Raw genomic sequence first — 144,179 nt, 5'->3', positions numbered from 1 at the left:
TTTCCTAACCTCATTTGAATTGATTTCTCCCACAGAATCGCAGCGTGTACATGTTCCGTATTGACAGCGAACACGTCATTGACGCAAGTCGCTCTGGAAGTCCTGCCAGGTAACTTCAGATTGCCTGTTCATTCAGCCTGCCCACTCATTCAGACTGTCTACTAGTGTGTGTTGTCTAAAGACAAAAGCAGTGTAGGTGAAGTTAGTAAAAAGACACTATCTCTCAGCTATGAAGCTTTTTTTTTCCAGAGAAGACTTTTGTAACTTCATTGTTCAGTGTATACTATTACGTTTCTGTTTAAATTATATTTTAGGACAAAGATATTTTCATTTAATCTTCACTTGCAAGTGAATACTCAAAATCTTTCCATACTAAGATTTCCAAATTCAGGAGAACATGAATTACCTTAGCGTTTTGAAAGTTTCGGGTTTTTTGATTATTTGATGCCATTCTTTCATCTGTCTTCTTAGGTACATAAATCACTCCTGTTCCCCAAATTGTGTGGCAGAAGTGGTGACCTTCGAAAGAGGCTATAAGATTATCATTAGCTCCAATCGCAAAATTGAGAAGGGTGAAGAGGTAAGGTTTACCATGTAATTGAGAACCCAGAGAATGGCATTACAAGTACTCCTAGTGTTCTTCTGTGAATTGTGTCCCTAACCATCTTCTACCATTGCATTCTGTTCCAGCTATGCTACGATTACAAGCTGGCCCAGGTGGACGATCAGCACAAGATCCCATGTCTCTGTGGAGCTGACAACTGCCGCAAGTGGATAAACTGAGACCTGGTCCCAGCAAAGACTCAGACAACGTTTTCACCACGGTTCACGGGTGCAACTACCAATCCTGTGAAGACAGAAGAATTAGAGATTTATTTTATACAAAGGAAGACTAAGGGCCATGTCTTTTGCCTGTGGTATGAAGTACTGTTTTTGGTAAAATGGCAGTCTTAATCAATTATGTTTTCTTTGTGCAAACTGAAGAAGAAGGAAAGAAAAAAAAAGAAAAACAAAGCAAGAACCTGGCATTGTGTGAGAGCCATTTTTATAACTATCTGACTTGAAAGGAAAGGGTTAAAAGACCTGCATGTGCCATGAGAGAGTGTGAGTGTTGGTTCCTTTGTGTGTGTTGTGTGTGCTTTTTTTTGCGTGTGTTTGTGTGTCAGATAGGCAGAATTCACCAGCGAATGAGGACAGAGAGAGAGAGCACTGTGCCGGGTATGCCTTATTGGTTGGGAAAGGGGGGCAAGCCCATTTGTAGAACAATGACTGGTCAAGACTAGTAGAAATCAATGTAGAACATCACTGAACAGAGAATGTACGGAATTGACTTCCGCAAAGGGAAAATGAACTTGCACTAAGGAAAAAAAAAAAAAAAAAAAAAAAAAGGTTAAAAATACTTGATTCCATGAGTCAGTTTTATCCTAGGTTTCTCTCTTTTTTGTTTTGTTTTGGGGTTTTTTTGTGTAAGAAAAAAGTGTTTTGTATTTATTACTATGTGAGTGAAGTTATTTTTTAAATGATTTGATGCGTAGCGGGTAGGGGAGGGGTGTTAAACTGCTATTGTTACCTGCAGTTTGATGAGATCCTGTTACAATTGTAAATAAATTGTAAATAAAGAAAAATATTGCAATGATTGACCAAATAATACATCATTCATATGGATGTTTGGATGTTTTAGCTGTATTTTTTTTTTATTGTTTTATATTTGTTTGAAAATTATTTAATAAGGATGTCATGATACCAGTCAGAGAGCATATATTAAATTACTATTCTGTACAGAATTACAAAGTACGTTCACATTAATGATTCACAAGAAAGTATTTTTGTTGTTTTTCAAATGTACTATCAGTGATTCTTTGTGATCTACACCTGAATACTGACCACTTGAAGAATTGTTTTGTTTTGTTTTTTAACTTGTCTGTCAGTAATTTACTTTGGTTTCTCTATTATAAGTACTTGGTCACACAATCACCATGATAGTCAAGTCAAACAACATTGTGACATCCATGTGAATCAGGTTGAATTATAGAATTAGGAATAACTGTGAATTATTTTAAACCACCGAAGCAGAATTTTTAATGAAGAGTTTAACTTGAGTCAGCACAATTAGACCACATTCTGTTTTGCTCTGGGGTTTTATAAATACACACACACACCTATATATTTTGTAGATATGTGTCCAGTGTCATGGCTGAATTTAGACATCTGACAAATTTGGGAGTGAAAAAAACTGGTAGCTGTTGTTTGTAGCAAAGGACTAGAAACAATGAATAGTTTCTGGAGCAACTGACAAAAAATGTATAAAGAAATTGTTTGCCTGGGAATAGTTTTACTAATTCTTTAAATATAAACTGAAAAAATATGGTGTCTTTTATCCAAATGGACTCCAACCCATTTCACATGCCTTGTAGTTTTTAACGGAAAGTTGTTTTGCGTGCACAATTTTGAGGAGGCAAAGTGACAGCTTGTACTGCGTAGGACACATATTTTTGAACTTTCAAAAGAGTCAGTTGTACATATATTTTTCACAATGAACAGTTGTAACTAAATTGTTTCATGAATATTTTCGTCTTGTAAAGTATACCAACAATTTACTGGTGTTTGCCTAAAATTTTTTTGCTTTGTTCTGTATAGTAGTCTCAAATGTTTTGGAAAATGAAGCCTTTTTGAAGTACACAGAGTGATATAGGGTTTGGTATTTGAGGAACTGAATTTAGGAACATTTACATAAAAAAATAAAATATTTTACATCATTATAAGTTGTATGACTGCATTTTGTGTATGTGTGTGTGTGTGTGTGTTTACATGTTTAATTAACCAGGTGAAATTTGCTCTCAGTTTTGTGTGGTAGATGCGAACACACAACAAACTGTAACAAATGATAATAGCTAACCACAGATAAGAAAATATACAGTCGTCACACTGGGCATCTTAAAATTAAACCTTGACAATCCTTCAGAGCTTTACCTATCATGGTGATCAGTTAGCATCTGTCATGATCTGGAGTTAAACTAATTTGAGGAGAATAGGGTTGGTAATTTCAGAGCTCTTTGAGTGGCTACACTCAGAAGAAAGACATTGCAAAGTCTTTGATCTAAACTTAATCTACAATAACATTACTCTCCGAAGAGAAACATAGTAGATGGACCAGTGGTCTGCAGCTTTCCCTATAACAGTCTATCCCTTTAACAGAAATATTATGAGATAATTTCCACACATTCATTCCCAAAATGAAGCCCAAATTGCACTGTCGCTGAGTTAGATCACGAATATGTCAATTTGTCAAGTTTGTCTTCAGAGTATTTTTCTCTGCAAACATCAGTAAGGACCACAATACATGAGGACGTCAGCATGATAAGCAGTGCTAGAATATTATGGATCATGTTTGGCTTGTGATGCCTCTCCAGAACAAACTACCTGGTCATGCCATGTGATAACGTTAGTTCCTTGTCATTTGCTTTGAGATGCAGTAGCTGTGTCACAGAAACAACATGATCCACATTCTTAAACCAGTTATCTGGCAACAGTGGCTGCCAGGAATTTTACTCAGCTTTCATAAAGTCATATTTATTCTATGAATAAAAATCAGTAATTATATCAATATACAGAAATGTTTTTAATATAAGATCATACTTATCACTCGTATTTTTAGAGAAATGCAGGCAGGCAAGTCGGCATCAACTGAAAAAAAAATCCAAACAAACAAACAAACCATGCTCTCTGTAAGAGTGCGTATCCTGAACGGAAAGAGCGATGACATGACCTGAAACAGGAGCCAGACTGGCTTTGGTCCCAGTGCCACGCCCTGTGCCCACTGGTGAGGAGGGGATGACATAGACTGAGTGGTATAGGGGGATTTGGGATAAGGGGGGGGGGGTTATATGAATAATACACACACACACTCTTAAGTGGAGATGGGCTCTGCCACATCAGGGGTAAGGGAGGAAGGGTGTGAAGTGCCTTTGTGCATCACTATGGTTACCCAACATTTAATGGATGAGTGGAAACCTTCACCAAGCTGTGCCCTGCTGCAGGTGCCTGGCACTAAACCTGGCCCTGTCTGCTCCATAGGACAAAATAGTGTGGACTTATTCAAAACCCAGCACCCGAAGCGACAGGACACCAAAAGGAATTAAATCTAGAGCAAGGGTAACATATTAGCCCTCAGATGTAGAACGACAAAGTGTGTCCCCAGGATGGAGAAGACTCATCTGGGTTTTATTCATCTTTCATTTATGTATTCAGACACACACCAAACACCTCGACCTTTTGGATGCACACCCTCTGTGTGTGTGTGTGTGCGTGCGCTCGTGTGTGTGTGTGTGTACACACATATATATTTCAGACTGTCCAACTCACTGGCCAGAGCTAATCTCAGTCCCCTAAGCACATACAAATACATACCTCAGTCCCCTCAACACACACAAATACACACTTCAAAACCAGTACCTGTGTCAGCTCTTTGTGCATCACCCAAGACAGACTGCTTCAAGCCAGACAGGTTTCCAGCAGTTCCACAGAGTGAAGATTAACCGCTGTTGTGTCTCCACAGGACAGATCAAACCCTGGGAAATCTCTCCAAAGCTACATATCAAATCTCTTGCATATACAGGTGAAAAGTTTCTCACTTCCATCAGAGTTTCTGAAATGTGAGCATGGTTATGTTGTGTGGTTAAATGTATCGTGGTTTATGTATATGTGTGAGTGTTCTACAGGTTTAAGAATTCCACATGATTGTGTCAAAGTATTCAGTAGCATGCATGTGCAACCAATTAATTAACACAAGCATGTGTTATTGTTTCATAATGTATGTGTGTGTTTTACACATATAGCCTACTTGTGCCAGTGAAAATATGCCCTAAACAGATGTCCCACATTTGTCACGCTTGATGTGACTATTGTCTCTTAATCCTAATAGTGACAATGCTCCTCTCTCTCTCTCTTTTTTTTTTTCTCTCATACACACAGCGTGCCTCGCTAACGTGAAGTAATAAATCACCATAAGTTCTATATCCCAACAGCTCCACCTACTGGTATTTTTGTTCAAATACAGGTTCAGACCTGCAATAATGTGCAGTATTGGTTTTTTTTTTTTTCTTTTCTTTTTTTTTTTTTTTGCAACTATCTAGACTATTTTCATATTTGTGGGTCAGTATATGGCTTAGAGAACTGCCTAAAACAGTCCTGTTTTGTATAATTCAAATCTACTCCATTCTAAATCAGGCTGTCACATGAGTAACTGCGTCATTACTGTTTTGTATAAGATCTGTGTTGCTACTGTGCTGCCACAAGAGCCACAGTACTAGTTAACATTACCCTACAGGTAATTACCCATACTGCAAAAAGGTGAGTAAAGGTTACTGAATGCACTTATAATGCATTTCCAAAGTAATAAGATGAGAAGAAAAATATGGCTCTTTGAACAAGGTCATAACAGACACTGTTCTAAAATGCTGACAGGTAGGAATCCACTTCTGAGGCCCTTTCCTTAAAGACTGAGGCTTTTGATTATGTAAGAGCTGGTGAAACTTGATGTGAACACTAACAGCATTACCGCAACAGCTGTGATAAAGTGGGGCATACAGCACTCAACAACAGAAATTCACTTTCAGTCGGAATGCTATAATATGGCCTAATCTATCCTTGGTGAAGTGTGACATTATGATGATGATGATGATGATGATGATGATGATGATGATGATCTCATTTTTCAATCCTCAAAGTCAAACCTCCTAAATCCAAGGATGATCAGGCCGTACACTCTTAAGATAAACGTCAGCATAGCAGCCAGGAGTGCCAGCAGAACGTCTGCATTGGAGCACTGGCAGCCTGGAGCAGACAGAGTGGGAAGGGGTGGGTGATTCATGGCATACGCATCATCCATGTGCGCCAGATGGACAGATCATGCCGAAAGGAGGGGGTGGGAGAGTTGGACAGCCCTTCTCGCTCCTCTCAGGAAACCCATGCAGCAGCGAGAGGGGTGGCTGTTTTGGTGCCGTTAATGCAAGTGGTGTGTTTCCGAATGAGTGGAAGCTTGGTAGCCTGCCCAGACATACTCCATTTTACAGCAACAGGACCAAGGGAAAGGGAATCAGGACAGCCTGTATGCTGACCACTGCAGTATTCTGTATATCATCTTCTCATAATTTAGGATGGGGAGGGACAGCAGCCCTCAAACAGATCTGAGATTGTTTTACTGGGGCAGGACAGCAAACCTTGATTGTTTTACTGGTGGGTTGTCTCTGCTTATAACTGATCGCTGTTTCCACATCTGAAAATTATCTGCATGTTTAATACTATTAAAAGCTGGAAAAAAACAAAACAAAACAAAACAGTGAACCCCAGGACCTGCATCAACACTTTCTCTTAAAACAGAAGCCATACTAGACAAATCAGCCATGATAACCTGAAAAGCTTTATCCAAGTGAATATTATTGTGTCTTATCAAGAATTAAATAAATAAATAAATGAGTCACACCCATTTATTCCTGTGAGGAATACAGTTAAGGACCAGTCATATTAATCTAATTATTTTAACTCATCTAGTATCCCTCAAAGCATCCATGTATATCTTCTTAGACATTGTTTTTCTCGTCTTTCATTGCTGCAGCAATGTTGCAAATTCGATAGGTTGTGTGAAGTCCCTGCCTCTGTGTACACTCTGACGCAGATCAAGTACGCAATTCTGGCTCGTGTATATTCTCCTTTGCGAGCCATGTGTGCGCACTCCTCCAGTTAAGCCTGCCCCTTGCAGACGCAGACGCGAAAGCAGTTTCGAGTTGGCCACATAAACTTCCTGGTGAATGCGTTTCGGATTTATATCGACGCGCGTCGGTCTGGTCTATTATAGAGTTGTTTTGACAAGTAATACATACGGCGCCTAACAATGCAAAAAAGGAGCATGCGTCACTCCCCGGATGGATAACTGGGATGCATTGTAAAGACTCGCACTCTGAAAGGGAGTTTGACAAGTGAATGCGGATATTCTCAGTGCAACGACATTGATAAGGAACTGGAGCCTCGGAATGTGGCAGCTTTAATCATGCTTCCGCAGAAGTAGTATTTTAATTTTGAATCTGCTGTCAACTTTGCGTTTATACCTTTGGGAAACAACTCCTTTGGTAAAGATATTTTGGTCAACAACTTCTGGTTTTCATCATCTTAAAAAGAGAGTAAAAAGAGTTTGTCGCCTGAAAATGGGGAGCACAGTGATGGATGCAAAGAAGAAGGACTCCAAAAAGAACCCAAAGAAGAAGAGAGCCCTTCGACTGAATATGCCTGTAAGTTTACTTTTGCCTGTGTTGTCTACAAACTGTTGCGGACAGCATGTTGGCAGGTCGCATGTGCAGCCCAAGGCCATGTGGGCGGGGAGCAAGTACCACTGTTGACATGAGAGGTACCTCAACGTGTGTCATATTTTCAACTGCAGCGTTTACCTTGGATTCATCTAACAAACAATTGGGCTATTTCAGCACTTGACCCGTATTTCTGTTTTGCCGTTTTTCTTGTAGTGTAAGACAGGCATACGTTAAGAAGAAACTGTTCTAGGAATTTAAATCTCGGGATTTTTATTCACATGTAACATATAACAGTTCCATGCACACTTTGTCTGAACAGTTGAAGTGTTTGTGATGTGGAAGAAAGCCGTCGCCTGTTTTGTTTATATTTTTCGACGGTTTGCTCTGTGCTTTGTAATGTGTTATAATAGTAACTGTTCAGAGACATAACATAGTCGGCCAGTTTTGCAGCTACTCTGGTTTAAGTTTCAGCCAGCCTTCTTCGAGCCTACCCTCTACAGGATGTTGCACGAGCTGTAATCTCATACAGATGATACTCAGCCGCTCCTTAAACCCTCGATTAGGTTAGAGATGTTTGTTATAGCATGGAATCGAATCCTACAACAAAGCAAGGCAGATTCTCAGAAGGAAATTTAATCGCCATTGTCATAGCATAGCAAACTAGACTATAGTGTCCGTGTGAATAGGCTACGCGAGCTAAACTCACGTTATAGATGCTGGACCAAGGCGCTAAATTTGATGAACCCACTACTCAATCTCACTTCAGTCATAGCCCCTGTAAAAATGTCAGTTATGGCCTCGCTGACATTCATAGGTCTGTTGTTCATACGGTACGCGTGGGGTATACTTGAGTTTTGACCCTCATTGTGTTCTTTTCCTTGCGGATATCATGGGTTTGTCTTACATTAAATAAGGCAAAATTATCGTGTAAGTCAAGAAATTAGTGGCTCGTGAAGAATCACGCTGGCTACAAAGCTAATGCTTTTCTCTCTGTATAGTGTGATTCGCCTTGTTTACAAATGGTTTTTATAAAAGAGGAAGTGCAGGAAACAGCTGTAAGGGCGCGAACTTCTTAGTCATGACTCATCGAAGTCCTGCGACAGAAGGCAATTTAAAATGGATTTGTGCAGGGTTTGTTATAGAATTTTTTCGACCGCTGCTGACAGTCACGTGTAGAAATCATTTTATGAAATAAAGCCTAGGCATTTTCATGGCAGTTTAAGCTGTGTTAAATGAAGTTTATTACTCTTCATCAAATAGAAGGCCAAAGAGCCAGAATGTTATGGGAGCATTTTATACCTACACAAGATTATGAATTAAGAGCTGCTAAACTCTAATCCTGACATTCTTGGTGGTATTGTAGAAACTAAAATTTATGTTGAGAAATCAATTTCTCCGTTGTGAAGAAGTAAGGAGAAGGTACAAGCATATCTTTGTTCTGAAATGCAGAAAATACAGATTTGTTACTGAACATAAGATAACCATCTGTCATTCATACACCTCCTTGTTTTCCAACCAAGCCCTTAGGGACATTCAGACATTCCATATGTGCTTTCCAGTTTCAAATCATGCACACCTGAATAGAGACGTGGATTTATTATTGTGCTTCTCACTGACAGGTGTGGATTTACTGATGTTGGATTAGAACACAAACATCACACAGAGGCCCTTAAGCACCAAAGTTCACTTAACCAGCATCCACATGTTCTTATTTCATATATCATATATTATTAGATGTTTGTAGTTTAGCATCAAATCTTATGAGTTGTATGTGGTTTGGCAAAGCCCCTATCACATTTTTTCCATTAATCATTAAAAAACTTTGAACCTACTGTGCTGTATAATTCAGTAAAGTAACTGAACCATAGTTGTGCTCTGTTTTTGAAGATACTGATTCATTTATTTTAGCAACAATGCTACCTTATCACTACAAGTAGTGACAAAACTTTCCATACACTTATGTCTTGCAGAAACATGTTCTCAATTTTGTATATCAGCATTCCATATATTTATGTTCTTTTTGTGTATGTATGTACGCCCTCATATCTGTTGGTTAATGTGTATACTCTTGTACTCAAAAGAAGGCTAAGAGGTCACATGGAGGTCATCTGGTACATCTCTGTGAGACTGGTCTCTAGAGATTTACATTGTCTCTTATGAGCACAATCCCACGGAGATCATGCACCTTCATGAAAAACTTGACTTGTGTAAGACTTATTGCAGGCCACTCATTTCCAATGCCCCCAGTGGACCACCTCATGAATATTTAAGTCAAAGTATTATAAGCTGTAAAGGTATTAGCATGTCAAAGCTTTTTGTGTGGGTGTCATAGAAGTTTTTAGGACTCAGAGAATAAGGTCATGTTATCTTTGTTATCTCACAGTGTAAGCCAATACAAAAACACAAAGACTTGCACACATAACACAATCAGATCAAGAGCACACACACAAACACAAATGATTAATGTAATGACCTCCATACTATGATATGTCTATAGCTCAAAAGCAAGGCTGTGTCAAGGTTCCTCATGAGTTCATGGCTGGTCCCACTCTCTGTCTGTGGACTGCTTGCAGTATAAGAGAAGAACTGAAGCAAAACATGCTCTTTTTGTTTTAGCCTTCAAGCCATTGTTTAGCAAGCTGGTTTAACTGTGTATCAACTGAAGTTTAACAAGTATTTGTTTGCATGGAGAAGGTCTTTGATACGTTAGTAAATTGAATGTGTGCAATGAGATCAAACCAAATGAATCATGTACACCGCTAATTAAGTCTGTTAGATAGAGAATTAAAAAAAGAAGAACAGAAACCTGTGAAAGGAATTTCTCACACTTTCTGATTTCCTCAGTGAATATCTTCAGTGACTGATAAACTTGATAAAACACTGATAAAATTCAAGGGTTGTTGTACGAAGTAGGAGTTAAAACCTTGTCTAACTCTCACTTTTGTTGATCTAGGATCTCAGTCCTTTTGCCTCTCCACTTCTGGACGGAGAAACAGACAGAAATGAGAGTGATGACACACGCAAGGTAAGGTTTCATGGGTTGAGGAAATAAGATATCCTTCTTCACTAATGACATCATCCACTTTAATGTTCAAATCAGCCACCATAGTAGTAATGCAGTTAATCTCTATGAGGATAAAACCAAAATACTGTTTTGTGGTGTGCCAAATAATAAGTGCATGAGTTTGTACATGTGTGTGGGGGTGTGTCTGTCTATGCATGAGTGCATTTATGTGTATGATATGTAATTTGTTGCCTGTCGTTTTTTTGAAGCATGTCACAAACAAGTATATCACAATAGACAGTGAAATGGGAGACAGAGGGAGAGAAAGAGAGAGAGAGATTCTTTAATAGACAAACTTCTGTAAAAGAGTACTTGGAGAATAATCACTATACATGTTCTCTGAGGAAATAAATCTCTTACTGAAGATAAACTATTGGTGAGCATTGCATAGAACATTGTGTTATAGAGATTATACTTTGTCCATTTGCTGCTTGTGTTTTTGTCCTTTCTATATTTCACCTGTTTTCCCCTGAACTGTGGGTTTTGATAGACAGATATTTTATGAGCTGTATGGAGTATTACATTATCAATTATTGACCATACTGTCAGCAGAGTAAGAAATTCTGAGAATAGTTTTAGCCTACAGTCTTTGGACTGTTGTTTTGGTGCTGTATCAGGAACTTGGAGTAGGGAACTGTTCTCTTGATGCCTACAGCATCCTGCTGTAAGTGCGCTAAAATCTTAAACTGACAACGCAATTTCCAGGACGTCTTTTAAGGGAGAGAGGTTAACTCCCACCGCTGCCGTGAACTTGTTCGTCTCTGCGAGACAGGTACCTCACTCTTGGTAACCACTGCTGAATGAGAAGGTTAAAAGGGATCTTAATTCATCCACCCTCTGAAAGAACAAGGCCAATCGTTTTCCTGCTGTCTCAGGCCCTCAGTCGATAGGTGTGGCATAGCTGGGGTCTGATGGCTCTTCAGCTTGTTTGGGTTAACCATAACCAAACAGTATTTACCTTCTGAGCTACTCACTGTCCACTGTTAGATGCCATGCTCTTAAATCATATTCCACACATTTTTTAGTGTTAACACACATACATGATTCTTGGCTACACTGGGATGGGTGCATAAAACACTGGCTTGTCTAGACTTGCTGTTTTGCAATGCTAAAGAAAATATTTACTAGGAAGATAAAGGTTATGTGTGTGTGTGTGTGTTGTGTGTGTCTGTATGTGTGTGTGTGTGTGCACATGCATATACGTGTGCGTGTGTTATGCCCTACTGTCATTGTATTAAATGAAAAAAAAAAATGTGTGTATTATGGCCAGCTATTAAGCAAACACATTCCTGAAATGTAGACCACAGAGGAGAAGTTGGCATGTTTAAGTTCTCACAAGAAAACAAATACCTTTATTGAGATTGGAAGGTTTCTTTGTTGAAAAGGCTGAGTATGGTAGGAGCTAAAGAAAATAAACATGTGTCTAACATATACAAGAAGTAATGTTGACATTAATTATAAAAACATTGTACAAGGCTGTACAGAAAAGGATTTGTCATGTTGAGTAACTTTGGCTCGTGAGATATGGGCTTTGAAGTTAGATACATTTTTCTAACAATACAACAAAGTATGAAACATTTGTGAAGCCAGTGTTACTGCTGGGAGGGGAAGCCAGAAAAGACTCATTTATTCTTACACATTGGTTACACTGTATGGACATAATGATACTCCCTGTGAAGTAGTTCCATTTATCCTGTTTTTGTGAAATATCTGCTTCTCTCTTGTTCGTACAGTAAGTAGCAAAAGCTGCCCATAGATCGTAATACTGTTCAGCAATCAAAGTTTATCTGTTAAAAAGTCACACACAATTCTTTTCTGGTGTTTTCATTCGCTTGGAATTATGAACATTATTCTGAAGGACAGACATTGTTTAATGAACCAAATCTCTACTATACTTCTCATAGAGGGCCCTTTTAATGTTTATTATTGAGGAGGGGTGCATAGAAAGGGTAAAATACTGTCAAACTGACTCAAACTGAAATACAAAGTGACACAGTTCCTGATAAGCACTTCCGGTGGTCTCTTAAGGTTTACTGGGATTAGATTAGGGTGAAGGTATTAGACCAGTCTGTTACGTTTGAAAGGAAACCAAATACAATATACACAGGCGATAAGTGATGCATTGTTCCTGTGAGGTGTGTTTGTTATTATGCATTGGCAGAGCTAACTGATAATATAGCATATAGCAATGCAGCTAGTACCACACACACACATACACACCTACTGCAGTTGCCAACATGATGCTGTATAACTGGATTATTGTCATAATAGTATGTGTGCAGTGAAATGAAAATTCTCTGTAAATGATTTTTTTCAAAATATTTTTGCCTTTCTCAAGACATTTACAGACAGACACTCGGATTATTAGCTGTTCTCTCTCCTACGTGGAGAAGTTGTTTAGGGAAGTGCATAAAAACTTCTTTGATATAATTTATGGTACAGTTAAGATTATTAAAATACGGCCACTTTAATCAGCTAACAGATGGAGAACTAGACCACAGTGTACTATCTGTGAAAGACTATATTATTTCATTGTGCTTGTCACACAGAAATGACCCATGGTGGCATTTAAGAACTGAACTTTTACGGGTAGTATTTAAATAGGTAAATGAAATGAACACAAAGCAAGAAGGATATTTGCAGACCCTCTGGAAACCTTATCTCTTAGTTTTGTGGCAGATGATATTTTGCTTCCACTTCCTTATTCAGAATTGCTCGTGTTGTTTGAGGTTGGACTGTTTATAAAGAAGACCATGCCCGGATAAACTCTGTCTCAGCTTCTCACCATAGAGATTTTCTCTTATTACAAAGACAGAATCTTATGCCTTATTATGAAAGGCCAAATGAAGACAGGCAAATAAAACCACCTTGTACTCCAGACTGTGGGGAACCGACCTGAATGCCTCGTTGAGATCTGAAGGTCAAACACTGGAGTCAAAACTTTGCGAACTTGCGGGTCGATTTATCGGCCTGTGGAGTGTGCCTTTTGACCCACATTCATTAGGCAGAGAACGATGTGAAAGTGTGTGCACTGATACAGGTGCAGAAATGAAAACAACATAATCTTATCATTTCACTGGCACAGGCTTATCTGAGCAAACTATCCAAGATCATTTGTTATGGGTTTAGTTATGTTTTAGTACTTTATAAGACCCACTTCCAGTTTGACTTGGTTTTCTAAACCTTCTGCCTTTGTGTGTCTACAGTTTCATATCCCGTAAATGAAAAGAACACTTCCTCCCACAAATCAATAGGTGTGATATTATCCCAGACCATGAAGATTGATTTATTTTGGTGTATTTGCTGTCTTTGGCTGAAAGTCAATGGCTTCCTCAATGGAAGTGAACAAGGGAATGCTTTGAGACAAGCGCAGAGTTCCACTGAGTTGTTTAGTGACATATAAAGGCTTAACTCTTTAATCTTCCATATAGATTTCTGTATCAAAAGCTCTAGATAGTAATTACTATGTGTAATACTTTTAGTTCTGTAAAGAGCTTCTGTACAAACTGTAACATAAACAAAACTCTCTGCATTATACACATCATGAGCTTATATATTAAGCTTAATGTCATATTTATGACAGCGTAGTGGTAGTTCTACCTTCACAACTGTTAGCGATATGGTAAAACAAAAACCCTGTTCAAAATGAAGTGAGACTCTACTGAGATCTCAGTTCTCTTTTCTAAGGCTTCTCAGTCCATTCCCTGACAGCTCTCAGCATTTGTATAGTGTCCCTGTCTGTCTGTCTGTCTGTCTCTCTCTCTCTCAGTGGAATAAAGTACTTCTATATTTTGTAATTGTTTATCTTTGTCATGCAACTGTGAATGGCTTCATAACAGCAGGGGTGTATGGACTTAGTAATACTTTTCAAAGTTTTGAAATCTCTGTTGCACATTCAACCTCTGTTTACATTTTTCCCTCTTTTATTGGTTTTCTTTTAAAAATATATTTGTCTTGTAGTATACAGAATCATTTTGCACATTGTGGACTGTCACTTATCGATTAGTTTTTAAAACAAATTGTTAAGAGCTTATGAGTCAAAGATCCCATAGATAATAACATGAAATGTTATTGTCCTTTATCTAGCGACTTGAGGCCACCCCCAAGGTTACAGTCCATATTTTATCTATAAATAATAACGAAAAATACATTAGATTAATTCCAAGTTCAAAGTACGCACAATAACCAAAACAAAACAAGGAAAAATGATAACAGCATATATATACATGGCCTATTTATTGTAAACTGGAGTCTGTGACATTTTTTGGATGAATTGAATTTAATGTGTAATTAAATAGACAGATCATTTAAATATACACAAGCAAATGTACAGATGTAGTGCATAATCGGTTGCTTGTATTCAGACAGGCTTTGTTGTGTAAATGATTTCATTTCCTCTGTTGCTATTTTTTTGGGGTCTCTTTCTTCTTTCAGGGGGATGGGAGCTGCCTCTCCTCCAGCCCCACTAAAGGGCTTTTTGCGAAGGCTTCTACACCCCAACCATCCACACCCAAGTCAGCTAATCCAGGCTCTCCGAAAACCATCTTTCCCTACCCCCCATCCTCCCACCAGAACTCACCACCCAAATCCCCCCGTCGCTTGAGCTTCAGTGGTATCTTCCGCACCTCCTCAAACTCCGCCCCTGCCAGCATCAAGTTCTTTTCTAGAACCAGGAAAGGTAAGAGGCTGGGATAAATCAGGTTGAATGGAGTTGGACAGTCTCATCATTTGTTTATTTATTACTTCAGCTAGTTTTAGGGAACTGGTTATCCTCTCCAAAGCCTTTTAATGCAATCATTAGATGGAAGAGTCTCAAGTCTGGAGCATTTTATGGCAACTTCGCTTGTGATCACCCAAACAAATATATTCTGTCTCCAGTTAATGTGTTTAAAGTCCGGATCGGTGCATTGACTGAACACGAATCGATATGAAAGGCTGTCTCAGCAGTTTCCAGGGGCATAATGAGGCATTCAAATCAAAGTAAATGGATAATACAATAACACAAAGCCAACCCCTTTAAAGAACCCGCTGTGGCTTCCTGTTGACTTAGACGCTTGAAACCACAAGGCAAAAACATTTGTGATCTTGCTGGGAATCAAAAGTCTTTGGTTCTTAAAGACTAAAAATGTATGCACACTGCTATGCCCAACTATGCACAGAAAACAGATTTCTTTTACTGGCTTGTTCCTAGGTAAGTGTGTCACTAGACAAACAGCCTTGATTTAATGCCATATTGGCTCACAGTATGAGGTCCCATTTGACCCATGTTGTCATTGCACATGAGCTTCCTGATCTAAGAGCAACTTGTATGATTACACAACCAAGCTGCCGCTGTGGTTTCTTTTGTGAGGACTGCAAAAGACCAGCTTGATATGCCTGATGAAATTATGAAAAGCTTGTTCCTGTTTCTTTTCCTTCCTACAACCGTGCCAAATCATGGCGTTATAGGTAAGGCCAGTATTGAGTGTATAGCGTAAAGTGTTGCTTATTCTTTGCAGCAGAAGGCTTCTCATTGGCCCAATCATTTGTGAACATTTGGGGAAAATACACATGGTCATTTAAGTGCTGATATAAAACATTTTGTGGAGAGGTAGTTTTTGTGTTTAAGAGCTACATGTATTGAATTAATTGATTTTTGTTGATACTATGCCAACTTTCTGCATACAGCACTTATATCCTCACATGCTCCTTTGGGAAACTCTTGGAGATCAAGGCACGTATTCTCAATCATGTGGCCACAGGTTATGAGTGTTCTTGCCTAAACCACCAGGTTCTTACTCAACAGAGACGGACAAGAATCCATTTGTCTCTCTGTTTGTACACTGAGCTGTGCGACACCACAGAGTTCTGGCCAAACCAGTGGCTTTCTAAATACCCGAGAGGATTATAAGACAGGATGTACTTTTATTGAGGGTTGGAAGCAAAAAAAATAGTGAAACCGAGGACAGATTTGACTCTTTCCCCCTATTTTTCCTGGTTTCATTTTCAACAGTTTCCACTCGCATGAAGTAATAAGAATGTGAAAGGACAGACTGAGCTTTGTTTGATCTGGTCAGTCCTGGCTTCGACCAGTGGTCTCCAATCTCTTGTATAATGTTACAGTAAAAAAATGACAACTGGAATGAAAACAGAGTGTGCCTCTTATTTTGACATTGCTGAATGAAATAATGTAGCTTTCGTGTTTTTTTAATGCACTGTTACTACAATTGTTGTAATCCATAGGTCATATGATAATTCTTACTTCATTATGACCCCCAAATAACTCTAAGGAAAGTCAGGAATAAAGTCTGAAGAAACAGATTTAAGTGTAAAGTTTTTTGTTTGAATCATTCACAGCATATTAAAGAATTGATTGAATTGAATTGATCCGAGCTTAGACTGGCACATCCAACGCTCTGCTTTTCCTGTATATCGGTTTTCTAATTGCTTTGTCTGAGTTCACTGTCAGTGCCTCTTCGCTGAAGAACAAACTGCTAGGGCATTTGGCGGCCAAAGGAATTTGGCACCTTTACCTGAGTGAAAACATTTGAGTGGGAAGTTGAGCTGAAATATTATAAGAAGTTGACATGTCTAAAGCAAACATGTGAGTCATTTTACCCTACCAGTGTAAGGAGGCCTCTTTAGCCTAGACAAGAACAGTATTCCAGACTCTTTTCAGTCGGCTCAAAAAAACAAGGATATTGATAAAGTTCAGTGTCCTTTATAGATGGACTTCATTCATCATAACAAAATAACTGAAGAACCCCTTTTAGGCAGTGGTAAGAAAGATGCTGCTCTTGGTTTGAGTCACTTTTCCCGCAAAAACACAAGGTTGATTCGCTCTTTATCCATCTCTGGCAGCATCTGTGGCAGTAACAATGAGCTCCTTTTATTTTTCTTGTATTTTTCATTTCATCAGCCTCTCTTGCTGGTACCATTTTTTTGGCATCGTGGAGTTACACTGTATTGATCACTCAGGATACATACTTTACTGTGTGTAATGAAATACAGGGGACAGTTAAGACCTTCAATGAATTCACTGTGTATTGATGTTACGTGATCATAACAGGAGCAGCACTGTGAGTACATGTGAACATGTGATCTCTGATTGCACCATAGTCCCTTATGCCCCTTAATCTTTATCATTTTAATCATCATATCACCAGATAAATCCAGGTCTTCTCCGTTTGAATTTTAAGCTCATTAAAGATTGAGTCCTTATTTTCTAGCATTACACAGCTGGATTTAAACAGTCCAGTATGTGTCAAAGCCCCATTACTAATAGTAAGTTTCATGCATTATCCACCAGGAGGTGCTGTGGGCCAGATAACCAGTTTGGCAGGGTCAGGCCAGACTCCCACTTCTCAGTCACAGTGGTGTAAACTCTTGTCAAACATTTCAGACTTTTTTATTTACAGTAACCATAACACCTTTAGTCTTTGTGCCCCTCTAGACAAGGCAAAGAAGAGCTGTGCTTGGCCTGATTGGCTAAGTGCTTTTCGATGGTGCTGCGCTGCCAAGTCACATAGTGCAGACAAGTATAAGTGAGTGTGTAGTGACATCACTCTTCCGTTTCCTACACTGAATACACTCAACAGATGCGACATCATTCACTGACCAAACATATCCGGCTCCATAGAAGGCAATGGAGGTTCAGTCACCGATGATCACGTTGCTCAGAATGGCACTCACCCATCTACGGGCAAAATAGCCACAGCATTCTTGTCAGATATGACTATATCACACGTTTACACAGTTAAAGCCATCCGTTGTCATATGAAGTTTTATCAGTATATGAATTTAAGGCAGCACCACGAGGAATGGATGCCGCGTGATGTCTGCCCCTATCACCGCCCTGATTTTTTCAATGTTTGATATGTGGCCATTTTCCCCTCAAGCCTGAGTGTCTTCATTGTTTTATCTTCATGGGCAACCGAAACAGTGTCTTTGTCTCACCGAAGACGATGATATGCATACAGGTTTCCATTGTCTCCCTGTCACAATGTTACATACACACTAGAAATTCCTTGCCTTGGTTTGTTTTCAGTACAGGCTCATTCAGTTTGCTTATAGGCTTGTGAGTTTTCACCTCAAGCTTAGGCAAATGGAAGGATCTCTGGACATTAGCCAGCATGCGGTCAGCAGTGAGGACCAAGATGCAAATTGGCCACCGTCAACTAAAGTGATCTCAGCACTCTTAAAGGTCACTCTCCTCCCAAATCTTTGACATCACCATATTATATGGAAGAGAAATGTGAGACAGTAGTACACAACATTGTCTAGAGCTAAATAATTTACATGGTCTTAGAGAATTGTTGAAAGATATTCAGATTCTCTCTCTGAAGTTGTGTCTACCAAATACCAAATAGTTCTGTATCTATGTTGTATTACTCAGTAGTTACAATATACCTTTTTGAAAATGTAGGTGCTGGTAATGAGAGTAGCCAAGAACAGATTGTGAAAGAGATATTCAGAGAGAGAAATCATGTGAGAGAAAGTATGACAGAAGCAAAAAGAGATTTGGATACTGTCTGCCCCGGTATGCAAATTCTTCCTCAGCGGTCAAGCAAAGGAGGCAGGGCTTGCATATACACTAGAGCCAATCAGAAGCCTTTGCGGTGCAAGGCTGCTCCCCTTTTACAGAATCCTACCACACAAGGCTATTTTAAAGAGACACACAGCTGCACCTGACAATTTACTGCAGGGCCTCCACTAGGCTTGCTGTGATAGAGAAGAGAAGAAGAGAGAGAGAAAGGCAAAGAGAGAGAGAGAGAGAAAGAGAGAGAGAGAGAGAGAGAGAGAGAGAGAGAAGGGAACAGGCTTCGCACAAGAACGAAGACCGAGCCTGCATCTGGATGTATGCAAGACAGAGAGGGGCATCAGTTCTGAGAAACCTCTTTCATAGAGGACATGTGGAATTTGCAGCATCATAGGCCCACGTCAGTATGAAGGAGACACAGTGAATCTCGGACACTCTAGACACAGCGTACACTCTGAGTGTTCCTCTGGACTTCGGAGCTGTGACTCCATAGTACGTGAGCACAGCCCTATCTGGCTTAAACAACGCTCAGGTTTTAAAGGCATGCAAGAAGACATAGACACCTCCAGGTATGTCTCCAGGGATGTCCATTGGTGATGCCGCAACCTCCAGCCACAGAAAGAGAACGGATATTTTTCTCAAACCAAAAACTTTTTTTGACTGAAGCAAGACCACCACGAAAAGCACAGTATTATTAGGGGACACTCTCAAACGAAATTACCCAGTCACTCTGCATCCTTAATCGTGGGAGATTCTACCATCCCTAAAATTAAGGCCAAGAAGGTTGGACTGCATAATACAAAACTGGACATCTCATTAAAGACTTCCCCTTTACCTTGCTCTGGGATCTTAAGAACAGGTGGCTCAAGCCCCAGTATGAGTACACTTAGGTAAAGACTTTCGGCTGCCACTAGCCTTTTCTTGGGTTGGTTTTTGACCCAACCCCATCACTCTCTGCTCCCCATGAAGAGGTTTGGCAGCCTGCGACGGAGCAAAAAACGTAAGGAAGAGGAACGACTGTCAGGAAGACGCCAGTCTGAGCCGCCATGCCTTCCCGGTACAGTGCCATTCCTCATCTGACATAAGAAAAGGCATTTTTCTCATGATGATTAAAAGTAGGAACAGGAGATGATGCTAACTGTGCAGTTTTGGCTAAGAAGTAATGGCTGAATTACAATGTAGATATTATGACATGTGAGTCATGCACTGGTCTTATTCAGCAGTGTACTTTTGCCTGGTCTTCACAATATTTGGTGTACTGTAAGATAAAAAAAATATCTGTGCTTGACATCTGGAGAACTGCCATCTTACGTATGGCTGTTTTCTAACTGAGCATTCACAGCATACAGAATGAGTAGCTGTTGGAGTGAACAAACCATTCGGGTTTGAAAGCAAATTGCACTGACAAAGTATATGAAGACGTAACTTCCATACTGTTCATTTTTTAGCAAATTAGGTTTCAAGATATTTATAATGTTGGTGATTGCTCATTACAACAGTTTCTGGGTGGTAAAATGTTTTAGATTTTGATCTTATCATAGACTGGGATGTTATTGAAATTTAAATATCAACACTACTTATGCTCAAAGCACGTAGTAATGTTTAGTCATGCTTGCCTTCCACATACAGTGTCTCAGCATACAAATCTGCTGTTGTTATAATTGCCATTGGTCATGGAATCCCTTTAGACTCGCTGCTCTATTTTTGCATGTCAAAGTTTATTAAAATAGTTGGCCTAGAAGTTCCTCCTCAGCGGAAAAGATGGTTACGTTATGCTGAGTTGAGGTGCCCCTGCAGTGTGCCAGCACGTGGGGTGCCACTTGGTTTAGGACTCTGCCATTCCTAATTTTGGGCAGGGTTGACCCCTCTGCAAGCCAGACTCTTGTCACAGTGACGTAAGCAAAAATGTGACACCATGGAGCTTTGTGACTGGGACACCATCACATGACAGGGACGCTGCAGTCCCGTCAGAACTCTGTCATGACTCCCATGTGTCTGCTGGTTTTATTTACTTTGCAACTGAGGGTAGGGGATTGGTTTTGACTTCCATTCTTCAAGTGCAAACACCTTTCAAAGCTGAAAGGTGTTATTGGAGTAAACAGAAAGTTCAAACAAATTAAAGAAAAAAAAGAGGGGGGGGGTTATTTGGTGAATATTTACTATATATATACACACACACACACACACACACACACACACACACAGTAGTTGTCATTCATGTTTTGGATAACTCTATTGCTGCCTCTGTCTCCCTCACCTCCCCCTCTCTCATGAAACCAAGTTATATCCTACCTACTGCAAGGTGTTTTTTGATTCAAATAATGTGACACCAATATTTATTTAATTTATGATCAAATCTAAACACAACATTTTAACAGAAATAAATCACAGAACAAAAATCTGTATGCCAATACAACTTCACAATGGACAATGGTATTGATCATATGCCATTGTACACACAAGTTATGTTTGTATTTTAATAGGACAAATGTGCTATAAATTAGCAAAACTGGCATAAAAGAACTAACTGAATCTTCATGTTTATAATAACACAGTTAATAATTTACTTACTCGCTTTTATTTCTTTACATATATATTTGGTATATAACTTTAATACTCTTTTGTTGTTGTCACAGAATTGTACAGTGTATGTATGTTCTGTAATGGGAACACATCACCATAAACTGGAATTGTTAACATCTAAGACTTCATACAGTTTCACAGGGAAGTAAAGGAAAGCCATGAAGGCATTACTTGTGTGTGTCTGTGGTCGATATTGAACAGTAAAGAACATAGAGCAGCTTCAAGAATGCTTTGCAGTGGGATCTTGACTTACTCTGACCAGTGCCAATGGTATATGTGTGTGTGACTAAACAGAGTCAAAACATATCCATTTAATTGAAACAGATCTGTCACCTCTCTAACTCTTACACACACACACACACACCACACACACACACACACACCGACACAAACAGAGACCAGAAGTAATTTATCTCATTACATCTGGCTGACTGGAGTTGTCTGTTCCTGCATCCCACGTTAGGTGACTAAGCTGGTCACGCGGCTCGGCAGGTTCAAGCCCTGACGTAAATCAGACGGGGTCAGGTTGCCTGTCTGTTCAGTTCCTCTGAAGACTGACAGCTCATTCCATGCCACCTGCTGACATGCAAGAAGTTCACTATATTATACCAGTCAAAGAAAATATGCCCATCTACTTCAGCCCCTGTTCCTCAAATCAAATGCCTTTTAACTCTGTTGACAGCTCTGCATTGTACCACAGTGCCAGGGAATTACTCAGTAGTTCACTCTAATCTAATATGCGGACACAGAGTCCTGTTTATTGGACAGCAGGACTTGGTGTTGACTGCACAGAATGTTTATTCTACTGCTTGGCAAAAGTTTAAGACAGTATAGGCAATTTTTAATGGCTTTAATGCCACCTCAAAATAATATGAGTATATGAGACCATTGTTGCATAAATTTGCTAAAATCATTAGTCACATCGCTGTTGGTTTGAGACGACATATCTGTTTTAGAAATGATAAGTATTTGGGATGGGACTACAGATCGAAAGTAGGTATATCGCGATCCAAAAATATTAAGATCCATTTCATAAGAAAGAAAATGATATGCAATATTTGGTACTTTGTAGTGTACCCTACTTGCATTTGTATTTGCTACTTTGTATTGTACCCTACCCTCTAGACATTAAAGTTTCTTTGGCTAAGATTCTCAACTTCTGTCTCCAACTGAGACTCTTATTTATAAACGAGTACATTCTTCTCCTGAATATACGTCATGTAGGGAGTTTTATAGTATGCTGTTGCTGCATTGCTAACACATTACACACAAACGTGTTATTGATTGAAAATCGCCAGTTAAGATGCCTGAACAATGAAAGCAATAATGGAATTATGGTATCTTTTTATGGTATTTTAGGCATCACTAAGCTTTATTTCAACTAATCGTGACGTGACTATCAGTGTCAAAATAACGTTACATAGGCTACGCACGTGTGTCATTGAAAACTGCTGGGATTTATGGTATCTTGTTACGCAAAGAAACAGTTTCTGTACACAATGTAGAGACACATACTTAAAGTATGATTCGTTATGTCATGTTAGTCATTTACTTTAATATGTCTGGTTAACTTTGCCTGCGATGGACTGGCGACCTGTCCAGGGTGTTTCCCTGCCTTTCGCCCTATGAGCGCTGGGATAGGCTCCAGCACCCCCTGCGACCCTAATCAGGATAAGTGGCTTAGATAGTGGGTGAGTGAGTGAGTGGTTAACTTTGCTGCTGGGAAGCATTTAAAAAGCTTGTATTTATAACACCTTTGTTGTATTCCTGATCTTTATGAGAATTCCTGTTGTTACTTTGACCTCTATATGTGTTGTCTCGTAGAGAACTTAATTCAAATGAAAATTTATTTTGTATTTTGCACGGCTAAAAATGAAATATCAATTCTGACTATTCATACTTTGTCACTGAACTGTTATTAGGCTCTATCAAATCGTGGTGATATGGAATCGTGAACCTCATATCGTATATCGAACCGAATCGTGAGATAACTATATCGTCCCATCCTTAATAAGTATCATATATATTAAGCATGACTGAGCAAGCTATTTACATTCCAGCCATTCTGTACCATTTTCTCAGTGAAGAAAAGAATAATTTGCACTAAATGTACAAATCTTGACACTTAAAGGGCTAAAAGTTGTCCCTGAAGCCTGGTGCTGCATTGTCTGATTGTCTTATCTCCTCATGGGGAATGTGTGGTAGCAGTGAGGCTAAAATAAGAAGCTAACGGAGCAGGCTGCCAACATGACCCAGTGAGTGGCAGCATGCAGCTAAATGTCAGGAGATAGTGGAGATTCCACAGCTACCCAGCACTGTAAGGAACTGATTCTATGAACAGGCTCACCAGAGTAGATAGAACTCTTATTTACCCTCAGTCTATTAGTATCTGTTTGGGATTTTTCTCAGACATTTTCTCAGTGAATTTCTTTGTTGGATAATTTAAAATCCTTGTCTTTGTTTGTTAGAATGTATTTGAAAAAGAAAAACTAGAGATTTACTCTTGAGAATCAATTTTACTGGATGTAGATATTTTATGGTTTTGAGTACTTAAGATAAACTTCCGTAATTTAAATTTTTAAGATCCTTTACCTATCCCACCGATGCCCACACAGTTTATACACTGGAGCCTAAACTCAGTGTGCAAACTGGTGTTTAGGATTGAGTTTGAATCTCAGGATTAATCCCAGCTGGATCAGCCATCACAAAGAACACAATTAGCCGTGTTGTTGGACGGTTAGCTTCCTGACTATGCTTCCTGTCATCACACTTTGGCAACTCCTGGTATCAATGTGGTGTCTGCTCAGTTGTAGACAAATCCAGGGGAAACAGCATGGGCCGCAACACATGCTTCATTCCCTTGGAGATGCTTGTAAACTGGCAGATGAAAAGAAGCAATGGCTCATGACGCTCAACTTCTCACTGGATTAGAACAGAGATTGAGTGATAGCGAGTACAGGGAGTGAACTTTTCAGTTTGTGGAAAAAAAATGGGGTAACAATCCAATAAAATAAAATGTAAAAAATTACAAGGTAAAAGCTAGTTCACTGAGGAACCAAGTATGGTGAAGTAGGGAGACACTCTATTCCCCTGGAAACTGTAGTATGGAAAACTTTCCCCACATATAATGGGTAGACACAAGTTTTCCTCATTCTGAACACAGTGCTCTATAAGGTATGATGGTTAACACACAGGTTATCTTATTCCTGTGGTGAATATGCTCAACATGTTAAGCAGTTTCCTTCTCAGACCCACAGAGAAAAATCTGTTAGCAACCAGAGATGTATTTACATGGACTGGATTATTGTTCAACTTGCTTGAAATAATGAAAAAGCCATATAGTGTAAAAGGCTCTGGGTAGTTTGATTGTTTTTAGTACACATAAGAATATGAAGTATAAAGTCTTTCTTGTGATAATGAGAGTAAATTTGTATACATGTGTCCCATACAGCCAGTTCTTTTTTAAGTATTAAACTGGATAAATTATTTGTCCTATTCTGTAATATCTCTTATTGATGCATTCCACTCAAACTACTTGTGAGTACTTAAAATGGAACTTAGCTCTTTTGGTACAAATTTTGTATCTGAAAAACTATAACACTTAAATGTACTGTCGGTGGCATGCCAGAACTTTAACCAGTCTTTTCATGTGTCTTAATTGCTTCTTTTTGTGCTGGAACAAATCAATAGGAGCTTTAATTTGTGCATAACAAGAAGGTGACTGGGTTGAAACTGGAAGAGAGAGAGAGAGAGAGAACGAGAATGAGAATGAGAGAGAAAGACCACTGATCACAGACATACTCATGTTGTGTTACATTGTGACAATCAGACCTCACATTCACAATTATTCTTAACATACACTGAACACAGATTAAAACCCTCAGTAACATAGGTTAGGTTACCCAATCATCTGTCTAATAAGAAGTCAGAAAGGCAAGGTTACATTACATGTGACCTGCCTACTGTACCCATCTGTGTTGCTGTGTCTAGACCGTGTGTCCGACACGTTGTCTAAATACGATTATGTCACAGTGGTATATAACATGGGTTTGACTCTGCTCTCACAGCGGTATCCATGGTAGTTAGGCTACACACTCAATATGTCAGTGGGGCAAAGGGTGTGTGGGTGTCATATGTCAGGGCTGTGTTTGAGTGGGGCATGTGAGGCCTGTCATGTGAGACTTGATCTCACCTGCAGCTGTTTGCAGTGACTCATTCATTTACACACTCATATAAACCTCTGGTTTGTTTTAGAACTCATAACACATCGGCCATTGCAATACAGTCCAGAATAAGTTCATGCAATGCAGTCCACAAAGGCTTACATTGAGAACAGACTCTCTTGGGGGGAAAAAATTGAGCTGATATAGGACATAGCCACCAGTGTACTTTCATTTTCATCAGCCCTTTTCTTTTGTCTGTTTTTTACTCTGTCTTAGATATTTGACATGTTAACTGAGTGCTGTTAACTTCTAAACACAGGGCTCCGTATTCAAAACGTGTTGTATTGTATTAGTCTGGATAACCAATATTAGGCATGAAATAATAACCTCAAAGCATATCAGGTTTAATATCAAGCAGTTTTGATTCCATCTATATCAGTTATGTCCATCTCAGAAACAAAACTGTGCAACCATTTATTGATTGTTTTAAAGGTATTCTGGAAGCTGTTTTTCTGTAATTTTCAGTAGTTTAAAATGTGTTTTCATTTTGTTAATCACCAGGTAACTGTCAGGTGAGGTTGTGACTGGTTAACATTAAAATCTTATTCCGGCCTATGTCTAAACGAAACCCAAAGAAACATATTCTAAATCTCTGATTCTAGTATCTTCACAGAATAACTCATCTTTTGGTCAGTTTCCCATGGTACCTCAGGATCTGTGGAGTTGTCTCATTGCCCTCTCATCCTCCCATAATTCCATTTGCCCATAATAATGAATAATGATTGAAAACGGGTGTTAACAAGGTCATCACTATGGCAACTGCTGGCTTCACAGAGGCTCACAGGAATGGATTTCATCCTGTGAGTCAAGTAGTTTTATACAGCCAAAGCATTGTTTTAGTTGTTCCTCTCAGGGATTTTGTTGCTACATAATCTAATATGTTTTGGTCAGTACTGTGTGTCAAGGCTAATCTTTGCTTATATATTGCTGATTGCAGTATTGAATCACCTTTAGGAGGACGCTAGACCATCTGCAGTCTGCTCTTGTCAAGGGCTCGGGAGTACAGCCAATAATTAAATGAGAATTTTTGTCTTTACATATATATACATAATAACATCTTTTTAGTTTTTAATAGCATCATGTTTTTGCAGCGTACATTTGTAACAATGATACTTTTTAAAATTGAAATATTAAGATTCATTCTTTCCATTATAGTTGAGTTTTGAGTTTCATGATATTTAGTATGAGATCACACTGCGTAGCAGGAAGTGATGATAGCAATCATGCATCTCCTGAAGAAATAGTGGGTTAAAAAAAAATGATGTACTATAATTTGCTTACTGTTAAATCCCTGATCTTAATAGTAACCTTCCAGGAAACGATCACTACAGTTAGTGGTTACCGTCTGGATCTCTTAAAGCGCCGACACATAGCTCGCAGTGGGGAAACCTTGTAGACAAGACTTTCAAGAACTATGTCAGAACTATGTCCCTTAACAACTCAAACAGTTGTTCCTCTGCAGCATGGTCGCATTACAAAATTGCCACCTTAAATTAGAGAACCTATCCCTCATCATCTGACGTTGATTTTTCTCCTTCTCAGCGTCTGGCCTCTCCTCTTCCCCTCCTACGCCGACACAGACGCCGACTCAGCTGGCATTCCCTACGGAAGCTCAAAGCACTACTACGGAGCGCCTGGAAACACGCTCCCGCTCTCTGTCATCTCCTCCAGACACAGGACAGCGTTTTAGTCTGCCACCCTCTGCCAAGCCCCCCATCCCTGCTTTCACCCCCAACTCTACCTCACGACAGGTGAGCCACACAAACATCCCTTACCTCTGTTTGACAAGTCAGTACTCCGAACTGTAACAGCCTACTAGTTATACACAAATGTGATCCCTGCATCAAATATCAGGGATGAGACAGTGGTTTATTTGCAGGATACTTTCCATCGCTGTATTATAGCAAATATAATAGTGAATCTTTCATTCAACTAGTACTAACTGTATAGTTTTAAAGGTGTCTGAGTTCTATGACCTGTCCAGTCTTGCTCTTGCAAAGCAAAACAAGCTACAAAAAAACCCAAAACAAAACAAAACAAAACAAAAGAGCCAGTTCCCGGGGTATTTGTTTCTGTTTTTAATGGCTTTCGGAAGTGCTTTTGTGGTTTAAGGACAGTCTCACTGATGACTGAAGGCTGTCACCTGTTTACAAGTATCCGACTCGGTTGTACATCCTATACTCTGCAGATTTTCCGAGAAATTAACTCCAGAGTGTTTCATCAGAGCAGCGTGCTCATCCCTGACAGTTGCATAAAAGTGTTTTGGGCCGGATGGTGATCCCTTCCTTAAAGCTGTTATGACGAGATGTGCCTCGTGTCAACAAGATAGTGTTTGTGCACCATCTGTTCAACTGGGCTCGATTACAGGCACTCTAAACCATTTGGTTATTTCCCATATTCTCCAATGCTTCAGTACCACGGCACTCCAAAGGGAACAGGCCATGGAGTTTCATGCATGCTCTATAAAGATCTGCAGATTTATACCAAAGGCTGACATTTTCAAAATGTCATAGAGCTGATTGGAGCTCTGGTGATGGATAAAAGGGTGATTTTGACGCTTTTTATGACAAATATATAACTGCACAGTCAATATGTCTCACATTTCTAAGTCTTAACTAGTTTTGTTACTTTTCAGCAGACCATTTTAGGTATGTTAAAGGCCAATATGAATTAGTATTTTTGCCTATCCATACAATGCCATTTAGAACAGTTTACCAATAAGAGTCATAAGCGAAGTGTGAACTCAACCCCTCCACAGGCAGACAAACACACGCAAGCACGCGCACACACACATGAAAGCATGTACACATGCATGCACGGACACACACACACACACACACACACACAAAATAGCATTCTCTTGCTTACCTAATTGCAACTACTGTAAAATACTGTGACTTTTCTCTTTACCAAGGCAGTATAAAGTCATGTAATTTCCATTCTCTTTCTGTCACCTGTGATATGTAGTGACTGTGACACTGTGGTCGAGCATCACTGTACCGTTGGTGTTTAAGCCTGAAGGATTTATAGCTATGCAACTATCAGAACAATCAGAAACACCGCATCACTGTGGTTCAGGTTTATGGTGACTATGGTAACTTCTGTATCCCAGAGGCAACAGAAATGTTTCTTATGCATTGTGAAGTAGCCAGTTATCACTGATAGAACTGATCTTTTGTGATTAATCATCTAAACTTCATAAGGAATTCAATCCTGTGAATTATGACCCAAACTGAAACTGAACATTTCTGATTTGAATTAAGTTACTTTACCTTGTTTGTCATTTGTTAAAAAGGCATAGCCCTATGCTCATTTAGCATTTCATAGTTTACAAACGAAATACATATGTTATGAGCATAGCTCTGTGCTCAAATTACTTCTTAAACTTCAGGTTAATGTATATGTTCACAGATAGATGCAATCAATAATATATGTATATTTCGTTTGTCTGTGAAGTATTAAATGCTACATGCAGCTGGGCTAACACAGGGCGATGTGATATACTGATACACTCAGTGTATGACTTGGGAGTTCAGTCTATTGAGGTGAGCAGAACATCTCCATTAAGTTGCAGCAGGGCACCGTAGCCATCTACAACAGTTTTTGTGTATCTAAATAACTTTTCTCCGCAGTCAAAAAACGAACCCAGACCCATATCTGCTGCGTTGAGAAGCATGGTTCAGAGGGACATGGTCACATGAAGTAGTTTAGTAGTGTTCCACTTCCACCTTTAAGGGGGTGTGTCAGTCTATTAATATTCTACCTATGAATTTGCCTCAGAGAGGAAGCAACGCATGTGGACCTGGGCAAGGACAAACTCCCGAATGCGTGGGTTTCTCCAGTAAACGCTGTGATTGCCCTTGGGAAATCGGAACTACAACGACAAACAGAATACGAATTGGTCTGTTTTGTAAATGCCGTCTAAGTTCTGAGTTGAGTTTTGAGTTTCGGCTCGTTTTGTCCAGAGAGAATACACGAAGCTGTTGTGTGCTTTCCTCGATGACAAAAGCCTGATCTGCTGATAAAAACTCACATCATCGCATGTGACCAGTCTTCGATCAGTTTTATATGTTTTGTATACCGTTAACTTTCAATGAGCTACTGAAGAGCGGCGCGAATATCAGCCTACCTGTAACTGAAAGCCTCTCTCTTTGGCAGGTTTACGGTTTAGCTGAAGGCATGTTGGAGAAACTTGAACTTGAAGATGAAGGTAAGCGCCTCGTCACAAGATTTAAAATATCCTCAAAACGTCACAAACTGATTTTATGCCCTCCCAAATGCAATCTACGTAAAGTTAACAGAAACACGTTTTCGGTGACTGGTTGCTTTATGTGAGGGTTACAATGCTTTCTTTCTAACGTCAGTAACAACTTGGTAAATAGAGCGTTTTACTCATTACGGGGGGAAAGGGTCGACAGTTTTTCGGCCTTGAATATTGTATGTGATATGAAATAATGTTCATGGCACTTGAAGTTTCTGTCTACCTGATTGGGTGACAGTTGTCTTAGTATACAGTCCCCCATGTTACCCCAATAGAGTTGGTGTATTCTAGTAAAATGAAGAGCTGAGAACTGTGAGCCTGGAAATCCAAATTTAAACAGGTGACTTATGAATGTGTAGTGCAAGTAACTGTTTGAGCTAAATCTTTTGTTGTTTCTGTAGCTGCTGAAGAACCAGGGAGTGGTATTTACATGCGCTTTATGAAGTCCCACAAGTGCTATGACATCATCCCCACCAGTTCAAAGCTGGTGGTTTTTGACACAACACTACAAGTAAGTCAGACCCTCACATAGATCTTTTTATGTCACAGATTGATCAACAGTGTTCCCAGAAATCACTGCCTCCTGTAAGGTGTGTTTTGTGAGGCGTTCTCAGTCTGATGCCTAAATATATTGCATTTTCTTGGTTTTCCATACATTTCACTTATTTGTCAGTGAAAGTCAAAGTTCTCTTTGTGTCGAATTTTTTTTCTCTATCAGAGAGTTGTATAGGTTCAAGGTTTTTAATGTTTGTTTTATGTAGTTGTTTCAGTGGAAAAGAAAAGCGTCTTGACTCAGACCGCTCTGTCTGGAGTGGTCATAAACCTGAGACTGCTGAAGTTAAACAGTAATCATGTGTAAGCATTTTTTCCTTCAAAGACAGATCATTTCACAACTTCACCCAGTGAACGCAAGGTTTCTCCTGGTCTTAGGTCTGTTTAGGTGAGACAGTCCTCAGATGGAATATTTTATTTATTTTGTTTTGTCCAAGGAACACTCACTCACTGATCCAGAAGGAAGGTCAAGATTTTCTAATCTGATACTTACAGGCTTAGTGATCTAGATGTGGGTAGTTTTGTCTGCTACTCTCAATATAATGGTTAGGATCTTAATCTGAAAGTAGGTTTATGACCATTGTCATCAGAAGGGCTTTCTCTCAGTTCCTTACCTACTCAGTTCTCTACTTTAGCCTAAAATGGATCTCTTAGAGTTGCTTGAGATTCTTCTTGCTGCATGAATGTTTTATTATCTGCAGCAGACACAATAGGAAATACAGTGTGGAGATTAAAAATTAAAACAACTCTGAGGTAGCTCCGTTTTTCGTTTACAGAGGCAAACTCTATAGAAACTCAGCAGCAGGATTTCGCAGTAATGTGGAACTCTAGTGGAGTCTTTAACTGTGTAAAATTGTATAAATTGTGCATAAATTAATTGGAAAAAGTCACCATGGTTGATTGTCTTAGTGAGCTGTTAATGAGGTGTGGTCAGAGGTGGGGTACATTAGTGAGATGTTATGGGGGAAGGGATGCATGTGGAAGGTATGCTGTAGATTTGCAACCAGAGGTGTGTCAGTGAAGCACTAACACAGGAAAGCAGAGCACAGCAATAAACAGTTGATCTTTGTGTAAAACTAAGTTGACATATCTTAAGATGTGGGTACAAAAGACCAGAGTTTGCATCCAGGTTTTTCCCACCACCTCAGTTCTCCAAACTGTCTGTGATCAGTAAGGTTGTGCCCTTGGTCCTTGTTTTCTCTCACTCAGGTTAAAAAAGCATTTTTTGCCCTTGTCTCCAATGGAGTTAGAGCTGCACCGCTATGGGAAACCAAGAGACAAAGCTTTGTGGGTGAGTATTTTAAGCTTGAATACACTGTTTGTGTATGTGTGTGTGTGTGTTTCTGTCTGTCTGTCTGTCTGTCTCTCTCTCTCTCTCTCTCTCACTCACACACACACACACACACACATACACACGCACACTCACTCAGTCAGTTCACTTTCCTTATTATAGTTACTTCAGTGAGCACATGTTCTGAGTGACTGAGGAAATATGCAACTTGTTCAATCCTGCAAAGTTTTATTATCAGTCCTCCCTCACTCAAGCTGAAACTCACTTAGACCCTCTGAAGTCCCATCATACAAGGCTTATTTTGTTGCCATGGCATCTAATTTGACCTCCTCAGACATAGCTACATTTATCTACCAGACAGCCCATGTTTTAGTGATAAGTAATCAGTAAGCATGGGTTTTCATGTCCTCTTTGAGCTGAGTCTGTATACTGAATGTTTCTGTCTCTGTCCCGTAGTTTTTTTTTTTTAACCGTTTAGGGCTGTGATAAGGATGCTGGCTACTGTCTGTCTGAGAAGCAGTTACAGTTAGAATGCACCAGGATAATCTATATCACAGATAATGTTCACCACATGTTTTTTTAATATGAAATCTATATCAAAGATAATGTTCACAACATGTTTTTTTTTTATATATCAAATCTGTATCAGTTAATGTTCACCATGTTTTTCTAACATTAAATCTGTATCAAAGCTAATGTTCACCACATGTTTTTTTTTCCGTTTAGGCATTCTGCATGTTACTCTTTGTAACACCAGTATTTCAAAGGCCGCTGAATTTTGTATGAAAGGATCATTATAAATAATAGATTATTATTGTTGTGGTGGCTGGTGTTGTTGTTATATCTATTTCACATACAGCGAAGCAGCTCAGTTACCCAGCGTCATTATCCTTCCGCGTAATTTTCAATGTATGCCCATCAGTCCTATAAAACACAATCTGAATTCAGTTTCATTTCTGTTAGGGATGCTGACGATTACAGATTTCATCATTATACTGCATAGGTACTACAAGTCACCTCTGGTACGTTTCCACACAAGGATTTTGTCTGTTTTTTCCTTATTTCAAATATTTTAACATAAAAAAAAAGAAATGCATTTGCACTGTGAGTTAAAATTTTTTCCCACAATATTTCAGGTGCAAATCTATGAACTGGAAGAGCATAAGATAGAGACGTGGAGAGGTATTGCCCTTATTGGTTTAAAACAGAGGTTTATGATCAGAATACTTTTACAGTAATTCATAACTTTATAAAACGTGAAGCTATGAATGTTTTTTTTTTCTTTTTTTGCTCTTGACATCAGAACTCTACCTGCAGGAGACATTCAAGCCCTTTGTCAGCATATCACCTGAGGCAAGGTAAAATGTTTGTTTGTTTGTTTCCTTTTTATAATTTCAAATAGTGTTCATTTTATTTTACCACTTCCATATTTTAGTCCTGGATAAAAAAAATATTAAATTTCAATAGGGCTTTTGATAGGGAAAATATACTTAGACCTAAAATCAATGAAGAAATAAGTCAGTGTTACCTGTGCAGCCTTTTGCTTTCTGATATCTGCCAATCCCTGAACTCAGCTCTCTTCTGTGTCTTACTCTGTTTGTAACCGCTGAGATTCGGCCTCTAAGTGTCAGAACTTTTCACTCTTCTATGGTGTACTGAACTTTTACTCTCTCCTGTATGAAGCTAGTACATCAGGGACTTTGTGATGAGAGAGTCTAATTAGAATGAACGTCAGGCATGCAGAACAAGTTATCTGAGGCTGTGAGCGCAAGTAACAGACTGTGGCTTTTCTCATTAGTGTACTTAATTCTGCTGTGTGCGTGTGCACTCGCGCATGAGTGTGTACGTGCGTATGTTTAAGTATGAGTGTGTGTGCGCGTGTATGTGTGTTTGACATGCAAACACAGGTTGCAAGCATTCACACATGCTCTGTGTTTTCTTTAGCATATTTGACGCAGTTTACTCACTCATCAAAAACAAGATCCATCGTCTGCCTGTCATTGATCCCATCACGGGGAACGCCCTCTACATCCTGACCCACAAGAGGATCCTCAAGTTCCTGCAGCTCTTTGTGAGTCACCTCCCCTGGACTGAGAGCCTTAGACTGCATCACTTAAGCCCTTTCCATTTGCAGAGCATGTGATTAAGCAAAACTCACACTACAGCCAGTCAGTGGATGTCCTCTGTTCTCTGTGTGAAGGACAAAGGAAACACCTCATTGTGAGGTACACATCATTATATGTGGGGCAAATGAATATGTCTGTGGTAGTTTACATGTCCTCTCTCTCTCTCTTTCTCTTTCTCTCTCTCCCTCTCTCTCTCTCTCTCTCTCTCTCTCTCTCTCTCTCTCTCTCTCTCTCTCTCAGGTGTGTGAGATGCCTAAACCGGCCTTCATGAAGCAGACCCTGGAAGAGTTGGGTATTGGCACGTACAGTAATATCGCCTTCATCCACCCTGACACGCCCATCATTAAAGCCCTCAGTATCTTTGTGGAGAGGAGGGTGTCTGCACTGCCTGTGGTGGATGTGACAGGTAAAAAACAAACAAACAAACAGAGATCTGTGTTAGCCCTCTGTGTTTGGACTCTGTGGACTTCTCTGTATACACACTTAACAGAATGTCTGATTTAGACATGTTGTATGGTGTTTTTTCATGATCGTATATAATCTACATGTGTAGTCTCACAAATTCTGTGTAGTTGTCCATGTTTGAAGTCTTTGTATCCTTTTGTTTGTCTCCATATGCCCTGTGTGTTTGGCCTATAGATGCAAAATCTTGCCTCTTTTTTCCCTACCTTTTAGGAAAGGTTGTGGATATTTATTCCAAGTTTGATGTCATAGTAAGTCTCTTCTATTAATATCTGTTTTTATCAGCGTTTGTATCTTTTCAAAAGAGAACTTTGTCTGTACTTTTATCTGTGTTCATGCGTACATGTGTGTTTGTATCTGTATGTCTGCACAATATGGCGCTCAACACTGAATTGTGCAAAATATATTGAGTTGGCATATCCATACCGTGTCAAATCAGATAAGGTTGTTGCAGCACTGTCTCAGATTTTGTTCAGACCTCGTCTATATCATGAATGGGTCCCAAAACTAAGGCCTGTTTTGTACACTAAATGACCATACATTAAGCGATTTCCACATGCATTTTCATGTTCCTACTAGTTATTCCACATACCATTTTGGTCTTATGAAAATGACTGAAAAATGCTACGAAGCCTTGTTTTATTCTTAATAACTTCATGTCTTTAAATGGTAGAGACCTCAAATATTGGCACAAAATTAATAAAAGATTGTATTTGAAGAAAAATAATGTTTGATACCATTTGTGCCCAAAAAAATGGATTTATAATATCCTACCCTCAGTATCACCTTCGTTTAGGAATTTAGCACTTTTTTGTTTTTTACAAATCTAGGGCATTGTAGAAAATCAGTAGGCTTGCAGTACAAACTTTTAATAGTTCAGTCATACTGAGAACATGTTTGTCTTCAATCCTACAAAGTTTGGTGAGGCTAGAAATAATACTACTCAGGATATTAATGCCCAAACATGGCTTCCCAGCGTTTTTTTGAGTGTAAAAAAGAAAAAATATGAAGGGCCAAAAAAACATAAAAACATTGGAATTGAACAAAAATATTTGACAGACCTTAGTTTTGGACCCAAACATCATATGGACAAACTTTGAATGATCAATATATATATGTGTGTGTGTGTGTATGCGTATATATATAAAATGTGTGTGTGTGTGTAGATAGATTGATATAGAAATGTATCTGTGTGTATAATGTTTACTTACTGCATATGTGTATAGTATGTATCTTTTGATGTGTTTGATGTGAATGTGTGTTATAAAGTGTGTTAGCAGAGACTTTGGGTGGTGGATATATCGTGTTGCCTGCTGCTCTGTGTTCATTAGTGTTGTGGGTGTGTGTAGAACCTGGCTGCTGAGAAAACGTACAATAACCTGGACATCACAGTCACCGAGGCTCTCAGACACCGATCACAGTACTTTGAGGGAGTCATGAAGTGCCAAAGGTTAGAGACCCTGGAGACCATCGTCGACAGAATCGTTAAAGCAGAGGTATGTTCAGACTTATTCAGTCTTGCACAAATCACACATACATACACACATACACCTGCTAACTGGCGAACTTGCTTTGTGTCATACACTGTCTACCTTGACAGACCAAGGTCCTGTAGTTTCCTCATGCAACATAAAGCATCCACACAAAAAGTAATTCAACTTTCAGTGAAAAAAAAAAAATCCATCTAAATGCTGATTGTAGACACCTTTTTCCGTTTTTTCCCTGTTAAAACCCTCGTCTTCCTGTATGTCAAGGTGCATCGTTTGGTGGTGGTGGACGACAGCTCGCGCATTGAGGGAATCATCTCTCTGTCTGACATCCTGCAGGCTCTGGTGCTCACTCCAGCAGGTATAGACGCTCAGCATTCCTAAACTGTCTCCTCTAAACTCCACCTGTCTCCTCCATCACGCCACAGCACCCCGCCCTCCACTCCTCCCTCCTGATACTCCTCTTGTTGGACATCTCTCCTTGTCTTAGCCCAACGGGCCTCCTCTTTGAGGTACAGGCGGCATGACCTCTCACGCTACTGGTCAAGGCTGCTCTGGAATGCTGCTCTGTTCAGTTTGCTTTGCTCGTGGCTGTGTTTCCAGAAGAGGTTTTTGTATATTCACACTTTGTGAGCTGATTTTTTTTTTTTGTTTGTTTAGTGTATAAGGATGTTTAAGGTGTTGAAGGGTGAGTGGGAATCAGGCATGTCTCTTCCTGGGCTGCTTTTGTACACTGTGTTAAACTTTGTGAACTTGGTATGCAAAGTAACCTTTTGAATACTTGTTTTGCATCCAAGCTGAGTAATACATAATAGGTCAGACAAGTGGGACTCACTGTCCTCCTAATTCAACAGCTGATCAGATACCTAGTCTGCTCACCTGCCACCAGAGAACCACAATCCAATCACAACACATAAAAACACCATAATCATTTCTAAATACAACCATCTCATGCCAGACATTACACTTTTATCTAATGAGAATGTTGTACAGTTCACTTTCAACCCATATCCTCTTTGCTAGGTTCAAAAAGTCAGATTATACAGATTTAATCTATATTCTTTAATCTTTACACTACACCATGTGTTGTTTATTTCATCATTCCTTTCCTCGTGCTTCCCTTTGTTGTAGTCCATCATACTGTAATGATTAACACAAGCACTGCAGTGATCACCTTGATGTGTGAGTGGTATAGTTTGTCAGGAGTACTTATTCTGTGGATAATTGTTAAAAATGATAGAGATCAAAGGAATGTAGAGGACCACAAAAGGGTGACACATTAACAAAATGGTTGAAATTTGTCATTAACTTTAGCAGTGGCTTTGACACACCTAAACTGGGACAATTGGTCTGAAAAGAGACCTGCTACAGAGCATTAGAAACCCTCCCTGTCCCAATCGAATCCCCACACCTGTAAAAACCATCATTCTTGTATCCATTAACTCAGATGGTAAAAGGCTCTTTTTTTAAGTGGAGAGACAAATCACACCATTATCACATATGGTGCAGTTTTGAAATGCAGATTATAGCTCTGGGTGTGCTATATGTGTATTTTGACTTCGAAAGAGCTAAATTTCAAGACGTTTTAGAGGTTTTTCAAGAACGGAAAATAAGGAGGTGGAGCTATCCCCTGGATCTTCAAAATAAAAAAAAAACCATTACCTCTCTGCAGCTCTGAAGTCTCAACCACATCATGTTAATAAGGACCAGACAAATGGCTGACTGTGTAGTTATAGTGACGGCAGTTAGCATATATAATATATAATTGTATCGGTTTCAGCTTGAAGTCATGAGCTTGCCAGTTCCATTTATTTTAATTATGAATATACAATGCCTATACAATGCCTTGCTGCATGTCTGTGTTGAGAGGCTTCAGTTAAGATGATGGCTGCGCACAGTTGAACTAATAAAAATCCACAAGTAAAGACCAGATCATTAGGGTTTGATTTGGCCTGCATTTCAAGATGTTTGGTCTTCTAAACACTGCACTTTCAAAGTGTGTGCTTGACAGAGACCTTAAGAGCATAGAGATTTGGGCCACAGTTAAAACATCTGTGGATTTTTTTTTTCTTTTCATTTCTAAAGATTTCCCTAAAATTCTTCTGACATACTCCCAACCATTTCATGTCTTTACTGTTTCACCAAAATCGCACATCTGCTTTTACGATTCAAGGACTTGATAGTATGAATCAGGTGTACTAGAGTGTGAATAGAGGGAGGACAGGAACTCTCTGAGAGTGTTTAAGGATAAGTTTGAGGGACGCAGTCCTAATCTAACCTTCTTCTCTCCTCTCCTCTCCTCTCCTTTGCAGGGAACAGCCAGGATGAGGTTATGAAAGAATGATGGGACAGTTTACGATTACAGTCACACAGGAAAGACATACTAAGGACGGGGCCTGATGCAGACGGAATCAGCCTCACCGAAGGTCCCAGTCCAAATATAAGGGCAGGCTGATGTGGAGAATTGTACAGGGGAACTGGAAGAACCAAAAACATGACTCCACTCTGGATTGTTTCCATGCCTTAGCTAAATGCAACATTTGCAGCCTCCGTAGACTCATAGACTTGTGTGGAAACCCTAAAAGGACAAAAAAGAAAAAAACGCACAGAACTGTCACTCTCTTTCTGATTTCTACGCTGGGTTAGTTCTCAGTATCGGTCGCTATGCTGTGAACTGCCCTGTTTTATGGGTTTGTTTGCTTCATCATGCTGCTCTTTGTAATTGTCATCGACGACAGTGCCAAGTTGTTCACTGTGGGAGATACATTTTGTTTGTTTGTTTTTTGTTTTTTTTTTTTAATGCGAGAAAGCCATGCGTTTTATGCTAGATGAGACCATAGTCCTTCTCAGACAACAGGCATGTAATAACTTGTATTGGGCTTTTTAGAGTTATGAGGACAGGAAAAGTTTTCATAACTCTTCGGCAGGTCTTTCCTCAGAATGACGAACTGTGTTCTTGGACTTTTGTGAGCAGGACAGAGGACCTCTTGTCTTTTATCCGTCTATTGTATAGTCGAGTCCTTTAAGGGGTGAGGACATGAAATTGTTGTCACTCATCCTGAGCAACCAAATAAGCAGAAACATGGTTGCGGAACTTTTGGCTGACTCCACCCACTCATCCAAAAAAAAAAAAAAAAATCCTGCTGCCTCTTTACCCAGTCCTGTGTCGATAGTGCCTTGTGTTAATCCCGCCCATTCTATGGAAAGGAGGAGATACAATCTTTTTTTTTTAATGCCTGAAGAAATGAATGTACCAAATCAAAGTTAATCCTGGGTCACAATTTAGTGCAAAAGCTGTAACCAAGTGTTGTATTTGTGTGTCTCTGTGGATGCTGGAGGCATATTGTTTGGTAAAAATGAATATGCTGTGAAAAGAGACCATATACAAGGCTTTCTTTTAAAAGACTGTCATTTTCTTTCATGTGCTTTAGACTTTTTTTTGCAGAAGTGGTTAACTGCATGTGTTACCCCTGCATATGCACTAAGATAAGGTAACTTGACTTTCAGTAACCAAGGTGATGCAAAAGGAGGCAGTGCTAGTGGACGCAGTCACAAAACACGTTTCCATGGCAAACTTGGTGACTAATCTACTGTGTAAAAAAAAAAAAAAAAAAGTGTCAGAGAGTACACTGTCTCAGTATTTGCAGTCAATGTATGATCATGTTTGTGTAGTCACAACTTTTACCTTTTTTTTTTTAATTTTTCATAACTTTTTTTTCTTAGTTATCTGTTTGATTTAAACATTGGAAGCATTGATCAACCAAACAAAACAATGCACAGATTAAGCATGGATAATGACACTATACTGTTCTGGTTTATTTTCTATGTTTCTGATTTTAAATATTAACTCAATGCAGCTTCATGCTTTCTTGTGTCCGGCGTGTTCTGTGAGTGGATTCCTGTGGCGTCTTTTGTGGCGGATCTGAGTGCACTGCTTAGTCATAGTGTGCTGGATAGATGGAACTGGAGGAAGAGGGAAAAAAGAGAAACACAGGCCCAGACATGATCTAAGTATGGCCACAGTCTCCCTAACGCACATCTGTCTCTATTCTATCTGTCTAACTTTCGTGTCTGTATAAATTAAGGGAAACTGACTGGATCCACAAGTGTAGATGAGCTAGTTGAAGCCAGTCAAAAATAGAAACTCGCGTCTCCTTCCAAAAGAAAATCACTAAACTGAAATCAGTTCTTACCGTCAATGTTCAAGTGAGTGTCGTTTTAATTAACGCTGTTTAGTGGTGTAAAGCCGTGGTCACGATTAATACTTGATTTTTTTCGCTTTTTTTTTTAAACTTGAGTCATTGAAGTGTTTTTAGTAGCTTATTCGCATTATCTCATTCTCATAGTGACTGGATCGTTAGGGTTGAAATGGTTAAGAACAGCTGCGATTTTGGCTACTGTACATTTTCGGTACAGCTCTAAAATAAGTACAGCTCTAAATAAGCAAACAAATAAATATCAAGGCAGGACAAATTTAACTATTCTTTTTATTCCGTGAAGGCAAGTTAAACAATTTTAGCGCATCCTTGTGTCCCAGTTTGTCATTTGAATCCCTGCTTCCCCCTACGCTTTGAAATAACGCGTTTGACGAAGAATTTTGAAATACCGCTCGGTTCGAACACTTCAGCTAAACAAGTTTACCCAGTCCGTTTGAAGTTTTATATTTTGCATGAACCCTTGAAGCCTTGCTCAGTGAGAAATGCGTACTGAACCGTAAGTACCGTGCCAAAGCCTTCGTTGTGAATACACGGAGGCGTATCTTTACACCCCTCTGATTTATGCCAAATTGTTACATATTCGAAATTATTTCACATATCGTATAAAATGTGACTTTGCGTGAGAGTGTAAAACCAAGCTTTCTTACAAAGTACCCATATTCGGACTATCTTAAAAATGAAAAGAGTATACCTGTGTCTTTATGGCCTAACTGGAGGAGCACTGTGATGTAGTTTTAATAGTGGCCACAGAGAGGCGCTACCAAACAAACATTAAGCCTTGGTAATACCACCCCACACTTTGTCTTAAGAAATTATGCGGGTGAAGTACTAATGAGATGTACCATGATAAGAGATTAACTCAAACAAAATCAATTAGTGTATTTTGAAATGACAAGACTTAAAACTGTAAATGCAATATTCATTTTGAGTGTTTCTAAGAAATATGTACAGGTTCGGTATATTTTGATATTATCGTCTTTAAAATTTTCATTGTTTGGACCATTATGTAGCTGCTAAACTTGTGCATGTGTACTCACAGTTTAACACACAGACCGACATACTGGACAAATGGGGTTGGATGTAAATTTTAGACTTTGCCTCCAGGAATTTTAGATTCCGGCCCCTCAGAAAGAACAAGTTGTGAGGCTGCTTGTGTGTGCATATGTTCACACAGTATAACTGTTCAGTAAAAAGACAAAATTAGCAAAAAATTCTGTGATGTCAACCATCATATTCAAAAGCAGCATTTGAGCTGCAAATGAAGACTCTAAATTAATACTAGGTTTACATTTGACTGTATCATCTAAAAGATGCAAGCCAGTGAATGAATTAAAATTTAAAAAAAATCAGAGATAAGAAGGCTTTAAAAATTCATCTGAAGTGCCTCACATGTATTTTGTAGACATGGTAAAAGAAACTGAAAGAGAGAAAGGGGAGAGGATTAAAGAGAGGCTCAAAGGGTTGAAGTCTTGTTCTTCTGTTCTTCCCTTTAGGGGTCTCTCGTTCTCTTTCACTATTGGTTTTACTGCATCATGCTTTTCACAGAATATGTAGAGCATTAGGAGCTAGACAGAGAGAGAGAGAGAGAGGGAGAGAGAAAGAAAGAAAGAAAAGTGAAACTTTGCCTGAGGAAATTACTTTTCCATGCATGCCATTTAACGACATGAAGTTTGTGAGCATGGCTGACTGCGCTGTGCTTTGAAATGGCTTTGAAGTCTAGGAGATCGTAGAGACGAATAACACAGCCATTGTAAAGTTCTTTTTTTTTGTCAGGTACTTTGTGAGTGAAGTCTGTGTGTGTTTGTGTGTATAGCCCCACAGTACACCTGAGACTTCTGTCAAACACACCTCTTCTAATAGTGCATTTATTCCACTCAAATATCAGCTTTTCTGTAGCACGTCAGTGATCACACTGACCACACATACACTAAGGGCAGTTATATACCATTTCACCCTACTCCTCTACTCTGTCCTGTATATGCATGATGATGCAGTAATAATAAAAAGTCTTTTATATAGCTCCAAATAGGTAAAACACACAATATCTGTGAAGCATCAATTTATCAAACCCAGTTTAATGACACAGTCTGACCCAGGTCAAAGTGATTGTAAATCTGTTTTATTGGGCTGTCAATCATGGAAACATAGAGGGATCATAATAGCTTATTCAGCAGTGTGACATAGTAACAGCTATTTACAACACATCTGCAACCATGGTGGCCTTGTATGCATTGTACAGTTGTGATCATTAACACACTAGTAGCAGCTTTCTAATGGGCACAATTGTGCGCCCATGCCAAGGGTACGCCACCTCCTCACTTCTAACATTACTTTTTTTTTTTTGACTCGTGTGAATCATGCAAACTAATTTACATTGTGACATTTTTGTTTCCTTTTTTCCTTTTTGTTAATAAAAGAAGAAAAGTAATGGAAAACAATGACATAAAAAAAAAGGATGAACATTAAGGTCAACGATGTGGACGATTAAAAAGAAAAAGGGACTGTGTTAAGTAACAGAGTGCTAGATTGCCCCCGTCTTTCTGTGAAGCAGAGCCGACCAACAGCGTGATGGAAATGTCTCAACAGACAGCTTAATCAAGACCAAATGATACCCAAGGGACAAAAGGCAAAGAAAACATTGCGATCAAGTGGGATGGTGAGACTATCCTTATCTTTATTCATCCTGTTGTTCTTTTTTCCCCCCAGTCTTTTGTTTCTCTTCTTACCCATAGTTGGTTTGGATGTAAATTTTAAACTCCGGCAAGCCTCAGAAAGACTGAGTTGTGAAATTCCTTGAGTGCGTATGTTCACACAATATAACTGTCCAGTAAATAGACATAAAATTAGCCAACATTTCTGTGATGTCAACCATCATAATCAAAAGCAGCATTTGAGCAGCAAATTAAGACTCTAAATTAATATGTCATTTACATTAGACTATATCATCTAAAAGTTGCAAGCCAGTGAGTGAATTAAAATAAAAAAAAAACAAAAACAGAAACAAAAAAAAAACAAGAAACAGAGCACACTATTCTATTTTCCTGTAGAGTTCAATTGATTAGATTCGTGTACCTAATAATAAATAATGAAGACAAAAAGGATGAGAAAATATCTAGTTATTCTATGAACTTTGTTAGCCTGATGTAAGTAAACCTCTTGTAGACAACCGTTTATGTTGGTATTGTAAAGGTAGTTACTGTTAACTGTAAAACCAATGTCACAACTGCAGTGACATAGATACTTACTGTTGCTCCAATGTAACAGCTATGATTCTTAGAGAGATGATTTCACAATGTAGAGAAATAAATATGGCCTTTTTTTTATTGCTGTTTTTTGTTTTTGTATTTTTTTGTGATTTTTTTTTCTGAGAGATAGAGCGGACAATTAAAATCAGATGAAATAAAAGACACGAAACACTGTGTATGCATACAAGACAACAATAAAATGAAAACTACTATAAAACATGAATATGTGACTGCCTGAAATGCGTGAAGTAATGTCAAATGAGGAAGATGAAGCCTACGCGTCGAAGATTTTGTAATAGCAAAAGACAAGTGGGTACATTTGCTCTTCATACACTAACAACATAACTGTCACTGATGAATGGACAAAGCAACAACTCTCTCAAACTTAACCAAGAATTAAACAAAAGATAAACTGCAGTGTGCTAGTGGAACCATGCAGAGATTCATTTAATTCCCTTTTCACTGGTTTGTTTAAAAACGAACAAACAGACAAACAAACAAAAAAAAAATACAAATGTTGTGGCTAGAACACTAATTGGCCCAACAAAGAGAGTGTATAACCACAATTCAGTGCAATCTACTCTGTCTCTTGATTTTAAGGTTATTTCACAGACACTTTGAGCTTTGAGTAGACGAGCACTCAAATACGTTACTGATTATTTGTCTCTTTTATACCACGGTGGTCAGATTCCCCTCTCTCAACCTTCTCAGTGTTCCTCGTATAGAATATAAAGAGACTGAAGAGGCAGCTGTCCGTTTTTATGCGTCCAGAATGTGGAACAGACTACCCTTCACGGCCAGAGAAGCACATTAAGGGGATCATTTAAACAATGCTGATATTTGGCTTTTACTTACTCTTTGTGCGTTCTTTGTTTTACATGACAGAATATTTTAAAGTGACTGTACACTTACCAATGCACTGTTGGATACTTTTATGCTAGTTTTTATCTTTTATCTTAAGTCTTAATACTTTTACTGAAATCTTCTTTACTCTTATTTGTTTTATGATGTCTGTGTTTAACATTCTATGATACATTCTCTATAAACAATAGATATTATTAGATATTACTATTATTAGATAGACATTCTGATTCTTTTTCTTCTTATTATTGTTGTTGGGGTGAGGTAAATGCAAGTGTCAGTGGGTAAAAGCCTAACAAAAAATCGTCTAAATGTTAACCCCTGTATCAGTGGCCTGTCCAGAGGTGTGGGTGGTGATCATGCTGTGGTTAAGCAACTGATCTAGGATCAGGGGAACTCTGATATGAATCTGTGAAGTAACACCCTAGGATGCACCAACACAAGGGCTGTGACACGTAGTGAGCACCAGACTCATACTCCTCCAACTGATTCCCCCTCCAGAAACAAGCCAGAGAACTGTAAGAGGAGGACCAATCAGTCATGTTGACGACACATGTTGTGTCACTGTAATGAGACTGAGTCTGTCCATAAGGGCGAACAAGAAGAGAAACTGAGATTCAGAAGACAATAGAGAAAAATATGCAACCAGTATAACCCATTATAACCAATGAAGAGCACAGATACTGGATCTGTTTCCATTGTTTTGCCTGACTGGACGCAGGTGGAGCAGGGGCCACGGAGGGGACTGTAGGGTTTTAACACAGCTTCTTCACATTCCTCACTGACTCCGCTGTCCTGACAAACAAGCTCACTTACACCTGTGGAATGCATGGTCACATCTCTTACTGTGCCTCATTGGCTTCACTGTTTTATTCTCTCTCTCTCTCTCTCATTTCAGTGTTGGAAAAATTTCCACATTGTTTTTCTTTTCACTTCAAAGCCTTAATATCCTTTTAATCAAAATCTTTAATCTGACTAAATATATGATTCTCTCTCACCTTCTTCTAATCCTCTTATACCCCATCAGTCAGGAAGAATATGTTACTAAAAAATTCTCTCTTTCTTCCTCTCTCTCTCTCTCTCTCTCTCTCTCACTCTCTCTCCCTGATTCTTTGTCTCTTCACCTAGTTCAAATATAAAACCACTCAGAGCGGAGCTGTGTTAAACCAGATTTGAGAGCTAACTCAACTACACAAGGTGAAAGACACTTATTGGAGATAATGACCTGCATTGGGATTTAGATTCAGACCAGCAATGTCTGGGTAACTTCGCTGTTTTTTTTCTTTTCTTTTCTTCATCACATTCACTTGTGTTCAGCGTACAGCAAGGAATGTTTGAACTGTCACATCTGCTGGGCTTGCTATTTCTGAAATTTGTCAACTTAAAGATTTCATCTAAACCTTCAACAACCTGCATCTGACTAAAACTCTTCTCTGAACTGACGTGGCGTTGATTCCCAAAGAGGGGGCTTAACATTTGACCATCTGATTTGGTCAAGCTTTCCTTTAAATGTTTTCAACCATCCCATCGTTAAGAATTTCCGGTCCTTTCTGTTTCTGTTTCTCTTTTTCTCTCCGTCGACATCCTGAAAAGTCCACGTGCACTTACACCAGCAATCATAAACTAACGCCATCACCTACGCAGCGTTTAAGCTAGCACGACAAAATCCAGCTCATTCACTCTTTTAAAACCTGGATTATCTTGAAGTGTTGATAATTACAATTCTGCCTCCCCTCTTTTTTTTGTGGCCTTTCTTTCATGTTAACGTTGTGTGGGCAAAGCATGTTTGTTTCCTGCTGTTTTTCGTCTCAGCGTTTGATTTACGTGTCTTTGTTTTTGAAGTTTGAGGGGTGAGGCTCAGAGAATATCAGAACATGGAGGAAAAGTCTTTGAAGAGAGACCAGACTGTCACATATCTGAGGGGGTGAGGGAAAGAGAGGAAAAGCTGGGGGGGGGGGGGGGGGGTGGTGGTAAAGATAGAGGGGGGGGAGCGCGACAAGGCGTGGAGTAGAGTCTTCTTTTCTTCATTTCTGAGCAAGGTAGGCTCCGATGGTGAAACCCACTGCTCCCAGAGCGGCCAGGCCAAAGACTGTTACTATGGACGACCAAGAGCTGGTAAAAACTGAATCCCTCTGTCTGCCATACAGTTCCACAAATGCGTCCTGGAGAGAGAGAAAGAGAGAGAGAGAGAGAGAGAGAGAGAGAGAGAAAAATGAATTTCAGCATAATTTAGGATCAAATATAGTGTGTCACAAAGCCCTGGCAATCATTTTGGAAACTAAACTGCAAAAGTGACTGTGTTTATAAAATGCTTGATGAATGTTCTGTGTCCTTTCCTCAGCCATCCATTTCCTGTGCTTTACTGAATAAACGGCCTACATGTCTAGTCTGGCCTGAGAAGGCCTGCTGTGATGTGATGTAGTCTGTGTGTATGTGTTTGTGCGTGCATGTGCGTGTACAGTCCGTGTTTTTATTAAATCAGTTTATTCATACAGCATGTATTTGACAAGGATAAACACTTATACAAGTGATATCTAGCCAGTAAGCCATGGTAGGGAGGAGAGCCAAGAAACAATATATACAAAGAGAGCAAATAACAAGATTAAAAGACACTTTGGAACACCACATCAAAGAGGCACAAAAAACAAAAGTAAATCACACTATTTGTCAGTTAAACTAAAATTCTGACACAGGGAAAGGGTGTGTGTGTGTGTGTGTGTGTGAATATACCATACTTTTTGTGTTTCGACAAGAACCAAAAGTACCACTAAAGATATAAATATCCAAAAGTCTTTTTTTTCAAAAATATATTGCTTTGACAAATATATATTAATATTATTGTTAAACATCAAAAAAGGGGGGGAAAACACAATGCCAAAGTATTTCTTTGCTCAGGGCTATGTTACTGAAACATATTCATATACATATTGATTGTTATTTACTTACAGTGAACTGGAAGTCAGTGGGAGGTCCCCACTCAGATGTGGAGATTAACGTGTGTGAGGGTGGGTGCTGAAGATCTGTTCATGTGTGGTATGTGTATGAGGGTTTTGTTGTATGGCTGTGTTGTGTCTACCGCCACCTGGTGGTAGCTATGCAGATCTTACAGCCGCTGGCTGCCTGGGAATTAACAGTAGACATGCCTCACAAAACCTCCTTTGTATGGGCCACAGTGTTGATCGAGATGACTGGGGAGGTGCAGATAAAGGTGTCTGCACGGCCAGAATCCTCTCCATCATATGCAGGATGTCAAATCTATCTCTGTATTATATATGGGCTTATCAACACCGGGCTTTGATGGCCACACACACACACACACACACACACAAACACACACACACACACACACTCACACACACACAAACACACACAAATATACTTTCCTACTTGCACCTACGAACACCTCAGTTCAAATAATGTATGAGAACAGAAACGGAGAAGCTCTGACACAACTAACAGCAATGAATGACTAAAAAATGACCCAAAAAACCCGCAGGAGCCACTGACCCTGTACCTCACTATTTCTGTAATTCTACTCAACTTGATTTTATCCCCCAGTCAAGGAAAGTTCACATGAGAAGAAACAACACATTTCCGCTTATATAGTCCCCTATTCAGGAGGCCAGCTGGACACAGGAAGTTGCTTCTTAAAAGAGGATCTTTGTAGTAGGCAGGATATCCATATCATAGACTTACTCTTGTATAGACTGAATCCTCAGACGGATCCCCTGGAGTTTTGTTTGTTTGTTTTCTGAGATTATTACAACACAATTACCCATATCTTGCATAATTCCATTTTAAGTAAATAACTTAGTGTGTTACTCTCTTGGCTGCTGATTTAATGTCTGGAGTTGTAGACGTTACTCATTTGTACTGAGTCATAATAATGCTTTCCATTCATATGTAATTATATCTGAGCTACAAACGCCCATGTCAAAATGCAAAACTTAACATGTATCATGTCATTTAAAGGTGCGTTTAGGATCAGTTTGACAGCATATTAAATAGTTTTGACACATAAGAGGCTATTTGAACGGTTCGGCTGCAGTCTGCCCTGTTTTAAGAGCGTCAGCGCAGAGTTGGAGTCCATTTCCCTCAAAGAACCAGCACAATCCTCAGCTATGCAGCACTGTTACATTCCAGAGAGCAACAAAAAGACAAAACCATTTCCCCCCCTGTCTTTCCTCTTTCCTGTATTATTCAGACAGAGAGAGAGAGAGAGAGAGAGAGAGAGAAAGGTTAAGCAAGGGTATAGAGAGAGAAACTGATTTGATTTGAGTCAGCACGCTGGCTGGCTCCGCGGACACACAGATGAAATTTTTCCTCCTTATAATTGCTGGTCTGACCCCAAGGGTACTCTCACAGGTAGAGTTCCTCTCACTGTTTCACACGCTCCTCTCTCTGTAATCCAAAACCGGATGAGGGAATCATAGTGAAAAGCCTATAAAGATGGATGTAGGTCAACCAGCACCCAAGGGTGTCCTGTCTCCTTCCTACAGCACCCACCCCAGATGAACAGCAGGAGGCTGCTCAGGTACTAATTAGCAAAATAGTGCTTATGCCAACTGTCAGGCCACCCACTGGGAGGACAGGCTGCTGGTAAAGGGGGTGCCTTCTACAGAAAGAGGTGGGGGGGGGGGGGGGGGGGGGGCGAGACAAACATGCAGACGTGTTTCTTTCTTTTAGACTTTATAATGTAAAACAAATGAAGAGCGGAAGCAAATTTCACATTCATTGTTTGTGCAAAGCCTTTTTTTTTTTTTAAATAAATTCACCCATGCACAAAAAATCTAATCTTAAACCTTCTTATGGTAATAAGGAAAGTCCCGGAGAAAGAATAGGAGGAAATGGTTAGAGGACTAAAACTTTTTTTTCTTTTTTTTTTTTTTGGAAAAATAGGCTCTCCCTGTGGTTACTCATACGCAAAAGCTGAGATAGTTCTAAGTTAACGACCTAATGTCTCAAGCTTCAACATACATTTTACATGACTCAAACTTTTAAGAGGCTAACGCACCTGGGTACCAAAAAAAAAAAAAAAAAAATCAGTTGGGGGGGGACAGAATGAGAGGTTCAACCTGATGAAGTTAAAATAAAATGGGCTCTAATTTGCTCATATTTATCATTAACAATAATCAAAGAAGACAGTACGTCCACCTCATGTTTCTAGACTGAACTCCATGATACAACTAAATTAATGACCTTTATGAGTGAAGATTTTCAAGGTTCAGTGAGAGAGAGAGAGAGAGAGAGAGAGTGAGAGAGAGAGAGAGAGAGAGAGAGAGAGAGTCACGGGGGCCAGAGTTGATGGAAAACTGGGAGTCAGGTGGGCATCATGGGACATGAACATCACACTCTGCTTCATCATCATTCTCTCAGACAGGCCGTCACATACGCACACCCACGCACCCACACACACACACACACACACACACACGTTGCATCATCACATGTGACACCATCATACACTATACACTATACTACTCAGCTGGAACCTTGATTTTTCCATTACGCTGCAAGGCTTAATGTTGATGGATAAATAGGTTGAACGAACTTGTGACTTGTGAGTGATGCCTGTTCCCTGCCAAAGAATTCCAAAGCGCTCGTTTTTCTGACCTCTTTTCTTTCTTTTTTTTTTAAATAGGTCTTTATTTACAGTAGAAACTGCTGAGGCATTTGGCAGAACTTGCCCTCTCCAAGTTCCTGTTCTACATGAATTACAAGCAGTTGTTTTAGATACAGACTTTTTCGATAGGTTTGTGAAACAGGAACTCTGAAATTCCATGACTTATGACAGTCATCACTCTCTTCGGGCACCACCGTCACAAAAAAACCCTCATTTTAACCATTAACATATTCTTTTTTTGTTCCACGAAACAGGATTACATCAGTGAAGTGAAGTATTAAGCAGTAGGTAGTCTCCAGTTTATCATTCAAGTTTGCAAACAGACATTTCTGAATATTGGCTTACTTGCTCATGTATGACAACCTAGCAGCACACAAAACACTTAAGCTGCCCTCAATTGTTCTCCCGTGATATTTAAAGAGCAGGAAAACCCATTCAGATGAACAGGAATGAACTGAATCGGCTATGGCAGACACACTCCTCTGAGATCGGTTCTTCTCTGTAGATCTTTGAGATTAGGATTCAGGACGGTACAGTTTATCATATATTAGCGCAAAGCTGTTGAGTTTTTATGATTGGCCAAGTAGTGTCCAACAGGCTGAACCTTGACTAAATAACTGTTCACTTAACTTAACTAAATGCAAAGCCGATTTTCATCTTCATAAAACTTTGAAGTTGTGATCCAGGCACTGGTGTGAGAGGCCCCGGTTAAACGCTATGCTGTGAGGAATGTTTTCATTCGTGACCGTTTAAGTAAGGTCAGGAGCAATCACACGGAGCCTCAAGATTCACACTTCCTCTTTCTCCCTTTGCCTGGATGTCCAGTGTTCCCCCCCCCACACACACACACACACACCTCCTTTCGCTTTCATTACGTCGCTGTGAAATTGAACCCCTACGGAAATCCTTTAAAGCGCACACACACCTCCCCTGAGGGAGCTAAAGTTATGAAAACGTTTGCAGGGGCTGAGTGGCGGGGTATCAGTGCCAGCATTAGCTGTTGCCAGCGTGCCATGGTTACCAATATGGCATCGTAGCATTATTGGCTTGACTGGTGATTTACTTTCTCACGCGTAGGGACGCATTTGTGTGCTGTTACTGTTTAAAGCAGTCACCGTCGTCGTGGAGAAGGTATCTCTCCGGTTTAAACAAACAATGAAGTAAAAGCTTTATCAGTGAATTTTTCTAGTGCCCATTAATGAAAAGATTATAATCATGTCAGTTAAGGCTCCTGATTACCATCGTCTCTAAAGAAATTTGTAATATTTAGACTCCACATGCAATACTGATTATTAGAATGTAGGTCAAATTAAATTCTTGTATCTTAAAGCATGTACTGAGAGAACTGGGGGCTTCTTTGAAAGTCATCCTGTTCATTATTGTCTGAGAAGATCAAGTGTACATGCCAGGTAAACACACACGTCTGACATCTGAACAAACAACTCTGCTTAACTCAGATTACCAGACCCCTTAGTTCATGCAGCCCAGAGTAGCATGTGTGTTATTTGTCAGCTTAAAGGTGTGAAAGAACTCTCTGAACCCTGTATAACCTCTGAGTGAAGAGTACAGTCTATCACGTGTGTGTATGTGTGTGTGTGTGTGTTTTCCATGAGTGAGAGAAGCAGAGTGAGAGAGAGAGAAAGAGAGAGTGAGAAAACACTCTCAGGAAGAAAACAGCCGAGACTGATTACATTCAATCAAAGTCAAATCTCACATGATTAACTGTCATGCCAAACTATAGATGAAGGCGCTTGAATTCCCCTTAGACACACAAACTCGCATTATTAATTTATAAACAGTTGATCTGAAGTAAACTAAACAATAAACACACAATAATCACCTCCAGATACAAAATGTAAATGTTCCCTCACAACAAGGTCACAGTTAGGAGTCTAACTGTCAGTCTCTGGGGACTCATCCATTGACCTGCCTGAGGGAAAAAACAAAAAAAATAGGTCTGAGAACCCAGGTCTGGGTTCATTCCAGAAACAAAACACATCAGCACATAAACTAAGAGCGAAGGACACTGGACCCTTGGGACAAATTGACAAATAGCATCGCTGGAAACCTGAAGGTACTGACTCAACACTGCTGACACCTAAACACAAGAGACAGTTCAAAGGTGTCACAGGTCAGTCGTCGCTCATGAGAACTGTTCCGTTAAAGAAGCCTATCACGCAAGGAGCCTATCCATTGTGACAGAGTGCAAATTATTTTTAGCCTCTGTAAAAACTTCGGAATATCATTCTGAAAGAAGTCAATTACATACACCATTAACGGGAAAAGCTTTCTAACAATAGAGACGAGCCAAATTATTCCCACTCACCAATGCTTGTTTGTGCTACCTCCTGACCAGTGCTGTTAATTATAATTCAATGTTACCATCTTTGTGTCACTTGTTGGAGGGCGTCTTTGTACAGAGATGAAACAATATTAAATGCTATTAGTATGCTTCAGGCTCAGCATTGGGGTCCTCAGTGGGCTTTGCTAGGCTTGGTCTGATGTCCTTGTGGCTACAGCGCACGCCAAAGGACAGACTTAGTATTCATGGGAAAACACCTGAGGGCACCTGAGAGCGTAGCTGAGTTAGCGAAAGAGATCCAAGTTCTCCTGTTCCCAGAATCACCTGCAAATGGCTCCCATTCTGCTTCATAAATATTCAAATATGTGTCAGTGTCAGTGTGTGTACACAGCAGAGAACTCCTACAGGGCACTGGGTGGTAACAAGATACCACATAAATCAATGGCAACTGTTTTGTCAGAGGACCCATTTTATGACTGCCATTCTTCATCCTTAATAAACCTGTGCATAACAGGGTCCCTGTGTGTGCAAACATTCATGTAGAGGAAGAGGGAGGTTACAGAGTGTGAAAAAAAAGTAATGTTATCCGTTTCTCTCTTTGTTTTGGGCAGAGGAAAGAGACAGAGAGAAAGATTAATAGAAAACACATAAAACCTTACTTTGCATTCACCAGACCGTGGTTATGATTTAAAGAATCATTCTTTACTTTTGTGTGTGTGTGTGTGTGCTTGTGTGTGTGTGTGTGTGTTTTATTCCAGACCTAGGCGCCCTTCACTGAACAATGATCCAGTCATTCAGGACTCTGCATTTTGTAATTGATTCTATTAGATCAAACTTCACTGGAGACAATGGGTCTCATAGTCTTGCCAGGGCAAGCAGTGTCTTGTTTCCATTTGGCTGGTTTGCAGTAATGCCATTCAAACTACTGTTGGGTCAACTACAACAGTCGCCATGTCAAGAGTACCGCTGCAAATGTTCGGTACAGTAGAGTGCGTATACAGCAAGCACTGTAGAAACATCTCTTACTGAAATTACTGAGAGAAAAATGGACCTGAATAACATCTTTGCTTTTCAAACACCCAGTGTCCTTATCATGGACATGAACTTCTGTAAATATGTTGGTGATGGCATTCATCTTATAACAAACTATCTATCTGACTCATGTCATTTTGTGATCGGCATCATGAGTCATTGCGCATTAATGACAAGCTATGACTAATGCCTGACCTTCCTTTTATATCTTGTGTTAAAAAAGCCCTCATGGGCTCTGGACACACACACTCAAATAACCAAGTCCACAGAGGAACACATGTCCTTGTGCAATCAAGAAAAAGCTTTTAGAGTCCTCCCGGCTGAAAGACTAGTGACCTGAGGGGCTGAGGCGTCTGCATGCGGGGAACGAGCATCCTGTTCTCTCCCTCCCCTGAAGTGGAGACCAAAGTGGCATTCTGCTATAAATAAATGCCATCTAAGCCTGCCAAACCCAATCTAATAAAACCTTTGCTTATTGTATCTGTTGAGTGGAGGCTGCCGTGTAAAAGGGCAAGGATGACGTGTGTGCAGAATGGCAAGGGGCGCTGAATCATCATTTGCCTGGGGAAAAGGGGTGGGGGATTACTGTAGCTAAGCATAAGAGGACAGACAGGGTAGAATGTCCACTGCCTCCACCCGTCCCACCCTTCTTCCTCGCACTCCGTCAAGCCCTCTTGAACAATCAGATTAACCAGAGTCCTCAGCCAACAGGAACCATGCCCATTTGACCACTCTGACATCTGAAAAAAACCCTTCTGGGTGAAAAAGAGCAAGTCTGAATCACACACACACACACACAAACAAACACACAAACACAGGGCAGTTGTTGCCATCATAATGTGAAATTCAAAAACACACACAAAAACATAAGAATGGTCTTAATCTCACCTCTTTTGTAATAACACCTAAAAGTGATCATTGCAACTGAGTTAAAACCTTTAACATTTGATCACACTGGACAAAGCCACTGTAATGTCTACTTTCTTCACCAGGGATATATTTGGGACCTATGATTCACAAGCCAAATGCAGCAAAATGAAAGAAATGCATTTCCTGTGGCAGAAAAAAAACAAAAACAAAGAAAATCTACTGTTTTGGGAGACATTAGTGAGAAGACTTGTGTCTCCAAAAAAAGAAACAAAACAATCTAATGATGATAGAGATCACATGATCAATTTCTCTGATAACTCTCTGGAATACTGAGGACAAGAGAGCGTGAGAATTCCCTCTGGATCCGCCCCAGTGGCTCTGGAATTGAGATTAACAGAGATACAGGCTGTGGGAGCTCGGACGTTCCCCTGTGGCTTGTTGTGTCTTGTGAGGCTAATGTTTCCCATGAGGGAGTTCATTTCCTGAAACAGAACCACCACAGCCTTGCTTTTCACTGTAAAGATGTCATTTCTGACCTCAGTGCAGTTCTACCATCGCAAAGACATCTTTATCCCAGCCCTCACAGTTTGGTTACAGAATCACCAATCAGTCTTCATCTTCTTCTCCGAAATGGATAACTTCAAAGTGAAACCTCTGTGTAATTATTAGACCAGCAAAGACAAGGGTTGGTCATACTTTCCACGCAACAGAGCAGACAACCACAAAGTAACCATAGTAGAGACAGACTGTTTAAAAACCAGTTCAAAACCAAGCATCAAAAGAGCTTCTACACTTGCCAAAGTGGAGCATACTTCCAAGGACATCACCATTATGAGGTCATAACTGCAAAACATTCTAATGATATCAGCAGCCTAGCAACAGGTACAAGTGATATGAGACATAGGGCTTTTGACTAAAATCCTTTAACACTTGCTCTGAGGTACAATACCCAATGAGTGTAGACCAGAGATGCCCAAATCCAGTTCTGGAGGGCCAAAGCCCTGCTTCCTTTCTTGTCAACCAAATGCATACGGTCTCTGATTGGCTGAAGAGAGCACACACCTGTTTCCCAGGTAAAAATCAGCACCAAATTAAGATGTGAAACCAAAAGAGCAGCAAGATTTTGGCCCCTCCAGGACTGGACTTGGACACCCCTGATCTGGAGTATCCTAATAACTTTGTCTACGTCACCCACAGACAGATCCTAACTACATTCAGCACAGCAAACGAGTTAAGTGCCAAACACAAGAGGGCACTTAAGAAGTGCTGTGTTACAAGATCATACGAAAGAACAGGTCAATATAATCTAACTGTCACGGTCTAATAAATTACAAGAAATTACAGCTTGTTGAGAGAGCTGTTTTGTTGACTTTGATTTCCAGCAAAAGGTTTGCCTGACAGGAGTGATGTAACAGGTACAACAAGAGCTTGCCTGGAGCTGAGTCTTGTGTTTCATATCCTGGCAGTGAGCAGTGTGAGTGTGGTGTAACCTCACTGTCTGGAAAGAGGCTGACTTTTCCATGGTGCAGTCAGTTCAAGCCCTCAAACACAGAGGCCAAGCTCGTAACCAGAGAAACACCTATTGCCAAGCTAAATGTCTGGTTGCTACGACAATAACGGTCTGAAGTCAGTGTGTAGGAAATATTTGAGTGGGTCAAAGTTTTTAGGGAGTAGTTGGAGATTCTTTGTCCAGGCCAAAGCCTCTCAAGTGTAGGCCTCCTTTAAGACATCTAATTCAGCTAAGCAACTCATTGTGTCCATGTGAGGGTAAGATATTCATACAACAGAAGAACAAAAAAAATGTATTCTCAAATGGGCTTCAGCCTAGAGCTGGGAAACAGCTCTATTTTTAAATGAGCAACTCAGAGAAATTTAATAAGTTCCCATAAGGAAGATCGTATGACTCAGCATGATGTTATACAGTGTAATCCTGCTGATAAGAAGACTGTTTAAAAAAAAAAAAAAAAAAAAAAAACCCATCAGAGGTACAATAGTCAATCTGGGGAATGGGTTCCTTATTTGAACATCGGTCAGCAAGTGGCTAGGGTTGCACTTTAACACTAGAAACATGTGATTCAAAGCACTTTAAAAGGTACTTAGTAATAGCCCTTATCTTCATTCACATCTCCCTCACAACATAAATGACAACAAGATTATGAAAACATCAAAGGTTGCAAAAATAACGACGCAAGTTCATGCTCCATTAAATCTGACTTCTTCATTGTCTCCAGTCAGGACGAAGGCATTCCGTAAAACAACCGTCATGAACCCTTGTACGTTTTGGCAACACAGTTGTTCTTATGAAGTTAATGGCACCGAGTTGTACAGGGTTTCAGGTTTTAAGCTATTCACTGAGAGAAACAAAACATAGATTGCGGTTGAGACACTGCGAGAGAGATAGAGCATCTCAGGTAACCATTTAAGTGGAAGAAAACAAAGACGTACTTGAGGGAGACCCCACAGTGTGTCTTTGAAGTGGCCGCAGAACATTGTGAGACAGATTTGGACATCGGTCTCAAGCTGAGTTATACATAAAGCAAGGGACTGTCCCAAAGTAAAGTTAGGAGAGACGGTGCACAAAAGAGCATTAGAGATTATGTATTTGGGAGCACACAACTGAACTCTGAAAATTCTGAGATCTCTGAACAATGCAGTGATTCAACTGTTGAGCGACTCACTGCCCTTGACATTTTGGGTTTAGCTCAGCTAATCAAGAGCTTGATGTGCAATTGTTTGGCTGAGGTAGTACAGATGCTGAACCAAACATAAAATGTCAAACTCACATATTATTGTACAGACAATTGGACATCTGAATAAAACATCTGTAGAGGTTAGCCAAAGGGTACAAACTTGTAACTGCATCTTCAAGCAGCGATACAACTGTCACCATCACCTAGTGGTGATATTTATTATTACTCTTGACCACAAGGAAAGCACTCAGACAGAGTATGATGATCTGCAATCACAGACACTTTCCTAAATATCTATCAATTTTTGACGCAACTGTGATCATACAGAGCTCATGAACAAAACCATGCAAAAAGCTACAAAATACATTACAATGGATGGTGATTTTCAGACTCCTTAATGTGGCAACATCAGTGTAATCAGGAACATGAAAACCACCAAAACTGAATGAGACCACTTTATGAGAAGTTATAAATCTCTGCCAAATTCCACTCTGTGACTCTAAGCTACATGCTAATCTGCCGGTAATCAAGAAAACTGTTTCTGTGGATGCTGAGGCCTCTATCCACCCTTCTGTTCAGTTTGGCTGATTTTGGTTGTTTGGCTCCATGCTTCCTACATCAGTGTGGATTAATAAGAAAATCCTCATGAATACTTTACCAACCTTTCTCTGTCAAACTGTTAGGAATGTGGCCAACAAAACAAGGACATTTGGAGGAAAAGTGCTCATTAGATCATTAGTGCACAGAACAACACCACATTTTTGAGAAGGTACATACTTCAAACATGCCAGGTATGCGGTTAAACTTGACAAACAAATACCAGCCACTGTTTTAGGCTAAGTGTAAATTTACTCTACGCAACCTTGTGTTAATTTAAAGACAGCTGACCTGTAATAGTTGACCACAAAAAACAGACAGACATGGGAAAGGAGTACAAGAACAACATGGTCATTGTAAAGTGACCTATGCAGTGGGGGACCAACAGTAGTATCCGTCCAGTGTCATTCCACACTACAACAGCTGGCCCTGCCTTTCCAATTTAGACATTTCCCAATTTCTGATGATCTTGATGTCAGTTCTTTATCAGAACATTATTGGCAAACTGCCCATTGTCTGGAATTCTGGTTAACCTCTCTGAAAGGCTGGTGGTCCCAGGTGACATTAACGCCTCTTTAGCATGGCTCTGCCTTTAAGTATAACTCTGCAGGACTCCAATGCTATCAACAGCATGGTGAGCAAATGGATGCTGTAAACACATAACACATGTTTAAAACATCTCCATGCTTTCCAGCAATGAGGTCATACTTGAATGGGAATCTGAAACCAAAAAAAAGTGAAAGATTTCTGAGAATAGTATAACACAGCACATTTCAAAGGCCCTAGAGACCCTTTCTTGAAAACAGGCAATCTGCCTCTCACAATATGTGGATGTGTTCCACTGTTGTTTATTACACATCTCTTCAAAAGTCCAAACTCCTTCCCTTTCCTGCCCCAAAAGGACCTCCTTCTCCTTGTCCTTCTCCTCCTCTTCTACTCTTCTGTTGGATAAGATGAGAAAAGCAGGGAAAAGTTCATTGACCTCTCCTCTGGTTGAGTTTCATCCAAAGCGAAAGGCACGTAGGAATGAGAGGAATGCATTGAGGCATGGAGAAAAACAATCCCACTTTATATTCCTATGAGTTGATACAGCAGGCATGCGTAGGCCAGGGCTGCTATATCAGCACCACCCTTCAGAAAACATCTTGTGTTTTTTCAACTCAGTTTTAGGCTAGCTCTTAAAACACAAGCCATAGTTAAAGAGTAAAAAAAAAAAGTGTCTTTCTTTAAAAAAAAAACCGATTAAGAAGTTTGGTGTTTGTTTTCACAGACATTGAAAGAGACAACTAAAGGCTTTTTCTCAAGTGAATTTTATTGCTTTGTGTTTCTTTTGAGCGGTTTTTCCACTCTCTGACTTTAGAAAATGATGGCCTACTGTATATTGCAATTTGAGACAAAGGAACTGAGTGCATCCACCCCTGCCTATGCGTGGTCATCCGAGCATATATAGGTCCAGCACAGCCCTGACTATAACGATGCAGTCTAAGCTCGGCTGTGCAGGCAGGCATGCTCTGATTGACGGTTTCAGTGAAATCTCCCCTCAAACTGCTAACAGGACAGTGTCACAGAAACTGTACAGATGATACAGTCAGAGCATCATTACTGTGACAACAAGAGCTTTCTGACAGAAGAACAAAAAGTGTTGAAAGGACTGAATGAATTATGAATAGCAAGTGAATAGCATTTGTTCACATGATGTCGTTTAAGAACTTCATCTCACCTCCCACAAGTTCTTGTACTAAGCTGATAACTACAGAGAAAGCTCACATTTTGAATAAGTCGAAAGGTCAAATTTGTATCAAAAGCACTAGATTTGAGGGGGGGGGGGGGGGGGGACGACGACAGCCAATGTATTTCATCATCAAAAAAATGAAGGAACTAATTCAATCTGTCTGTGAAAATGATTTCACCAGCTAATAAGGTTATGAATACTAATGGAGTGTGATTAACTTTAGGCAAAAAAATTAATAATGTTGCAGTGCCTTGTTCCTAATAGATAATTAATCCATACATAATTAGGTGCCATATTTTTCACGGTCATCTGGGGTACAGAGTATACATTTGAATTCCGAGAACTGTACTGTGTATTCTCACCTATAAAGTGCATGATTAAACTGCTCTCCTTCACTGATGGGCAAAATATTTGCTCTTATAAGATCACTATGCAGCACTTGAATTGGCCATCACAATCAAAATGAGGAAAATTATTGTTCTGTTCATAAATCGGCTTCATTAACGTGGAGTAGAAAGCAAAACACCATACGTATAGTGTCTAACAACCATGCCTTGGTCCTGCCACTATATTCTGGCAGTCTACTTGTGTCAATAGTGTGCCTGGTACTATAGACGCTTTCCCTCCCTAAGCCCCCAAATGTAAAACGTTGTCTGATGTGGTTTGGCTCATACTGAGTCCACACTGAGCTGCCTGACTTCCATTACGTTAGGCGTTTGTAGTTTGATGAAGGCTCCCCCCCCCTTCCAAAACCGCATACCTCCTCCCTCTCCGTTAACATCACCTTCAGATCAAAGGGCGCTAATCGCTGCTACTGCTGCGGCTGGCCTTATTATCTGGTGCTCCTTTCCTGCCCACAAAGCCTTTGTGATGGAAGAGGGACGTGTGTGCAATACACTATTCCATCCCCATTAACTTAAGGTTAGACAAGGGCGAAGGCAAGCCTGCCATGCAAACTAGTGAAGTTTGGGAGAAAGCAACAATTTGAGCACTTCTGAATCAAAATGTAGCTGGCTATAGAGTCAGTACACTGGCGTCAAATAAAAATGAATGTAAAATGCGACAAAGCCACAAACAATATTGAACTTCACCCCTCCCTTTGTTCTTCAACAGAGACCGTCATTAAGCTTCAGTCTGGCAGTATAAAAGCACTTTAGTTTTTCAATAAGAATTTCATTAACTTATATGTGTAATATTTGTATGAGAAAATTCAGTCTAGACATTGACCTGTTTTGGATTTCCCTCTTCAAATGGAGAATAATATTAAATTACTGGTATGTTTATATGGCATAAGGGTGTCCATGAAAGAAAAGAAAAAAAACGTCACAGCAAAATAACAGCACAGCTATCCTGAGTAAAAGTGCCACTAAGAATTGTTTTGCTAAACAGTTCTCCTCAATAAAGCTCCAATCTCAATCTGGAGTATTCGCTGTTGAAATGAACAATACATCTGACTACTCTAGGACACAAGAATATTTAGTTGGGCTTCATTTGAAGTCTTCCACTGACCTGATATGCTTTAAAAAACATTAGGACTGGCAAGGGGATGTTTGACGTCAACTGGAGGAGATCTACAGCTCACAGGGGACCACAAACAAAAGCTTCACGATGCAACTCCAGTTTGATTGACAAGCCCTTGTTCATTTTATTCCCTTTCTCAAGGGTGGAAGCCTCAGCAGACCTTTAAGGAGAGCTTGTTACTGTAGATACCCATCACAGGACTGTTCGTTCACTGTTTGAATCTGACAGAGGAGACAGTAGGCCTGGACTAGATGTGTGGGTTTCTTGACCGTGGAAGATTACAAGTTGATTGGATTGCAATGCAAGTGATTTAAGAGAATGTTCCCCTAGGAGCTTTTATCTACCCTAAGTCACATGGCCAACATGTGTTACCACTTCACAACCAATCAGGGGCCTTCAAAGGAGATGGTGAGTGCCAGGAGCTAGTAGATTCCAGAAGCCACCAACTCAAGCCAAGCGGTTTCAGTGAGAGTTGCTTCTTATCTTTATATGGTGCAATTAGAAAGTGTTTTATTCACTGTCTCTTCACAAGTTCACTTCACAAGTTGTGCTTCTTGAAATCATGGGCTTAGCCAATAAACATCAAACACAACTGCCATGTTCCCCATTGAGATTCTCAGTGACAAAGCCCTCATAAATACAGTGAGATGCACATCACAAGAAACTATAGCAGCCCAAAACAGTTACCCTTGAGACACAACATTGTGCTCCGGTTGATTTCTCCAATTCTCCCATCAGGTTTTGATGGTTCACGGACATATATAAAGTTCTTTGTGTTTTTGCACTTTGTTGTCAGCCATTGTCAGGGACTGGTGTTAACTAGCACTGTGCCATATTTAGACTCATGCCAGGGCAATGTATAGTGGACAGGGGGCAGTCAAAAAGTCTGCTCATTAAACAACAATCCTGACAAACAATACACATTCTAGGGATGGACAGACAGAGAAAAAGGGACAAAGTTGTCCTGTCGATATCCTATGGACAGCCAGGGTCTGGATGTGTTTTGGGAATCCCTTGGGGGGGGTCGTTGGTGGATACAGTTGCGAGGCCATCAGGCGTCTGACAGGAAGCTAGTGTCCCTTGGGCCATTTTTACCCTGCTACGGTTCACATGTCACCCCGTGACAACAGTGCATTATTGATTTCACACCCCAGCAGCAGTCAGGGTATGGCCTGTAACTGAATGTGTGTGTGTGTGTGTGTGTGTGTGTGTGTGTATAGACTGAGTGGAGATAGTCAGTTGGGAAACAAGCTTGTTAGTGCTGTATGGGTCAGTTTGGGTTTGTTCCACTTTCCTACTTCAGAATACAGACCACCACCAAATGGGGACTCTCTACTCAAACTGAGCAACAGTCTTTTAGCAAAAATTAAAAAAAAAAAACAGAAGAAACAAAACAAAACAAAAAAAAACATAGTTTGTTGACATAAGTTGACATAAGCTGATATAAGATGCCACCCAAAGACAAGACATAATTACAGATAAGACATTGTTTAAAGATACCCTTGCAAGTTTAATCCGAAAAATGTTTTTATATTTCAGTTTTCTTCCGACTTCACGTGCGTCTCTGCAGGGTTTTAATGATGAGCAATAACAGATACACAACTTGTGTATCTTGTTGGATCTGTTATTTGGTACCTGGAGAGGACAAAGAGTCTCTATACATTCTTTGACAAAGTGCCAACTGTAATCTGCAGCATTATGGCTAACTCTACAAACAAAGCATAGCATACAAAATGATGAAAAAGAACAGTACGGGAGTCATAAAAGACAAACAGAGCAGCAGAAAACACACTTGGGGGTTAACCATAAACATGTCAGACACATAAATGGGACATAGGACTGTGATTGGACAGTCCAGCAGAAAAAGCTGCGTGTGCAACAGGAAAACAACTGAAAGATGTGAATCAGCACACTGATGTCAGTGGGCACAAGGGGGCTAAAACACAGCATAACAGACCACTGACACAGTGCTTGTCAAACACTCATAGCTCTCAAGAGAAAAAAAAAAACTTGTTGCAATGGTTTCCGTCAAGACAGATCGACCTTCGACACTACAAAGATATCAAGAAGAAAGCAAACACCGATGCGTTACTCATCGTAACTCCGGGTCAAAATATAGACACGCGATAGAAGTTTCAGGGTCCGTCTGACCTTAATGAGGTGAGATACGTTCAGTGGCTCATTCTCACCCAATTACGTGCCCTTGCTCCTCTGCATCGTCTTTATGATAAAAGGGCAGACAGTAATCACTCTCTCCTTCTCAAATTTCCCCTTGTTGACCTACAGCAGCTGGTAACCACCTAACTCTCCAGCCGTCTATACTGTGCAGAAGGGTTTTTTTTTTTTTCTGTTCTCTGTGCCTACGCAGGGAATAGCACCGTGGTATTTTCATAATAGCATATGACAATTCACTGGTGCATGGGAGAAGCAGTAGAGAGTCTATATTTAGAGGGCCTCTCACATAGCCCTGCATATTTTAGGGCAATGCAGTCACCTGACACTGCGGTGGAGAAAAGACAGCAGGTACTGAGTTGGAGGTCCTTGCTCTCCTGCAACGGAGTCTTTTGTTCTTGGTCTTTGTGGGATGACCGTTTAGTGTCACAGATTAGACACACTTATGTTTAATTCACTAACATGTGTTCAGGCCTGGTTGTGGCTAGAGGCTAGGAGCTTTAGAGAGTAATGCGGCGGGGGGGGGGGGGGGGGGGGGGGGGTTTAGGAAGGCAGGTACATGTGCACGCCGAGACGCGGTCAAGAAGAAAGGTACAAAGTATGCTCTACATGCACACACACGCATGCAAAAGCACACACACCCTTACACACACAGCACGGAAATATGCAAATACAAAGCATTATTACCGCAGCATAATAGAGTGAGATTTGTAAAGAGGTCCTTCATCAGATACACATGTATATGGAGAGATACAGATGATGCAGTTAGACACAAGCACGTGCACATAAACACACACAGACAGATTCACACAGTATAAATCTCTGTGGGCTTGACCCCCATTGACCTGGCAAGCACGATTGTCCACAAAAAGAACAAACTGTCCACACCCCTGACCGGCCTCTCAGGAAAGCGACGCCCTGTTCGTCCGCTTTCTTTATTTACATTCCTGAGAACAGTGAGGGCTCCTGAGAGCAGGCCCAGAAATAAGCTGTGGAAGGGTGTGGGAGATCAGAGGGAGTGGAGGACAGAAGCTCCATCAGCACTCCAATCTATACCATATGTTTACATAGTGGTGCATTGGTCCACTTTGTCTGTAGACCTATTACCAACAAAGTTAGCAACTACATTACAAGAGTGAATGTAATGATAATGAACAAGGTAATACTAAGTGTATCTCACACACACACACACACACACACACACACTGTGCACACCCAGACACGTGCACATGCGCGCGCACACATACACACACGCACACACACACACACACACACATTATGACAGCTACACAGCAAGTCGGAGGTGTTAAGTACCCTTAACTATACTGTAACAGAAGACCCTTTATTCAAATAATTCTTTTCTTAGATTAAAAGAAAATATTACTAAAGAGATTAGTACATTAAAGGGATAGTCACAGAGATATTAAAAATAAGTCTTAATGTGTAAAAATAAGCCTTAACTCAGGTTTGGTTTTTGTATTCAACTGTTACTGAAACCTTTCAGATTCTCTAAAACGACTGCAAGATATCCAAAAAAAATCCAAAATGGTAGACAGAAAAATACTATCACAAATTCATCAAATACCACTAACAATCTGGTGCATTACATTCCGCGTCTTGAATAGAGGGGTGTGTCAAAATCTGACTATAAATAATAGCAGAGTATTTTTACAAAATATTACTCAAAGACCAAAACAAAAGGTTACTAGGTAAATCAGTGTATTAATAGTACACCCTAAAACTACTCAAAAGACCCATGCACTATGAGTAAGCTGAAGGTTATTCAGTAGCTATGTGTGGCTAGTCAATCTGGCACATCTGTATTAGTCACTAACAGTGATGAAAACCCTGGAAACAGTTCTTTCAAAGTGGAACACTGTTCTCTGTGTGAGTGAAGTTCTTTAGACCAGTTCTAACACTGGAAAGGGACAGCATGACAGACCGTCTTTGGATGGCTCTAAACATAGCAGTTTTTGAAATGTCCAAAAAGTGTTTACTCCAAGGCCCAAATGAGTCAGTGTGTTCTTGGACGTGATATGAAGTTGCAACACTGAGGCTGTGTGTTTGTGAACTAAGACAGAATCAGGTGAAGGACCAGATGCAGCTTTTGACAGGATATGTTCCTTGTTCAGGATGCAGATAGATCCAAACCAGGAACATATTGTAATGTCCCACCAACCGCCCTTCAGACAAACATAAGGGCTTCTGTGTGACTGAATATACATCTGGGAGCCTTTTCTCAGAGCTAGTAAAAGGTGACGCAAGCTTGAGAGAGAGAGGGAGAGAGAGAGAAAGAGAGAGAGAGAGAAAAAGCGAGAGGGAGAGGGCTGGATTTAAAAGGCAGCATTACTGCTGTTTGGCTTGGTCGGTAGGAAATGTTTCTGAGATTACAGGCGCTCCACTCATGAGTATAAACATACAGGCAGATGGCAAGTGACTGAGGTCGGCTTCACCGAGAGGTCCCGCCGAGGGGGGAAACTTTGTCTCGGCCACACTGCGAAATGACTAAATCTCTGTGTTTACACTCACTCACACTGACCCCCAGAGATCACACCTTGATTTATAAAAACAGTGAATACTGACAGAAAGCCTCCATGTATACATTATCAGTAGAACTCAATTACAAAGCTTGTGCTGAAACACATTGCATCAATGTTAGATATGTGTAAGTGTCACAATTGTATTTTTGGAATAGGCCCAAGCGTTAATGCCTAGTTTCACATACATACAAGTCCTACAATCTGTAATATTTTCCATTACTAGCTTATTGGACTCAAGTATACAATTTCACAGAATCTCTCCGAGTTAGCATTGCTCAAATTCTGACAGCAGCGATATTGTGTGCTGTTTCCTGTGCTTGATTTTGTTCCAGTCTAATGCCATCCAAAACACGTAAATCAGAATGATGTAACTGGAAACCAATAGAGAATTTACTGGAATAAGACGCTTTTTTCATTAGAAGCTACTTTCATCATTACTCATTCCTCTCCTTCCTGATCGTGGGCAAACACATTTTTCTGATGAGGCCGTATGTTTTTGGGATGTCTGAGCTCACATAGACAGAAGCTTCGGTGGAAAGACAGTTGATCATTTGCGGAGGAATGATGGAAGGAAGTTATGATGTATTAATGTGTGAAAACAGAAGAACAGCTGAACATACAACCATTCAATCACTGTCATATCAATACATGAAGTGGAAACATTTGGAGGAAAAACAAAAAAGTTCCAGTGTCTTTAAAACCCCAGTTTGACCTTTGACCCAAATCAACCTGACACTGAAACAAGTTAATTAGAACCAGTGGCAGACCACTCAACTATGGGAGCACTCCATCAGACTTCACATGGACACATAAGGATACATTTATCAGGATTCTCCCTCACTACTCATGCCTGATTTCATTATACCAAAACACACCTGTCCTCCAGACAAGGATCCTCTCTCTCTCTCTCTCTTTCTCTCCCTCTAACTTCCACCTTATCAGCTCTCCAGGTGTGCCCTCATCAAAACATATAAAACAAAGGACTGATTAAAGTTTTTACTGACAGAGCCACACACACACACACACACACACACACACACACACACACACATTCTCAAGGCTTATGAAATCCAGCTCTCTGTGTCCTAAATGTCAAGCTCTTTCACATAGTTACATGATACACAAGGAGTGGGAGTCACATTGGTGCTTTTGTGAAAGTTCATGATGAACGCGGGTGTTGTGTTATTCAAAAAGAGGATGAGCCACAGCCTACACAAATCCTGTCGCACGCAAACCTCCGTCACAACGCCTCAGTCCACCAGGGATAAAACATGTCATTTAAGAGGCTGGCCAGCATTGCTGTATCCAATCACCCATCATTTACTGAAACACTGAACAAATAAACACAGGTACACTAATGTATAGGCTTAAGGGACCCACACCCTTGTCCAAAAACAAAGTATTACTCTATTCCCACAATACCTGAGTTTGGAAGAGGAGGGGTATGGGAAGAGGAGAGTATAGGGTTCAGGTGAAATAAGAGAGTGCAGACAGTGTAGGTTTTTATTTGTGTGTGAGTGTGTGACACAGAGAAAATATGACTTATGATTCTTGTTGCTGTCTGAACAGTGACAGTCTATGTCACTGAGAGAGGAGAAAATTAAAAAAAACAGACATTAGAACAAGCAAACATGTCTTGTTATTGTTGCAGCAAAAAATAGTTATGCCTTCGAGAAGTTTAGTCATACCAGGATAGCAGGCCATGCGGCAGACTCAACAGCTGAAAAAAGCCAAGTACCATCTATTTTGAGCAGACACTGGTTCCAAACAGGAAACAGAAGGTAGGCTGGTTGATTGGAGTGCTCACACTTTTCCAAATGTCACCATTAAGGTTAATGAGCTGCCCACCTCTGCCTCCTGCATTTAGAATGGATTAAAATAAACAGTCAACAACAACTAACCTCAAAAACTGCGGTTAAGTGTACTTTGTTTAACTTTCGGACAAAGGCCCAGTGTTTAAGTATGGAAACCAACTCTCTCATTCTCTCTCTCTCTATCACTCACTCACTCATACAACGAAAAGTTCTCAAAGTGTCAGGATGCGAAAAAAAACAGAAGTAGGCTGGCAAAGTGACATAAGCAGTTTATTTGAGGTCTGTAATCAAACTGATCACTGAAAAATGCTTTTGTAGATTATTTTTCCAGGCATGATGTTCCTCAGTACCTTTGCACATGTCAAAAACAGAAAAACACAACACAGTGTCTCCTGATTAAGACAAACTAAATTTTTGTCAGACACAAAAGTCCTAGGATCAATTCATCTCAAACTTCTCCTTTAAAAAAACATTCTATAGCCCTTAATATAACAATACGCCTTCCAGGATCAAGTTGATCTCCACCTTACAAATGTTTATTCACCTAATCCTGTATTTCCTCTTGCACTCAATGCCATTCAGGTCATTGATTTCAAATGAAGAATGAGTGAAAACACACCACTCTATTATAGCCCATAAACATGTGTGAGAGAGTATCAGATGTCAGGACACTGTCTGAAATTTCAGAACCATGCTGGGATTCCCCCCCATCTGAGATACATTCCTCTGTGCATGAATGGAAGTTTCAGTATCAGTAAACCATTCATAACGTCAGTGAGTTTCAGGCAGGTGTCGTCGTCACACCTAATTCATTATTGTATTTGTACTATATGAATGGCACTGTTTTTACACTAAGACACTTAAGGCCTAGTGTTCATGTATCCCATCTGAAACCTCAAGAAATCAGTCACTCAGAGACTTAAGTGTATCACGTGTTGTTGACTTAACACACCACTGTTGTTACCATAAAATTAAACCTGGATTTTAAGGGGCAGTCCCTCATTAATAGTCTAAATGTTAGATTCTGGTGTTTCTGACAGGACTTGATTGTGCTCTAAAATCAGCCAGAATTACCTACAAAAGACTGATGTCTGACATAGCTGAAGCACACAAAAGACTTTAACTGGATCCTTAAAAAACAACCTGAGACAATGATGACCTACTTACCCACACTGTAAAATCACATTTCTCCTTCTCTCATCCCCCTTTTCTAAAATAATCAAAAACAAGTAAATGCCTTCAGCTTCCAATTAGCACTATATTTCTCATTTGACTCGAGTGACTGTGAACCAAAGTGACAGGTTCAACTGTGAGCACAGGTGACAACGCAGGAGCTCTCAGGTAATCACACCTGTTTGACAAAGACCAGACCTTGGTCAAAATGTTGTCTTCTATGCTTACAGTGAAAAGAGAAATAAAAATGCTAAAAGGGAAGGTGAAACATAATGAGAAGTTTCTTTTTTTCCCTCTGACACCTGTTCAGTATTAGATAAGCACATGCCAGTTCACTCTGGGTGTCTGGCCAATTCTTTCACACAAGGAGAGGACAAAGGAGAACTGTTTTAGAGCTCTGATGTGAACAAGTGTAAATCAGAAATATCTCACTACTCTTCTATTATTCCTAAGGATTCATAGTCTATAATCCTTTGATATGAGGGGCACAACCTGTTCTCTCGAAGAGGCCAGGACTCGAGGGGAATGCTAAAAGTCTCCTCCTTAAAGATAAAATGCTACACATGCATCATTGATGAATGCCCCCTGGTCAGAGAACTGAATAATGCAAATTAATTTTACATTTTGGTCCACGCCATTCCATCTAATTAGGAACTCATTTTTGTTCAGTTAGGCTCAGAGCCCAGATCCTCAGCAGAAGAGGGTGTATTATCAAAATGACCCACAAAACACTTGACATGCCTCATGAAGTCTGTTTGTTTAAGGTCACCTCATGTTTAACTTTTAATTGTAAGTTTGTTAATAACTGCCTAGTTCACCATCACAGCTGGGCCCATCCAGACCTGTTCCTGTTCCTAATGCCACGAAACAGCACTGTATCCAAGCTTGAGATAAAATAATGAAAGCTTTGAGCAAAAAGAGAGAAAAATGTCAAATGGTTGACTGTGAGTGTTTTTTTAGTGGAGTGTGTGTGTGTGTGTGTCTGTCTGTCTGTCTGTCTTCGACTCTGAACCAGGAGCCCCAATCCATCGTCTGGGTGCTTGTCACCCAGAACCAGCCCTCAATAGGATGCTCAGCATGGCAATGCCCTCGGGGGGCATTCAAATTAAGCTGACATGTGCCCTGACACGCGTTTGCTCCGTTTCCTGGCTGTTCCATCATTGATCCTGGAACCTGACACTGCTAACGATCCCAGCATGCACCAGACTTCACTCCCTCTTATACATTCACCCCAACATAGCCTGAAGAAAGTGGCAGGCATAACCTACTTTTGAACACAGCATTTGAACATTTTACATGTTTTTCAGCCATGATCTATAAATAAAGGTGTGCGGTGTACATTTCTTTTTAACATTGGTATTTTTTATAACTAGTTGCCAATATATTCCTAACCTATGGTTTTCAATCTAGAGCAAGAAATGTAAACATTACAACCCATCTGACCGGTTGCATTGTGAAAGGCTGAATATTGTTCCCATGAGAATGAATCAACAGTGCCTTTAAAGAGAGTGTGCCACACCTCTATAAAGCAGCTGTCTTTGATGGTTCGGATAACTGATACAGTAAGAGACGTGAGAGAGGTGTGACAGAAAGCGTGCCCTCTAATTGGACTGCTGTACTTGATAAACAACCTAAGCCTCAAATCAGGAAAATTTAAGTATGATGTCACTGACTGGAAGGCGTAACCACAAAAGCAGAGCATGCAAAACCAAGGCATTCGCCATCAGACGGAGGAACAAAAAATAGAGCACTGTGTGACCACACATACCCAGCCTCCGTTTTCTTGGATCCAGCTGTGAAGCGGTCCATTGAGGTACTCAGTCATCCATCTCGCAATATTATCCACTTGCGACGTCATCTCCTTGTTGGCGCATTCAACGCATACAGTTCCCCCAAACTCGAAAAAGGCAATTATCCGACCCCAGTTGACCCCGTCCCTAAAAAGCTCGTCTATCACGGCGACAAACCTCCGTTGCGCCGTGATAGACGTTATTTGCAGTTTCAGAGACATTTCGGCAAAGTCTGGCTGGTACATTCTCTCTAGTTCGTCCCCGGCCTCGCGCAAAACCTTATGGATAGGGGAGCACGGGTCATGTTGCGGACGGGGGTTACGACAAACGCCGTCTTCTCCTGACTCCGTGCCTTGACTCCGACGCACGGGACGCGGAGCGTCCGCCAAACCATTTGAAGCAGGGTCCTCAGACAAGTGGGATTCCCATCTATATCCCCTTTTCGACAGCTTGTGGTAGATATACTTTTCCACAATATGTCGGTTATCGTAGAGACTATGATTAGCCATTGCGACTCTTAGGCAGCTCAGAAATTAACGGCACAATTATTTATTTTCTAAGCCACGCACATCCTTGTTCCATTCCAGCTAAGTGCAGTTGAGAAATACACATATCGTACTGGCTGTGTAGGCAGTGGTTCGGGAGTCCGTGCAGACGTTGCGCTGAAATCTTACGAGAGAAAAGTAGAGTTATGTTTTGACTCCGGGATAGGCTCGTTGACTACAAATACACATTTATGAACTTACTTCACGTTGCCTCACTGAGAACATGCCTGTTCAGAAAAACGCCCACTTTCTTCTACGAGAAAAAAAACCTTGGGATTGTATCAGGATATATATCCGCGTAGATGGCATTCCCTGCAAACTATAAACCACACGGTCCTTTTGGCTTTGAACAAAATCCACTTCCAAAATATCTTTCTACTTAGGAACTAATAGTCGGGAGCAGCACTTGAGCGAAGACGGAAGAGAAGGCAACGATTTCGAGACGCACTTAATCGAGTTTCTCTCTCCAAGGAAACGTCGTCTGTCTACAACAAACCCTTTGAAGAAAATTCTTGAATTAGTGTCCTTGTCCAGATAACAGATGAACGTTTAGCATTTATGGTAACACAACTTGATATCACCGCACTGTAAATCGCACACCCAGCCTTCATTGCATTCGCGCAGCCAGTCCGCAGATGTAGACGGGCTGCTGGATTTCGTGCAGTCCACGCCAATAAGGCATTTCCTCTGTGCTACGTCACACATTCCGAGTGATCCCCATGGTCCTTGAAAAATGAATGTTATATGGTTATTTCGATATGTTTCGATTCTCCAGTGAGATTTTCCCCTACGCGCTTTAATGGTAGACCCAGATTACAATACCTATATTAGATTTAGAGGAATATCTATTTCTCTGACAATTCTCTATCATTTTTTCTCTAAAGTGTATTTTGAATGTAGGCTAATATGGTGGCGAAAAATGTTTTACATGCAGAATCGACATCGAACAGTCTCAAAAGTCTCATGTAAAAAAAAAAAAAAATCGTTCACAGAAACAAGCTTTAAATTTATTATTAGCGCCATTCGGAACAGCTCGAGTTCTTTGATCTTTTTCACTCTTATTGCACTGCTTTGAATATTAGGTAAGCCAAGTCCTGCTTATGAATTATTGCCGCGCTCATGCTGAATTGCACTATATCATGCATATGATTAGCTGGCTTTGATGTGAGACCCCTGGTGGCCATCTGCGCCTTGACACCGCGCGACTTCATATTGTTCTCTCCTTTAATTGCCTCACAGTCCAATAGGTGGCTATTCCTTTCACCCCTTGATTGTTCTGTGCAAGGATCCTCTGCTTCGTGCACCCTCTCTGTAATGGTTCTATAAACGTATTTTTGTTTTAAACATCCATCGCGGTATCTCGCGTATTCTATGTGTGTATACTATACATTTGTGTGTTATCCAGGTATCTCCTTCCTAGTTATTCAAGGCGGATGTCTCAATGTGTCTGAATGTGATTTTTAATCTACTGCATCGCTCTATTAGGTAGGCAGTAGCTTTCTTGCCCAATTTAAATGCACACACAGACACATTCACAGTACACAGAACAAAAACTCTGCAGCATTACACAGCAGATATGATAAAAAAAAAATGCACACACAGGTGAGCCCTGGTGAAACTTTGTAGTTTAGTGCATGAGACAGCATTAAAATGTCTGGTTTTGAATGAATAATACACAGATCTGTAGCTGTACAAAGTTATTTATTGTATCATGTAAGAAAATAAGACAAAGCAACAACTTTCTCCTCCTTCTTGTCCTTTCAATGGCACACAAGGTGAAATTTGTACAAGTTTGGCAAAAAAAAAAAGCAAGCCAGAAATAATAGTAGGATAGGATGGAAACACAAGCGGAATGTGTCTGGAACTTTTTTCTTCTTTCTTTTTAGCACTTATAAACTATGTATCAATTTCTCCGCAAATAACTCTCAACTTCAAAAGACAACACAAAGAAAAAATACAGCCAAAATGTAAAGTTGTTACAATGTGAGCACAGGCTTAATTTGCATAGCTTTAAGGTGTTAAAACTAAAAACTTTTTTTTTTTACTGAGCTACCAACAGAATGGTTATCAACCAGGCTTAAACTACCTTGAGACATCAGGGTGCAACTGAGTCTTAAATCCTACGCTTGTTAGAATGATAAGAGTGTTTGCCTTGAGTTGGACAACGTGCCTTCTTGAACCAAATGTCAAATGAGAACATCATCAGTTATGACTCAAGCATTCTCACTTTCATACCTTGGGTCTGTTTAAGGCCTTATGCAAAAGATCAGAGGAAAAAAAAAAATTAAGAGCCGAAACAGCTAACAGCTCCAATGACCAATAATGTCAAAAAACATTTGTAAACAAATAAACAAACAAAACAAAGAAAAGCAATTTAAAAAATAATAATCAATCAGAAAGCATTTTAAGCCACAGTTTGCTGTGGACAGAGCCATTCTGTTAGCATTACGAATGTTTGTAAGGATCTTTTAAGGCTTTAGAATGGGCTTTCCACAAGTGTAGTGCCTGACTGCATTGTCTAACTATCCCTACTGTTCACAGAGCAGCATCAAAAACAAAGATAGAGAGGTGCATTGCAATAAACTGTCGATAATAATTTGGCATTCAGATGATGGTGAATCTTTAAAGAGACATCTTTACGTTTGTGTGTCATGTGGTCCGTTTTAAAACAACATTCTCCCCTTTAGTGATAACTGGAAGGAAGACTCAACGTTTGCCTTGTCTGTATCTCTGGATTTTTTTCTTCATTTCGCTACCTCTTGTATTATGGTTTTTTTTTTAACTCTAGGTACAGGGTAGAGTGTTTTAAAAACAGGTTCGTATCTAGAGAGCCTTCACCTAAAACACAGAACACATACCAAAACCAGAATTTCACAGTTTCGACAATTTCAACAGAGCAGAGTGAAGGAAGAGAGGGAGACAGAGAGACTGAAGCACACAAAGATGTGTGAGCAGTCTTGTTGCTTTGATTTACCATTGTGTCACATACACATACCACTGTGAACTACACCATGTCTAGGGTAAGGGGGGTTGACAAATTTCCTCATTCAAGACAGCAAAGTATGCAAACTTTTGCTCAGTCCCTTCATAAAACATACCTGAGCCAACTAATCAAGATCATGGAGAACCTCTGAATAGTACATTCAAGTGTGTTAATGATGCAACAAACTCCTGAAAGAGTTTGACCTTCTTGGAGGGCATTTGAATATAATGTAAATTGGATAAAGAGTATTTTAGGGATTCAAAGAGGACGAAAGCTGCATTAAACAACAACAACAACAACAACGATAACAATAGTAATAATAATAATAATAATAATAACTGATTTCCTTCCAGTACAGCAAAACTGAGATTAACTGATTTCTGCTCTGCTTTGATTTAACTAGATTATCTCCATTAATCCAGATTAGTACAGATCTCCAGCTCCCTCTGCTGGCCAGATGGGGAAACAACTCGGGCCTGCGAGTCACCCAATGGCTCTCATCTTACACCACCCTGAAGTTCAGTGGACCCTTTATAGCCCCTGAGGTCACCAAAAAATAATCAATTTCAAAATGCACATGCAGAAACACACGCTGCCTCACACACACACGTACACGTTCAGTAAACAATTCCATCAGGTCTCCCCAAACTGAATAGAAAGGCTAAGGCAGAGTAACTGAGTGGCTTGTAAAGTTGCAGCTCACAAGATAGAAGCATATCCAGTCAATTTTGTTTTCTCCTAAATAAAAAAAAAAAGAAGTAAGAAACAACTTTAAGATACAAATGCTCACATGACTAAACTCTAGTGTCTTTTGCCATTATATAACTACAAATATCCGCAGGGAAACTGGGTGAGAATATTAAGTTCACACAGAACACCCTAGACCAAGGAATGGTCTAAGGAAGACAGATCTTTGCCTGCAAAGTCTGCGTATAGACTGGAAACTACGGAAGGGTTCGTAACTGAGACATACTTGAGTGGCACAAGATCGGGCCTCAGTTAGTGTCAGTTCCACAAATCAGAATATTTCAGCCAAAGATACCATAGTTACCACAGAATAATAATGAAGGACAGGACTCACTTCTCTGGGTTTAGCTCTAGGAATGGTCTGCTATGTCCGTATTTGTGGTGGGTTGTTCAAACTGTAGACTCATCTCTTGATATTTATTAACTGAATTAATTTCTGTGTGCCACAGATTGGGGTTGGGGGGTTAAACACAAATTTGGCAGGTTTTTTTTTAAGTCTTTTGAAGGTACCTCACGAAGACCTTTTTCTTAGTAAAAATATCCTGTCTGGTCTGTGAAGGCCAGACTGACAACCAACATTTCCATTCAAATAGTTAACACAAGTTTAAAAAAAAATAAATAAATAAAAATAAAGAAGTGCCATTTGAATTTTGATAACATTAAAAATCTTTTGAATGATGAAACACTTGTGAAAACATTGACATACATAATCAAAGAAATACGCTGCTCGTTTTCTGTTATATACCATGACTCGAAAAAGTTAAGGTGGGAGGAACATGAAATTCGTGGGGGGGGGGTTTTTTTTTTTTTTTGGGTGGTGATCCTTCATTGGCCAGCAGTACTAGCCCGTTATACTCACATCTGAAAAGGTGTTTGTGTGTGTGTGTGTGTGTGTGTGTGTGTGTGGTCTGGGTTGGATGGGAGTACAGGAAAAAGTGAGGACTATGGTGAATATTAGAGATGGAACTCCACCTCTGGCCATGACAGGACGGGGGTTTGGGTCGGTACATGGTGTTGGCGTGAACATTATTACTCCGTCTTGTCGGCCGCTTTGGACTGTTCCCTCTGGATCATGCATCTTCGGACGATGCTGTCGAAGCTGCCCAGGTAGAACAGAGCAATGGTGCGGAACAGCCCCATGGTCACAATCTGCACCCAGAGAGACGATAAGAGACCATGAAGGTTCATTAGAATGAGATACACACTTCAGCTGGGGAAAAAAAAATCTCTTTTAAACATACAAAACTCTGTGACCTGACTGTCTGTGTATGTTCTCTTTGGTCATTGAAAAGCTATGAACCATCATCCTGTACCTTTTCTTTCTTTTTTTTTTTTTTACATTGCCCGTATTTTTCTTTTTTAAGAGTTTGATGATGCAATTGTAAGTAGACAGTAGTGTATGGAATGGGTAAAAGTCCAGAGTGGGCCAATCAGAGGTCAGCTCATCCACCCACACTACTTTCGAAGGGCAATCAGTCGACAAATGGTAATAAAAATCATTCACCTGGAAAAAATCTGTTACCTCAGGCCATATCAGTGCGATAGTCATAAATACACAATAAAAAAAAGAGGCTACACACAGAAGCACGCACACACACGCACACACACAAACAACCTGCATTGCATAACCTGCACCATTCCTCGGTGAGAATTTCTTGCTTTAGGCAAACAGTGCAGTTGCAGGGTAAATGTGACCATAGCAAATTCTTTTTTTTTTAAGTAGACTGAATGCCCATAAAACTAAGTAAACAGAAAGCTAATAAGAAATAGCCTTAAGCAACTAGAGTGTCCAGCACAGCACTGACACAGCATAACAGCTATTTTCCTCTAAAACAGAGAGAACGTGGCAAAATAAGGACACTAACTCAGACAGGCTGTCATAAGCTTACAGTGCGGTGAAAAGACAGTGGGAGAGAGGGGATTTTACCTGCTGAAGCCCCTCCGTGATGGAGGTGACGGGTGACATTCCACAGGTGAGTGCAGACAGCATGTAGCCATCTGGCCCCACAGAACTGTTGAAGTTACCTTGCTGTAGAACGGACAAAACATAATAACATAATCATAAATCCATCAGATTTGTCAAACAGCACTTTCTAGAAACAGTGGACAAGCAACTTGCCTTAGAACTGTTCACTTAATAATAGTTATGATTGGTTACAGATGACACATATTAACTGGAAAGTATAATTAGTCTACTACTCAGTAAGCAGCTCTAGAACACAGGTTGTCAATCTACATCTATGCTATTCTAGAGCTCACGGTTTCCGGACAGTGACATCATGAATATGAAGTGACACATAAGGTTTTGGGCTCCAGAGAACTTTGAGTTCACACTGAGACTGTCTGCAGACTGTACAAAAACCAGGTCAGCGTTCTTCCTAGGAAAGCCAGCCCGCTCTTACCACAGCATCTTTGACAACAATTTTAGCCACTTGCTCAGGCTGACACACTCCAGATGTCTCAGAGATCAACTTCGTCTCCAAGGGCTGCAGCAGAAATAGAAGAGGTTCAACATTAGGAAGTCGCCCAGTTGTGGGCAAAGATACGTGGCTTTACAGACAGCTTGACAGTGAATACAGAATGCATGCAGATTCTCTCAGCAGGCTTTGAGGACAAGGTCTATACATCTTCAACCAGCAAATCTAAATTATTTCACATTATTGTACAAACTATCACACACACACACGCACATGCACACACACACACACACACATTTTAAATTCACCTGACCTTGGTCTTATTTTCCTCTGCCAGTCCTGGTGTGTCCGTATCAGGAGGGTAAGCCACAGTAACATAGATATTATACGGTTTCATCTGTAGAGAGGAGATAAGATTTAAAATCAGGGAGCATTAACACTGGTTTGCTGTAGAGTGAGACACAGAGAACCTGCTCTCCCTACAGAGAACATCTACTATTCCACACATCTATACTGGAAACAGAGACTCAGATCATCTACTGTTCCACACATCTATACTGGAAACAGAGACTAAGATGCAAATAATCACTGAGGAAGAATCCAGGGTCAGAGAAATGGGACACCTGTCGACAAGACATGCCCTCATGGTACCCTCTAATTCTGACCTAGGATCAGATTGCTTATATCCAATCTCAGGTTGATTTCAGCGTAGCCTGAGACTTAACTCAAAAGGGCAAACGCCTCAAAATTGTATTGGTGAGAATTTATTCAATAATATCAAGTCCTGTGACAGAGTAGCAACCAAAATGTAAAATGCTGTTTACAGAGGGCCCTCTTGTGGATTGTAGTGGTGCTACATGGGACTAAAAGGGGAATTTGACCCAAAAAAACTGGACTTCACTAAATACATCACAAGACCAAGTAGCCTATATATGCATCTAAAAACAACTGATTAATGTGATTTCCCCTCTGCAAAACCGCAACTGTTTTTTAAGTCAGTGTTCTGTCCCTAAACTCAAAGGGAAGAGAACAACATTCCTTGGGAATGAAGTATGATATGATATGATATGATATATGATATGATATATGATTTATGATATGATATTCATTGTCCTCTGTCAACTGAACCAATTAATTAACATTACCCTTATATGGCTCCTGGCTTGTTTTGTAATTAAAAAGCTAATATGTGTCATTTAAAAAAAACTCACATCTATAAAAACAATGGTCAAAAGCCTTTGAAAATATTCTCTCTCTATGTCAGGGATATGAACAAGTCAATATATTATTACAGATATGACGCATTTGTCTTTGTGTATCCATCATATCACTGACAACATGAACTGCTGTGTGAATGAAATGAAATGGGATCCAGTTGTGCTTTAACAATTAACTTTAACAGGACTGAGCTGGTTAATTCTACTACTGTAACCAGTAGACCACAAACTGTGAACTTCAAACTGTCTCTAAACCATGAACACAGACCTCCATCTGCAGGGACTCAGCCAGGCCACGCAGCGCAAACTTGGACGGGGAATAGGCCGTGTAGCCGAACAAGCCGATCTGACCGGCCTGAGAGGAAACGAACATGATTCGGCCCATCCGTCTCTCTTTCATCGTGGTGATGACAGCCCGCGTGGGATAGACACTGCCCAGGTAGTTCACCTCCATCAGCTTCTGTTGGACGGAAACACACACACACACACACACACACACAAACACAGAGCAGAAAGAGACATGTATTAGCACGACTACATGTATTGTGTGCGTATACTGACAAAGATATAAGTGTGAGATGGGGTTTTTTTCCCCCCCTGCATTTATAGCAACGTTCTTTTCAAAATTATGTGAAAACCTTGTCAGTCATACCATACAAGGGATTCAGATCCATTTATATAACATTTAGTCACTTGGCAGATGTTTTTGTCCAAAGCCACTTGCAAAAGAGCACAGAGAATAGGCTTCAATCAACATGTCTCCGCATGCAAAACAAATGTCAAGAACCACTCCAAGGCCTCCACTCTGTGTATAGTCTTAGTGCTTTACTGAGTCAACTATTTTTCCCTCCGTGTGACTAAAACACAGACGAGCACAGTTAGTGCTTCAGTGGCCAGATAGATGTGAAAGAGATTAATTTCGATATTTTAAATGCCTCTCTTACAGCCATTAGGGAAGAGGAGGCACATAAAAAGCCACATCAAGATCTCCTACACTCATGACCTCAGAGATTGAAGTGTCATCTTGATTCTGCGAGAGATCCATGTTTACACCAGGGTAAAAGACCCTGTTAGATCTTAGATGGCATGTCCATTCAGGATCCATGTTTGGCAGAAGCCAAAATATCATCTTTCCATTTTTCCATTAATCTAGCAGTTCATCTTTCATCTTACTGAAGTCTAATTCTGTCTCTCTGAACAATCACTTTATAGCAGAACAATAAGCTCGTCATAGAGCAGGTATGAGTGGGGTTGCCATGGTGGAGTACAAACCCTGCCGGTCACATTAAATGAACCTACACTGAATGTGTCATTCATCCTCTTTAAAGGCACACTTCTGCAAACTCACACTCACACAGGAAAGGTATTTAGGTAATCTTTTGTTATAAAAAAAAAAATTGTATATGTCATGTGTAATAAAACACGACTAATACAACATCACTGTTTGAGATATTATGTATCACACACTAACTAAGCTTAAGAATGAATTTTGTACAATAACTACCAGAATGAAAAGGTTGTGTGTGTGTGTGTATAAACAATAACCAGTGAACTTACATGGAGGTGCTTAAAAAGGTTATTTGGGGTCAATGTCAGTTTAAACTATAACTCTTATATGATATAGACTCACCCTGAAGCGGTCAACCTCCACCTCCTCAAACTTCCCTGAGACTGATGTCCCAGCACAGTTTACCAGCATGTCCACGGGGCCAAGCTTCTCCTGAGCCTGGAGCCAAAACCAAAATCATGTCCAGGTCAATTTGAGGTATGCATTAGTATTTTTAATCTAACCTCTGGTACAACCATCTCTTCTTAAAGCATAAGATGCTGTAACAATGACCCGTCTCACTGGGCATGGTATACTACTGTGGACGTACTTGCTTTATGACACTCTCCACTTGGCTATAATCCTTTGACACATCCACTGAGATGCAAAGCACCACCTGGCCACGACAGAGGTAAGAAAGCTCTGTTAGTAGTTACCAATTATTTGAGAGTAAGTATTCTGCATACTGACAACCATGGAGGACATAATATTATTCAGCAATCTGGCTTTTAGAGTGCAAACATGCATCTCAAAAAGATATGACATTCTATTACACACCTGCTTGTCATTGATGGCATATTTCTCCACTTCTTTCTTTGCTTGAACCAGTTTGCTCTGAGGGGAAACACACACACACACACACACACAGTGAGTGAGTGTATGTGAGCGAGAGGGAGATAAAGTGGGTCAGCTCATGAGCTTGAATGTGTCCAAGTTTTGTTGTACAGTTTGACAACTATACTGACTCCTGTTCCAGTTACCAGTGAAACTGGATGCTTCAGTCAGGCTTGTGTACATTATGGAGAGTTAAAGAGCAATAACAAAGGTGCCACAGTCTCAGCACGTACCTCATCCCGCGCTACCAGCGTGATAAAGGCGCCTTGCTTGTAACACTCCATGGCAATACACTTCCCAATTCCACTGGAACCCCCAGTGACCTGTTATTCAAAGACATAAGGAGACATATCTCGCACTGGGTAGGTTGTGTTTCTTGACAGAGGATTCGTGTTCCTATCTGTAAGTAAACTGTTACAATCAAGCTTAGCGTTACTAAACGGTTATATCGAAAGTATCGCCGTTTAAAAACCTGTCCTCCCTATTCGTAACCTAGAGTGACATATTAAATATGAGTAATGGAAAAAAACTGTAGTTTACCCTTAAGGGTTATGATTGCGTTGTTGTAGCCTAATTGATTGTTTAGAAAAGGTACGCAGTCATAAATCAATAAAGGAAGAAAACTACACCTTTAACCACACATGTTGGAATGACCGGGTGAGCTTCGACCGTAGCCCACGAGACAAACAAAACAATGCACGACCACAGATGTTACAAGTTAATGGACAAAGACTGGAAAAGTCTTATTTTGTCAATGACCAGGCAAATGTTGCTGATTACCTCAAACAGAAGCTTAGTTTACGTAAACTGAAGGCTATTTCCATGCTTATTGATACGGAGTGAGAATCAAATCGTCCAATGATGTATCCCTCTGTATCAGTAAGCATTACAATTTGCCATCACCCTGTTAACTGTCAATATCTCAGTCTAACAATCTGCAGCGTTACATTAACCGCTGTTTTTGAGAACACGTTGATTTGAGCACGGGCGATTGTGAAACACGTTTCTGAAAAGAACTGTCAACATGTTCGATAAGCTTTCTAGTGGGTAAACTTTTCAATCGTGCTCGAGACGTTGCAATGCTAGAAAATTTATGGACTTACCACGACGTGGGCCCCATTTAATTTGAGTGGTTTGGGGCTTATTAACGGAGATATCATGTACAGGAGCAAGACGAAGGCAACGATGAATGCAGCAATAACCAGAAGCATGACGAAAGGCAGAAGCAGCCACCAAGAGTTAAAGATGAGCCAGTCTGAGATTGCTGAGCTCAACCCTTCCTCAGAGGACATGGGTCAATCTTGCGCTGGCGTTAGCCTACTAGCTAACGGTCGTACGTGAACTCGGGAGGAGCAAATCACCGATGCGTGCGCTCCTCAACTAAAGGGGAGGCTCCGAGTCGTTCAGAGGTGGGGTTTTTTAACTCGTAGTGTTTGCGAAGTGTCAGAGGGTTTTGCTGGCACAAGAAATAGCAAAGTGAATGTGTACAATGACCAATGCTAACCCCCTCCGTCTCGTAGACCATAAACCAAAACACAACGCACTGTGCGCTTTGCACGGTCTGCTTTTGCAGTTGCTTATGGGAATTGTAGTTTTGTGATCAACAGTGGGCAGTTTTTAGAGTGCGAATTGGTCGCGCTAAACGACAATTCCCAGAACCCCCTAAGTTTCCATTCTGTTTCCGTATTGGGAGAACGGTCATGTGCCTGAGGGTGGTGTCCTGACTCCACACAAATGTATGAAAAATGTGCTGTATTTTAAAGATTGTATAGTAGTTCACGTCATATTTTTGTTTCATGTATATTTGTAGCCCATGCTGTTTCATTAATTCATAATAAAACGTATTGATATTTAAATGTATATTAGCATACTAAATTCTCGTAGTCTTCAATGTTTATCCTTTTTTTTTTTACTAAAACAAACAACTCTTGAATCAAAACACCCCTTACTTTGGCGAATGATTAATGATACCACGTGCAAAAAAAGCAAGACAAATTCTGGCAGCCAGCATAATGATCGTGCTGCACAAATCAATTGATACCGTGGCTCATTAATTCTCAATAAATTAATATGGACATATCTGGCAGTTTGTAAACAGAGTTATTTTGATTCCACCCACTTCACCTTGCACCAAACAAGTTCTCACTTCACTCACTGCAGCTGATGTGAAAGTGAAAAAGAAAGAAGTCGAACTAATGAAGACAATCATGACTGCAGACAGAGCCCTTTTTCAGGTGTACTTTTATTTACATGTATTTGATAGAAGAAATAAAGATAACCAAACATGTCCTGATGAGTGCTGAGGCAGAGGAAACATTTAACAGGAAACATCTTCATATAAACCTAAAGATATCTATACAATTACTTTTATTTATTAAAAAAGACCATGCAATATACTTTCTACTCTGGATAACATTTTGTAAGAAAGCCAACACCCTAGATGCATAGGAATACAGTTGTATATAAGCCTAGAGAGTAACATTCACAAATGAAATGTGTAAAACATTACCCATAGTTTCTTATATGCTCTGACTATTTAAAAAATGCACACCATAGACCTGTTCCTTTCTGTATCACCTTCTGTTTAGTAAGCACAAAGAGTAAACCGAAAAAAAAGAAAAAAAAAATATATAGAAGGCACGTGGTTTGCTACCCCGAAACGAGGTTTGACAGCAAGGTCGTTAAAAGCCTGTTCAGAAAACGGGCGCAGACACATGTCGTATGTTCTATGACATTTTTGTCACATCGCCAACCAAGGGCCAGCAAAAAGACTTTTTTTTTTTCTTTTTTGCACGGCCTCCTCTTCTCTCTCCTGCTCAGCCCTGTTGTGTAAATGTGGTAAGGCATTATTGTTTGGTGCAAGATTTATGTACAGAAGCGCTGTGAGATAAACCCACGAATGAGTGAAGGAATAATATTGGAGACACTGTGAAGGAAATGAGCATATGAGCTCATTTAGTTATTGGTCAAAGTGGTCCCTGACTCGCAGGGGCATGTCTTTTTGTTGATCCCTATGCGTCAAAATCAAGGTGCTAAGGTACTGATTCGAACTGCCTTTCTTGAATGGAAAAGTGTTAAATATATATCTATGCATACTTATTTTAAAAAAAAGGAACTGGCCCAAAGCAACTTGTGTCCAGAACATCAGCCCTCATAACCCTTGTGACTACAATCTGATCCTCCACCCATAAAGAGCTCTTTGAAAAAGAATAAAGGTTACATCACTTCATATTGTGCACAATATGCATTTCCATAAACTATCTATAAAGACCGTTTTCAGTTAGGGTTTACAAAGAGGTGCAAGTTCTCCTCCAGGTTACAGTTCACCTGGGTTCTGGGTTTTTATGTCCATTCAGGTACCCATTACCCTGCCAACAAGACTGGCATCAGCAACTGAAGCACTTCATAGTCAATCAGAGGCTGACCAATGACTCACGGGTCATTTGAGCAACACTTCCCTCTGATTGGATATTCTTCCACAAATCAGTGACTTTTTTTCTTTTTAAATCATAGGGAGCTATACTGATGACAATGCTGTTGATGATGACGAAGATGATGACGATAATAATATGCAAACTGATTGAATTAATTAACGGAAATAACTGGGATTTTTCAGGGACAAAAAAAAAGACAAGAAAAAAGTGTGTATATCTTTGGAAAACTGATGACAGTCTTGTAGGCAGGGAGTGACTGACAGATTAAACTGAGTGTTGAGTAAGGCTAGAATATAGAGGATTAAAACGCATTTTAAACAGAGGCTCATGTAGCTCACCTACACCAGCCTGCCAAAACTGGCTGCTGTCAAAATAAGAGTCCAAAAGTAGAAATAGTACACAGTGAGGAAAATGAGAGGGAAAAATTAGGGATGTAAAAATTTAGAGAGAGAGAGAGAGAGAGAGAGAGAGAGAGAGAGAGAGAGAGAGAGAGAGAAAAGTGTTTACAATCATGATCTGTTTGCTTTGGTTGACATGAGAGCGCCCCCTTCAGCCCTCCTGGCCGAAGTCTTCGGTGAATTTTTTCAGTTTCTCAAGGTCCTGCTCGTTGACAGTTGGCTTTGTGCTGGAGAGAGACCTCAGCATGTCGGCCTGAATGTGCGATAAGAATAAAACACATAAGAGTGGATGTGAGGAATCTGATTATTAGGAGCACTGGCCTCACCACAACAGAGGCGTAAAACAAGAGCCTTGGGTTCAATGACTGCAGAATGTGAACATCTGCAGGGACTGCAAAGGGGAGTGCATTTTTGAAAAGACATCCGCAAAACTCACCATGCTAACAACAGGTTCCAGAAGCTTCTCCCCAGATACTTCCATCCAAGTCATTTCAATGGCATTGGGGTCTCCAGGAGAACATGGGGTCAGGAGATCATCTACAAGGACGTTGGGGTCATCTCTTGATGGCCCTCGTACCTTCAACGTTAAAACAAGTTCCAATTAATGAACGTGACTTTTGTACCGAATCCATATATATGCTTCCAGAAACTCCCATGTCTTTTCTTCTGTACTGTTTATAGCCAGTGATATAGCTGACTGACATGGTATGGCAGAGTGACCACAGTCACCATAGAAACATACCCGTTTGAAGTGCGTGGCTGATTGGACCTTCCTGACAGGTTGCATGAGTGCGTCCCTGACGATGATGCTGATGTCAGCCCCTGAGTAGCCCTCTGTCTTTTTGCCTAGAGTGGTAAAGTCGGAGTCTGTGAGACTGTTGGGGGTGGTGCCCAGGTGGAGCTTAAACATGAAGGCACGGGCATGCTCCTCTGGCAGGGGAATGTAGATTCGTTTCTCAAAGCTACAAAGACACAAACAGAGAGAAAGAGATTATAAACACAGAGTAAAAAGCCAGCAAAGTTTTTTTTGTTGGGGGGGGGGGGGGGATTCTTCATCCCTTTTTGCCCAATCTGCAACGGCAAATTTCCATTTTTATGGTACCATACAGCAACTCCTGAGTCAACAAAAAGAGAGTACAGCTTTTTAGCTTCCAGCCTCTAGAACACATGTGGGGGCTTATGCTACTTTTCCATTATATTGGCCACTTTTCCATTATATTGGCCACAACTGTGCTGACAACCCCTCTGATGTCAAGAGACAATGAAGTGAGATGATGGTGAGTGAACCACATCTGGCTGAACCTGAAAAACCAAGCCCAGCTGTGTTCTTTGTGCCGACTGACTCAGCCTGTGAGAGTCGAAAGTTGTACCATAAATGATGGAGTGCTTATCAATCATCCCCCCCACAACCCAAACATCCCCTTAGAAACATTAACTGGACTAGAGCTCCAACACAGCCATGTGAGGGACCTCATTTCTCCTCAGATGTGGCTAGAACAGACCACTGGACTGACTTGATTTAGCTGGCTCCTAAAGCCTTTCTGAGCATTTCCTTTGAAGTTCACAATTATACATTACAGCTTTGTATCTACTCTACTATCCCCAGCGTGAGTCATACAATGACACTGTGGCTTAACAGTGCTAATTTCTTTCCTTTACGTAATACAAGTGAGACGTAAAAAAATAGCCCAGAGGTGAGTTGAAAAACCTGTTTCTCTCTCCTCCTGTCAGCTGAAAGGAATAAATGTGCTCATGACTACACCTTATTCAAACCTATCAGCAAAGCAGAGCAGTAAGAATCTTATCTTAACAAAACCTAACATTCTAAGATTCTAACACAAACATATGGTTTACAGGACATGTATCTTTCAATATAAATTCAGATGAATTAAAAAAATTAATAAATAAAAAACATCGACAAATAATTCAAGACGGGAATTTCATACCGTCTTCTGATGGCAGAGTCCAAAGTCCATGGAATATTAGTGGCACCCAAAACCAAGATGCCATCATTGTCATTACCAACACCTGTGGGAGCATTGATTCAGGTTAAACATCACCTATCAACACACACCGATTAATTCAAATCACCATGAATTCCAACATTAAGTCCTAAATCTTGGACAACAAAGTGAATAATTATTGTGTCACTTGTCACTTTAGTTCCTTAGTGAGTATAACTCACAATGATGCCCACAAAGGAACATCTATCTAGTCTGTTTCTGTGAGTGCTGCTAAAGATCCCTCTTAACATCAGGTCTGGGATCTGTCTTGTTTCATATTTTATATTTGCTAACTTTAGAGTGAAGGTAGGGGAAACTAAAGGTTGTGTTGGGAGCTCGCTTTTGAGCAAACAGAACAATTACATCATTTAAGACCCACATCTCACAGAGCCCCGCCCACAATGACAAACAAAATCAGCATTTGAGGCCATGTGAGCAGAGCCTCCTCAAAACAAAGACATCTGCAGTCAGACTGAATAATTCCGTAATGGAGATTCATTACATAGACATGAAACCTGTGGATTAGCCCGTATATGCAGACCAAAAACAAAATTAATACCCGAGATATGATATGAAAGAGCAAAATTTAAGCAGCATAATGGAACCCAAAGCACTGATGACAACTGAGAAAACCGCATTCCATCCTCCTATGAGTAAGAAGGAAAAAAAACACACACACACACACACAAAACAGTGTTGGGTAGATCTAATCTCTAGACAGGCAGGGAGGACGTTCAGGGTTTGAGTAGATAGAAAAGGGGATAATAAGGACTTTGCTGGCAGTTCTACCTTGCATCTGAACCAGGAACTCGGTCTTGATCCTGCGCGCAGCCTCGCTCTCGTTTTCGCTCCTAGAGCCACACAGTGAGTCAATTTCATCGATGAAGATGATGGAGGGTTTGTGCTCCCGGGCCAGGCTGAACAGATTCTTCACAAGCCTGGGTGAGAGAGGAGAATCTGTTAGGAGGATGTATTGGGGGCGTTTACAAGGAAGGAGGTGTCAAAATCCAGTAATGAAGGGTCAAAGTCCTGCTGGTTTTTATAAAAAACAATCACTGCTGGATCTGATTGGCTGAGGAATGTACATATCTACTGCCCAGGTAAACATCAGCCACTAATTAAGAGACTGTGGCAAAAAGCACCAGGGTTTGGCCCTCTGTGTCTGAATTTAGGCAACCCTGTTTTACTTAACAGAACCTATCGGTCACTGTTTGTTCATTCAGTTGAAACGTCTTGTTTAGGAAAAACACACAGCTCCAGTTCAGCGGTTTGGTACATGATAGCCAAGCTCAACTCTATATCCCATGACTCCCTTTAGTTGAGGTAATGCAGTGAGTTTTAGTGAGATCAAATAATCTATCAAGCAGAAAGTAGCGACCAGTGTTTCAGGAAGATTAACTGGCTACAATGAATGCAGCAACGAAAAGAAAAACTCACTTTTCACTCTCTCCCAACCACTTGGACACCAGGTCTGAGGATGAGATGGAGAAGAAGGTGGAGTTGTTGGCCTCTGTGGCCACAGCTTTGGCCAGGTAGGACTTTCCTGTACCAGGAGGGCCAAAGAGCAGGATGCCCCTCCATGGAGTTCTTTTACCTGATTGAAGAAACACAAGGACATTATATTATACTGATTACAATACCAGAACATTTTATTTGGCCACAAAGGGAGCACGTCATTTACTGTGAGACAAGCAATTCAACACATTTTATGACTGCAATCACTGAATCACACCAATTCAATTACTATCATGGGATGACAAAATTCATTTAACTTGGTAAAATTAGGAGTAACTAGCACTTAGGGGAGTCTACAGATCAACGTTATAACCTTTACATTCTTAAAAACAAACAAAAAATAACATTTACAATCCATATAGATTTTCGTTGTAACCCACAGTAAATGCTGTGTTTTATGGATGGTTATGGCTCCAGGTCAGTACCTGTGAAGAGGTGTGGGAATTTGATTGGCAGGATGACGGCCTCCTTCAGTGCCTCTTTGGCTCCCTCTAGCCCTGCCACATCATTCCACTTAATGTTTGGCTTTTCCATGACGATTGCTCCTATGTAGAAAAAACAAACATACAAACAATTAGCTTATCATAAAAGCCTAATGATTAGAGTATTTTGTCAGTTGTATAACCTATGGCATTTTAAACAGAGCTGAAGTAGCTATTACCAAAGTAAAACTAGACTCAAAATGCTATTTTAATACAGCTTATTACTACACACTGAAGAAGCAGCAGTGTTTTATTGTGACAGATGATAATCACGCACCTTGGAGTTGATTTTGAAACTTCTTTTTCTCTGGATCTTCCCCTTCATCGCTGTCGTTCCTGAAATTTTCAGAGCAACCAAGGCCGTAAATACACAGAGAATCACAGCGGAACATTTTTGCCACAGCACAGTGTAGAATGCAAGTGTCCTGGCAAATCTGTCTTAACCTACATTAAAAAAGGCCTCATATACCACATACATACCCTTTGTCCTCAGAGCCAGATTCCTTCACAGGCTTGGCAGGAGCTTTCTCTTTCTTTTTAAGGTACTCCTTCAATTTCTCTGCCCTGTCCAGATACTCAGCACATTTGGCTCTGATACTTTGTTTAGCCTTATCCCCCTGTGCTTCATCTAGGGGTGATAGAGAGGGAGGGCAAAGGGGGAGAAATAGAGAGAAAAGATCAAGATATCATATCAAGAGATAAAGTGTCTTGTTTCTTTTCAGATGCGATGCTTTATGAGATATTTCAAGGACAAAAGACATAAAATACTCTCAGACGCATCAATATTTAACGGACAGGGACTGACAAAATGACAGAAATGGATGGAAGGCACAAAAACTCAGGCAGGACCATCAAACCACTTGATCCTCAGCGACTAAAAGGAACTGATGGGAGGGAAATGACAGTATGCAAAGATCTTGGTTTAACTCTTACATTTGACCACATGCAGGAAGTACTGAACGGCGTGCTGATACAGACGCAGTGCCTCCTCATAGTTCTGTGCTTTGTCCTCTTGCGCTGCTTTACCGGCAAGATCTATAGCTTTCTACAGTGGAGAAAAAAGAAAAAAAAATAAACTCACAGAAATGGATAAAATACTGTGATGAGACAGTCAATAGTTATTGCTCATTCAAGCTAGGCTGATAATTCATTGCGACAGCTTGGGAAAAAAAATCACTGTCTGGTTTTACCAGTGAGGTAAGGTCACAGTATGGTTCAGACCTCAAACAAACCATAGTCTTAAAATAACTCAGCAGTAGGTGTCTCCATCGGATGTCGGTCTAATATAAAGGAATACCATACAGATGTTGAGATTGAAAAGCACAATGTTTCAAAGGTACAAGAATAGGCTAAAAACTCTAGGAAGTAAAGAGAATATTAGCATGCGTGAAAAAAACAACAACAACAAAAAAAAACAGACCTGAGGAACATGGTTTCAGTTCCACAAACAGGACTGAAAAGATCGACGCATGACAACTCCATTGTGAGTTTAAATATCTTGCCTTCCTATACAGGGCAGGGCGTTAATGGTTGTCTAGAGACACAACTGTAATAGTGTATCTAAAGCACACTTAACTGTATCCGTATACCCTCTCTGTTTTAAATCGCCATATTCTGATCATAAGACGGAAGATAGCTACAACTGTCAGTAATAATGCGGCAACGTTGATCTATTTAAACACCATTTATCAGGAATTGCGTCTCCGGTGTTTACGGGTGTCGGCAGCTGTCTACAGCATGTGCTCAAAACAACAACAGGAGACTATGGATGTGATTAACAGAGATTCCTTTTGGCCTCGCTTTCACTAGTATACGTTTCCCCCAAAACCCGTCACATCATAATGTAAAAGTAGAAGATTACAGCCGATTTACAATGTATATTTAAAAGGTGAAAGTAGATCGCTTAAAACTGTGACCACAGAGTGAACGGGACCTGTAGGACCGTGAAACCATCGTAGTAGGTTTCAAAGACACGACACGCAAAAATAAAAAAGAAAGTACGTAGTAACTTTATTTACAGATCTCCAATTCTACACGTCAACACGGGGACAGTTTGTCCAAGATTTCTGGATTACACTGGTTGAGCTTTCACAAACAGTAACTGATATATTTAGCCCGATACATTAGCTAACTATAGGAGCTAAGGAATTAAGCTTAGAGCAAAATATCGCCTCACTGACGTCATGCTGGACAATGATTAGGGCAACATTAGCTTGTGATATCCCAACCAATTCGATTTTTCCCATTTACATGCAAGCCCGGTATGATTACAGACATCTGTGTTAAAAACAACGTGGTCGAGGGGCTAACGTTGTTTCTGACAAAACAATTCAAAACTTCGTGTGACAACCAACTCGCTAGCCTGTGCTAAGTAAGAAAGACGAGTTCGCTTGCTAGCTTTACGTTTGACAAAGTTTCTCGACTAAAATTTTTTTTAATCGATACAATTATAGCAATCATTCTGAGAGTAGTAAACTGACATACATAAACCAACATCCATAAACTAAGATGCGGTTAAAGTAAACTATATTGGCTTGCTAATTTGGTCAGGTTTTTCTAGCTAAGACCTTTCCCAACTTACCTGTAAATTGTTGTTGGCAGCCATAGGGGCTGGGTAAAGATTACAGGATCCAGAAAAAACGACGTGTTTTCGGCAAGATAAGAGCACCCGAATATCAGTAAATAATGCTTGGTGGTTTCTTCTCAGAGAGACCACTAAAGCAGTAGTCTGGAAGAAATATTTTCTTTTTCACAATCGTTGGATAATAAGGGAAAACTTCCGCATTAAGATGTCGAATGTCACTTCCGCCTACGACACTGACATGTTCCAAAAATGCAAGTACGTAGTCTTAAAGACACACCCAGGGTAGCATTATAACACGCCCAACAACACAAGGGACCCCAAACGTAGAGCTCAAGTGGAGCTAATTCTTGTCAGAGGACCGAAAGGCATTGTTTCATAATACAATCCATTGAAAATTAATTAATGCAGTGGTTACGTATTCCTATTCCAAATTTTCTTTCGAACTTTTCTCCCTCTTTTTCAGCTTTCTCTAAGCACATGATTTTGAGTTGAATATCTACACTGAATAAACTCAAGGGTAAAATTTCTCTTGAAATTTTGTAAACCTGACATGATAGCTTTACTAATCTGTACTTTTAAATTTCAGCCATTTGTACCTAAGATAAAAGTATGTATCATTGTGTTAACAGAATTTTATCATTCAAATAAGCCCATTTAAATAGGGGTGCTGGAATTTCGTCTACAAATTTGTAGATTTGGCCAATGTCTGTTGATTACCAAGCCGTTTTGCAGTTAGTCACCTCTAAAAGGAGTATACTAAAGGGTTAGAATATTCCTCTGCCACACGTATTGTTTGTCCCTTACCATAAAAAAAGAACTAAAAATAACAGCAACCACTCCCACTTCTTACACATACCTTTTGCTTCCAAAGTATTGACTATTCACCCATGTTATGTATCATGTAGGTTCCTATGTATATCTGTAACATTTGTCTTGCAATGCATGAAAACTTTGCAGTGATGGCATCATTTCTAGTGACCTCTTTTTTGTCTAGATAGTCTTGTAGCTCCTCCACTCGGTCCAGGTACTGCTTGCATTTATCTCTTATCTTCTGGTTACCCTCTTTCCCCTGAGGTTCACCTGTATACAGGTAGATAAATGTTAAACTTCTCCTATGCATTAAAACATGCACGCGCACACACACACACACACACACACACACACACACACACATAAAGGTCTGTGTCAAACACTGGGTGCCTTGTTTTTTGAGATAAGCCATGGAGTTCTTCTGGGGAGATAAACACTTACGTTTCAGTATGTGAAGAAAGTACTTTACAGCGTGTTGGTAAGATTTAATGGCCTCTTCAAAATTTCCAGCCTGGTCCTCTTGTGATGCCTTGTTAGCTGTAGCTATAGCTTTCTGAAATAACAGACCATGAGATCAAAGCTGCTCTGTGGTTAGCCGTCATGGCTGTCAGGAAGTTATGCTCCTGTATGGCAGTATATTAAAATGGTGGTGTTGAGAAGATTTACAGCACTGAAATATAACATCTGAGAACAGTTTTGTGTAAATCCATGCCTCACAGGTTTCACATCTAAAGAGTTATCAGACATTCAGTCTATATAAAAGTAAATTCAGTCTGAATCAAAGTTAGTGGATACATACAACTCAGACTGTGAGATTATGGTATTCAAATAGAACTATCATCAAATTATTACACAAGTGACACAGCAGCACTGACTACAAGAGTGAAAATCCCTTGTATAATGGCCTTCATCTCAAGTGACCATCTGGGCTGCTCAACTTGATGCCCAGATGTCATGCTGTTTTTTGTTTATGCCAATCAACATATGTGACTCATTGGCTGAAAAAAGCACAGGCCTGTTTCCCATGGAGAAGTCAGATCTTAATCAGAAGTCTAGAGCAAATACCTGCGTGTCCTAAAAACCTGTGGTTAAAAAAAATGAACTGAGCAGGAGCATACTATATTTACAAACAGTATAACATGTTTTTAAACAACTAATTAGATTACTTGAGCAACATTCAATTCAAGCTCTTTTAAGACTCTGATTACATTTGGTGTCTATTATTTAATTGTGACAAGCAAACACCAAATTAATGTGGATTCTGACTGTAAATACAATGGCAAAATTATGTGTAAAGACTGCAAAAGTATCAAGAACAAACTCCATATGGACAAGGTACAGGTAACAGCATGAAGATTCTCATGATGATTAACTAAAAAAGTTATAAAAACAGCTCACATCAAGCTATTTTCCGATTTAATGAGCATTTTATATAGGCTGGTCTTAGCTGATTAATAATATTAATGAAAAACTAAAACACAATGGTGATCTAAAAACTATGTTAACCATCGCCTATCCCAACATCGCCCAACTTCCCAAACAGTACATACTGGATTATATTTTCCGTTTCACACTAACAGCACCGGTAGCCTCAAACCCTAACTCTCTTAAAAATCACAGTCACATTACATACAACATGTAAGACCAATGACAATTTTACCGTTGTATCAAAATTATGTGTGACCTATTTCCGTATAGACACGCGTAATTCCGAATGAGCCTGTTTGCTCCGCAGATGGAATTGCTACTGTCACTCTGTAGGTGGAGTGGTGGTTCTGTTGACCCCTGTGCAAGATCATAAGCATAAACGATTTGTCTGTTGTTTGAGAATTCCCAACAGGTCATGTAACTTCACTTTAAAACATACTTCTGTCGACGAATGTCCCGTGTGATATGCCTAATTCAACTCCGATCAAGTCACGATGTCACATTTACCTGTAAATTTGTGGGCTCCATCGCTTTCCCACTAAGTCTGCGCGTTGTTTTCTGTAATACATAGAACGCGAGCTTCCTCGACCAGTTTCGTTTCACTGGCGTTCCAGTTCTGGCCTCTCCTTCTCGTTTACGACACCCAGTTGGTAAGGAAGGAACAGAAAGAAGAGGAATCACAACAACGCGTAGAATGCACGCCTAATGGTAAAAGACAATAGTACCACAGATTGCCGCTTTAATGCAGAATGGGGACTTCCACAGTGGAATCAGCTAGTCATTTTCTGAGTCTGTCGAATTAGGACACCAGTCGGAAAACAAACTGATATAAGTCTCCTGTCATTAATGTGTCTTCCTCTCTTCTTTTTCTCCCCTTTTTTGAACAAGGCCAGTGGTTAAACACGTTGAAAGAGATTAATTTACTTTAAATCACACTGCGCAACCATAAGATATGTACTCTTTGCTAATATTTAATTTTGGTGTGGCGCAAAGTATGTTTGTTCACCGCCAAGACAATGGACAAAATTATTTTGAATCTGACGAAACTTCATTTTATCCTCATGACCAGCAGCTAACAGGTGTGTGCACTTTTGTCTCCCTCTAGTGCTTAATAATCTTAGAATAGCCCTTTTGAAACAATAATTATTAAAATCCTACCATATATTGCAGAATCCTGTTAGATGTTTTTCTTAAATCAGCTAAAGAGGACTCAGATACAGCTTGTAATGGATACCTGGATGCAGATGGGGAAAAATAATGGGGAAAGGCAATGTCATCACAGAAGTAAATAATGTCAGGAACCATTTAATATCTGAACACTTTCTCTGTATATATTTTTGTGTTTTAGCATACATACCACAAAAGGGGGTTCTAAAATGAAAGGAAATATTGGGCTGATATACAACAAAGTGAAAGCAGGTATACGCACAGATGCATGGTTCTTGGGGCAATTTAGTCCATTAACATGCTATTATGCTGAAGATGATCTGGGAAAAATGACTGTCGCACTTATCCATATCAGACTGAATCTAATCTGGACCTGAAAACGTGTTTGATATCGAATTTCCGGATAGCAGAAGCCCATATTCCATTATTTTCAGTGAGAAAATAATGTGTTCCAAGCTACCAATTTCCCCAAATATCACTTAACAGTCATTAACACCTAACTCACAGCCCGCCAAGGATATCTGCATAATATAAATAATGTAAAACACCAATTACCTAATGGTTTAACACTTAATAGACTCATTAGTTTGTATCTTTGTGTGCAGTGCGCAATGACTGAAAGTACTGGATACCAGTTACGTTTTTCTTCTACTATGGAATGACCATATATTGCACTGTAATGTGAATAAGCAATGATAAGATATAATAAACACATATAACACTTCGCATAATAAAATAAACAAACAAGGCATCCTATGAACACGATCCCATGAACAGCTGAGACAAGACTCAAGACTACGGCTAGTTGGGAATTATTTTGATTTCATTATACAGCAAGCAAAAGCATCTATACATATGGGCATTTATAGGATGTCTCTTGTCCAATCAAATTACGCGACTGGACCTATCTGTTGTATAATCTGGATTTGACTGCGATCGCCCTTGGGCCACTGGAGGTTGCTCTTGGGCTGGATTTCACCTGTTGTGCAGTGTGTTGGTAAGATTTAATGGCCTCTCCAAAGTTTCAAAATTATGTATATATTTAATTTGATATGTACATCCATAATTTGATATGTGATATGTACTCCAACACACACACACACATACACACACACACACACACACACACACTCGGGCGGAGGTGGACTCCCCGTGATATGTACTCCAGAGGGTCGGACTCATTCTTTCTTCTGTACAGCCCATGCATTTTAAAATCCTTCTTAGCGTGCGCATACTTATTACAATGTCATCTAGTGTCCTCAATAACAGCAGAATCTCGTTATGTCTCAACCCAAGCATGAAGTAGAACTTGATCAAATCGTGTAAATGAGCCATCATCCTCAGTTTATCCGTTCTCAGCACGCCGTTTCGGTTCCCTCATTCAAATATGAGTGTCACGTTACAGTTTAACAGTATAAATTCTCTTGTGAAGACGTGAAAAACGTCTTGATAACACAATCAACTTTTTCACATTATAACGTGATACTGATCCGTTTTTCTCTTTCGGGAGTGGCAGCAATACGCTACCATACCATTTTGAGTCATCTTGAGTAAGCTGCTATATCTGGTATTCACAGCTTTGGCCTGATATGGGACCACCCTTCTCCCAGCAAAAACATGCAAAATCAAATGTAAATAGCATATTTGGTAAATATTTAGTTTTCAAATCCTACATCTAGATTTAACATTTTACATTTCTATTTCTATTTCTATTTACATTTTCATTTACTTTAACATTTACATTTATATTTAACATTTACATTTGCTTTAACATTTGCATCTATATTTAACATTTAACAGTTACAATTTACATTTATGTTTATATTTAACATTTATATTTATATATTATTTTATAATTTTGCTTTAATGCAGATCATTACTCTTGGAAAAGGTATTACAACATTTTACATGAATTTCTCTCTATATGTTTAAAAAAGTGACTGCTGAAAATTGTAGTGCATTTTTTTTTTACATTTGGCAGGGCTAAGAGGTGCAACTTTTAATAAACAGCGCCCCATAGACGTACACAGTGTTCCATTTGTAGAAGGCTAATAAATACATAGCAATACCAAATCCTCATCCCAACTATGAGACATGGTGGAGAGAGTATAATGGTGTCGGGTTGCCTCAGGGTCTTGGCCGCTTCCAATCACTGAGCCAATGAATTTCAGGTTGCATCAGTAAATGTTTACAAAATCTTTATACTCTAGAATAATTTATGCTAACTAACAAGTCTAAAATAAGTCCAGGCTCCCAATTCTCTTTTCTTTCTCCCAAGTATTAGTCTTCTTTTTTTTTCATTTAACCATATAGACAGAATAGTTTGTACAGGTTGTTGACTGAATTCTGACAGAGACTTTTGGCTTTGTGTCTTTTCCAGTATTGTCTCAAGACATATCCATTAATCTATTTTTCCTTCAGAGGGGACATAGTGTGTTAATCAAAAAACAATGAAAAGATCATCCCAACACAACCTGTGCTCAGTGGTTTGTGCAGCCTTGTCACTTAATGTGAGTCCAAATATCATAGTTAACCACTCACTCAGAATATGGGCTCAGTTTAGAAGACATTTTGGGCTGCAAGGAACTTCTATCCTCTTCCACATTAAATCAAATCACATATTCATCCCCCCCTGTACAGACCCTGCATTTACCCTATGTTATGGTCTGATAAAGGGATTAGAGCAATCCACAGTCTATATATAGAAGACATATTTACATCTTTCTCTCAATTATGCCAAAACTATGACTTACCTAAGAACCATTTCTTTCATTACCTACTGTGACAATCAACTAAGGAAACCCAAATGCAGAACACAACTCAGGTTTAGAATGAAGGAGGGTTTATTGACAGGTTGTAGTATGGAGATGGAAACAGGCAGAGGAAATGAAGGTAGCAGGTAAGGAAGCGGATGATGAGCGAGGTTGCAGAGTGGAGCTGTGAGCGAGGCGGAATAGAGGGACTAGGGAGACGGAGCTGAAGGGTGACAGGCAGGCGAAGGGCACACTGGAGATGCGGAGTGGCACAGAGGTAATCCTTTCGAGAAAGAACAGGCAGATAAACACTGATATGCAAACTACAAAAAAAACAATAGAATACAATGAGAAACCGAGAAGCGAGTTCTACCACACAGGCTGAAACAACGATCTGGCGACGAGTGGATGAAACACCGGGGTTTAAATACTATGACATGATGAGGTGACTGATCACAGGTGTGTAGGCAATCTGGAAGTGTAGAGAGAGAGAGAGAGAGAGGCCACGCCCACAACACACACACACACAACAGAGAAGACAAACCAACAGGGGGAGCACAGGGAAAGGGAAACACTAGAAGCATAAGGAATAGACTGACAAAATAGCCTTAACCATGACACCTACATATTAGGAGCTTTGCACAAAAGCCATGTAAGTCATTTCCAGATAAGCCCATAGAATCACATGTCAAATATATCCTTGAATTGAATTCAGACCATAAAGGACTGATATTCCAGATTAGCAACATCAACCCACACTCTACTGAACATCTGAAAAGCGCCTTGTACTCGGATCTCGGAGTAGTTTTGACAGATGACCAATGAGACTCTGTCTTAGGTCACACATCGTCTACATCCACTAAACACAGCTAAATACAACTGAAAGTGGTACACAGAGTGCATTTGACTAATGCTAAAGTGGCAAAGATGTATCCAAACATTAAGCCATCATGCCCTTGATGAAGACTTAATTCTTTTTTGAGATACTGTATTAATCCACAAAGGGAAATTTGGACTCTGCATTTAACCCATCTGAGTGAGCACAAACATATTCAGAGGAGTGGGAATCAAACTGATGACCTTTTGGTCACAAGCCCACTTCCCTACTCTTCAGGCCACAGGCTGCCCAGTTGTTTTTTGACGATTACCCAATGTGGGTCTCGAACCCACAACCCTGAGATGGGCAAATCTCTCCACCTTCTGGATAGGTCTTTTGAAAGCCTTCAGCAAGATATATGGAATTCAATTAGGCCCTTACCCAGTCTGTGCCCTGTTTGATTTAATATCAGAGGAACTCTGTGCTCTCTTACCAAACAAAACCTATGAGGTCATAACCTTCACTACACTCCTTGCAAGACGTTTGATCCTTTTAAAATGGAAACAACAGGCTCCTCCGTAATTTTCCCAATGGGTCAAAGATGTTATGTATTTCTTAAACTTAGAAAACAGTAAATACACACTGAAAGGGTCTTCTCATACTTTTGTTAGGATATGGAGGCCCTTTCTGAAAAAAGAGAAAAATTAACGTGAGTGTTAATTTATAAGACTGTTCACATTAGATGATGTACGTGCTTGAAATTTCTTTTGTCTTCTTTTTTTGTAATACAACATAGTTTGATAACCACAGTGTATATTGTGTATGCTGATGGCTCAATTTGAGACTAGCATGATGAACTCGGTCTCAAAGTCAATGCTCACTTGAACTTCAGTTCACGTTCATCAGTGCTAGATGAAACATGGCCAGCCAGGCTAGCCTCAATTGTCACTGGTTACAACCGCATAACAACAAAATGTCTAATGCTGAGAAGAATGGTTCCGACATTACATTGTTTCAATTGGTAAGAGGCAATACAAACATCCCATTTCCTCTTTTTCTCATTTTTTCCTGCTGTATGTCCTGTAACCCCTCAGTTTGGAGTTTCTCATCACAGTCTGTAAATGAGCTGGTGCTGTTATTGGTGCAAATGAAATTGTGTTATGGTTGAGGTCAAAGAGGCACATGGCAAAGATTTGTACACAGCTGGAAACAGAACACACCTCCTGTGGACTCTTCGTGTAGAGGCCCACTTAATCACTTAGTCCTGATCAATAGGGTCCTGCTAGCTCTTTTAGTGAACGTTACTCCCAGAGCGAGCTGGGCATTTCTAAAGACACACTTATTCACAGAGACTTCGATGACTGATATGTGCACTCTCACATAAGCAAAAACTGTTTTTCCAAACCTGTTTTGTAAATGGATCATGTCTGAAATGCAGCTGTGAAAATAAAGATTACACATAGCTAATGGTAAAGTTATGTTTTCTGGACCATTTCAAAGTATTCTCGACATATTTCGGGCCAACTCATGAAAAATAAATTGAACAGCATGAAATATAAGAGAGCAGCACAGTTTATTTTACATTATACACTTTGGTAGGAGTTGGCAAATTATGCAGTACATTAAGAAAGTTGCCGGTATTTTCTTTTAGCAGCATTAAACAAAACTGTACATGAGGTATTTACTTATTCTGAACGCTGCCCCTAAAGACATGACAGATGGTGTTTGGTCTCTATAGCTACTCTTTCACAAGGAGTAGAGCAAAGTCACTATGGCAATCGATTATTGCTAAACAGTCACCATGGGAAAATCATTACTATGATGTAATACATGTTCCTCACCTAAATACCAATCAAATCTCATTCCTAAAAATAGTAAACTTGTAACCAAGTGCTTCTATAAGGAGTCTCATACGAGATAGGCAGCTGTCCACCATTGCCCAAATAATGGGGGTCATTCAAAGATCGACATGAGCAGAAAGCTACGGGTCCCTAATAAAATCCCGCTGCATTTGTCAATAATTCCCATGGTGCTGCTGAAAGGCATCGCAGAGGCATTTTGGCTTCCAGGGCTGCTCTCCTGGCTGATTTATTGTATAAGTGCTGTTTGATTTATCCTTCACTATTTTGAGTCTGCTTTAGCTCAGGAAGGTCCTGCCAATCTGGTCTGTTAATTTATTTATTACTATATTTATTTTTGTTTACAGGATTCATTTACACTCACTTGCTTGCTGCCAAAGGATTTCAATTACAGGGAGAAGATGTAAGCCAAAACTTCCATCCTGCAAATTCAATACATGGATTGTACAGCCTTGGTCTGTTCTCAATACAGTCATTTCTTACTGCAAAATGATCTGTGTCCAAAAATCCCCATCCTCACATGTTAGGTTAAAAGAATTTTTATGTGTACCAATTGTTAGACCGGCCGGTAACAATGAAAGTGATAGGGGCTTAAATAACAGTGGAACACCATTCAGATCCTTTAGATATCAATAAATAAAACCACTCAATAATAGTTTTTTATTTTGCCCATCTGTGTGACCCTGTCTTGGAGGACATCTTGAATGTAACAAATGCTATCCCTTTTGCCACAGCAATGTTGTGTTTAAAAGAGTTTACTGAGAATTTGGTTATTTTGTTTCTGAGCTCTAAGAAAAATTGAACACTCTCAAAAGATGACATGCTTTTCAGCCTAACACCTAATTCCTGTTGGTGCTAAAGCATCTCTTATGCAAACACATCAGAGCTAAAACATCTCTGAATAAACACGATCGTACGAAACAGCTGCGGAGCACACATTTCAATCTAAGCCAGGCAATGAGAAGGTCGATTTAAATGTAATTTTTTTAACAGATGCTTTTATCTGCGCCAACTCACAATTATTGCTTTCTGTGCAGGAGAGCACACACCTCTGGAGCAGCCTTAAGCTTAAGTGCATTGATAAGGGGCACATCAGACTCACGAAACCCTCTGACAACTGGATCCCTTCCTTTGCATGATCCATTGGTTGCCAGTGCACTGTTACCATGTAATTGTGAAACAAGAGACAACGATGAAGTGTGTTTGCACTTCTTAGAGTAAGGGAATGACTTACGGACAGATACAACAAAAGAACACATGCCAAGGAGGTGTAATTCTTTTAACTAATGTCACGGATGAAGTTCAGAGGACACTATGTAATGCGTGTCAGGAGAGGACTGGATATTGATTCCTCCCCTTGAGAACACTTGAAACAATATGGAGTCTATCCAAGTTTCCAGCTCTCTTCCTTGAATCAACATCAACACTTCCCTAGAAATGTTGACCTCTTATTCACGTTGTGTTTTAAAGTGTCTCTCTGCCTTGAGAGTCATCGCAGATTGTGAGGTACCATTAAGAGATAATGATCTCCTTAGTTTTGGCTTGTTTGGTTTGGGATTATGGGCTAAGATCTACACCAAATTAAGTCATGAACTCATTTTTTGTGACAGTACTGATTCTCGGCAATGAACTGAGACATCTTCTGTCCAGTATGTTTGTTTCTGTGTTCTAGTATGGCTGTAGGATGTGGATCTGTCTGTCATCTAATGTTAAGCTCAAGATGAAATGTGTATATAAACCAAAGGAGATACAAATTCCTTGTTACATCACCACACAGTCCCAGGCACTGCATTTTGCTAACTTGCTCTTTTTTTTCTTTAATGTTTTTCTATTAAACGCAATGTCCAATGGATTTTAAACAAATTGAGAGTTTTGGCTCCCCAAGGAACCCTCACAACATGGACTTGATGTGTAGGGTGCCACTAACAAACATTCCCACACAAATTATGGAGTTTATCCAAGTTTCCAGCCTTCTTGTGTGGACCGTTGTCACCATTTATCTAGAAACATAGACCTCTTAGTCTGCACCTCTTCCCAAGGGTCTCTCTATTACTGTCTGAGAGCAACACACTATGGTGAAGAATGAAAGATGAGGACCCTGTCTGTGTGTTCTTTTGTTGTTGCTGAATGGAATTGTGTGTATTTGCTGGAATAACAATTCGCGTTAAGAAATACTTGTTATGGGAATAGTACTATAAAACTGGGCTGCTCAGTCAGACATCTTCATCCACTGCAGTCAATAAATTGCCCTGGACAAGGGATAGAGATAAACAAGCTAAAAAATTATACATAAAATGGCCATTGAGACTTTTGTTACATAACATTTACGTGGTAGTTTGCTCCAAGGCACAATTATATTCAAGAGAAGTAGATTGGCATGTAAAATACTGGAACCTGCTCTTTTATAACAGGCTTATGCGCGGGCAGAGGCAGTTTGCTTTGGTATCAACACCAGAATGCTGGGTCGACCTGGTCTAGCATACAGTGGTGTTGACTGACAATGGGGTTTAATTGAGGATGATCAAACAAATGGAATAAAATAAGACGGTCACAGAGAAGGACATCCAGTGCTCTACAACACACAGCTATGATGTGTGAATGAATTGTGCCAGCCAATTGTACTCATTTGTGCCTTGTGTCAGCTGGACTTCAGAGGAGGTACGGAAGTTCATGATATCATGGCCGGACTAAAACAGACAGAGATAGGAGCAGGAGCAAACCAACAGACAAATACAGACAAGTGGTTTTACTACCTGAGGGGCTTAGCTGAGCCAAATGTAAAAAAAAAGAAGAAGAAGAAGAAGAAGAAGAAGCAAAAAACCGAAGGTCAAGTTAAAGTCTTATTTGGTTAGTGATCCATACGCTTTCCATTAGATGTATTTTGTGTCACATGGATTGTTTATACGTTATTGTCTCCAACCCATTCCATGCCACTGCTGCATACAATGATGTTGTAAACAGAGAAGGTTCACTACACGGTGTCACACATCCCCTTACCAAACATGGAAAGAGAGAGAGAGAGAAAAAGAGAGACAGGGGGAGAGAGAGAGAGAGAGACAGAGAGAGAGAGAGAGAGGAATATTCAGACCTCACACAGTAGGTGCACAAGAAGCATTATGATTAGGGGAGGTGAAGTACTTGCTTTTATAGGGAGGGAAGAGGGAGGAGAAAGAAACAAAGGGAAGGAAAGAAGGAGAGCTGAACGTCATCAGAGAGACAGAGAAAGAGACAGAGAAAGAGAGAGAAAAAGAGAGAGACAGGGAGAGAGACAGAGAGAGAGAGAGAGAGATGAGTTTTGTTGTGGTGCTAAGCACCCTGCATCTATTAAACTAGACTTAAGAGCCAGAATACGAAGATACGCGCATACACACACACACACATCTTATCTAATTGGAGGCATGGATGGAGGGAAAACACACAAGCAATAGTCAGGTCTTCAGAGACCATCAAGATACTGAGGTACACAACAGAGAAGAGTCATGAGTGACTACACACCCCAAGGCTTGCACCGGAGATATTCCTTAGAGAAATTTACAAGGACATATTAAAAACAAAAATCAAAAGGGAACAAACAAGGTGAGTTTTTTTAATTTTCAAATATGGTGTATTTCTTCTAACTTTATCTTTGTTTTCCTCAGCAACGACAGATAGCACCAAACTGTAGACCATAAAAAAAAAGAAATGTTTATTTCAACACTGAAATAAGCTTGAATGCAATCTTAAAACAAAGTGTACAAAGTACTGTCAAAAATGTTTTCTCTTTTTCTCGTGCATTGACGCTCCACTGAAGGCACTGAAGAGTGTGTCAAAATCTCTTACAATAAATATGTCTGTATTTATCATTGATCCTGGCTCAATATTTTATTTTCAGAGCATCTGTAAACTGCAGTGCTTTTATAGTAAATTCATACATTAGACTGTTCTGTTCCACAGATAGTGTCATATTGGGGCAGCTTCAAGAGGAGATAGGGACAGTGTTCTGCTTTATATACTTGTTTTAACTTGTTTGTTTGTTTTAAATTAGGTTGATTGGGAATGCAGTTGAATTGAATACAGTGAGTACAGTGATTTTTGTTTTTCTCATGTCTTGAAGTCAACCAAAAAGACATGCATTTGTGTTTTCTTGCATTACTTTCAAACTTGTATATCGGACGCACCATGTTACACTTGTAATATTTGTACATATAAAAAGAATGAGGCGACAGAATCTGTGAGGTTTTTATCAATGTCATTTCATTTAGTGTTGTGTCATGCTAAAGCTGCTTTTTATTTTCCATTTTTATTTTCCTCTTTTTTTCCATTTTAATCTTGTAGCTACAGTTATTATAGACATATGATTTCAACTATCTTTCAATACATCTCAAGAAAGAAGAATACTTTTACAGAAAACTAACATTTGAAGTTTCCTGTAACCTCTTTAACAGTTTCAAATCAAAAAAGTATTCCTAATTCTTATGATTTTATCTTAATAAATTAATAAATAAATGTCATAAAAAGAGATATTTAAGGTGTGATTTGGATGAACTGTTTAATGAAGTTTCTCTATTTCATCCACTCAGATGTGTTTTGTTTAATTTGTGATTACAGGTTGACAACAGCATCTTAATTGCTCCAGACTAAATTGTGGAGCCTTTCAGTTTACATGTCCTTTAAGAACTATTTTTATCTCTGTGTTGTAACAAGGCTGGAAGGGTTGTTCAGGCATTGCTTCATTGTTCTGCCTTTCATTTCACTGCTGTGGCTTTTAAACAGAGAGAGAGACAAACTGGTTCCCAGAAGAACACAGTGTTGAAAGAAAGTGCACCGTAAGAACTTATGTAAAACCAGTACCCTGTGAAATGAAATATGAAAAGTGTGAAGTCAGCTACTTGGAGGACAGATTGATGAAACTGTATGTACTGATGAACTGAAGTTTTGATCCACTTCTCTGTATTGAATACACATTTTCATTGTGTTATGACAAACAGAAATGTAAAATGGGACAGCTCATAGAGAAACAGCAAGCAAGTTTTTTTTCCTTTGAAAATTACAACATATTTACATTCTGCATTGCTTTTACAGTTGACAGAGAAACTGATTTCAGACAACTCCCCTGACTCATCCCAACCCCCCTACCCCCTTGTGAGTGTATAGAAAATTGAAACTGCTGAGGGGACACATTGAGTTCTAAATTACTTTGAACAGGCGGTATCTGTATTACTAGTTTCACCATGTTAGCTACTTAAAGCTTTTGGTCCTCTTGAGGTAACTTTTGCTTCAGAATGCTCCATCCAAAGATTTCCATTCAAATGTAAGAAAAACTATTATGTTTTTTCTGCTTCGATCTAAACAGTTGAAAATTTGGCACAGCCAAAAGTTGAATGTAATTTGTAATTTTCTCAGCATGTGTTCAAGGACAAACCAAAAGCTGCAAGTAATAGATTACTGTTGTGGAACATTCTCTTCTGAATCAAAAAATATTTTAAATGAGAAAAATCTCCACGATCGGAACCAAAAAAGTCGTATGACTTTATATTCACTGCCCCAAGAGTCATATATAAGAGTTGCATCATGTTTGTTGTGATATGGCTTCAAGTGTCAAGTGGAAATACTCATGTGATGACCCTCAGTTCTCCCTTTGTGTTCTTAGCTCTGTTATACATGATGCTCCAGTTCAACTGCTCCTCCCCCGATTCTCTATATTCCATCCTGGATACGACATGCTGTCTCCGCTCTGAGGGGTGTAAGTTTACCAATGAAGACAAAGCCAACCTATGCCTTAGCCACAGCGCGTACCTGGAGGAGTACCTGGGGCCTCGTCGCTCTCCCCTTTTCCTTCCCATCTGCATCACTTATCTGCTCATCTTCATAGTCGGCGCATTTGGCAACGTTCTTACCTGTGTTGTCATCTTCCACTACAGAGTGATGCGCACACCCACCAACTACTACCTGTTCAGTCTGGCCGTGTCCGATCTTCTGGTACTGCTGCTGGGCTTACCACTGGAGCTCTATGAGCTCTGGAGCAACTACCCCTTCCTGCTGGGGGCTATGGGCTGCTATTTCAAGACGTGTCTCTTTGAGACCGTGTGCCTCGCCTCCGTGCTCAATGTGACGGCCCTGAGCGCTGAGCGGTACATAGCCGTGGTCCACCCACTTCGAGCCAGGCATTTGATCACGTCGGCACACGCCAAACGTGTAATCTTGGTGCTATGGGCCGTGGCGTTGCTCTGCGCATTACCTAATACAAGTCTGCACGGAATCCGCACCCTGAAGCCCTATGAGTGCAACTTGCCCGAATCAGCCATCTGCCATCTGGTAAAACCCACCTGGATGTACAATCTGCTGGTGCAGGTTACCGCACTGCTCTTCTTCCTGTTTCCCATGCTCATTATCAGCGTGTTCTACCTCCTCATTGGGCTGCAGCTACACAAGGAAAGGAAAGCATTGAAAGGGTCCGCGGAGGGAGAGGCCACAACGTTTGGATCGGGACAGGTTGAATTCAGGCGGCCAGGCTGTAAGCAGAAATCTCGACACCGACAAATCAACAAGATGCTCTGTGAGTGCTCCTGTAGATTGTTGATTAATTCAGGCATGAAGCGTTTCCAGTTGTCTGTGCCTGCTGGCCTCACACAAATACAGTGGTGTGTTCATCGGTATGCAGCTAAAGGACTATGTTCTGACAAGCTCCAGGAATTGATCAGCAAATATACTTCAAATAGATGTGAAAACTGTAGGTTCAATTCCTTTGAAAAAGTACCTGATCAATATAAGTGCCTATACAAATTCAAATTCAACACAAATTCAAATTCCAACCTATCCATGCCAAAAGGCCATGGTTTATGTGTATGTGCACTACAACAACAGTGTTTGGATGTCCATGCTTGCCATTCATACAAATCATATACATATGATGTCTCGATACATGATGAATATATTGACTCAATAACACTACACTTTAATGGCTGTCTAAGTTTAGACCTGTAGAGAATGCAACCTACTCCAGAGAAGGCTCAAGTCAGTCCTGGTTTTTAAATGACAACGATTTGTTATACATCTGACTATATATCTTTACAATATTTTGTCACTAACAGCAAACAGAATTAGCCAAGCTGAGCATTTAATGTTTTCTTATATGTTTTTTTTTCTCTTAATTAAAATCTCAGGTGTGCTGGTGATTGTCTTTGGCATCTGTTGGGCACCTTTCCACATAGACCGTGTCATGTACAGCTACATAGAAGACTGGACAGGGGACCACCACCGTGCATTCGAATACGTCCACTTGGTCTCCGGCGTTCTCTTCTACTTGAGCTCGGTTGTGAACCCTATCCTGTACAATCTTATGTCCACACGTTTTAGGGAAATGTTCCGCGAGGTGACGTGCCGACGGGGCCACCACCGTCGCTCAGTGACTCAGGTAACGCTACGCAGCAGTGAGAAAGCTCCCACTCCTACCGGAGCCACTGAGGAAACTTGTACATTCTCGGAGCGCAGCTATCGATCTGGAATTCTTCGAACAAGATCGCTTTCTGGTTGAGCCAGGTCTCGAACTGAAACCCAATTACAGGAGGAGAACTATTGCCATGGTTAAACCACTGCAGAGATGCTACCTGAATGTTTTGTAGTCATCATAATGAGCTATAATATACGTATGTCGCTATAAGCATTTTTTATTAGAAGTGATAATAATATCAAATATCAGAGACAATAACAATACATATGCGTAATTTGTATAATGCATGTATAGTAATGGCTGGAGGACAAACTCAGACAAACAACCACTGAATCTGACCAACTGACTTCAGTTGCCTTTGTCAGTGTTATATTAATCTTTCTGATGCTGTTGTTGTCCCGTGTACTTGTTGCATGCCTGGCGGAATATGTTCTGTGCAGTCAGCGACGAACAATTGCTCTCTCTTGACTTTGTGTCACCATGCATAAAAGACACACACACAGTGCTTACGAAATTTATTCACCCTGTCAGCATCAACTGAGAGTGAAGAAGACTTGTTACGACATACTGACCATGCAAAAAGGTTTTATTGTACCACTCTCAGAATTGAAGTATAGTCCCTAAATAAGCTATTATTTAGAGTTTTGCTACTTTCTCTCTCTCTCTCTCTCTCACACACACACACACACATGAATATAAATTGCAGTATTAATATATATATAATGCAGTATGTAGTAAAGATGCTTTATGTGTACGTTGTTTAAAATGAACAGTTCATCTTTACTCCAAACATCTCGTCAAAGATGGTGCAATTGTTTAGTATCGATGGTTTTCATGTAAGCTACTCGCTATTTCTGTAAAAGATCGGAGATATTTATCTGACACCACGACAGCTCTTCTGCGTTGTGCAAGTTGTCGTCTTCTGTACTGAAATTCACTGGGTATTAAGTGAACGTAGACATCATATTTCCGTGACAAACACTTTATGTGAGCAAATGGAAGAATGGAAGATAGGATTCATAGCTCGTCGATATGCAAGTCATTAGCAGTCAAACCTGCTTGACTTAGAACTAGCTATTGAATAACTTTGTATACACTGTCTTATTCAAAACAGCGATGTTTTTGTGCTGGCGGCAACTATAATGTTATCAAAGCTTTCCTGTATGATTCTTCCTCCGGAATTCTTACTTCTTGGGCAGTAGAGGCTGTAGAACTCTGAGTCATTGTTAGCATGTACAGTGTAACCAGAGCTTGTGGCAACAGAAAAAAAGTGTCCGGATCTTTCTGCAACATTAAATGCACAGAGACGTATCTTGATTAGTATGTTTTTGTTTGTTTGTTTGTTTTACACCAGTGGTAGGTTTCCCTGTTCTCTGTAGGTAGTATAACTTAATTACATATGATGTATATACCACGCAGTGTGTCATGTAACCAAAGCAGCCTCAGTGAATATGCAAGGCTAATTAAAACTTAATGAGTGGAATCAATGAAAGCATGAGAGGGCATTTACAGTTACCTATGAACTCATTTTGCCTATAAGTGATAGATTTTTTTAGATTTTTTGCAAACAGAGGTGAATCTACTATTATTTCAATCCAGGTAGAACAAGTATTATCCAACAATCAGCAAGCAAGGCTAAAAGGTAACATGGAAAAATGACTCCTTAATTAACATAATGAAAATAAACATCTTTAAACCGCACAAAGGTTTGTGGAGGTGAGTAGGCGCTCTGAAAATTTCCAGAAAGTGTTCAGTTTTTACACCAAAGTGCACAAGCACAAAAATAGATGAAAAGTTTTTAAAAACAATTTTCAAGACATATCAAACAAAAAGACAAAAAACAATTTAAGTCCAGGCCCTGGTGAATACCTTGAAATAACTGTCACATTGTCCTTTGCATATATTTCATATTTTAGCACATTACATGCAACAGCATTCCATCATTTTGACATTTATGGGCATAATTTGTTGTGCCATGATGTAATTTATGAGCTAACTGAATGTATTAAATTCATCCACACAATTTCAGTCAGAGGATCTTGGACAAGCACAACAGAGTTATGGCTTTATTACCATGTGCCATTTATAGGATAATGGCTGCACCTTACAGAATTCTGTCAAAGGTTTTCCATAAAAATGGGCCCATTCTGCTCTTGCAGTACCCATAGACTTGCTCCCAGAGGATTCAAAGTCATGAATTTATTATGTGGTCTATATCTTATTGTGACAAACAAACAAAAACACCACACTAACCAGCTCACAGAAACCTCTTAGAAGGCCCATTTTTCATTTAGCATGCAATTTTAAACGGTAAGGGAAATATTTTATGCTCAAAACGTACTATGAAAATCTTAAATCACATAAGCCATGAATTTAAAAGACCAGTGTTTTTCTTGTGCAAAGTATGGTGCTCAGAAAAGCAACGTTTTTTCTTTTGCGAAGGTGAGAGTCAAAGTCACCATCTAAAGAAGACTGCTCTGAAAGGGAGAAAAGCTGACAGTTGACAAAATGTGTTCTGTTACACACAACCATACATACACCAGAACACATGGAAATTCAGTAAACTTAAGTAACAGTATTTCAGGGCTAATATGTCTCAGTTCTTCTTGATTGGTCCCTACTTTTAGATAACACCGTTAACTCCACTGACTGCCTCTGCATTCAGTAGGAAAGAAAAAAAACTGGTCAGTGTGGTTATGGGAAGAGCATTAATGTTTATGTTTCCAGTCTATAAAACAAGAAATGGGTCTCAAAGCCAGAAGCCAGATGTGAAGTTGCTTCTTCCTCTTGCAAATTCTGTTGGGAACAGCTGTGTTCTGTCTTCAGCCAATCAGTGATAGAGTATTTAACAGAAACAAAAAACCTCTAGGACTTCATGATTGAAAGGCCAAAGTCTGACAGCTTCGTGAGAACCTCATTTGACAGAATATAGAGTACCGAGAGACTTGATTCAACATGTCCACTAATTAACAAGCCCTAGATTAGTTTGGAGGGCACTTTCTCTCTGACTTTCTTTGCCTCATCTGCAATGTTTTCTTTTTTTCATGAAAAGTCCAGGTAATGCCTTAGATTAGGTAGCTGTCTCTGATCTAAGCAACACTGACAAGGGTGTTTACTAAGACTGAGAATCTCTGGGCAAACTCCATTTTAATAGACATACTCATATGTAAACCAAGAGAAACTGAACAGCATCCAAAAACAGCACAGCTTTCTCATGAGGTTTACCAGCTATATCACTTGCCGTATTAAATTACAACTGTTGTCATTTGCTCCTGATTCTGACTTGCCCATGCATTTGATACCTTTGCCCTGAGGAGGGACAGACTTAAACAATGGTGCAAGGTGTTTACATTATTTGAGACTACTCACCATTAAATCCCAGATAGCTTGACCAAGTTTACTGTCTGTGGTGATTCTAATCTCTAGTTTGAACTGTGCTGTTCTATGACGTTGATTTGTCAGGGTGATTGAAGTCAGGCTGAACAAATATTTAAATGTATTGTTCATTCTGATTTTGCCATTCCAGTAAGACAGTATTATAAACTTTCGAAAAGAAAAAAAAGTAATGAGCAAGAAGATATCATGTTAAAAAGATATACAGCAACACTGACAACACTGTTATAAACTATTTTTGTTAGGAGGTTCAGTTTGCTTAAGAGTTACAAAAAGTCTTATGACATTAATGATTTGTTGCAGCAGCTGTCTGCCTGTTCTGTTTTGAGAAATTATGTTGACAAATTCTATTTATGTAGACAAGTTGTATAATGTATTAGTTTTTACTGACAGTGTATGTCCCTTAAAAAAATAAAACAAAACAAAACTTATGATCTGAATCCCTGCCATGGCAGAGGCCTGTGGCATCTCAAGCTAAACTAAAGACCTGTAGAAACCAAACCAAGCTAACAATGCAAATGCAACTTTATTGTCCAACAGAGACAGAAAAATGATCTTTGGTTCCACCAGGCACATTAAACATGCCTTAACTTGCAATAATATAGTATATACAGTATGAATACACCTATACATTGGTCACAAGAGAACAAATCAATGAGCAATAAATTAAAACAAACCAATAAATCATAAATACGTAGCTAAGTAAATGAATAAATTAGTGCAGTTTGATGATCACAGGAAAATATCTAAAAGTAGTGCAGTTTGTTGATCAGGTTCATTGCACCAGGAACATTTGGTTTTTCTCAGGCATTCTGCAATGCTGACCTCAGGAGAGTAGCACAAACTCACAGTGGATGGGGTGCCCAGGGTCATTTATAATAGTTAGCAGCTTTCTGTATACGGCTGTATTATAAAGGTCATACAGTGTGTAGCGCCCCCTAGCTCCCGAGGCTATAATTTGGGGGTGCTCCCCGAATTCAAGTCTATTAAGAAATCTCTTTCTCTTTGGTAATCAATGTTTTATACAGGTAACCAATTATCACCCATTACTACTGACATTCAAACAGAATTAAATCTTTAAACTTAAACACTGTCACTCATGTGACTAACCTACTCAAGACAAGTCTATACATGTGACACACCCACTATACACAATGAATTAGGATAGTAATAATTGAAACTCAAAGATATCAATACCATCTGCTCAAATGCAAATACCAGGAAATATTCAAAATGCCAAAAACGGTAAGTGTAAATCAAACACTATTTACTTATTTATGTAAATTATAGGTATTCAGTTACAGAAACCAAAACTGAAAGTTCAAGATTACCACAACTGGAAAAAAACTGTAATTTTCAAAAGTCCCTTACAGTGAATTTGGATAACGTAAAAAATCCAGTTGCCACCACAACTGGAAAAAAACTGTAATTTTCAAAAGTCCCTTACAGTGAATTTGGATAACGTAAAAAATCCAGTTGCCACGCTATCAAGCAAACAAACAAACACAATTGCAGTACAATTCAAATAACATATACACCACTTCCTAAAGCCGGCAGTATTATGAAATAAAAGATCAAAAAGGATACCCAAAGAGTTACCGGAGCAGGCCTGAAACGAAGCTTGTGTTCGGGAAGCCTTAACAATGGCTGTAGTCCTCACAGCTGCGCGCAGGGCAGGTGAACGGGGAAACGTCCTAAACGGCGTTCCTGGAGACTTTCAAAGACAGGCAGGAGTTCGCGGTTGCTTACACCCACCGGAGTTCTCAAGCTCTCGCTCTCGTCAATTCACCTCGGTAGCACAGTCTTTGCGTAGCGTTTGCTGTGTGGGCTAAAGTCCGTATCTAGTCTCTGGCACAAGCTAGTTCTTGCCGACTAGCTGGTACATACGATGAACACTCTTGATCACAGTTCTCAAAAGTAAACACCACTTGCCCATTGTAAAATGTCATTTACAATGGTTCGGCTTAAGTAGGTGTTCTACCCACTAATCGCCTCTAGCCGTATCACTAAACTCATATTGTCTTCTCTCTCCCGCCTCCCCTCTAGCCCCCTCATCCCCCCCCCCCGGTCCTCTTTCCCGCCACGACCTGACCTGCCGCATGGACTACTGATTGGATCCTAATTCAAGGTAAGAAATTTAAACTTAATTTCTGATATAAACTGTATTTATCACATTTTTCTAAAGTCTAAACATCATGAATTAAATCATTTCAATATTTAACAACAACAACAGAAGAATAAATCTTATTTATAGTCAAATTTCCATTGGGCTACAAGTGTCTTTTGCTGACAGCCTACTATTTTCCCAGCTGATTTGATGGGCCTGGCCAGTTTATTTTTGCTTGTTAATGTCAAGTTTCCATGAGGTAGGCAGCTGTCAAATTACAAGACATTGAATTTTGATAAATGGTTTTATTAAATTGTATTGTGAGGTTCAGTGGCAGCCGGTGAGTTTGGCTGGACAGTCTTTTGAACATTCTTTGGGACATTCGTCTAAAACCCCTCCCCCTATTCCCCCTCCACCCCGTGCCCTTCGAGATGGATTTTACAGCTGGCTGGTCACAAAAAGATTTTCAAGACAATTTGCCTTTTTTGTGCTGAGCGTGCCTCGTCTGTGTGGAAGGTCAAACGGATCAGAGGTTGGCAAATAGAATATGAAACTGAATGAGTTTTGTATTCTTTGCAGGATCTGAACATAGTAATGCATATGTGCTAAAATTAAACACTACTCTGTATTTATGAACAATTTGCCATGAACGTAAATGATCTCAGTGCACTATGCTGGGTGGTGCACATATTGTAAAGAGAAGCACTTGTGTATTTTCAGTTGTTTTTGTTTTTCTTGTATTGCTAATTAGCCGAGTAAAACAAAATGTCTAATACACCGTGTTTTGTCCTTGGAGTAAACAAGTGGATCTGTCTGTAAAGCCGAGCAGGAAAATTTGAGTATTATTGTGAGTCATGGATAACACAGTCAGAGGCAATGATATGTGGAGCATAATTAACTGAATTTTAGATTACAACGCCTTAAGCGTTTGTTTTAAATGAGCTTCAATGTTTATATCATTACCACAAGCACAAATGGAAAGTTAAGCAAAGACCTCCCTGTTTTATTTAAGAGTTACCTTAAAATATTAATGGAAAAGTGGAGCAAAACTTGATGAAAACACTTCACATGATACTACTTTTGTGCCTAGAGAAGTTTTTGGTAGTTACATATGATTTGAAAACAGCTGAATGTTGATCTAATCTAATCTGTCAATAATGAAGATAACAGATTGCTATCTGCATAAGTTACAGCTGAAGATAAGTTATCAGCTAAGAGCAAATTAAGAAAACACTTAAAATCATGTGAAACCAGTAATCCTGATTACTCCTTGTTCTAGAGGTAGAATATTAATTGAGAATTGCAGTATTACTTGCTCAAGTAGTAAATCAGGTGGCATTTTCAAACAATATCACAGAAGTCCTTGAAATAAGTGTTTAACCTTATCTGACATTGACAACCAGTGTTGCCAGGACCAAAATAATATGATTTGTTTACCTAAATTCTCCTTGACAATCCATTTGAGACAAACTTAGAGAACTTAAAAATTATCCAGACTGTTAATACTGTGTGAGTTCAGACCACTTGCTGTTTGGTGTATTGCATTTCATTTTGATAAAAAGTATGTCAACATGAGCTCCCTGATGGAGTAGTAACACTTGATGGATTTTTCCAAGGATTATCAGCACTATTTAAAATACACATCTTTTCAGTATGTATATATTGTACATGTTTTCATATTTTGATTTTACCTTACATTTTTGTCATAGTAATTCCCTGTCCCAATTCTGGAGGCCAAAAGGGACAACACTATTATATTAGCATTTTGATTTACTGTCAGACCTTTGGCTCAGCAAATAAAAGACCTGACATTGAATATATGATTTGGATCTGTTAGGAGTATGGTTTCCCTTTCCACAGCAACAGAATTCTGGGAACAAACTGTTCTTTTTATGAGCACATTTCTTGTCTTTTCTACCTACTGTGCAGTCCTTATTGTTACCTAACATTTCCTTAAATGTTCAGGCAAATATTGCTTTGTGAACTACCCCCTGTGAAGAGGAGACACTTACCTCAGTTTTTTTTTATATTCCTTTTAGGAGATAGTCACTGTTCAGTTGAATCCATGCCATGAAGAAACTCTGGACTCCTACAGAGGACTAACATATCATGACGGATGAATAATTTATCATAATGAATATTTTTAATGTTGACTTCTGGATGTTCAAGATGTGTGGTAAGCATAAAAGTTAAAACTTAACACATTTAAACAAGTTTTCAGTGAACACTACTATGGATCAAGCAATGCTTTATGATCAGTTTAACTATGCTCAGTTCATAACCGCAAAAACACAATGTTCATCACTTTACCACTAAGAAAAAGGAAAACTACAACTTAAAGTTAACAAAAAATTTAATAGAGAAACAGCCAATACTGTAACCGCTTTACCCTTAAAAAAGATAAGATAAAAACAAGGATTAACAAAAACCACATATTAAATTTCAATGTTGGTAATGAGATAGAAAGTAAGAAAGTAAACACTTGACAATGTTCTAAGACACAGAAACTATGTTTGAAAACCAAGCTTGGCAGACATCTGACTCTGGAGCAAAGAAAAATGAGTATGCAATTACAGAAATACACAACACTCTCATCTTGTAGGCTAACACAATGAACATAGTAAAATGTGTGTAGCATAAGGATGCACTGCTACTTGATTCAGATAAGATAAGACAGCAAACTAGTCCTTGGAAACCGTTTTCCCCTGGAGGCCATTCAACCATTAACTGGATCACAGCCCCTCCATATTTCTATGCACTGGTCCTATACATTGTAGGGTGATGGTTAATGGTGCCTCAGTCCTTGTGACCTTCTCAGGCCTTTTTAGTAGCGTATCTCCTCTCAAATTGTGCCACATCAAACTTCCGTGTGCAGCCTGCATAGTTCATGTAGCGTACCTTCCCAAAGATGGACCTCTCTTTCCAGCCCTGGTCGTGGATACCACAGATTGACCACATGCAACCTACAGAGGTGAGAGTCGAATCAAACTTAATGACTGTGTAAAAAAAATACAAATGTTAACAGGTCAGCCCCATGCACAGAGGGCAAGGGAAAACTGCACTGAGAGAGAAAATGTTTAATAACAAGGTAAGACTAGTCTTGTTATTATGTATTAAACATGTGATGACTAGCCATTCAACAAATTTCACTGATTCTTGAAAACATCATTTTGTCTTTGTTCTTGTTTTGTTTCTCACCAACATATCCATTTGGGTCACAACCATCCAGGGAGTAGCGGTCATTGAGGTATATGGCAATTGAAAGACCCTCCTCTGGAGATGATGTCCATTCCAGAATCTTCTTTGCCCAGTACATACGAAGGAAGCCATGCATCTTCCCCTCCAAAACCATCTGCCGCTGAGAATGGGAGAACAAGGTTTGGAAAACGGTTAGCACACTAGACAAATCTGACGGAGCTTCAGAAGTGGCTTTGAGACAGATGAGCTTATTACACTATAGCCTGTTACAATATATATCTAGAGGATTACCAGTTGCTGATGTAACACAGTGTATATAGTTTGTAAAATCTGGTCGCTAGTCAAGTTATTAATTGTTTAAATTAATCTCTTAGTAAACAGATGCTGATCCAACCTCTTCATGGCACAAAATTTAACATGATATCTCAGCAAATTAAAACATAATTACAATTATGTTTCCACAGAGCCGAAATGATTACAACAGCAACTTGTGCAAAATTTCCAGCGCTTTGTGAGTCAATGACTAGTAAGACTTCATTTGGCTGATATAACAATCTACAAATACTTCCAGTGGCCAGCATTTCTTTTCTGTAAATGCTTCATGGTATTTGAGCAATCATCTTGCTGAAGTAGCTTTTTCAGTTTCAATTTCTTGTTTGACTTTACAATGTCACAATTTGCAGACATAGTGGTGCATTCTGGGTAGAGGTCAGCCAGTGATCTGAACCAGGCAGTGTCTCAGAAACCAGCCCACAATGTATACCTGAACACAAAAAAGGCTTTATTTTTCACCATGATACTACAACAAACCCCAAAAAACAAGGCCGAGCTAAGATAAGCTAAGCTAACCCAGCAAACCAAACATTGTGCATACTAATGGACTAATCATCCCTACCTCTCTCTAGGATGTGGGACCCACAGTACTAACCCACAATAATTTAATGACAGGCCCCAATGAGGCCTCCTCCAAGCTGGGCAGTCTGGTTAACTACAGCCTCAGATGCTATCCAAGTCAAATTTCCCAAGTCAAATTTTTACTTCCTCCTGCAAAATATTTGCTGTTCTGCTCCATGCATAATGCTTGGCAAGGATTTCTTTTTGCTTCAGATGTTTTAATGCCTCATTCTTTTTCCTCCACAAATGTCCTCTTAGGTTGTGAATGTTACTGTAGTCAAAGCCCCTCAGGCTTACCAAGGTTTTCTTTTTCAAACCTTTCATGCCTGAACTATTACTTCAGCATCAGCTAAACTTTCCTGCTGGTCTTCTGAATGTTCTATGGGTTTTGTTTCGCAAATGTGACCAGTCTATGTGGATGTTTAGACAAAATTCTGCCAGATTTTGTCTTATCTCAACCGTTCCATTTAACTTCCATTTCTTGAAAGCTGAATTTGTGGGCTGGAACCAGTCAAATCTTCAGGGTTCATACGGTCATGAAAAACCTGGAAAAGTCATGGAATTTGAAAATAGCAATTTCCAGGCCTGCAACAGTTTTGGAAAAATAAATAAACCCAGAAAGTTTTGGAAAAGTCATGGAAATTTGCCTCATATATACCTTTTTAACAGAATATATGTGGTTCAGTGGGGCTGTATTGAATGCCACTTTTTGCCAATCGAATTTTAGCCAACTTTTTTCAAGCGAAGCTTCGAATGTCTGTGACGTGACGTCATCGTTTGGCCTGTTGTTTCAGAATACTCTACTTTCTACTCTATACTATGAATAAAGAGATGATGAATATGAGAAACTGCAAGTCACACCTTTTTAAGTTTGACACTCTTTAATAGACATTATTTACATCATTTGATCCAGAGTTCGCTGTCTTTGCCGTGTCGACGGTTGGCATTCCTTCCATAGCTGAGGATGCACCTTTATTCACAAATAGTACAGTGATTTTCTGTGCAGAAGCCTAAACTAAATTTAGGTGTAACTAACGATATTGAAGACCTTAATTTACTAAGACAGCCATTTTGCAAATTCAGAAATAAACACTTTTCAGATGGTTTCCTAGATTTGTTATTGAGTGATGGTACACGAGTTTTTATCATCAGTAAGCTTAAAATGCTTCTAAACCAGGGTTTTTGTGGACTTTTTTGGTCCAGGACTGAGAATCATGAACGAACATTATTCTTAGTTTATGCGCTAATTTATGACACCTTGAAGGAGAGCAAGACGAGGCTTCCATTACTGAAATTCAAAAAGTGCAAATGTGTTTACTGGCAAAATTGTTTATGTTAAATGATAATAAAAGTAGGCCACTTTGACATCTAAATTTCTTGTATTACAGTAGCAATAACCTTGAAACTGCAAACGAGCACCTATCCTAATCATAGAATGCTTACTTTCACAATCGAATGCCAATTCAATGAACGAAGTTTCGAATTTTTCAGTACAACCCTATGGTACAGTTAAGATTGACAGAGAAAAGTCTATATTGGTTAAACAATACTTTAATATTCAGGCAGATCAGTGACGTCACTTTGTTTTCTGCGTGGGGTAACCTCAGACTCCAACCTGAGCTGTAGCTTGTACTTAACGGAATATAAATTCGCACAATGCCAGGATAACGGTGATTTAATCGCATAGCTTCTCATTAATTTTAGTTTAGTTTAGTTTAATTTTATATGCTGTGGTAAAATTTTACATGGATTTTTATCCTTAATTTTTTTATGTATACACAGACATTTCAGAGAATGTATGGTCATGAAATTTTGTCTCAAAGGCATGGAAAAGTCATGCAAATTTATTTGGTAAAAATGTGTATGAACCCTGAATCTTGTTACTAAAATTCATTTGGTAAAATTCAATTATGTTTATTCTTGTACCTCAGAAAACTCTCACTATGCCATCACTGGTCTGTGGTTATCAGTGTGGTCTTGCATAATTCAGTTGCACACACTGTGTAGTGTTGCTCAGTTCATTTAGTGGTGTGAGCAGCTGCTGACTGAGAATTAGTCTGCATTAGTAATATGTACATTGTCGCAAACGCCTTGGGTTCACATACCTGTGCTGCATTCCAGAGTTGGTCGTGAGTCTTTGCATTTTCCAGTTGTTCTCGTGTATATAGGTATGGCCTGTGATCTTTGGCATGATCTTTTAAGGTCTTCTGTGCCCATTCATAGGCTCCTATGAAAAAAGGAGAACAAACAGACTCAACACCAAATAGTAGAAATTCACTATTCCACTCCCCTCAAGCTCTCAAATTCTTAGAAAAAATTACCTTTGACATTGTCGTAGTTGGCGTTGTAGAAACAGAAGTTGTCTGCTAGCTCCCTGCGAACCACAAGCTCCTCGGTGAAGGAGGCCACAGACTGACTGGCATTCTTACCACTCCTCTGCACCTCCTTTACCACTCGCTGAGCGGATATCTGACCTGAGGAAGAGAGACACAAATCAGAAAGATATGCAGTGTGGTCAGATATGACGTAAACCCCAAATGAATCACTTGTGACACAAGAGCCATCTTGTGGAAAAGTTATCAGATGTCACATTGCAGACAGTTGGCCTCTTTGAAGAATATTATTACATTTTTATCTTAACTTTCTCATTCTTTTTTGTTAGGTGGGCTTGTTTGAGTTTTCCATGTCAGATTCAGCAAAAATTTACAACTTGAGGAAACGTCTTAAATGACCCATGTTAATGTGATAAATGTCACCTTTTCGTAAATGAGCACACAATCATGAGAACTGTGAATTAGTATAACTGACGCCACAAAATGGCATTCTAACACCAATGAAACAACCAAATAACACTGTCATTAGATGCAATTTCAACATGGTTATAAGTTACGAAGTTCAATTTGTTCATACAAAATCAGATTTCCATCAAAGTAAAATAGATGATATAGATGCAATCCATACAACAAAAATAATAATATTTTATAATAATAAATAATATTTATAATAATAAGTCATATTTTTAGCTTTGTGGAAAGGCATGTTGATCATACATGACTCATGCATGAGGTTCGGGATCGCTTGAAAATTTTCTTCATGCCCAAGAGAAAATTCTGAGTCCAAGAAAACTGGTAAATGCAGCAGGTTCTCTTAAATCACTTGTATAAGCCACTTAATAATTGATCAGTGTGTATGAGTGGTTCTTTCATTAGGCCCAATATGTGCTTGGCCCTCAAAACTGATGCATACAACTATTTTTTCTCTTTGACTCCATGTAACTGCAACATGAGAGTATTATGAAAGCAAATGATCTTACATTAAAGGCAACGGGGAAATGACCAGAAATCTAAATAGACAGACAGGTACCTTCAAGGTTCTACATTTATCTATGACATGGCATGATTTAGTAGATGTTTCTGAGACAGGACAAAAAAAAAACACACCAACTGTACAAAGAGAATGTGTTACTATTCATCGAGACTGACCAAAGTGGACCCAGGGGGAGAGTTGGCTGAGGGCTGCAGAGTTTGGGTTGTTGCGCTGTGTGGCGAAGTGACGCAAACGCACGTCAATGAAGGACTCCAGCGTGGCCATGCCTCCTGCTGTACCCGGCTTTGCCCACTCCACCTCACCTACACTTCTGTCCACTTCCAGTGAGGAAAAGATCTCATCCCAGTTCACTGGCTGAGTGGATGACATGACATGCAGAAGAAATATACATAGGTTTATGAAGGGGGTGGAATGATCTATCATTTTATGTATCCACCAAACAGGCACCATTATAGTGACTGTACATAATTGAGACGCATTCAACAAAAATGAGAGATTTTGCATTACTGTCACATCCACAGCTCTCTCTTGTGTTTTTTTTTTTAAAGAAAGAAAACACTTCACACTACCATATTTGACAAAGCTAGGGGCCTAGTTCACAGTGTCTACCTCAGCTGTTTTTTTCGAAGTGTGAGGATGTTTGTCCACCAGTGGAATCTCAGTAAGGAACTTTGGCAGTAGTTTGGTGATTTTTCCTCGAATTGTTCTGGCCCCATATTCCAGCTTTCCTGACGCTTCCCAACATGGTACAACATTATGGGCATCAACCTTCAAGAAGAGTGAGAAGGCTCAGCACTGTAAATACCACTGCTACTACAAAGACTGGTAACCAGTATTTAGTACCTCTCACACTTAAACAATGGCAAAAAGACAACTATTATGAGCTTGGTTGGAGAGACTGGAATACCTGCATGAATGGGATGTCAGGTTGAAGCCCCTTCTTGACATTCTCCACCCACTGAAGGGGAACCCTGAGGGGATTGAAGTCTGTCACGACTGCCCCAAAGTTCTGGTCCTTAACAAAACCTGGCAGGATGTCCCCAGGTTCACCCCTGAGAAGGTGGAACTGTATATCCAATACACTGCATTCCTGAGAAAAGGGACTTTCATAAGACAGCTTTCAGAACACGGCGGTCACAGTGACAGTGACCCTTAGTGGCAATTACACATTAAGTTGCATTCAAGATCATAGGTATAAAGCAATTCAAGTGGGAAAAAACATATTTTCCGTGTTATGTATGCTAACTGGTTCATTAGTGAGTATACACAGGCACTTAAGCACGAGATAGCAATGTTTTACCTTAGCCACTTCTTGCAGCCCTTTCAGCATGAAGGCATACTGTCGGAAGGTGGAGTCCAGATACCGTGGCACCAGACAGAAGCATATGTGCAGGGGCAGGTTTTCTGCCATGGCAAGCTGCTGGGCATGTATGAGAGCCCAATTATCTGAAACAAAGAAGAATGCTTAGTTTCCAGTTATCCGTCAGATAAAAAGTTACACAACTTCTTGTCTTTAGTTATTTAATCGTCTTTTGTGTGTAAAGTTTTACCTTGCACTCGCTGATCCCGTGCCATCCAGTAGAGCACTCCATCTGATCCCTGTTTTATTTTTTGTGCTTCAGACAAGAAACGAAGCCGCTTCTTGTCGAACCTGCAACCCTGCGCTTCTCTCCGTAGTGCGGCTACTTCACCTTCAAGCCAGCCTGCCTCCCTCTCCCGCTTTCCCTCATGTATCGAAACAAGCTTCTGTTTCTTTCCACCAGTCATCTCCGTGGTCTCTCTTTTGCGCTTGCGATCCACTTTTTCCGCAGCCATCCCTCTTGATGTTTGGTACCTTGACTGTAGCTGTGCAACTGTGAAAAAAGTCCTAGAGGCTCTACTTCTTGAAGCGACGGACGTCAAAAAGACATAGAGATTCGTGGAAAAGCTCCAAAATCTGAGGAAAGAAATGACTGTTAATGACAACTGAGAACTTCACACAGGAAACGATGCGAACGACCACATCAAGCAAACGACTATAAACAAGCTTACACTCATACATAATATCGAACTCAGCACAACAAACCGACCTAGGTGCACCATACCAAAGGAAAATAAATCCATAAAATTTGAAATTACATATGCATCACCTGCTACGCAAAATTGTGTACTGAGCAAAAGCAGCAATTGCTCCCGGTAAACTACGTCGTTATATAATTTCGTGTTCACGTAACTGTGTGAAAACACACGTGTCAACCTCTGTGTTTTGTAATATTGCTGTGTGTTGTGATTGGCACGCTGCTGTACTCCTTATGGGCGGAGTTAGAATTTCTTCACCAATGACGTCTTTGACTTAGCTCTAAATCGAACGCAGTTGTTTGTATCTTTTAAATTTGAAGACTACAGTTATGATTATATGAATCGCTGCATCTAGTGGCGATGCAGAGCTAAACTTGTAGTGTTTACTAGTATCAATTTAAGCGGCTCCCAACTACCATTTTGCAGGTACGCCATCCCTTCACTGCGACTACACGTACCATGAGGCCAAGCTGGTTTTCGGTATGCGCACGCGCAGAACGATATTGTGGCTCTTGCCTCCTTACTTGAATTTAATTGCTAGATCCTGTGCATAGGATTTGGCACTTATATCATTCCATTCTTTCTTTTGATTTTTGATTTTAAGAAGTAGACAGTTATGAACAACACTGGGTTTAAATCAACTGGCCGGGGTAAAGCCGAGGAACCTGATAAAGTTGATATGTCTTTAGGTAAGGCCGCAATCCAAGCTAAATCTCTTAGCTTGTTAGCTATGTTAGTTGATTATCTCAAAACTGCAAGGACTTCTTATGCTCCTTTAGAGACTATTTGTTGTTCGTCAACACTTTGAGAACATATTATGCACTAGATTTAGATGCAGCAAATCGTTGCGAGTGAACTATGCCGCCGCAATAAGCTGAACAGTTTGTTTGTAAACTAGCCTCAATAATCCTAGGGTATTAGCTAGTGAGCTAGCCCTCAAGTTATCACGCAAGCCTGCGCTGCAATAAATATTGGACTCTAGACAGCAGTTAAAACATTAATAATGTAGCCGTTCATATTAGGCATGTAAAAGCATTGGACGGCGTTCTGAAACAGCTAGAACACATAGCACACACAATTTATAAATTTGATTTTTTGATCATCAGTTTATGATAATACGACTGCTTGTTGCACCTATTTTAGTTGGCTCTCCATGGTGAACTCAAACACTTTTGTGTTTATTCAAGGATGCGTGCTTGCCTCCGAGTATTCGTCGTGTCTCTGTGTAACTATATTTATGCCACACTGTCGGTTTCAATAAACACTGAACTGAAATTCAGTCTTTGGCCACAGATGACATTATCCGTCTGAATAAGAAGCAGAGGATGCAGACGCAACGGACAGGAGCAGGAAAACGTCGTATCCCGGTGAAGGGACGTTTCTCCCAGGGAAGACGAGTTGGAACACGGACAGGAACCTCATCTCAGAGAGGTGGTTATAATATCTTTTCCTTAGAGACACGTTTGGCACGTTTCCTGCATCCCTTTACATTTTGTCCGATTCTACAAAATAACATTTGTGATAACTACACACTAGGTGATAAAAATGACCAAGAAAGCACTGTCAAGACAGTTTACACTGGCGCATTGAAGCTGGATATTTCTGAGATACTTTTCTCATTTGCAGGAGGGGGTGTGAATAAACTATTTGGCCGGAACAGAAGGGTGTTGCCTCAGGTTGCACGTCGACGAAGCCAAGGAGTCATCACCGGATTGGCAGCCAGAAGAACAGCTTCTCTGCTGAAGGGTGTGAGCCCGTTGAATAGACCAGCTCTCAGTCAGGTACTAGAGGACATCTCAGTTTAGATTGACATAAAGCTAGCAGGGGTAGCTCCTCTTGTAGATGTGGTTCACTTTTGTTGACATCTGTGTATGGTATTTGCTTAAACTTATGTCTGATATATTCGCAGAAATGTAGTCCTCAGTGCTGTTGGTTCTCATGGTGCTTATCACACCCATCTTTTGGTGGAAGAACAAGCCTTTTCCCCAAATAGATGTGCTCCTGTCAGTTTTTGCTGCAGTGCCTAAACCAAATTGTTCCAACACCTGGTTTTAATTGTATCTAGTTAGAACTTCTCTGGGCTTCACATACTGAATCAGATGTGTTTGTGTGGGTTGTGTGCCTTGTTTGCGTGTAAAGTTGGGATATTCTGTGGCCGTCCAAGAGAGGTGTGATCTGCCTCCCACTCTGAGACTTTTATCTGACATGTTGCAGTGAAACGCAGAGGCATAATGAGTTGATGTTGGTTTTAATGATGATTTCATTCTTCCTTCTTCTTAACTGTTTCTCCACTCCACCAGAAACCGCGTCCCTTTATTAAGCGTCGCGACAGCCAGAGAAGGCAAACACAGATCCAGAGGCAGCCGTACAGACAGACAGAGGTGCCCAAAACGCCAAACTCTGTGAAACGCAGACCTATCCAGCTTCGCAGATGGTGAGAAAAATGTTCTTACTGAATGATGAGGTACATTGTCAGAGTCATTTTGTAGTGCAGTAGGGGACTCAACAAGGCTTAGTCAATCAGTTCCTATATGTATGTGAGTGTGTGTGTGTGTAAAAAAAAAAAAAAAAAAAAAAAAGTGTGTACACATATATATATATATACACACACACACAAACGCGCACACACACGCAGTCATGCATCGCTTAACTTCCACGATACCATCTGTGAAATAGGACGTTATGTGATTTGGATATTGTGCAAACACCATATTATTTACTTAGCAAAGCTATATGGGATACTATAGTGTACCTGTATTGGCTAAATAGTCAAGATACTGTACACATACAGTACTGAATTTCAGCTAATGTATCTGGCAAGGTAATATATGGGTTAAGTGGGTTAACGCTGGTTTTGCCGCATTTGGGAGCCATGATGCAGTTCACTGTAATATTTTCGAAAGAAAATTAAACAGAGAGATAACACTGCAACACTCAAGAGACGCGTGATACATAAGATTGGATGCCGCTGCCTGGGAGTCGGCGCATACACTGTTGTATGGTAAACTTTTTATTTGTAAGTAAGGAAATTTCACAGTAAAATAATGATAGACAGTACAGTACATACGTAAGCCAGTAACATAGGTGTTTATTATGATTATCAAGACATATGTATTATAGATTATACATGTACTGTACCATTATACTCCTGGCAGTGCAGTCACTTTGTATACAAGAGACATGAGAAACGTGTTGCATGCGGGAAGCTGTTGCGTTCACTACATCTGGTTACATCCGCTACATCCCGTTCTCTGATCAGGATTTCTGAACTCTGTTATAACTTTTTGGGACCATGAACATGTATGTAGTTAGATGTTGCCCGAATGGATGTTATGCGACACATGACTGCGTGGATGTATATATGTATGTGTGTGTGTGTGTGTGTGTGTGTGTATGCATGTGTATATAATGTGTGTATATAAATATATAATGCATGTGTACATATAGGCTTGTGCTATCTTCAAATCCTATGACATGCACCAGTCCTGAATGACTGACTGGCTTTGGATCAACCTGGTTCAGTGTTTGTAAGTTGGCTTTTGAGTATGCATTGCCTGTGTGTTGATCCTGTGTAGGACCACTCCTCCAGTTCATCAGGCCCAGAGAGATGCTCGGCAGGCCACATTCCTTTTCCGAAGGGGCCTCAAGGTAAATAAGACCAACCGCCCTGTCTCACCCGTGTTGTCATATAAACCTATTTTTTCCCCAGTCATATTAACCAGTGATGCACAGGAAGGCATAAAAAAAAAAGCTGAGTGTGAAAATGGTCAGAGTGTAACACAGAATGCTGTGTGTTTCCCTAAGCAAAGTGAGTCTAAGTTTGTGTGGACAAGGCAGCATGACTCTTACATATGCAGGTTCTTAAGAATTTATTTTTTTTTGTCATGGCACAGGTCCATGCACAAGTGCAGAAGACACAGGCACCAGCAACACACAGGACCCGTCCGTAAGCACTTTATTTCCAGTCACTCTGTCTAAAGGTCTACTCCAGGTCCAGTAACCACCTGCCCCTCCTGCTCTCTGCTTACATGAACTAAACATGTTCGTTTAGTTCCTTGATTGTTTCATTTTTAATTCAAGATGCTAAGAAGGTTTTTGCTGGTTAATTGTTTACATGGAATTCCACTGTAAGCATTTTTTTAGTAGTGTTTAGTAGTTGTCTGTCTTAGGTGGAGACTTGGCTGTCTTAGCTCCATGTTTAACCAGTGTGGCTGTTTGTACCCGGTCTTTGAGTCATGCAACTCATGTCCAACAAAGAACAAGGCAGTTCTCCATGATCAGAGTCTTTTTTTTTTTTTTTTTTCATAAAATGGATTTTCATAATATGGAGTACTTTGAAATGCCAGTTTCAGTAGATTATGTTAATGCTGTGATTGGTTAATTGGCCAAAGGGCAGAGGATTTTCCACAGTTAGACTTAGTAGTTTACAGTGTCTTAGTAAATACATATCAGTGCTCAACCAAAGTCATTAAAACTCTTTGTAAGTCCAAAGTAAATATCCAAAATGAAGGAAATTAAACACTTCCAGAAAAAAAACTGTAATATGTTTTATTGATAAAAGTGCTGAACAACAGAAGCTGAATTGTTGTAAGCTTGGTTAAGGTTGGTTTGGCAGTAACAAAGCACTGATGCAGGATAATACTCGATGTTGAACGGAACAGTTTACTCTTTTTTTGTGTTTTCTCTGCCTCCACTAGATGGCGCACTTCTACCACAAGTACCGGCATCCTGACCGTGTCCATAGACAACCCTAATGCCAGAACACAGCCTGAGTACGTTCAGTGTCACACACGCGCATAGAAATGACCTTAATCAAAAAAGAGGAGAAAATGAGTGTGTGTGCTCAGTAGGAGTGGATATCAATGTCAGAGATGACAGCAGCACAGTGTTTGTAACAGATTGTTTTACTTGTTCAGGCCTGCCCACTCATGGTCTCTGCACCCCTCAACCTCTGCATCATCAGCAGTGAAGATGGAGGTTGAACCTGAGAGAAAACCACCAAAAGGAGTTCCCCTGCAGTTTGACATCAACAGTGTTGGGAAGCAGGTGAGCTGAGTGGTTTTCTTTTCGTCAGAAGTTAGAATGACTCATAATGGCAAATCACATGTATATTCAGGAGGATTTCCCAAATATGACATGTTCCAGTACTTCTGCTTTCCATTGGAAACGAGAAGTTGAGCCAGGCATTGAACTGTTCTGGATGTGTCAATCACTGTCTCTTTTTTCGGTAGACGACAATGACCCTCAACGAACGATTCCGTATTTTGAAGGACCAGCGGGTTGCTGCAGCACACAGTACCAAAAGTGGTCGATTTGTCACTGTGGGCTAGTGACTAACCCTGAGGACCACTGAAGGCAGAGGACTGATGTCACATGTCCCTCTTGTACCAGTCATAGAGATGAATACTGAACCACACCTACCTGAGATGAGAGAACAGCCAAAATAGGGACCTAAGCTTATCATGAGCTGATCAAGTGCTGTTCACAATGGACATACATTGGTTTTTCTAGAATGGACAAGACGCATTGGCAAATGAGAATATGATTACACTAATGTGCTGATGGAAGAGTTAGGGTGAGTGTTACTTTTCGTATATGGCAACTGTTCTTTCTTTTTGTACTGCCAAGCCAATGTTATCGTTCCCAAATTTCAGCTATTTTGTGTTGTATCTTGAACTGTCCTCTGAATTTGTTAGGGTAATGCTTTTGCATATAATGGGAGGCTGCTTGTAGTTGACTGGAGTGTTCCCAATAAAACTTTTATTTTTATTTTTTTAAAAAAAAAAAAAAAAGCTCAGATGCACTGGCCAGCAGAGCACATCCTTTTTTTTTGTCCAGCAGTTCACAAAGTTGTAAAATGTTTTAAGACTTGTTTGTTTTGTAATGTTTCAATTAAACAAATTCAACAGACACCATGCTTCAGTGTTTGTAGCCTATATATTTCATCTTTTAAGCAACTCCTCAGAGTTGTCGTGATAATTTGTCTCACAGATAAGAAAATTTACAATATTGACCTCTTTGTAATATGACAAACTTGTATTACCTTCATTTCAAACCAGTGCATTCAACGTGTGGTTGATGTGAGTCCTTTCTCCACAACAGTTGACCCCAACTGCTGAGGTGTTTCCTTCAGTTCCCCATGCCAGTAGAATCTTACTCGGTGTCCTTCAAGAAACATCCAGTTGACAAGTCATACGTTAGGGTGTAACCTGCTTCACTGTTTCTTGGAATGCAGTAGTACGGCAGTGAATCTTTTGGGACAGGTCCCTCTGGCGTGTGCACACTCAAATATGTTAAAATTTGACAGATACATCAAACTTTATGAAGTCTCTTGTCAGGTCCGAGTAAAGGGGCTTATTTTACTGATAAGTTAGAGCCGTGATGACCAGCAGGGTTTCCATCATGGGGCTCTAATGTACTGCACAACACTCAGTTTCCTGTCAATTCTTTTAACTGTTACAATCTTTTTTAAGAAACATTCTAGTAACTAGGTGAAGAGTTGTCATAGTTATGTTTGGGCCAAATATACCCAATGGCATTTAGGCCAGGATTTTACTTGGTTGGTCATTTAACTTATCAAAACTTTCTGATACATGGCTCTGGAACCCTCTGTTTATTTTCAGGGGTTAACAGACTTTAACGAGTAGTGGCTTCCCTCCTACCACAGGAAGTCACAGGATGGTGAGGCATGGGATACTGATACAACCCCTGCCAATAATGGAATCACCACACTTAAAGGATGTTCACCCAGCTTTTGTACTTGGTAGAAACTAAACAAATCACAGATATGACACAAAACAATTTTTGTTTAATAGCTGAACATTCTGGCTTCGTGAAACATACCTCAGACAAATTAAATTATTTTAATTAATAGCATATTTTTCCAGATCAAGTAGAGGAAAAATTATGGAATCACTCAATGTGGAGGAAAAAATTATGGAATCACCCTGTAATTTGCAGTTCTAAAACAAATACCGGCACAAGTCTAAAATTGCAAATTAGTTTGCAGTAACAAAAGAGTTGTCAGCTGAAACAATGGAAAGGATTATAAAACTCCGTCAAGAAGGAAATCCAATACAAAGTGTGGCAAAAGATGTTGGTTGTTCCCAGTCAGCTGTGTCTAAAATAGGGATCAAGTATAAACAAAACGGGACGGTTATAAAAGGAAAACTTACGGGTAGACCATGGAGGACAAAACATCAGGATAGAAAACTCAAAGCAATATGACTTGAAAATAGAAAATGCGCAACAAAAGAAATGAAAAACAAATGAGCGGAAACAGGAGTCAATGTTTGTGACAGAACTGTAAGAAACTGGCCTAATGAAATGGGCTTTACATCCAGAAAAGCCAAACTAAAACCAGCACTAACACCTAAAAAAAAAACAATTTTACAGAGGGCTAAACAGAAGCAATCATGGAGTGTTGATGATTGGATGAAAGTGACATTCAGTGATGAATCACAAATCTCCATTGGCCATGGAGATGGTGCCGTTCTAATGGAACATTTAACAATGACTGCCTGAAGAAAACAACCAAATTTCCCCACTCACTTATGATATGGGGTTGAATGTCAGGTAAATGACCAGGGAAGATGGCAGTCATTACCTCAACAATCAATGCGCAGGTGTACACTGAAATTTTGGATAGTGTCCAAAATTTCTGTCATTCCATCGATAGAAAAAAAGTTTGGTGATGAAGTCATTTTTAAGGATGATAATACATCTTGCCACAGAGCAAAGAGTGTTAAACCTTTTCCTCATGAAAGGCATATCAACTCAACGACATGGCCAGCAAACAGTCCGGATCTCAACCTGACTGAAAATTTATGGTGGAAATTAAAAAAAAAAAAGGTCCATGACAAGGCTCCATCCTGCAAAGCTGATCTGTCAACTGCTATTAGAGAGAGCTGGAACCAGCTTGATGGAGAATATTGCTTTTCATTAGTGAAGTCCATGCCTCAAAGAATTCAGCATGTCACAAACACCCGAGGAGGGGCAACAAAGTTATTGTGATCTTTTTTTGTTGATGATTCCATCATTTTTCCTCCACACTGAGTGATTCCATAATTTTTATTTTTCCTTTATCTGACCTGGGAAAAAAATAGGCCATTAATTAAAATGATTTAACTTCATTTGTTTGAGGTATGTTTCACAAAAGGGATTAATACCTTGTTATTGAAGTAAAAATAAATGTTACTGGTGTACACTGATTTGCTATCCAATTCAGAAAGAGAAAACACACACAAACAGAGAAAGGCACACTTTATATTTGGAATTTGTATATTGCATTTATTTAAATACATTAAACTTTTGCAATGTAACAAAACTATTGGCATATGAAATTCAAACACCATTTAAATGAACAAAACAACATGGCTCACTTCATTTGCTGTGGCTAGTGTGCATAACACTAGGGTTATTTATTTATTTATTTATTTTCTTCTTCTCCATCCTAGTAATTCACTCCAAACCTCCTTCCCTGTGACGCTGTTCACAGACTATCTTACAATAAGAGTGCTGAATCCAAATGAGGTAAGAAAGTGGTCTGACAATTACAGATCATGCAGAACATGCTAAACTGCAACAAATTAAAAAAAAAAATTGTTGTGAAAGGAGAAAATTTTAAAAAGAGAAAAAAGCGCAAAACATCAAATAAAATACATTGTGCATAACAAAAAAGGGAAAAAAAATTAAAGAAAAAGGAAAAAAAAAAAAAAGAATTACACAGCTTTGCATCTTTGGTTACAAAGTAGGTTGAACAATTTCACAGCTTTTAAATGTCCCTTCCCAACCCAAAAATAAAACATATGCACATAACATCAGGATAAGGGGAGGGGCAGGAGATATGGCAACTGACATTACATTTTTTAGATCTAGTGACAGAACTGAAGTTTTCTTCATCAAGGTAGCCTGCTGAAGTTTTCAGTTAAGATTTCATCCCCAGAACCTGTACAAACTTGCTATGCTCTCTCTCATACTTTACACTCTATACAAAAGGAAAAATAGTATACATTCATACTGGATCTGACCACTTCACATTCTCAATCCAGAGAGTAAAACTGCCTTTAGTGTTTCAACTGTGCCCTAAACATTTCATAAAATTGAGCAAATTTATGGTTTTGACTGCATTTCAGTTTTTTTTTACCCAATTATTGTCAGGATGTAAGTTTGAGGGTGGGAGGGGCTCTGACTCATCTCATATCAGCATCTGTGACATTGTTCTGAAATAGCAGCCCACTAATAAATAATAAAACAGTACAATGTAACTCATTGGTGAATTGAATTAGACGTTGTAAAGTACGATGGCTCTGAAAATAGACTCTTTTCTTCTTACGACATGAAACAGCAATGCTAATAAAATAAACCCTTCTCCTGACTGTATTTTCTCTCTCTCTCTCTCTCTCTCTCTCTTTTAGTTATTAAAAAAATATCTCTCTGTCATTACGGCCTGGTCCACCCCTCAGTTTCACATGAATAGACTGTCCACCTTGTCCAGGGATTGGGCCCGCACCTGGTCCCAAAAGAAGGACACACCTCGCTCTCTTCACACTGGGAGGACAGACAGCACAGACACTGAAGAAGCTCTGCTTGTAGCTTTTTTTTTCAGGCTAGTGGAGGTGGTGGTAGTGGTGGTGGACAAGACAGATTTTCTCTCCTTTTTTTTTGTAATAATAGACAGAATTGAAGGATGCTTTTGAATTTGTCTTCCCCCTCTCTCCGCAGTGGACGAGAGAACAGGCTTCAAGCAGAGGTGACATTGGGCTGCTGCTGCGGCGGCGGATGGTTCATGGTCTGCGTGACGTCCAGCTTGGGTGGAGGCTGTTGCTGGGGAGGCTGTGTCTGAGTGAACCCAGGCTGGGGGAGCAGCTTAGGGCCACTGCTGCAGTTTGAAGTGGACTGGGTGGAGAGTTGGGAGAGCTGCTCATTGTTGGCCAAGGATTTCAGCACGGCGTTCTCCCGCTCCAGCACAGAGTTCCTCTCATACAGTTCCTTAATCTGCTCTTTCAACACCTCTACCTCCTCTCGCACTGCATACATCAGATGGCTTTTGACTAAATCCTAACACACAAAAAAAGAAAACGAACAGAAAACAAAATTCTTTAGTGTAATAAATAGCGTGTTAAGAGGACACCACCATTCAAATATGTTTATTCCTCCAGCAAAAACACATACAGTAAAATAAAGTTGGAAATAATAATAATAATAATAATAATAATAATAAAAGACTTACCATTGCTTGCTCTATTTTATTATCAATGGCGACAATACTCGCTCCAGAGGCACTGAAATTGTAAAAATAAAAGAGAATTGATTCAAACTATGCACTAAACTCAACAACAACATAAAAAAGTCAAATAGCGTACTTTCCCCCCCTCGCATTACATATTACAGGAAACTTCATTAATCATCCGACTATACCGCCATGTTAGCTCACTGACCGAAATGTACGACCCTCAAAACATTAGTCACCACTGAAAGTACACCAAGCGGTACAACAGAGGTCGCTTTTTCATTTTTCTCCTTTTCTGTAGTTACGGAAACAGCATGTGTTCCGCGAAGCTCGATGTTTGGTTTCTACTGTTTAGGCGCAAGGGACCTTTGAACGTTCCGTACACCCATAATATGTCGAATAACACTGAGAGGAATTCGGAATTCGGAGACTACTCGTGAAACCAAATTTCAGAGAGCCATCGATATTAATATGGAGCATTAACTGTTTCGGTGTCGTGCAAATCATAACATCACAAATCGTCCTATTCTGTTCCTCACTCGACCCACGAAGTTTAGTCTTCTTTCAGTAGCTATGAAGCAATTTAGGAAGTTACCTGAAACGCTGCCTATACGTTGTTATGTGCTCAGAATAGCCGCTCGGGGATCCATGGAAATGTATTACGTTGTATGACACTGTGCACCGCATGACAAGATTTATACCTTTTAGATAAGAGGAAACGTCAAGCTTGTACTCAGTCTGCTCTGAGTATAAACTGATCATCCGAGTCCCCTGAGGAGTTTTTAAAAAACTGGGAGGAGTCTAAATTTCTTAAATAAGTACGAGAGCGACAATATTCTTGTCATCCAATGAACTAACTTGAAGTCCTGCTTGCCTTGAGTGAAAAAACTTGAATGACTCAAACTGCGAAAAGAACGAAATACTCTTTTCTTTCGCATCAAAGCTACTGATGCTCTTTTAAATCACATATGAATTCCAAACATAAATCGACTGCACATACCCTCTTATTATATTACATTAAACTGCTGAAAAATTTACTCTCAAGACTTAAGACAATTTGCTGTTTTAAAGAAACAACAACCATAAAATGTTACGAATTAATGAATTATCACAAGTGTTCCAGGAGAGAGTATCAAACATTTTAAAAAAAGAGAAAGACGGTAATTACAATGTCCATCCGTCAATCAGTCTCTCTCTCGCTCGCCCCGCTCACACGCAAAGACACACGCACACCCTGCACTGTCCAACAAATTTTGCCCTAAACATTGTTTTTGAACATGACACACAAGACATTCCGTTCTTTCAGCCCGCAATTTAGCTGTCCAGGAAGAGTTGCAAAGCAGATTAGTATCGACCGTAATGAGCCTGTTTAGGATGGAATTTGTTCACATCCCTGACGCACAGTGACAGCCGGGATGGAAGTCGGTACCACCCTTTGATCATCATAGCACACTAGAACAGCCAAACTGAAGATGAAGTAACACACTTACAAATTCACACACTGCATATTAGTTATGCAACCTTTAAGTATGAGAAAACCACAGCTGTGACCAAATTAACAGTCAACGTTTGCTTTTCATTGACAGTGTGGTCACATAAGCACTTATACAGGAAATACAGACCCTCATATAGATCTTCTTCCCATTCTTTAAAAAAAAGGAGGGGGGGGGGGTACATTTAAACCTAAAATTTTTAAAATTCAATTTCTGGGAATTCAAAGTGATCAATACGGTGTTTGAACCATCGTGGAGATCATTATTCAATGTTAGTGAAACAACCATGCTCACATCACAGCTTCAGAACCACAGAAACTCTGGTTACTAATGTTTGGATTGATTCCACAAAAGGAACATGTATGTAAATAGTCTTCCTGAACACTGAGGGAAAGCTTTAAAAGAGGAACCAAGGACTGTGGTCTGTGAGACCCAGACATGTAAAGAATAGAGAAACATTAAGTTAAAAAAATAAAAAAAAATCACTGCAGGTGAGGGCAGGAGGCCGGCGAGAGCCCTGAGTGGCATAGCATAGACTGCCAGTTTTAATAATGACATGCAACACACCAAGCTCTCAACGCACATATTTAGTTTCTACAAGGCCAGCACTGTCGTTGAACCAAGGGTGCTTCAGTATAATACACCTGAAAATTAAAATGTTTTCCAAATGGGCTTTTCTTTAAAAAATAGCTAAATGAATGAACTCCAGGGCAAATTAAAGTTGTTCCATCGTCACTCGGGAGATAAAAACCTCATACAGATGTATTGTAAACCTTCTCTGTTTCTTGGAAACTTTTGGACATATCGTTTTCAGGAACCCTTCATTGGAACAGAAAAGGAAAAATGAGGGTTTTTTTTTTTCAGCCTTAGCTCTCTCATGGCACTCTGTGAATTTATCTGTTTACAAGAGTTAGATGGCTGAGCTTAACTGGTTAGAACATGAAGGTAAGGACAAAGTACATGGAAACATCAAGTCTGACTTTGGAGCTCACACATCAAAGCAGCAAGAAGAGCCGCGGGGATGACAGTCATAGGGCATGAAAATCCGACAGGAGAAGGGAAAATACTCCAAGCAGTCCGCAGAACGTTTGACGTGCCGTGCCAGAGAGCTCCGTTTCTCCGCGGTATCACACAACTCAGCCAATCCATTGCACGGATTAAGTCACGTTACGCTCCTGGGCTTCTTCTGACGAAAACCAAGGTTCAAATGCGAGGACAATCCGGTCAGTCACAAGGTGTAGGCGGGAAGCGGAGAAATGTTTAAAAAAAAAAAAAAAGAAAGAAACTACTCGTGATCACTGGGAGATTTAGTCAAGAAACAGACAATGGCACTGTACGGGAATACCTTTTGTTCTTACGCAAGTGAGAAATCTTCTTGGATCAAACAGCCTGACGTTTTCCAAAATCAGGACCACATGACTATTACAAAACTGCTGCTTTGAGACAAACAGGATTAGACAGCAGCTAAATGGAGCATCATTATATCCAGCAGTGAGACTGTGACTGTTGAGTAATGCTAAAGTTGTAACTCGTAGGGTTTATAACTGAAACCCTGTCAAACGGTCAAACGCCTAAGTCCTAATTAGAGTTGTTGGCAAGAACTCAAGAAGGAAATCAAAACAAGACTGACTCTACGATTCAAATATTGTTCAACATATCAGTCAACTGCTGTTGCGCTTGGCTAATATGCGCTCTGGTTCTTCTCCAAGTTATATTTTCCAAAAGAAAAATGTATTCAATGCGAATAAAATTTCAACTCAAGTTTCACAACAGCACAAATCAACAGACTGTTGAACATATCAGTGTATAAATTTCAACTCTAGCAAAGCCAAAGATGACATAATGCCTTGGGTCATCTGAGCATGGTGGACTATGCCACCCATAGTATTAGTGAACACACAGATAAAAGAAAATGTTTTAAATGCACTGCATTTGCTAGCCATGACACACGGTTGAATTCTGTGAATTACGCATAGCAATGCTTGCAAAACAGCAACTCCAAACAGGTCTTTAAACAGAGCAGAAGTGGTGAAAGCTACCCATCCCATGGAGACTTGTGCCGAATGGTGAGACCCCCTCCCCACCTCCCCCCATGCCAACTCTCATGCACTTTGTCAAGCCCGCAGTAGCTGTGCTCACACCCTGGGCTCATCACTCAGTTACTGTACCTATCAGAGAGACCCTTTGAGTTCCTGAGCCTGCTGCCAGACTGGAAGGCTTGGAAGAAGGCTGTAGATGGGTTCCTGGACAAAGTCAGAGTCATGTGACCCAGCAAAGGGAGAAAAAGAGACAGACTGAAATGAAAAGTTGAAAAGTTAAGGAAGGGAAGGGAAAGCTAAGATGAAAAAATAACACAACACAACAAACAAGTCAACACATGTGGGTAATCAAGAAACACATCTACATAATGCATTTTCGACACAAAGTGCTCTGTTACTGACTGCAAAGCAAACTAAGGGTTCTAAGGGTTCTAAGGGTCCCCCCCCAGTTCACATATGCAGTCTGTGAAACTGACCTGACCCAGATTATTCTCTAGAGTACAACACCACATGGGTGACTACAAATCAAACTGACAGGCATGTTCAACTCAATTCTTCTCCTATTGCTCTGTGACATTCAATAACAATGTGATACTAAATTTCACTTTTTTTTTTTTATTTAATGTGAAACGACTGATTACAGATAAGACATTTTATAAATAATGCTGATGTGAGTTCCAGTTAGAAAAGATGATGTGTCTTTAACCACTGTATATATGTGTGTATGTATGCATGTGTGTATGAGTGTATGTTCCGAGGGAAAAAAGGAAATGGCAATCATTACCTCCAGTGGCCCCCCAAATATAGGGCCTTTAAGGCCAAGTACAGCATGTACTATTTTGAGAAGGCTCAGTGAGGGCGGCGGGGGGGGTACCATTTCTCCTTTACAAAAATCCCACTTCACTCTAGAGGGAAGGGGTGGAGGTATCTGAGAGCTGATTTATGGCATGTGTGAATATTTTGACTCAAAAGTTGAGCGTTTTTCCTAGAATCCCTGGCACAAGTTTTCTGTTGCTGTAGCACCTCCTCGCAATTCTCTGAAAAAAAGGACATTTCTGTGAATTGTGCGAGTTAAAAGACTGTCAAGTCTTTGTCTTTCGTCCAACTACACCGTCAGCGAAGCCCATTGTGTAGGATATGTTTTTATGAGCTAAACCATAATAACTTCTAGCCAACAAACATAAGTCCATTTAAGAGAGGGGTTTTTCTGCACTGTAACTCCCCAACCCCCCTTCACTACACTATGGTTGTGTTGACCAATGCAGTAACAGTCCTGAATATTCACTATTATATAATAACAAACCAATTCACTCACACAAACACACACACACACACACACACACACAAGCAAACCTTTCAGCCCTCCTGGACCAGAATTACTCTACCACTGCCTTAAGCCAAAGCAGATCATGTACGGTTCTGGCACAGTGCCACAGTAGGAGAAAAACACTGAAGTGAGAAACTGTTCAGTGGATCTCAGGTGGAACTATAGGCCTGAACTGGCACTGTGATACAATGGGACTTTCCAGAATTCGGCACATGCCTTGTAGAATTCCCATGGTGTTACTGCGGGGTGGACACGTGCTCCTGGCCATGAATTATGGTTCGGTCAAACACACAAAGCCCTTGAGCAAACAAGCGACCCACCCTTGAAGATGAAAATAACTAAGTGAACGCTTTCATTCACTGGACTGTCAACTATTTATCTAGGTCATAAGTTCCTCTGTAAACACAAGGGCCAACCAACCTGCAACAGCAGCACTGTTTGCGACGTCTGGGGCATTTGCGAGTCGATAATCTGGAAAAGCTGAGAGTCTGTGAGGCTTACTGTTGCACTGGCCTCTGCCTCATCCATCACCCATATGTAGGTCAAAATTATTCACATTTCTGCCACCCCCGGGTAGGGGGGTCCTCCCACAGGCACAGAACCCAAAGAAAGTATAGGAGAAATGTGAGGAAGAGCACTGGGGTGAGAGAACCAGGGGGTGAACCAGTGCTCAGCAGGCCATACACCATAAGCTTCACAAGGCAGTGCACACAAGGAACGAGTGCCAAATGTCACCTCCGAGACCACGAGGAGGAGAATGTGAAGAGCCCGGGCTGACATGACATGGTGTGTGATGAATCTCACCTATCCAGAAGTCAGGGTGGGAAGATGAAGCCTTTGCAGGCCTCTCGGAGCAAAAGGAGAAGGACTTCCACAAACTTTTGTCTGAGAATTCCAACAGCGGTACCATTCTCAACTAACACAGAGCTGTGGCAGTACCTATGGGACAGGTGATGACTGATGGACTGATTTAAAGGAAACAGAGAGAGAGAGAATGCGAAAGAGAGAAAGTATGGACAATACAATGCATCTGTCTTGAATCAGGGCACCAAAAGCCTGAGGGGGGATTCTATGCCACAAAGACCAAAAGAAAGTGATGGGTTTTGAGCACGAGGGGCAGGTACATTCTGTTGATTACACAATGTGCTAAGAAACACCTGTCATGAAAATCAATCCTTGTTCTTTATAAAAACATTAGATGAATGCCCAGAGTGTATGAGCAATAGATCGTATCTCATTTCCACAGAATAACACAGTTTTTATCGAGTCACTGTGGAACTGATTCAGCTGTAAAGGGGAAGTCCACTCCCGCTGACATGTGGACCCAATTTGAATATCACTTTGTTATGATTAAATGTTCAGCTCAGTATTTCTGATGTTATTTAAGTAGAGAAACAGTTAACAATGCTTTCTGTTAATCACACTATGATATCTAGTGTGTACTAAAATAATTTTAGACCCTTCAAAAACAGATTAACAGATTAAGATTTATGTCCTAAAGCGAAAACAGTGAAGGACACGCGTTTGACCTGCCTCCTGTAAGAGCAAATGAGAATAGTATCAACAAGATAAAACATTACTAAAGAAGTTCTGGCCCTGACAAGAAAAAGGTATCTCTTTCTTACCAATTTGATTGTTAAAAACTAATTTACTAATTCTTTGTCAACAAACCTATGACTGTTAACGGCATTGTCAATCAGTGTATTCTTTAGTGACTAATAGGCTGTTCAGGAAAATACACATTTTGGTGGAAAATACTAAAAAATTAAGTGTTTGAGAAACCGCGATGTAACAACAAATAACATGGTAAGGGTTGTAATAAGTTGATTCACGTGTACTTCCTCTTTAACATTCCTAACACACACACACAAACACATCCGTGTGCACAATGTCTCCACATACACACCCACATTCATCTGACATCTCACTTGTCATTCCTGACAGGGGCTGGTATCTGCACATGCTGTGATCAGATAACTACTGAATGAGAGCCTGTTACACATTCTAACCACTAGACGGGGCACCAGCCAACCCCCACCCCACTCAACAGAGGGGTAATTCTTTATAAATGCTTACAGATGCCGGACTAAACAGTCTCTGCTTTGCAGTGTCCTAAACTCAAGCACATATACATAAAAAAATGTGATGGGCTCTTTAGAAGTTATCACAACAGACTGCTTGCCTAAATGTAAGTTCATGTGAATGCAAAACATTTTAATACAAGCCTTGCTTAAGTTTATAAATGTTATTGTACAGTCTGAAAGAGAGAATTCCAAATGCAGACCAAGGAAAAAAAGTTCTCCACTGTCAGTTCCTAGAAATTTACTAGATGGAAAAGCAGTCATTGTTTTTGCCCCTCAGAGAGGTATTTCTCCTTCACTGCAAAATTAGTCATAAAAAAACCCCGCTTCATTTCCAAATGTGTTTTCAGTCTGTATGTTAAAACACCCTTATGCTGACCTCTTGGAAGATTTTTTTCTTTCTTTTTTTTGCAAACTGTAACCTACATAAACTGACGGGGGATGTAAATCAGGGAAGAACCAGTTCTTCAGGCACTCAAGCATATCAGCTCTACAACACTGTGAGTTCTTGATTTTGATTTGTTTAAAAATAAAACATATGACATAAAATAACGTAGTAAAGAAAAACAGTCCAAGCACCTGCTACAGTGAAGACAAGAATTAAATTACTTCATCTCATGGTGCAATGCCTTGGTCCTGCTCCTGTTTCTGTTTTAAAACTCATTTTTAACATGCCTTTGGCTTACTCATCTGAAGCAGCGAGTTTACATCATAAATACTGGTTTAGGTTCTGGAAATATTTCATGAACAGGAATATTTTTCTTGAAGAAACAGCTAAATTCTTTTATTTCAACTGTACAACAACACACACACTCTAGCGCGCGCACACACGCACATACAAAAACAGTGGCCAAGAGTTAACATTCAAAAGTTAGAGATTTACCTTTACATCAAAGACGTCAAAACATGTACTTGAGCGCTTGTTTTTTCTCTCACTCTTTGGGGGGGGGGGGGGGGGGGGGGGGGGGGTGTCAGGCAAAGCCGCAGCTGCCTCTTTATCACTTTGAAGATGGCGGGGGGGTCATAACCTACTGACAGAGGAACAACATCTTTGGCACGTGAATGCGTTGCAGAGCATGTCTTATCTTTCGAAGTGGAGTACAGAGGAAGGCTTACTGTTACCCGTGTGATATGGTCCCTCTGTCACAACTCACCCCCCCCCCCCCCCTTCCCCCCTTCATATCAGCTGAATAAGGTGTTACTAGTTACTGACAAGTGGACTTGCTGAGGCCTCCTCCAAACACAGAGTGGCCTCTCCTTCTTTCAGGGTACTGCACAGTTATTGTTGTTGCCCTGGGGGATGGGAGGAGGAGGTGGGGTAGAGGAGTGAGAAGAGAGAGAGAGAGCGAGAGTGAGCAAGTGACAGAGAGAGAGCGACACAGAGAGAGAGACAGAGAGAGAGAGAGAGAGAGAGAGAGAGAGAGAGAGAGAGAGAGAGAGGTGCAACAGGCAAAGCAGGATCTTGGTCTGTGCTTGCAAAAAGCTGCCAGGGAGGCCATACTACGTGAATTTCACTTCAAAGCCACAGAGCCATCTAAGGCAGCTTGAAAGTGCACCATTTCCTCTCTGCCTTGCCCAGCGAACAGTCTGTGAGCAACTTGCAACTCAGGAACCGAAAGCCGAGAAGCTGAGAGGAAGCAGAGCGACACTTTTCAGATGAAACAGTGTCACCAGATATTCACTGTCACTTTTCAATTCAGTCAGCAAATAAAAATTTGATCAACCTCTTTGGCGACTCACCAGAAAAGGGCTTCCTTTTTCTTGCAAGAGAGATTTTGCTTCCCCATTCGCAACTAGGCTACTGTTTGAGTGACCTCTGGGGCATTGTTTTATATGTGACTTCATAAAACCTTGCTGGCACTCTGTATTACACAACATACCACTTCAAGTTCAATACTGAACAGAAGTCACAACCACAAAGCAGACTGGGGAACTGCAGAAAAGGGATCCATCCTCAGTAGAGACAAATGCCAGCTCAACAAAAGTATCATGTCAACCCACATGGGTCTGTTTTTAGCGGAAAAGAACAAAGTTAGGTACAGGACCACACTGCACCCTGAGTCAACATCTAACTCTGGTGTGTGGAGTTTGACACTCACAACACACACAAGCTCAGTCTTCTAATGTGGCAGGAAGCACAAGTTTAAAAAAGAATTGGGAACACATTTGTCACACTATTGCACTTTGCTTACTGGAGACAGCTTAGTGGTCAAAGTAGGACATGCCCTTACACAACATGTTACTTACTAGATTTTGGTTTGATGTTTTATTTATTTATTTGTTTATTTATTTATTTAAACCGAGCTGGATTCCAGCTCTGTCATACCACATGATCTGTTTTCTTTTGCTGAGAGGGAGTTGGCCCAAGCCTGTTTTTTTTTCCAGTGGGCTTCACTCTTGCTTGTTCTATAGCGCTAATGAGACCCACCAATCATTTAACTTCCTTCCTGTGTGCCACTGTATGTTCTTCCCCTGAGAGACTGTGTATTAACCATGAGCTCACACATATCACAACAAACTGAATCTGAATCTCCTGACGGCACAAAGTTGTTTTGTTCTGTCTTTTGTCCAAGGCATAATTTATGTGACTTCTACATCCCTTTCAGAAAATCAGTTCAAGCCATGTGACCATATGAGACACTCCTCATTCCCGCCCTCCATTTCATTCTTGTTCTTAATTAAATGTTTCATAAAGATCTGTATTAGTGTTATCTGGTAAGTGCTACACCATATGAATAATTCCGTTAACTCAGCAGTTAACTTGTTAACTAGCGAGACTGAAAATTAGGTGGGTTTTTAAAACTATGAGCCACTGATAGTTCAGTCATGACTATCTGAGAGACATTTCTAAGCCCCAACCAGAATACAGGTGAAAGCTTACCTGTCATCATCCCCGTCAACAGCAATGGATATTCCAAAAAAACTGTTCACTGCTGGGCCAGGCAGCTGCAGGCTGTCTGGGATCAGCGTCCTCACCACGTCTTTCCCAGAGACCACGGGAACCTGGGACAAAGCGTCTGATTTCCTTCGACTGTCTTCCATCTGACCCAAGCCACCCGTGGCCGCTCCCGGGGCGCTCATGCCCCCCGTCATCCCATTTCGGGTCGCCTGGGTCTGCTGCCCTGGTGCCGTGGTGGACACATTTGTGGCTGGCGTGTTGCCAATCCCCATACTCGGCATAGCCATGTTCTGGGTGCCCTGCTGTGCTATGGAGGTGCCATGGACCACGGCTGAAGAGTTGTATTGGCCTACAGGTTTTTGTTGCTGAACAGAGGCTCCAGGATGCCCTGTGGCAACACTGCTCACCATCCCCCCACCAGTTTGCTGCTGTTGTGGCTGTCCCAGACTTGGTGCTGACGAAGAGGCTGGTTGACCACCCGCTACGTGAACACCCCCAGAGGGTGTCCTCATGTCTCCTGGTGCTCCAAGAACCTGGGCTCCCCCAAGGCCCATGGCAGATACTGGGGAGGGCCCTTGATCAACAGCCTGTCCCACTGAGAGATTGGCTACGGGCAAAGTCTGTGTGATTGTGACAGGAAGATGCTGCTGGCCATATTCAGGCTGGCTTACAGAAACCAGGCCAGACTGACTCTGCAGGTGGTGTCCCACAGACTGCTGCTGGGTCTGATAGACAATTGGATGGGTCTGAGAAGCTGGGGCCACGCTGGGGGATTTCTGGACATGTATGCCCTGGTGTAAGCCATTTTGTCCAGCCGGGAGGAGGTTCTGTGGAGCAGCAGCAGCAGCAACATGAGAGCTGCTCTGCTGGTACGGAGCTGGAACGGCACCAGATTTGTTACTAAAAGATTCACGGGTCACAGATCCTTGAATGACCTGCTGCTGCTGAGATTCCATAGGATAAAGAGGGGTAGAATGTAAAACAGCATCCACTGTCGAATCTGGTCCCTGGCCAGAGAGCCCAGACTGCACCACAGTGGAACCTCCTGTAGCCCCTAACCCACTGTCTCGGTCTGCCCCCGATTCTGAGGGACTTGGGTGCTTTATACTATCCACAGTCCTACTGATAACTGAACCTTCTGACTCTTTCTCATAAAATTCGGTGCATGTCCACCTACCCCGTCGGAAGGGCTCTCCAGTACCATGATCAAGTTTGATGACCCTGAAGCGTGAACTGCAGCTCGTTGTTGTAGCTGTTGTGGAGCTTGCCCCTGACGACTGCGACGTGCTTGCGGGCACGCCTGCGTTACCCGCCCCTCCACTGGCGGCAGGGGCAGACTGCTGCGTGACCGCGGCTTGGCCTGTGGAAGACTGGCCAGAACCCCCGGCCGCCCCAACGTTACGGAAAGTAAAACTCCCGTTACTAGCCGCGGGTACTGCAGGCTGCTGCCCAGACTGTGCATGTGACGCCTCCGAATCTACAACGTTACTTAATGTTTCCTCGGATGAGCTTCTGTCACACACCTCAGGTTCATAGTCGGCCCGAGACACATCAAATATTTCTGAAGACAAGTCCTCAGTCCGAGATTCGTCTGGGTCGTCCAAGCTCTCTGTGTCGTCCGCTGCGTTGCTGGCCGCAACCTGAGCCTGTGTCACACTTGTGATTTGAAAACAGCTCTTCTTTTTCGCCGGCATTTTAGACATACTGGGAATGTTTACAATTCCAGTATCAAACTTAACAGCTGTAATAAAGAAGGCTAAACCGCCTTTTTACGTTTCGCAAATAGCACAAATTTTGGTACTGCACCAATTTCACAGTTTAGAGCTATTAGCGAGATGAACATGCGTCATCTTTCTTCCTCTTCTCTCCTGTTGCATTTACGACCACACAGCACTCCTTGCCAGCCTTCGAAAAGCAGTGAAAAAGACCTGTCCTGGTCTTGAATTTCTGTTCACAACTGGTCCAAAGCTCTGGCCTGACAGAACCGGCCTGTGCTGATAAGTAATGTCACGTCTCCGTAGTAGCCAGATGGCCGCTGTCGCAGATGCAGCACCCCAGCTGCAACAGCTACTTTAGTCTGAGGCGGGCCCGCTCCCCCTACCTCTCATTTAGCTGGTTAGCTTTGAGACTTCTTTACCTAGAAATAATTATGTTAGACATCCTGAAGAATACGTCTTCATCCAACTGTAAGGTAACCAACTCATTAATTATCGACTCGGATATTATTAAAAAAAATATTCGGCAAAAAGCGCAACCAGAGAAAGACTTCAACTACTATCTCACAGACTTCGGAAACAGAATTTCTAAAATTTCACCTCCCGACAAGATGGCTATGT

At 40.1% G+C, this 144,179-nt stretch overlaps 9 protein-coding genes across 12 annotated transcripts in view; 4 read left to right on the top strand and 5 right to left on the bottom strand.

Annotated features, from left to right (window-relative positions):
• The window catches only part of kmt2cb (lysine (K)-specific methyltransferase 2Cb), a 70,899-nt gene extending 69,779 nt beyond the window's left edge, over nucleotides 1-1,120 (top strand). Inside the window, exons 58-60 of the mRNA XM_030773689.1 lie at nucleotides 36-109; nucleotides 472-580; nucleotides 691-1,120. Coding sequence (XP_030629549.1) covers nucleotides 36-109; nucleotides 472-580; nucleotides 691-783 — 276 coding nt within the window. The 3' untranslated portion in view covers nucleotides 784-1,120. The remainder of the gene's footprint in view (nucleotides 1-35; nucleotides 110-471; nucleotides 581-690) is intronic.
• Nucleotides 1,121-7,199: 6,079 nt separating this feature from the next.
• On the top strand, nucleotides 7,200-38,757 carry prkag2b (protein kinase, AMP-activated, gamma 2 non-catalytic subunit b). Its single transcript, XM_030773764.1, has 16 exons — nucleotides 7,200-7,283; nucleotides 10,255-10,326; nucleotides 14,800-15,043; nucleotides 27,232-27,440; nucleotides 29,788-29,899; nucleotides 30,352-30,461; nucleotides 31,712-31,793; nucleotides 32,757-32,815; nucleotides 32,930-32,975; nucleotides 33,097-33,151; nucleotides 33,738-33,864; nucleotides 34,160-34,325; nucleotides 34,595-34,632; nucleotides 35,731-35,877; nucleotides 36,136-36,229; nucleotides 38,181-38,757. Exons 1-16 carry the CDS (start codon nucleotides 7,200-7,202, stop codon nucleotides 38,210-38,212), a joined length of 1,677 nt encoding a protein of 558 aa, XP_030629624.1. The 3' UTR covers nucleotides 38,213-38,757.
• A 7,457-nt stretch (nucleotides 38,758-46,214) lies between these two features.
• bcl2b (BCL2 apoptosis regulator b) lies at nucleotides 46,215-70,847 on the bottom strand. The gene is made up of 2 exons (XM_030775564.1): nucleotides 70,026-70,847; nucleotides 46,215-46,353 (listed from the first exon to the last, which is right to left on the bottom strand). Exons 1-2 carry the CDS (start codon nucleotides 70,554-70,556, stop codon nucleotides 46,216-46,218), a joined length of 669 nt encoding a protein of 222 aa, XP_030631424.1. The 5' UTR covers nucleotides 70,557-70,847; the 3' UTR covers nucleotide 46,215.
• Nucleotides 70,848-74,978: 4,131 nt separating this feature from the next.
• Nucleotides 74,979-81,598, bottom strand: kdsr (3-ketodihydrosphingosine reductase). Its single transcript, XM_030775633.1, has 10 exons — nucleotides 81,221-81,598; nucleotides 80,351-80,440; nucleotides 80,061-80,117; nucleotides 79,834-79,899; nucleotides 79,587-79,682; nucleotides 78,225-78,416; nucleotides 77,053-77,136; nucleotides 76,725-76,808; nucleotides 76,250-76,351; nucleotides 74,979-75,471 (listed from the first exon to the last, which is right to left on the bottom strand). Exons 1-10 carry the CDS (start codon nucleotides 81,407-81,409, stop codon nucleotides 75,352-75,354), a joined length of 1,080 nt encoding a protein of 359 aa, XP_030631493.1. The 5' UTR covers nucleotides 81,410-81,598; the 3' UTR covers nucleotides 74,979-75,351.
• A 743-nt stretch (nucleotides 81,599-82,341) lies between these two features.
• vps4b (vacuolar protein sorting 4 homolog B) lies at nucleotides 82,342-93,299 on the bottom strand. 4 transcript variants are annotated; one of them, XM_030773978.1, is made up of 13 exons: nucleotides 93,279-93,299; nucleotides 91,785-91,896; nucleotides 91,489-91,613; nucleotides 88,883-88,994; nucleotides 88,430-88,577; nucleotides 88,227-88,285; nucleotides 87,893-88,012; nucleotides 87,390-87,546; nucleotides 86,742-86,890; nucleotides 85,896-85,977; nucleotides 84,692-84,911; nucleotides 84,386-84,526; nucleotides 82,342-84,202 (listed from the first exon to the last, which is right to left on the bottom strand). In XM_030773978.1, the coding sequence occupies exons 1-13, from the start codon at nucleotides 93,297-93,299 to the stop codon at nucleotides 84,101-84,103; spliced, it is 1,548 nt and encodes a 515-aa protein (XP_030629838.1). In that variant the 3' UTR covers nucleotides 82,342-84,100. The 4 variants fall into 4 exon arrangements, with proteins under 4 accessions (XP_030629838.1, XP_030629839.1, XP_030629842.1 ...); XM_030773979.1 differs by having other exon boundaries at nucleotides 91,513-91,613; XM_030773982.1 differs by lacking the exons at nucleotides 91,489-91,613; nucleotides 91,785-91,896; nucleotides 93,279-93,299 and adding an exon at nucleotides 90,531-90,727 and having other exon boundaries at nucleotides 84,386-84,519; nucleotides 84,679-84,911.
• Nucleotides 93,300-105,010: 11,711 nt separating this feature from the next.
• On the top strand, nucleotides 105,011-106,880 carry nmur1b (neuromedin U receptor 1b). The gene is made up of 2 exons (XM_030774770.1): nucleotides 105,011-105,902; nucleotides 106,510-106,880. The coding sequence occupies exons 1-2, from the start codon at nucleotides 105,011-105,013 to the stop codon at nucleotides 106,878-106,880; spliced, it is 1,263 nt and encodes a 420-aa protein (XP_030630630.1).
• A 7,793-nt stretch (nucleotides 106,881-114,673) lies between these two features.
• Nucleotides 114,674-121,900, bottom strand: cpdp (CPD photolyase). Its single transcript, XM_030775383.1, has 10 exons — nucleotides 121,845-121,900; nucleotides 121,266-121,651; nucleotides 121,016-121,161; nucleotides 120,623-120,805; nucleotides 120,325-120,483; nucleotides 119,871-120,069; nucleotides 118,710-118,862; nucleotides 118,494-118,615; nucleotides 115,495-115,654; nucleotides 114,674-115,259 (listed from the first exon to the last, which is right to left on the bottom strand). The coding sequence occupies exons 2-10, from the start codon at nucleotides 121,528-121,530 to the stop codon at nucleotides 115,111-115,113; spliced, it is 1,536 nt and encodes a 511-aa protein (XP_030631243.1). The 5' UTR covers nucleotides 121,531-121,651; nucleotides 121,845-121,900; the 3' UTR covers nucleotides 114,674-115,110.
• A 397-nt stretch (nucleotides 121,901-122,297) lies between these two features.
• On the top strand, nucleotides 122,298-127,516 carry LOC115812857 (UAP56-interacting factor). Its single transcript, XM_030775384.1, has 9 exons — nucleotides 122,298-122,462; nucleotides 123,067-123,204; nucleotides 123,400-123,554; nucleotides 124,074-124,207; nucleotides 125,349-125,421; nucleotides 125,667-125,719; nucleotides 126,471-126,545; nucleotides 126,690-126,819; nucleotides 127,005-127,516. The coding sequence occupies exons 1-9, from the start codon at nucleotides 122,390-122,392 to the stop codon at nucleotides 127,101-127,103; spliced, it is 930 nt and encodes a 309-aa protein (XP_030631244.1). The 5' UTR covers nucleotides 122,298-122,389; the 3' UTR covers nucleotides 127,104-127,516.
• Nucleotides 127,517-130,464: 2,948 nt separating this feature from the next.
• Nucleotides 130,465-143,579, bottom strand: LOC115812738 (TSC22 domain family protein 2-like). The gene is made up of 3 exons (XM_030775228.1): nucleotides 141,826-143,579; nucleotides 132,005-132,056; nucleotides 130,465-131,832 (listed from the first exon to the last, which is right to left on the bottom strand). Exons 1-3 carry the CDS (start codon nucleotides 143,544-143,546, stop codon nucleotides 131,515-131,517), a joined length of 2,091 nt encoding a protein of 696 aa, XP_030631088.1. The 5' UTR covers nucleotides 143,547-143,579; the 3' UTR covers nucleotides 130,465-131,514.
• Between the last annotated feature and the right edge of the window lie 600 nt (nucleotides 143,580-144,179).

The sequence above is a fragment of the Chanos chanos genome, chromosome 5 (genome assembly GCF_902362185.1).
Source record: "Chanos chanos chromosome 5, fChaCha1.1, whole genome shotgun sequence".
NCBI lineage: Eukaryota > Metazoa > Chordata > Actinopteri > Gonorynchiformes > Chanidae > Chanos > Chanos chanos.
This window is presented reverse-complemented; position numbering and strand designations above follow the sequence as displayed.

Bases quoted from the DNA above. Each gene is read 5' to 3' on its own strand.
- prkag2b (XM_030773764.1), top strand. From the start codon at position 7,200: ATGGGGAGCACAGTGATGGATGCAAAGAAGAAGGACTCCAAAAAGAAC. The intron at 35,878-36,135 runs GTATGTTCAGAC...CTGTATGTCAAG, and splicing joins ACAGAATCGTTAAAGCAGAG to GTGCATCGTTTGGTGGTGGT. The intron at 36,230-38,180 runs GTATAGACGCTC...TCTCCTTTGCAG, and splicing joins TCTGGTGCTCACTCCAGCAG to GGAACAGCCAGGATGAGGTT.
- bcl2b (XM_030775564.1), bottom strand. From the start codon at position 70,556: ATGGCTAATCATAGTCTCTACGATAACCGACATATTGTGGAAAAGTAT. The intron at 46,354-70,025 runs GTATGTGTGGTC...CTCTCTCTCCAG, and splicing joins TCCAAGAAAACGGAGGCTGG to GACGCATTTGTGGAACTGTA.
- kdsr (XM_030775633.1), bottom strand. From the start codon at position 81,409: ATGTCCTCTGAGGAAGGGTTGAGCTCAGCAATCTCAGACTGGCTCATC. The intron at 79,900-80,060 runs GTGTGTAATAGA...TGTCGTGGCCAG, and splicing joins ATGCCATCAATGACAAGCAG to GTGGTGCTTTGCATCTCAGT. The intron at 76,352-76,724 runs GTAAGAGCGGGC...TCCGTTCTACAG, and splicing joins TTGTTGTCAAAGATGCTGTG to CAAGGTAACTTCAACAGTTC.
- vps4b (XM_030773978.1), bottom strand. From the start codon at position 93,299: ATGGAGCCCACAAATTTACAG. The intron at 87,547-87,892 runs GTACTGACCTGG...TTCTTCAATCAG, and splicing joins ATTCCCACACCTCTTCACAG to GTAAAAGAACTCCATGGAGG. The intron at 84,912-85,895 runs GTATGAAATTCC...GTGTCTTTGTAG, and splicing joins GACTCTGCCATCAGAAGACG to CTTTGAGAAACGAATCTACA.
- nmur1b (XM_030774770.1), top strand. From the start codon at position 105,011: ATGCTCCAGTTCAACTGCTCCTCCCCCGATTCTCTATATTCCATCCTG. The intron at 105,903-106,509 runs GTGAGTGCTCCT...TTAAAATCTCAG, and splicing joins ACAAATCAACAAGATGCTCT to GTGTGCTGGTGATTGTCTTT.
- cpdp (XM_030775383.1), bottom strand. From the start codon at position 121,530: ATGGCTGCGGAAAAAGTGGATCGCAAGCGCAAAAGAGAGACCACGGAG. The intron at 120,806-121,015 runs GTAAAACATTGC...CCCTTTTCTCAG, and splicing joins GGCTGCAAGAAGTGGCTAAG to GAATGCAGTGTATTGGATAT. The intron at 115,260-115,494 runs GTGAGAAACAAA...TCACCTCTGTAG, and splicing joins TGACCCAAATGGATATGTTG to GTTGCATGTGGTCAATCTGT.
- LOC115812857 (XM_030775384.1), top strand. From the start codon at position 122,390: ATGAACAACACTGGGTTTAAATCAACTGGCCGGGGTAAAGCCGAGGAA. The intron at 122,463-123,066 runs GTAAGGCCGCAA...CTTTGGCCACAG, and splicing joins TAAAGTTGATATGTCTTTAG to ATGACATTATCCGTCTGAAT. The intron at 126,546-126,689 runs GTACGTTCAGTG...TTACTTGTTCAG, and splicing joins AATGCCAGAACACAGCCTGA to GCCTGCCCACTCATGGTCTC.
- LOC115812738 (XM_030775228.1), bottom strand. From the start codon at position 143,546: ATGTCTAAAATGCCGGCGAAAAAGAAGAGCTGTTTTCAAATCACAAGT. The intron at 132,057-141,825 runs GTAAGCTTTCAC...TTACAATTTCAG, and splicing joins GTTGACGGGGATGATGACAG to TGCCTCTGGAGCGAGTATTG. The intron at 131,833-132,004 runs GTAAGTCTTTTA...TTTGTGTGTTAG, and splicing joins ATAAAATAGAGCAAGCAATG to GATTTAGTCAAAAGCCATCT.